Source organism: Pituophis catenifer, unplaced genomic scaffold (assembly GCF_029215685.1).
Source record: "Pituophis catenifer annectens isolate HBS135680 unplaced genomic scaffold, rPitCat1.0.hap2 SCAF_1, whole genome shotgun sequence".
In the NCBI taxonomy this organism is placed as follows: Eukaryota; Metazoa; Chordata; class Lepidosauria; order Squamata; family Colubridae; genus Pituophis; species Pituophis catenifer.
Window position 1 is genome coordinate 311,872,196 of NW_027256881.1, and position 121,896 is coordinate 311,994,091.

At 37.0% G+C, this 121,896-nt stretch overlaps 1 protein-coding gene across 2 annotated transcripts; it reads left to right on the plus strand.

The window, feature by feature from the left end:
- The first annotated feature begins 14,785 nt into the window (after nt 1–14,785).
- Nucleotides 14,786–120,411, plus strand: EML1 (EMAP like 1). Of its 2 annotated transcripts, XM_070941754.1 has the most exons (23): nt 50,315–50,630; nt 67,230–67,412; nt 69,041–69,173; nt 74,294–74,428; nt 77,003–77,031; nt 78,617–78,643; nt 81,339–81,468; nt 88,754–88,903; nt 89,681–89,750; nt 95,669–95,779; nt 97,211–97,306; nt 97,814–97,948; nt 98,986–99,085; nt 101,420–101,574; nt 102,430–102,555; nt 103,258–103,389; nt 108,867–108,934; nt 111,633–111,721; nt 113,394–113,491; nt 114,504–114,591; nt 114,740–114,835; nt 115,569–115,699; nt 118,558–120,411. In XM_070941754.1, the coding sequence occupies exons 1-23, from the start codon at nt 50,315–50,317 to the stop codon at nt 118,681–118,683; spliced, it is 2,724 nt and encodes a 907-aa protein (XP_070797855.1). In that variant the 3' UTR covers nt 118,684–120,411. The 2 variants fall into 2 exon arrangements, with proteins under 2 accessions (XP_070797845.1, XP_070797855.1); XM_070941744.1 differs by lacking the exons at nt 50,315–50,630; nt 78,617–78,643 and adding an exon at nt 14,786–14,859.
- Nucleotides 120,412–121,896: the final 1,485 nt, after the last annotated feature.

The window sequence follows — 121,896 nt, forward strand, 5'->3', positions numbered from 1 at the left end:
TCTGGAGAACCGGTAGTGGAAATTTTGAGTAGTTCAGAGGACCAGCAAATACCACCTCTGGCTGGCCCCAGAGTGGGGTGGGAATGGAGATTTTGCAATATCCTTTCCCCAGGAGGGGAGGGAATGGAGATTTTATAGTATCCTTCCCCTGGAGTGGGGTGGGAATGGAGATTTTGCAATATCCTTCCCCTGCCATGCCCACCAAGCCACGCCCACAAAACCGGTAGGGAAAATTTTTGGATTTCACCCCTGCTCCAGAGCAGTTAGAATATTTTGACACTTGCAACACACCAAAGCTGGTCATCTCTATTTGCCAAGATGATTATCAAAAAGTGGATTGTGACTACAACATGGTAAAGATAACTCTGGCACGATCCTGTATAATTTCACATATTTGAAAATCAGTATAGACGCCATCACCAAATACAGCTGAAATTGGCTGTAGAACTTGACACTGGAAAAAGGGGAACCAAGGATGAAACATAACTATGCATCTTGTTCTCTAACCATTTGAGCTATTTTCAAATGTATTATATGGAACAGTAATCACATCTTAAGAACAATTATGGGACATTTTTTAAAAAGAGATATGAAAGTCCTGAGTTGTAATTTATAGCTTCAAATGAATTTGAATTGAGCCCAGAAATCTATAGTACATTCGTTTAGATTATAGTGAACCAAGATTTCTATAAATTTGAACATGTTTGAACATGCAGTGGGGTTTATGAGATGCAGTTTTCTTGGGATGAATAAATATTGGACTCAAAACACAGATGTAGAGGTCCCACTTTTTTGATTCTTTGTGGAGGATCTTGTCTTTTTTACTCTCTCTCCAAAACTATTAATAGCTGTACAGAGTGTTCAGCCACTAGATGTCTCTATATGCTACACCAAACTTCAGAATCAGGGAAGGTGAAGTTTACAATCAACAATAGAGGACAAGTTGTGGATTAGATTGCTGAATGCTTGTTCTTTTGCAAAGCTGTTTTGTTTTAGTGAGTAATGTCTTCTTTGTCAATTGCAACCCAGCTTTTATTTTCGGTATTTGCTCTTTGTTTATCCTCTTGAGATGATTATAATTTACAAAGCTAGCTGGATTATAACAATTAGTAGCACAATGCATATACAATGGGCTGTATTTCCAAGTAAATAAATATTGTACAGCAGCATTTCTGATATCTTATTGGATAAAATCTTGTCTATACTCACAAAATATATAAAATATTGGGGGTAGGGGAGGCATGGTGGCTCAGTGGTTAAGATACTGGGCTTGTTGGCTGGAAAGCTGGCAGCCCAGGTTTGAGACCTCAGTGCCATGCAACGGGGTAAGCTCCCATCCTCATCCCAGCTCCTGCCAACCTAGCAGTTTGAAAGCATGCAGATGTGAGTAGATAAATAGGTACCACATTCGTGAGAAGGTTACAGCACTCAGTGATGTCATGCTGGCCACATGACTGTAGAAATGTTTGGACAGAATGGCTCAATGGCCTTGAAATGGAGATGAGCACCTTCCCATATAGTTGGCAACACTAGTGGAGTAAAATCCACAGGGACTCTTTTATTTTTTGCTTACAAAATATATACATATATGCTGGTTCATCAAATTCTGCTTTGTTCAATACCTCTTATCTGTTCCATCATGGCTGCTTACCAAGTCTTTTATGAATCCCCTTCTCTGAGTACTGTCACTCTCAAATGTTGCAAAGAGAAAAGGTGGTGGTATCTGTATTAGGCAGGTATTTTGATTGACAACCTTTTTATTATTATTTATTTAGTTGCAAGCAAACAATTTCCAGAAGAACATATTTTTTGTTGGCTTTTGGTGGTCAGGCATACCATAGTGAAGAATGTGCTGTAACATTTGGGAAGTGCTGTATTTATTTTTTAAGATATTCACCTTGGACATTGTATTTGTTATTTCTGTAGATCTTTAAGCTCCAAAGCTTTAAAGAATTAGAGACAACTAAGACATTGACATCATGAGGCTTCCATTAATAGAACTTTTGTATGAACTTCTCTATTTTTCTTCGCTTTGTATTTAACACCTTCCCATCTGATGCGTCAATGGATAGACAAGTAAAAAATAAATAAATAAAGGATTACAGTTACACTGTCACAAGGACTTGAAAAAAAAATCTGGTGGAATTTTTGCCAGTTTTGTTTACTATTTCACTTTTTTAAATCCATGAGCTGATTTAAAAAATACACAAACCAGCCTTTCTTAGGTGAATGTGTAAAACGAATAAATAGATAAGCTGGGTCTTTCATAATTGTACCAATAAATTTGGATCCATGTGTTGCAGAGATGGTGTTCAGCAGGTTCTGACCAGTTCTGGAAAACCAGTAGTGGAAATTTTGAGTAGTTCGGAGAACTGGTAAATACCACCTCTGACTGGCCCTGCCTCCATCTATTCTCTACCTCCCAAATCCCAGCTGATCAGGAGGAAATGGGGATTTTGCAGTAACCTTCCCCTGGGTGAGGAGGGAATGGAGATTTTACAGTATCCTTTCCCTGCCACGCCCACCAAGCCTTGCACACCAAGCCATGCCCACAGAACTGGTAGTAAAAAAATTTGAATCCCATCACTGCTGTGTTGGTATGCCCAGCCATCACAATTTACTGCTGTATCTTTAGTCCAGAAGTCCAGTATGAAATAGCAACCAGTGAGCAGAGAGGAGGAAGCATTCCTGCCATAGTGCATAGTAACCAAGTGGAGTGGGAATGTTTGCCTAGAATGAAACAATGCACAATAGATAAATGGAACAACACTGCTTGAGAAGTTGGAACCTTCTACTTTCAATATGGTACAGGAAAAGGACAGGCAGAGATTGCCTTCTTTGAGGGCTGGGGCAAGTAGGGGACAAGCAACAATGTTTTTTCCCACCTGTGAGAAATTATTAGCATCTTCTACTTCAGGCGACCTCATCATGCAGATCAGAACCTAATCTTTCAACAAGTAGCCTGAAGCCAACTGATTATTAACTTCACTTCCATCAGCCATGAAACACTAGTATAAGAGAGAACTCTAAGCCATCAAGACCATCACTCTTCTCCTGACATTGAAAGGCCCCGTGAAATAGGAACTGGGGGGCAGGAAGAAACTCTCCCCACTCCTCACCTCACTCTCCTCTCAGTGGGAAAATGGCCTTCTCGCAGGAGCTGCAACAATACAAACAAATAAACAAACAAAAACGGCAGAAATTAAATATCAGCGGATATTGCATGATCAAGTTCACGGAGAATCTGAACTGGTCCAGTGTCGTTCCTTTAAGTAACACATGGTTAAATAAATTTTGGATAACACAGCTCAAGTGATTGCAACCAATGTAGATTTATGTTCCCAGATCTAATCAAGTACTGTACTATAAAAATACCATGGCCCTAGTTTATGTATTTCATAGTGGCTTCTAATAGCTTATTTAGATCCAAAGTAAGCAATGGTCTCATAAAAGCAATTAGATGCATGTCTCTTATAAATTAGCTCTCCTTGCTTGAGTGCATTATTAATGGATATTAAAACATATTGGATTCACTGGTTGTGTTTTGTTACATTACAGGCCGTTCCACCTTTCCAGCTGAAAAGTGTTACATGGAAAATGACTCTATAGAGATTTGGAAAAATTCTTGTGTAAAACTATACAATATCATTTCATGAAACTTTCATAGGCTACTAGAGTAAATCTTGTTGTGTTTCTTACGCTGCAGCACTGCTGATCATACTTTCATACTGCACCCAAAAAAATAATTCTCACATTTACAGAAAAACTTTATGGAACACCACTAATTCATTTTCATTTTCCATTCACTGTTCTTTACACCTTAGCTTTATGCACTTTAATTCAGCACAATAGATGAACCAATGAATTAAATAAATAAGACTACTAAAACATAGCACTTCCTTGAAATTAGAAGTCTGTCTAATATATGTGAACATTCACAAGTGAGCAAAAAAAAAAAAAAAAATCCAGCTGTGAATGAATGTAAGGGGGAAAATTCTCACCCATTATAGTATTTTTCAGCTATTAACTAGTTTCTTACAAGAAGCTAGTAGTGTATTATAAACTCATAATCCCATCAAGAGATCTGGTGACAACCAAAAATAAATAATTAAATCCAGAGTTGTGAAATAAAACCAAGTTCTTTATTACACTACTGTTCCCAGGAGGGTAATATAACACTTTAATTATGGTCATTTCAAGATTATTATTTAGCATTACTACAAAGACAACTCTCATTAGGTTCAGTTTCCAACCTCTTTCCGATATATGTTCCAAATCCATCTGTTTTAGAGCATAATATACAGGAGATAATTGGTGCAATAAAGTAGGGTGTAATAAAAATAAATTTTACCATCATATAAATACTGAATCCAATTTCTATATTTAAAATGTTTATAATTTTAAAAACTCACTTAAAATATTTTATTCACTGTAGACTACTATGCAGATGTGAGCTTCTTTTCTATATCAATAATGTCATATCCCTGAAAAATAAACACCTTTTGACTATTCTTAGTCCTTACAATAGAGAAAATCATCTCCAGCATCTTTTGGGAGAGGAGGCAAGAGTTAATTTATTTAATTTAAGAGTTACATTGATATCAGTCCAATACAGATCAGATTTGTTAATATAAAGGCTAGGATATCCACTCTGAGGAAGATGTGGGGGGAGGCTGTTCAAAAATGTGAAAAATAAATAAATATAATTCCTATATTTTCAAAGGACATGCAGTATGATAGATGAATGGATGGATGTTCCTGAAACACAACTTTTATATGCTGAATGTCTGTACTATTGTTAAAGGCACAGAGAGCCTGTTTATGCAGTTGATCCCATTTCCTTTTGTGAAAGTCACACAAATGAATGAGACTTTGCACAACTAGGCAATCAAAGTATAGGCTGCAATTCACATAGATCTTTGAACTGTACAAAGGTTTATTGTATTCAGGCATAACAAGGGAACTTCCAATGCACCATTTTCTCTGTTCCCCAATCCTCTGAAGAATTTTGAAGCTGACTTGCAATCACCTTCCCTCCTACCAGGCTACAGAGATTATTTCTAAACCATCAGTAGGAGAGCACTAAGAAGGTTGTTCAAATAATGCCCCACTGCAGGTTCTTCAATAATAAAAATATATGTATCCTGAAATGTAAATGACTAGAGTCACACTTAACCTACGTTGATGTAATGGAAAAGTTATTCCTAAACATCCAAATTGCCTTGCCACCTTTCCCTCATTGCATTAATGAATCTGCCACATGTCTGCCCAGTGAATTATCCCCCAGGGTTTACAAGCCATCCCCAACACAGAGCAAACCTTTCCTGCTTTTCCTCTGCAGTGTTTTGTCCTGCTTTGCTTTGCTTTGCAGTCCATAGGCTGGGAGTCAAAAGGCTGCAACGTGGAGCCAACCTCTCCAACTGAAAAACCAAGAATGAGAATGATGTATCTGAACATGCCATCCGATGCAACAGTATGTTAGCAAAAATAATGCAATTTTTTTTCTGTTGTTTATTGAGCAGCCAGATTACACCCCATCTTCATTGCCATACATTTCTTACATTTACCACCAAATTACAGAAGGAGTCATATGAATTCCAGGTACAGATCCAAAGTTTTCCTTACATGTCATCGGGCTCAGTAAAAATCTCCAAAGGAGAAATGATGGCAAAGAATCCAAGAGCAGAGAAGAGTTTTCCCAGTGATCAAATGGACCAACCACAAGCTTTGCAGAATTGAAGCACTAGAAAAATAAAGATATAGCAAGGTTGCAAGATATGGGTTTGGCTTCAGAAAAAGGAAAAAGGAAGTGATCTAAAGAGTGCATAAGCTTGTGGGATATGGAATATTAACTGAACCATAGTTAGTGTCAGGCACGAAAGACCAGGTCCACATGTCAAAGTTCAATTAAACTGATTTATTGCTAAAAGCCTATGCACGGGAATCTTCTCAACTAACAGTCAGCACCTGGTTAGAGTTAGACTAGAGTCAATGGCATCCAAGAAGGGGGGGTTAGATTTAGTTCGCTTGTGGCTACAAAGGGATTCTAGGCTGATTCCCCCTTTTCACTCCACCCCCAGGCTCTGTCATTCCTTCTCCTACAATTACTATATGCAGCAGTAATGGTACTTAGGATGACCACCAGATGGCAGCAAAGAGATATAGAAACCTCCAACACTTTGCAGCCCAGATTTGACAGGTTTAACCATGGTTTAATGAATTAATCCAATTTCTTGAATTCACACAATCCAGTGGACCACAAGCTAACCAACTTGATTTTAACATTTACATTCATTTATTTATATTTTGCATTTCTGAGCCATCCATTTCCTTCAAAGAGATGCTTTACTTCATGTTTAATCACTGTTCACTAAATTAAACTAAATTGCCTTGATGAACATAGAACCATATTCTAATGATATGACCTTACTCTGCATTATAAAAGTAATATGGTGGACTAATATTTGACTTGGTGTGTTATGCATGACCAAGCTAAATGCAATACTATGTAAATAGCAATTCTGTTGCCAGTTTTTTAAATTGAATACAAGCAGACATGGGAACAGCAGATTTATAACCTTAGGAGGGAAGTAAAATGTTTTAACCCTTCAATTTTACCCTGATCCTAATCCAGTCCGATTCACATACTGGCTGTTTGTTTTAGAAAGAAAATCTCCCTCTAACCCAATGGAAATTTGCTTTCCAGTTAAAAACAGCTGGTAAAAAAGAACAGATCTGATTTAAGGCAGAATTACAGCAAGAGAAGTATGGCTAAAATCCTATTTTCTCATTAAGGTTGTAATCCAGATTAGCAGACCTGTGCCTGCTCTTTACACAAATATTGCAAACAATGAATTACCCATTTAGGTCACGTTTGATTTGATATCTGCTCAGAAGCTGTGGAAAGCAGGAAGCGAAAGGCAGAGCATTTCGCTTTTGAAGCATTTAGAAGCATTTAGAGCTAGAATAAATACAAACCATTCTGTATACATTGTACATATTGCAAATTTTCTAAAGTGATTTGGAAGAAATAACTTTAAAAAACAGTGGGACTGAGACTTTTGCACAACTGCAGGTTCCATGGTACAGATTCCTAAAATGACAACATTCTGATGAAAATCTTTAAGATTGGTACTGAAAAGACATGCCCTAAAATGAGTGTAATAGAATGAAATAAAATCCTTGAGTCATTTGCAAAGTTAAGAATTCATTTTTTAAAAAAATCTGACATATTACATGAATGTTTACAGTGCTTCTTTTCCCTCGTAGGAAATCTCATATTGCAGTTTTATTCTTTGCTGGGATATGTTCTCTTACAGCCTGACAGTGTTCTCTTAATCCCCTACTTCATAAACATGTTACAATCTTTTAAGTATTACCCGGTTGATTGCAAATAGCAAATGTTTGTAGATATATATCTGTAGCAATACAGTTTAAAAAAACCCTCTCTGTTCTGTTTTCTTCCTTTCTTGCCCCTGATAGCAATATATGATTCAATGAAAGAGAGAGGGAGGTAGTGGCAGATTTTGGTGATTGGTGCGCCCATCCCATAATTCAAGTGTTTTCCCCAGGGCTGCCTGTATATCCCCAAGACCCTTTGCAACTTCAGGAGCCCTCTCCCCCAATTAGTTGGCAAGCAAATGTAAACTGTAAGTTGGAGAACAGATGCAAACTACAGTGTAAGCTTTAAAATAGACATACAAATATTAAAAAGGTTAAACTGTCCCCAAAGCGCTGCCATAAATTTCACTGCCTGCCATACACTGATGTGTTCCCATGCAGTTATTGACTCTCAGTCCCTCTTCCCATGTTACTACAACTCTTGCCAATCAAAACATTGCCCGCCCTGATCCTAACTGGAAGGAACCAAGTCCAGAGTGTGACTCATACTAAGATGCAATCAGCAACTCCTTTGAAGGCAGATGATTGGCAGTGAGGCTCCTTTTTTAGACTGAACTATCCATCTCCAATCCATCTGAATGGGCAAAGGAAAGGCTAAAGTGGTGTAACAGTCTGAGAGCATTCTTTTTTCATGGAGTCCATCTCAGCAAAGACCTCACCTGGAAAAACAACACGATCCAGGTGGCCAGGAAGGCCCAACAGAGACTCCATATCCTTAGGGTCTTGCATAAAAACAGGGTGGAACAACAACTGATGACTTCCTTTTACCGGTCCACAATAGAAAGCGTCCTGACTTATTGTATCACAATATGACATGCTGGTCTGACAGCCATGGATAGAAAAACATTACAGGGGGTGGTGAGCACAGCACAAAACATTGTGGGCTAGCCCCTGATTCCATGAGGTGAGATCGCTAGGGCTCGCTTGCCTTAGAAGAGTGAAGAAAATTCTCAGGGACGATTCTCACCCTGGTCATCACTTCTTTACCCTCCTACCAATCGGGAAGGATATATAGAAGTATAGCCAGCTGCACAAACAGGCTGAAGAGCAGTTTTTATCCGTGGGCTGTCAGACTCCTGAATGAGAAACAACATCATAACTACGTAGTATGATGGACTGCAGGGCCGGCACAATGTGTAACATGTTCACACTGGTGCAATAGGACTGGGTGTTTTGTTAATATGATTTATTGGGTTAGGGGGTTTTTTTGTCTTCACTGTGAGTTGTATTGTGTTGGGGGGGTGCACTGAGGGAGCTCAACCAATCTCACTGTACATATGTTGTGCACTGACAATAAATATTTGAATTTGAATGCAGAGATTCATCAGCTCATTTACTTATTTCATGGCACATGATTTGGGAATTTCTGCTTTTGGGGGACTGTCTTCTTCAGTATAATGCTATGGAAAAAAGTATCAGGCTAGATGCATAAATAAACTGGTCTGGCATAATCTTAAATTTCCACTTCTTTAATTGACACAATTCAGGTTTCCTTTGAGTTCTCTCTTTGTAAATTGGTACTTTTCTACATATGAGCTAATGATCTGGTGACAATACAAAATATAAGATAAATAACAATCTATGCACCAAGTTTGTCACCCCAAGAGCACCTCTTCAGTTAGATGATCATATGCTATGGTATAATTGTGTCAATCCTTTGAAGTAAACCAGGCCAGAAACAGATTAGACAAGAACTGCTAGAAGTCTCCATTACAGCTATAGAATATAATAATAGAATTTTGAAAGACTGACAAGAGCTTCTCTTTCCCCCTCTTACACGAAAGAAAATCAAAGTGGAGCAATATTGAGTTTCTTTCTCACTCCTTCCATTCCTTCAGGGCTAAGATCATGTTTACACAACCAGTCTTGCATTCCTTCCAATCCTCTACAAGTAGAGCCAATTAATTTCAAACTTAACGTGCTGTGCAAGACAAATTGCTGTGAAAGCAGCCCTATAGCTAAAATGTGGAGCTAGGAGACTAGTGTTTCCCACTTGAAAGGTATTCTTAACTGCAATCCCATCTCCAGCATCCTCAGCTGTTCCTCCTTCGCACTGGGTCTGAGGTGCCACAACACCCTTTCACTGTCTTTTTAAAGAGAATGAAGGGTACCATTTATGTATTTATTCTTATTGACTTATTGACTTGCAGTTCAATTAAAATAGACATACAATTAAATCACAATTAAAATAATCATTTGGAGCATAAAATAAAACCCTGACATAAATTCTAACTCATAATAGTCCCAATTGGGCCTCAACTTCTGATGAAAACTCTGCATTTACACCTTTAATAGGGTATAATGGGCCTCTGTAGGGAGACTATGCCACAACCTGGGAACTACTGTACCACAGAAAAACACTGATTCCAATTTCCCACTTCTCCCTCATGGGTGGGGCCCCTAAGCACTCCCAAATGGACAAGGCAGGCAGGACAATTCTGTCTGAAAGAAACGATTCTAAAGAGAAGTAGAAGCCAAGCCATGTAGGGCTTTGAAGCTTAAAATCAGCACTTTGAATTGTACTCAGAAATTTACCGGAAACCAATGCAGTACCCACAATACAGGCATTACCTTGCAATATAAATTAAAGCAAAAAGTTGAAGCAGCTGGGTGCTGCTAAGTCACTGATAGGCTTTATGCTGTCATATTGTTCAGAAGTCCATAAGCAGCAGACACAGCAACAGCATATGAGGACAACTGCAGAATGATCTGAATTGATTTACGAGGGGTTTCTGGGTAAAGCAGCTGCTATGTAGAGTTGTCCCTGTTGGTGCTCTTCTTTGTTTATTATTATTATATTGGTTAAATATTGCACTGTTTGGCCTTTAAATGTTTGATAGTTTAGACTATCGTGCCAAATCTAAAATGTCTAAGAGAGTCTTATATTGAGGGAGGACAGACAAACCTCTGGTTTTTTTTATGTTGGAGACGATATAGACAGAAAAAGTAGTATATGGCCATTAAGTTGCAAAAACAGCTCAATGCAAATTAAATAAAAATGATTTCAAACAATTGCCACATATTAGGCACATATGGTAGCTATAGCTACTGTATCATTTTTTCTAATACTTTTAAAGTAATCAGGTGTGTTTCAAGTGTTTTGATGAAAACAAGATATATTGCATCTGATGCAGTACCACAATCTATTAAGGAAGTTATTTAACTAATTGGTACTTTTGTTCCTGTCTCCAAAAACTGGCACAAAGCCAGAAAAGATCACAGCTTTTGAAACGCACCAATACCACCGTTGGATGGTGTTAGAAACGACTGAACTGAAACAAAATGTAATTTTGTAATGTAGTAATTTTTCATAGACGTCTACGAAGATTCTCAATCATCCAGATCACGGCTGTCCCAAAGGTGCATTTCAAAAGGCAACTGGACTTTGTTTTTTTCCCCTTGAAAATGTTTCACTTCTCATCCAAGAAGCTTCTTCAATTCAGTTCAAGGAAAAAGAAAGTCCAGTTGCCTTTTGAAAAGCACCTTTGGGATTTTCATAGGTGTATTTGCCAAGATTGTAACCAGCACTGAGCTTGTAAACTTACTAAAAGGCTTGTTTAGAAGGTGAGCTTTCCTATTCTATCATACAAATAAGTAGTGCAGTGGTGGGTTTCAACCAGTGTTACCACCGGTTCGCTTCATGCATGCGCTTCGTGCAAGTGCAGTGTATTACGGAACAGCTGAGACATGGCAATCCGCTCTGCCGCGCCTTTTAGCTGGGCTGAAAACAACCAAATATAAGGTATGCATAATGCAGGGGCGGGCAGGAGGGTCAACCTAACTGTCAGAGAGAACCAGTTCACTCTCAGCTCACCATCATTGCTACCAGCTCGCCCGAACCGGGCCGAACCAGTAGAAACCCACCACTGAAGTAGTGTGATTATCAAGAAGACCTTATTGAATTCCAGTACATGCCCCATCATAGCCCTTGGCATACTTGGCAACAAGAATGGCTGTTTAGCAATCTCATAATTTGAAGAAGCCCATCCCTACTATATGATTTGTCCACTTGGGGATTGCCAATGTTTTGATTAGCCACAATAGCTAACCATTGGCTTGAGCAATTAGTATTCTAATAATTAGTGGAGGACCCCACTTCACTTTTAGGCCTTTAAAACACTAATACTTAAACTATAAAACCTCTTCCCTTGCCCCAAATTGGTGCAAGATCTTTACTTTTTCATTAACTGTTTGTTTTTTAGTTGAATTCTAAAGGCTGTGTCACCATATTTTGTTGCTTGCCAGCATTAAGTGCTTACTTAGGGGTGCTAAAATATGTCATTGCTGTAAAAGTATCTGCCCTCTAAAAAAATTTCTCCTACTGTGAAACTTCCCATTATGTTGGTGAACCTGATAAGGGTCATTCAACAGCCTGCGGTTAGCCTGTTATTACAGTTTGCAAGGGCTTAAGCGTTTGCTGTAATGTAAGAGAATGGAGCAAGTTTCTATCAAACTTTTCACCATATGGAATGCTCTGACTTGCATCATCTCACAAAGAATGATTCTTCAGGAAAATATCAACAGTACACTATTATTTTCTCCTGCTATGTTCTCAACCACAGGTTAGCTATAGAATATGCAAAGTATTACTCATTCCAGCTGATTTCACATCAATTTAAGATTTATGCTTTAAAAAAAACATTTCTTTAGTAAAAAATTGCAAATACAGGAGTCAGAACTACCAGTGAAAATCCTTCACACATAAACCAAATATTTGCTATGATTATTAACTTGATATCTGCAATAACAATGGTTTATTTCTACCATCCCTTAAATTTTACCTAAATTCACACTTAGATTATGTTATTTTCTCACTTTTCTTCAGTTATAAAGCTCAAGAACAGGATAGTAAATGGTTACCACCCACCACTCATGGGGAAGAATCAGAGCTCTCCTAGCAGGAATTTCAAAACAGGAGAACTATCCTTTCCCGTGGTTGAATCTGCCAGGTGAAGTGCTGTATAAACCATTACCACACAACCAGGAGCCAAATCTTTATAAGTTCCCAGAGAATGATGACTGTCAGAGAATTATTGTTTTTATTCTGGTGTGGAGGAACATTCACAAAATATGAAACTAAATTTCACAACCCTACAAATAGTGTTTGATAGATTTGGTTGAAATGCATCCTAATATTAAATAGCTATCCATTAGTTCCTTGGGATAAATGGAAAAATGTTTAACTTAAGCATTATTTGCCAATCGAAAGAAGGGAGGAGGAATAAGGGCCAGAAAATGGAAGGAAAGAATTAAGGGAGGGAAGGAAAGAACATTTCCGATGCTCCCTGCCAACTTTCCATAGAAAAACTCAGTGGAGCAGCCAATGGGAAGTTTTTCCCATTCCCACTGCTATTTCATCCAATCTGTGGTTTTTCGGTTTTTTGGTTTCTCTGTTTAGGTAAAAAAATTTCTTTGAAAGTCTGACCCAACAGGTCATGAATCGCCTAGTTATTCTTATAACTTCTTAAAAGATATATGAATTAGATCTCTTTCAGAATCCAACATGGTATTTAAGAATGTTCCAATGAAGTAGATCTGAAATCTTCCAAAAACTCTTCCAAAAACACATTAGCTCAACCATTAACTTGCAGCTGATTTGTTCTTCTAGCAAGGCATTTCCCTCTCCTTGTATTACTGATAGCTTCTCATATTGACTAATATCTTATTCCTTATTGTGACACTCTAAAAAAATAAATTTCAATAACCTAATTACAGTAGTGTAACACAGGATGTTTTTGTAAGGCCTGAAAATCTTTATAACTATCTCTTGACTCTTATTCATCATGACTGATTTCAAGAAACTCACTGTAGAACCTATGGCTCGTAACACTTCCTAGCTGTGGGATTCTTAGTGCTCTCTGAGGTTGGTGGTTTTCTTGAAGATGTTTTATTACTAAACTAGGTAACATCATCAGTGTTACCAAAAGTCTGCAAGAAAACCATCGCACTCAGAGAGCACCAAGGACCCTACAGTTCAACCCTGAATACAAATATTCTCTTCTATCAGAACCTCCTAACTACCAATTTTGCTTTCTAGGGACGATATCCAAATGAGTAGAGGCTATGCAGCTGCAGTCATTCTTGAAAGAAACATATTAGCTGATTCATTCAAGTTTTGATTCAGGCCTGGTCCAAGAGCTGAATCAGCCTTGGACACCCTGATGTCTTTAACAGGGTAATAGATGTGGGAATGCAACTTCCTGGAATCTCTTGGTGATTTTGTTACAATTTTCCATCATATACTTCTTGACTAGCTCTTTGTGATGGGAACCACAGTTATTCAACTTCCTGCAGGGTTATGTCCAGAGGATAGTACTGTGTTTTAGCCCAATGGCTGTCTAGCCTCTTTTGGTATTTTGGTTCTATGTTACAGGGTATTTATGTGATTCATAGTTTCAGCATCTTTTTAGAGGTTTGTAATTAATTATCGATATGAGTTTGTTTAACTGGTTTTAATTTTTATAAAGGTAAAAAGTTTTGAAATTGTTTTGGGGATTGTTTTTAATGCTAAAAAAGAACAAAATGTGACCAGATAAAAGTTTAATAATTTGCATACCATCTCTGTTTTATGAAACTTATATTTTCCAGTGCTCCTTAATCAACATATTGGCTGTTACTAATATACATACAATTAGATTACAGTGAAGAGTTCAGTAATAGGAGCTTGGAAAGTCTGGCAGAAAGCTATTGGAAGGTTGATTACGTTTGAATATAATTCTCTGAACTCTGTCTATCTTCATATTACTCATTAGCTGTGGTAAAAAGGCCTCTTTGTGCAACCTTTCAAGAAAGTGGGGGAAAAGAGACAATCTAAAAACCAATCCATCATTTTACTTTTCACAACAATGTTGGACAAGTTTCTATAAAATATAGCAAAACAAAAAACAAAAAAATACCCCTTCCAACAGTACAGAACATAATAACCAGGAATTTTAATAGGGCAAAGATGTTACAATTTTTTTAGGTGAAATATTGGCAGCTCTGACAATGAAGTAGGCATATGCTTTCGTTTGTATTGATAATGCATCTTTCCAGTTAGTATCATGGCTTTTTAAAAAGATACAATGAAATGAAATGTATAATGAAAACAGCATAGCCATAAAAATTTCTCTCCTCTGCCTTCAAACTGGCTCACTGCAGGTCCAGCGTGTGTACTAGTGCTGTCCTGTTCCACTGACCTTGGTATCCTAAGCAGCTTCTCATGACATCACAATAATGCTTTGGCTTAAAGGAGGCTCAGTTAATTTGGATGTGTCTATTTTCAGCCAGCTGTCACTGCAACCCTTACATAAATATAAGGAAGAAAAGAGAACCAAATGTCTCTCCTGCAAAATTCTTTGAACGCTGGGCATCCCCCACCTCCAGTTTTTGAAGCATTAGGGACAAATATGAAATCGATTCCTGAAGAACCTATTCAAATGGACCTTCTGAATATTGGACCTTCTGAATGCTGTGCAGGTCTCACCATTTTTTCCTTGTCCTTTTAGTTTTGCTATGGATGTGTTATTATGTCAGTATTCTTTAACTCATTCTCTGCTGAATATTTTTAATGGTGCTTAGATGATGACCTTGTGGCTTGAGGACATTGTACTGAATGTCATTTTCATTTGCTATTTCCATGATGGGTAAAAAGAGGGTCATTTCCAGATATATATTGCATTTCTTTTCTCCCTTTCATGAAAATGCTTGCAAAAATATATATAATCAAAATGGATTACCTGTGCAATTTAGTCAATATTGATTCATGGCTGAAATGAACTGTTTAGAAATTCAGTTGCAGCATCCAAGGGAGTGATTCCAAAGTCTGACTGCAAACATTACATCAGAAGAACTGGCTCAGGAAAGGAAGGGAAGGGAAAGCGGGTTGGCAGGTATTTAATAACATTATCTAATCTTTGTTATTTTGTGAACTCATCAAGCTGTTCCTCTTAAGCATCATTATTTAAAGAGGATGGAGCCCTTTACATCTTGAACTGGAGGCAAGGAACAGCTTTTCTGTCCCTTCAGGATAATTGGAAAATCGGGGCAGGTGCCAAACTTACATAGTAATAACTTCTTAATCTTGTTTAATAAAAAAAAGTTTTGTTTCAGTCTCTTGTAGCTTTTAAACGGCTGTACTTTCAAGCTCTAATGAGAAAAACAAATCATTTATTACAGCCTTTTAGTTGTAACTTATTTCTGTTTGGTTTATTAATGCACAAGGAAAGCCACTTTCTTTTCTGTCAGTGCCTGCACGTACGTGAGTACGCATGTGTTCCAGCCGCTAGTTATATAAATCTAATTTCTAGCTTTCCTGAAAGGCCATAAAGGCTTTAGGAAGTCTAGGTTCATGCTGTGACTAATCTATGCAGTTTAAGAGGCTTCACTGTCTTTTCCAGTAAACTCACAGTACAGTGGTAAAGGCCAACTATATACAAGAGAGATTTAAGAGAGGGAGTGTGCACACCTTTCTGAGTGTATATTCCTGAAATATAGATAATACTAACTAGACCTTTCCAGGGAGTCAGGACATTTTGATGAACTATATTAATAAATAAATATGAAATATTTTTCCAAAGGCTTAGAACAGATGAAGTGCTCTAATTCAGCTCTGCTAAATCCTGTAAGGTAGAACTTCTAGAATCAGCTGTTTTCCGGCAATGGACACTTGCATAATTATGTAGGCAGAACAAAATGAGAAGCAAAATGGCCAATTTTTCACAATTTGACAAAATTTTGATAACCTTACCATCATGATGTCACATGGCCTCTCATAATATGTTGAAATCTGATCAAATGTCACATTAGAAAAATACCAAAGTCTTGCAATATTTTCATATTTCTCATTTGAATTCTCACATGGCCATTACGGCAATTATATGACTACTTTTGGGATTCCATAGATGCCAACTAGACATCTTGGAAATACCCTGATAGTCCCATAAAATAAAAATCATATGCTATAAACAAACAAACAAGCAAGCAAGCAAGCAAGCAAGCAAACAAATAAAGTTGAATAAAAATCTTCTCTTAAGGTTGCCTACACCTGTTAAAATTGATAAAGCTGCACTTCATTCAGCTACAGTTATTCTAAGGCAACACCAACATAATTTGGGGAGATTACTCTCTTGTTGTTTCTAAATGATCATGTCATTTTCTTTGTCATAGCTTATACATGACTCATAAAGAGAGAACTCAGGGGAAAATGTGTAGAGATGTCAAATGTTCCTTGATGGATCTCTGAATCCAAGAAATGTCATACCAAAGAGCGGTGATGGTGCAGTGGTTAGGATGCAGTATTGCAGGCTAACTCTGCTCACAGTCAAGAATTTGATCCTGACCGGCTCAACCTTCCATCTTTCCAAGGCCAGTAAAAGGAGGGCCCAGATTGTTGGAGACAATATGCTTACTCTGTAAACTGCTTAGAGAGTGCTGTAAAAGCACTATGAATTGGTGTATATGAGTCTAAGTGCTATTGCTATTTGAAACAATCCAGCCAGATCAGGGGTGGGTTCTATTTACCTTTATTACCGGTTCGTAGCAGGGCCGCACACATGCTCTTCTGTGCAAGCGCAGAAGCGTTTTGATGTCGTCGGGGTCAGTGGACGGAGCCTCCCACCAGTGCGAACCGGGGTCAACCCACCACTGAGCCAGTTTCTTCTTTCATATTTGGAATGGTCTTTCTAAGGAAGAAATGACACTTTTGGGGGTTGGGTTATTATGTGACCAAATAGTTTATATGGTCTTATAAAATTTATTCAAATTTCATATAAAATCTATCTAAGTCATGTTGACTCCCAGTGTCTCTTGCCTATATGGCTTTCCAGACAACACTATGGGGGTGGTTTGTTGTTTGCCATTGAGTTGTTTTTTGGCTTTCCACAATCTGATATTCCCCATGGATCTCTTATTCAAGTAGTAACAAGCTTTCACTTAGCTTATCATTTGAAAACCAAGCATGGCCTACTAGATGCTTTTAAAGAGATGCAGACTCAAAAATACAGTAATTTGTAAAGCAATGCTCTTACTCTGAAATTTGGTGAACATATGAGCGACTTAATGATATATCATCATGTCCTCACCAATCCAATCTATTGGGTGTACTTTCAATCCATGAATACTCATTGCAAAGATCTGAAGGGCAGTCTAAGAACATCCATTTGAATTTAGCATTTCCTCATCAGACTTTTTCAAGGAATACAAAAAAAATTGGAAATGCAGCTAGTGAACTTTGGCGATGTAGCCTGATTGTGGCACCCATCCCACCTCTCTGCTTGAATATGCTTACCTTCAAGGAATTTTGCAATATTTTTGGGAGAAAGTGCTCTTCATATTGCTGATTCAAATCTGTCCTCTGAGGTTTTATAAAACACCTTTGTCAGCAAATTCATAACCCAAACCAGAAATAGTTGTGACCACAAAAATATTTCAAAGTGATCCCTGTGGGTTTTTTGGGGTGAAAAAAGAAAGAAAAATCCATGTTGGGCCAACTGGAGTTGACATCAGCATGGAGAAATTTAGGGGAATTATATCATCCTGCAACTACTATTTTTCATCCTTCATGTAGTTGTGAAGTGAAAATCAGAATGGTGACAAATATGAGAAGGTTGGTGAAATTTAAACACTTCTGGTTTACTTGATTCAGTGGATTCACTTTGTTTTAGAATTTCCATAAATTCCACCCCGCAGCCCATAATCCATTTATACATGTTGTAGAAATTTAACAAGTGGGTGTTCTGACTAACAGCAATTTTCCAAAATCATGGATTTTTGCATTAAAGACTAGCTTGTGAGTAATTTTCACAATCAACTAAAAAACCCCCCCACTTTGGACATCTTTCCAAGCTAATGAATCACAGTGGTGAATGAATGTGTTTGTTGGTGTGGGTTAAGAGAGGTAAAATCTATTTGAAAGGCAATGACCACTTCCTAAAAAATAATCATATTTGCAAAACATACACACGATGCTTGGATTTTCAAAGCATTTGTAGAAAAATTATGATTAATTGATAAAATTTCCTCATATATATCTGTATATTTTTGGTAACTTCCTAGAATCATTGTAAGCAACCCAGAGACAATAACTGATATGAGCAGCTATAGAATTTGAATAAATAAAGAATAAATATACTCTGAAACAAATCACTCCAACTACAATGAGGCCTAATCCGGGATAAGTAGGTAGAGAATTAGAGTCTGAATCACTTAGTTTACTGAATTCAGAAACAGCACTGATTAATAGTGGTAGTAAAAAAGTAGTAAGAAAATACTGTGTTGTTTGTTTTTGGCTTCATTTGTATTCAGCCAGCAGTTAACGAACAAGTAATTTGCATATTGTGCAAACTCGATGTTATGTTATGGCTAATATTTGAATCTGAATTTGACCATTTTCTTAGACTCCTATTGACATCTTATCTTATAGAATTAATCTACTATATAGTAAGCTCCAACGACACAACTATTGCATGATTATATCACTCTACTGTGAAAATGTGGTCTCTTTAGATTTTGTTTTATGAGACTTACCAAGGAAGCATAACTGGTGACAATTATGATGGTAATATTCAAATCCCTTTCAACTAGTAACATCTAGTTGGATGCTTTAATCAGCATGGATTCTGAAAGAAACATAAAAATAAATTAAGATGTTTCTTACATATTTATTGAAAACAGAGAGAGAAAGAGAGGTTGAAATGGATTTGAATGAATAACTATGTACAGTATTAAAAAGAAAGCTATAATGATATTTCCAGAAAACAATTCCCAGAATGTGTTCAATAGTTCTATTTCTCACACCCCAAATATATGGCCAAGAATCATTTTTAATAACTATCATAGCTGTAAGCAGGTGTTTAGAAACGAATGTAGACATTTTGTATGGTCATCTGCACGTATGAGAATGTGTTTAAGTGTGAGAGAAATCTACTTTCCCTATGATGATTTAACAATTATTTTAAGACTTAGAATTCTAAATGTTTGCTTTCAACACTTCTGTCTGCTTACTGCCTTACAAAGCAGTGATTATTATGAATATTCATAAATCCCTCTCCTTATCCATTATTCATGAAACTTTCAAATATTTTAAGAAACAGGCCAACCCACAGCAAATGTGAAATGCAGGAGGGCAGCAAGTATGCAAAATCAGCTTTCAGAAGGAGTTGCCTAAATGCACCCAGTGCCTCCTTTGGTGCCATACGTGGTTATTTTAAAAGCACTGGCTTCTTCTTTTACCCTCAAAATGTTGGATTCATCCTCTCAACACAAGCCTAATTTTTCAGATATGATACTTTGGCTATTTGCACATTAATTACTGGGTTGTTTCTACAGGAAGTAATCTCTATAAAGGATGACACCAGACAAGTTGCTTGAATGCAGCCACTCTCTTGGTTAAAACAGCATGTGAGCTTGACTGCTTTCATATTAATTGGTACCCTTGTGGTTACTGTATCATGCATGATCCCACGCTAGGAAGACTACATATGTAATAGCTGTCAATTGCCATACCTTTTCTCCAGTCATTGAAAGTAACAATGTTGAACCATTTTTGTCTATTCTGGGACATTCAGGGTACTCAAAGGAAATGTATGAACTTCTGGGCTGTACCAAAATCTTATTTAAAAGAAAAAGAAATAAAATAAATATTAACATTCTTGTTAGAATTACAAAAAGTTGATTCTCTTTTTTTGATTCTGTGATGTTTCTTTCTACTTGATCTGAAAGCTTCTTAAAGTTAATCTGGAGTTTGGCAGTCCCAGAAATGTAATAAATAAAATAAAATCTCTCCAGTTTATTATCTCCAGATGCTCCTAGATCAGAGATGGGGAACGATGGCCCCTTTATGACCATGCTGACTCAGGAACTCTGTGAGTTGAAGTCCACAAGTCGTTCCCCACCTTTGACCTAGGATAAATGGATCCATGGATCAATAGATCAATATTATCAATATTTAAGATCAATATTTAAAAAATTAGAGTCTACTTTGCATTTCCCAACATTAACCATATCTTCAAAAAGTTTGGGACCATTTGTGGAAATACGATTCAGATCAGATTGCAATAAAACCAAGCATTTTTTGTTAACCGAATCCTCTCTTTAAAAATAGAGAAGTTCCAATAAATGTCAAGATTTATTTTGAAGGACTAGAAAGGAAAAGGAGCCTGAATTAATAGGAACATGTAGACCTTTCTTTCTCTTTCCCACAGAGAGGTAGCCTGGTACCTTTTATGAGTTTGGCAAGAATTTTGTGATTTTAATTTACAAATGTATCTGGAGGACTCCAGATGGGGAACATGGTATATGATCAGAGAACCGATTTTCTCGATACTGAGTTTCTAATATAAAAACCAAGATTTACATAGACAAATTTGTTTAATATTAGTTCTTCAAATAATAACTCTTTTTACTTGACCAGATAAATGCTTGGCCCTAAGTAGTTTCAGAATAATTTTTTCTAGGTAGAATGGTCCTGTTCTTTGTAGCTGTCCTGGTTGGGGATATGTTCTCTTTCCCATATGCAAAAAAGGAGAAGACTGTGTATCCAAGGGAAGAGCTTTTTTCTGTAGCCCTCTTCCTGCATAACAACTTCCCTTTGGAGTCTTTGTGTTGGCTCCATTGCTATTCTGTAAGTCTTTCAAGCTACAACTCTTTCAAAGAACTATTGGATAATAGTATTGTCTGGCACCAATGGCTATCATTGGTTTTTTTGGTTAACTGTTTATATTGCTACTGGCTTTTTGGTTTTTGGTTTGTTTGTTTTTAAACGTGATTTTAAATTTAAGGATTATTGCACAGTAAATTATTGTAAATCTGAATGAATTGGTATATACACCCACAATAAATAAATATCAACGATCTTGATGCAGATGTTACTGCTTTGAATGTACTGAAAGCTGCCTTGAGCAATTCCACTAAAGAAAATAGCTAAACATTATTTTAAAAGTGGTGTTTTTAAAACTTCAGTTTTTCTTCTTGAGCCACTGGGTCTTTTAGTTTACAGGAAATGCTTTGGAGGGTTTTAATTGGCTTCTGCGCTATGGTGATGCCATGTGTGTGTAATAGTCTGTTGGTTGTTTCTGAGATGCTTTTGTTGTCAGTGTTATCCATTTTGTAGCTTCTATTGATTGTGTTTAGTAAATTGAGAAGTCAGTCCCTTTTTTACAAAGTTGCATGGGTATCCATTTTGTTGGAATATGTGGTATAGGCAGTTTGTTTCCTTTTTCTGGTTCTCTGGTTACTGCAGTGTGTTTGTACTCATCTGAATAATTACAAACATATGGCATCACCACATGGCATCTAAATTACAAACACATGACATCACTGTTGCACACAACCCAACTAAAGCCCTTCATATATGCTCTATCTAAATTTGCTGGAAATCATTCAGGTTCTCAGTCTGCATGCTATAATCTATATACAGAAATAAAAGTTTTCAACCAACGTATCTCTAGCCTCATTAACTAACATTAATTAAACATTCATTCATATATACAGTAAACAATCAATAGGTCATCACAAATCCCTGCTTTTCTCCCTGTTTAATATAAAATTAGAATGCTTGATGTAGAACATTCTATTTATCTGTATTATTATTATTGGTTAATCTTTAGTGAGATTCACAGTCTTTGAGGCTGGTTAATAGCTCAGCAGCTCGAGTCCTAACCAAGGACCTAGGAACTGTTAAGGTATCGTCGGAGGATGTAAGCTGTTCCGAGTAAGGTGGTTTTTTGTAGAGTCATTATATTATTATTATTATTATTATTATTATTATTATTATTATTATTATTATTATTATTAGTCTGATTTATATGCCGCCCTTCTCCAGAGACTCAGGGCGGCTTACAATGCATTAAGCAATAGCCTTCATACTTTTTGTATATACCTGCTCAGTAGGGTTTTTTGCCACCCCCCCTGAGCGGTATTCTATTTTATACAAAGTCAGCTTATTGCCCCCGCAAACCGGGTCCTCATTTTACCTACCTTGAAAGGATGGAAGGCTGAGTCAACCTTGAGCCTGGTGAGAATTGAACTCACAGTAATTGCAGGCAGCTGGCAGCTAAGTGCTACTTTAACAGTAGTTTAGTCCGCTGCGCCACCAAGGCTCCTAATGCATGTTTTATTCTGACATATGTCATTCTTATCAGATTTAGCAACTGATATTCAAATTCATATCGTGAAAAATAACCTGTAATTAAACCTATTCATTTTATTGTATGTTTTTTCCAAATTTGCAACATACAATACCCTTTTTTTTCCATATTTGTCAAAAATAAAAATCTCCTCTATAACCACCATAAAGCTGCACTTCTCCAAAGGTATTTGTTACCATCTCTCATTCTTAATCAGAAATCTACTGAATACATCCCCCAAAACTCTTAAACTGATCTGCTGTTATTTTTGCATTCATTCTTACTATTAATGACTTTCTTCCAACTGTCAGACATAGGTGCAATTTTCACACATTTAAGCAAATTGCATAGCAGCTTCATAAGCAAATCACAATCATATTTTAACATTTCTCCAAACAAAACATTTACAGCTGCCGTTTTACAACTTTTTACATTCTCACAGAATGTATGACTCTTTTTTTGGCATTTTTTTCTGGATATGAACATTTTGCAGTATTTGTTTCAACTCTAGTCTGACATAGTATTCTCAAACAAATTTCTAAAAAAATTCCCCTTCATCCCTGAACTTGTCATTATTTTTTATTCCATCTACATGGTTGAAGGTTTCTTGTTTAACTATCTTCACTCACTTTGATTTTCTCTGTCTTTTTTATTTCAAATGTTCATTGCTGTTTATCATAGACAATACACTTGGGAAATTAGTAAATACACAGGGATGATCATTTTAACTATTTAATAATTTTTGAAGGTTTAGCTTAAGTTTAAATCAAATTATATTTTTTGCTTTGGTTCAGGAGCAAAGCTTGTTTTCAAACCACTGAAGACTATGTGTAATCTCTAAAATACTGTGTGCAAATCCTTGACTGAAGATGTTTTGGGACTGAATCCTGTTTTGGGACTGTAATTCTGATTAAATTGTGGTCCTTCTAAATGCAGTAAGGATCTGTAGCTTGATTTAAACAGAACTGATTTTGATATACTTAAACAAACTATGGGGGGCATAGAAATTAAGATATTCCCCCCCCCCCCCCAATTCAGTCATGTCTGATTCTCAGAGACTGCCTAGAGAAGTCCATGGAGTTTTCTTCACAAATTTTTCAGGAGTACTTTTCACTGATTACTTCTTAGGGCTAAGAGAAAATAACTACCCTAGACCACCCAGCTGACAGTACAGTAATGATACCAGGTTTCTTGTGAAAATTAACACTAGCAATTCATATTTGGGAAGATTTTGTATAAGAAAATTTGCTAATCTTTTGCACTAGAACATTTTAATGTAAAAAATTTATAAAGCATTACAGTAATACAGATCAATACTAATACAAGCTGCAAAAAAGAAAAATAGAAAAAATAAGAATATAGTAAAGAAAGAACACAAAATAAAAAAAATAAAAAACTGCATTTTGATGCTAAAGAAGAACAAATTTTACCAAGTAAGATTGAGACTGATCTGAAAGTAGATTTAAAAATGACAGGCTGCAAGAAAATGTTACACTGGATATACAAGTGAAACTGGTTGATGTTTTAATAATTAAAAGACATATACAAATGGCAAACTAAAAGAATGACTTCAACAACTTTCTGATATTCAGTTTACAAAAGTATAAAATTACATTTCTGATGGGTTTTGTGAGAAGTAACAAAGAAAAAATGAAATCAAGTTCTAGGACACTATTTGAAGGATTAAAATTGTTAAAACATAAAAGGAAGGAATATACAGTGGGTTTATTTGATCATAAATAAGAGATTTGTTGTTATTTCTAGTAACAATGGAATTTTGCAGGACTGAATGAAGAGTTTTTTAAAATCTAGGACATTATTTGAAGGAATTGAAGATTAAGATTATTGAAGAGAAGGAATAAAAAGGGAGCTATTTGATCAAGGTTAAATCAGATGTTATTTCTAATATTTCTTACTGGACTTCTGATAATGAATGATAAGATTTTAAGGATCTGATTATAGATAAAAGATTAGATATGAGATGAAGAGATGATTGTATTTTAAGAGAAGATGATAAATTGTTAAAATTGTAATTGTTTATTCTTGTTGTGATGAAGGGGGAAGCACTAGAAAGTATCAAGAATGTTTTAAAAATAACTTACTTCAACAACAATAGATGCATTTGGAAGGAAGAGAGTCAAATAGATGATAAAGTTGCCTTTATTTATTTTTGGGAGTGCTGAGTTTGTTACAGCAAAATAATATCCCTATGGTATTTTAAAAACTAAGGAACATATTATAGGATACCCGTGTTCCACAAAACCAAATTAGTCTTTAAAATTACGCTTTATTTTCCTAAAATAAGCTCAAAATATCTCTTCTTTGGTTTTTAATATTAATTTATAATCTAAGTCTTTGTAATGCGTAATCTGTGCCACTATGACTCAAATGGCTTAGGACCCAGTTATTTACGAGACCACCTTCTGCCTCCGATAACCTCCCACCGGCCAACACGCTCCCACAGAGAGGGTCTCCTCAGGGTGCCGTCTGTCAGGCAATGTCGGCTGGCGACCCCCCGGGGAAGAGCCTTCTCTGTGGGGGCACCCGCCCTCTGGAATGAGCTGCCCCCAGGGATACGACTAATCCCGGACCTCCGGACCTTCCGCCGGGCCCTGAAGACTTTTTTATTTCAGCAAGCCGGGCTGGGTTAAAAAAAAATTTTTAATTGGTGAATTTTATGGGTAACGGGGTTTTAAATTGGAGAAGCCTAAGATAATTTAATTTTGTTTTAATGTATTTTAATATTTGTATTGTGCGTTTTTAATTTTGGCTGTTCACCGCCCCGAGTCCTTCGGGAGAGGGGGCGGTATAAAAATTTAATAAATAAATAAATAAATAAATAAAATACATAACAAAAGGGGTGAATGGGTGAATTTGTTGTAAATACTTTGCTTCCTGTCAAAATTCCAATTGACATGTTGCATCTAAGTCCCCAAATCAGCATTAATTATTTACTAATTAGTGAGGAAAAATATTGTAAAAGATTAATGAAGCTGTACTTTTTGTACTAGAATTTCATGTTGCTGGGCAACAGGCCTGACAGTTGGAGCTACTGAGGTAAAAAGATGCCTTTATAATTTTCTGCCATCAGGCCCCATGTCTGTAGGCCTCAGTGACTTTTGGAGAAAAGATTTTGTGTGTAGCACAAAAGAAATTTGGAAGGCCGATGAACAAATAAGCTAGAGAACAAAGAGTTTTGCCACAGGCTATGAATCTTGCAGAGTTTTGGAATCTTTCCAAAGTTTTGACTGAAGAAGAGAACTGAAGGGGTACAAACAATGTTTCTGGTAGATAAAAGCTTTCAATGCTTATTAGGCATGATTTTTTAATTAATGCACTGATATTCTGTCTTCTCTTGAGAGCAAATATATATTTCCATATAGTTTATTCCCACTAAAATATTTGTAGCAATGATCTTATTATTGTATATTACTAGTGTTGTGATGGAGTTGGATGGCCTAAGTCAATCAATCGATCATCAATAAAATAAAATAAAACCTCTGAAATGGGTTAAGAAAAAGTGGGGAACTAGCTCAAACCCACCCAATGCTCAAACTCACCCGGTGAACTCTGGGCCAAAGAGGGACTTGAATATGTGTCCAATTTTAACATCTTCATTACTCTACTATATTATTGCAGATGGTAGTACTGTATGGATCTTCCTTAGCTGATCTCAAAAAAGCTAAGCAGAATTGGATCTAGTTAGTATTTGGATTGGAGATCATCATGAGAGAATATTGACTTTTTCCTAGAAAGTGGAACTGGCAAATTTCTTCACTATTGCTACCAACCCACAGATATGACTTTGGTGAAACTGCAAACTGCACAAGAAATAGTTATAACAATGCATATAAAATGTGCTTCAAGACCAGGAAACAAAAAAAATTTAAGGAGGAAATTCAGACTAGCTCCACCTAATTCACTGGGTATAAGAAGGACAGGAGAGAAGAAAAAAAAATGCAATCAGGCAGTTCCAGTCAAACTTGTGGCATCAGTTTCTTGAACTGGCCATTTCAAAGAGCTGACAACCACTGAGATAAGAGGGTAGTGGGCTAGATATCGGATTCTTACATGGAAGAACCTTAAGAACTCTTCAATTTAGAGGTGCATCCAAACAGTCTATTCCCAATTTACTAGCATGGCACCATTTCTCTAGCTCCTTATGATGGTGGTGATAAGTTGTAATTAATCAACACATACATATTTCTCTAATGATATAATTCTAGACAGCACTTTAAACAGAGTATATGTACCTTTTCACAGTGGTTCCAGAAAAACCAGTTTGTGGAAAGAAAGGAGTGGTAAAAAAGAACACTAGGATGGGAGCAAGGATTTGAAATATGTTATACAGAACCACAAAACATTGTGGCTGAAAGCTGGAGAGTGAATGGGTCAATGAAAAGTATTTGAAGTGGAATCTCTGCTTTTTTTTTTTTTTTTTTTTGGAGGAAACTCTGCCATCCCATTTTAGATTTGCAGGATTAGTATATACAAAAAATAGAAACAGTACATCTTTCAAATTGAATGATATCACACTTAAGATCCTGGCTTTCTGCATCTGTAGGTGTTAGAGCTGAAGCACGTCATGAGTCTAAAGAAGGGTTTGTTCAGACTTCATGAGAAAGAGTATTGTTTGAAATCCTCCCCATTTCAAAGCTAGATTGTACCCTGGTTTCTCCTATCCTTATTTGTATTTTAAGCTGTTTTTATGTACTATGCATTTATTTTATCTGAGTACAACAAGCACAAAGTCAGTTGGATTCTGAATGCTGAATGGTCACTCTGTGTGGAAGATGTTTGTTTCCTAATGAAATTGTATGTGATCTCCAGTCATGTTTTGGTATGTTCTTTGCTGATTCCAGGGTGGTTCTGTTTGGATTCCAAAAGGGGTCATAGGAATAACAGTACAAAAAGAGAGAAAGTAACAGGGCCAAAGCCAACTTGCAGAATTGTGGAACTGATTTAATTCTGTTTCACTCACCAGATGACTGGGCCTTGGATTACTGCAGAGCCAAGACACTGCATCAGGGACACTGCCTTACTTTTCCCCAGTAAGAGAAAATAGTTGAGAGTAGTAAATTAGTTCTTATGATTCTTACCTAGGTTTAGAAAGGTTTTTCATGATTGGTGATGTACCTGTACCGACACTGAAGTCACTCACTGAAATCATTGTATAGGTCCATGATGGCGAGCCTATGGCCACTGATCTAGTCCATAGTTCCATCTGGTGCAGGATCTGCTAAGTGCAGGAGGTAGAATTTATGAGTTCCAGAAACCCTTTCAATTAAAAAACAACAACTATGACCTTTATATTTCTGCTTTATTTTTTTAACACATACAAACACATTCCATATATATTTAAGATTTAAAAAAAGAAAAACATAATTAACTTTTTAAAATAGTTAACTACAGTACAAGCAGCTTTATCGTTTTACAGGATTCTTTTGCCTGTTTATTTTTACCTGAAAAAAAGAATAAATGATTTAATTCTAAGACTAAAATTCTTTTGGGAGAGTAGAGTTGTTTCTCACTTACAGCGAAAAAAGGTGAAGGGTTTGGTGACATCTTAACACCTAAAAATGTATAAAAGACTTTCTTTCTAAGGCTACGAAGAGTCTTTGAGAATCGGAGGAGACAGCGCAACTGTACATGTTTCAGGGCTAAACAATTTGCCCAGTGGAAACTATGAATTCTTTTTCTGCTTGTTCTGAGTCATAACCCCCTAATTTCTATATATCATAATATTTTCCTATTACTATAGTGACTGACTAGTAAAAAAAAGAAAAAAAAAGAGTTAAACCAAAGTTTCAGTGAGCCCAGATTGCTCACTCCCAAAGGCTGGATCCTGGCCCATTACAATTCCTGTTTACATTGAAGTACATTTTTCAATCTTTTAATGTATTATCTCTCCCATCAACTTCCACAAAGATGCAATTTAGTTAAGAGTACAAGTTTAATTTCAATTAGTTTGGGCAGACTGCATGCATTTCAATGGAATCTTGCTAATTTTTTGGGACAAAAATTGTAGTACATGTTTGCCAAAAATAGTTTTGTCAGTTCTCCAATTTTTTAAAAATATTATCTACTCTAAACTAAGAAATTAAGTTGTTTAAAGGCAATAGTTGTGGCTTTATACCACAAGCGTTCTCCTCCTATTTCCATAAAAAAAGAATATCTCCCTCCCGGTGTATTACACAGTAGAATAAACCTAAACTACACAGCTGAGGCATCACGGGCGGTGCAGCTTCACTGGCAGCAGGGGGGCACTCCAGAGGTCATAGATCTGGGACGACTCACCCTGCACCAGGCAGGCACAGGCACAGCTGTTCAGTAGCCAGCCAGCAGTAGGGCCATCAAGCAGGGAAGCCGGAGGCCAGGGCGTGCTGAGAATTTGGGTCATTACAGCCGCAGGCAAGCAGGTGGTGGGATGGAAAGCAATGGTGAAATGTACAATTGTTACTACCGGTTCTGTGGGCATGGCTTGGTGGGGGTTAATGTGACTGGGTGGGCTTGGCCAACATTTTTTTTAACTTTGCCTCTGATGATCCCAGCTGAGCCGCGCGATCACCAGAGGCTTTTTTTCAGCCGAAGAGGTTGTAGAAAAAGTAAAAAAAAAAAGCCTCTGATTATTATGCGGCTCAGCTGGGCATTGGGGGAGGCGCGCAGGGATTTTTGCTACCGGTTCTCTGAACCAACCGCCGCCATCACTACCGGATCGGGCGATCTGCTCCGAACCGGGAGCATTTTACCCCGGATGGAGAGGGTAGGGTCGGTGGGCTTGCTGCCTCCTGTACATGTAAAAAAATAAGATCTCCCCAAAAATAAGCCCAAGTGCTTATTTTGGGGCTTAAAAGAAAATAAGACCTGGTCTTATTTTCGGGAAAACATGGTAGCATGAGAAAATATTGATAGTTTCAATGGCAACTTTAAACAACCTGTTCATATTGCATCACCCACTTATGTATCTTTCTGGTTTGCTTTCTGAGAAAGTATCATTCTGAGGATGTTACAAAGAATATTCATTTTGATCTAATGTCTACATTAGTTCCTTGGTGAGCAATCTATGTTCAGGGACAAGGTCTGAGGAAAATGCTCTTCAGGGGAAATGTAATTGCTGGACCTGAGCTGGAAGAGATAAATGTGGTAAGGAGGAAATACACATTTGGGCCAGTGACAATTAGAAGAAAGAGAGGCTTGAAATATGATGTACAAAATAGAGGTAAAATTGAAAACTTAAAAAAGGCTGAAGAGTTCTAAATAAGGACCCTTATTTAGGCTTGGGTCTCATGGGAATTGGGATTTAATGAGGTGGTTATATCATGTGTAACATCTAAATACTCTCCCAAGCCTTTCTGGTTTCTTTTAATAGTTTTTAAGTTTTTAATTGTAGAGTGTTATTTTTTTATGGTTTTTATAAACAGCTCAGTCGTGTTTCTGAGATGGCATATAAATATGAGAAATAAATAAATTTTAATAAAATCACTTAAATTTTATTAAACTTTTTTTTTTTTTAAAAAAAATGATTTATATGCCGCCCTTCTCCGGAGACTCAGGGCGGCTTACAGTGCGTTAAGCAATAGCCTTCATACTTTTGTATATTTATACAAAGTCAGCTTACTGCCCCCACAAACTGGGTCCTCAATTTACCTACCTTAGAAAGGATGGAAGGCTGAGTCAACCTTGAGCCTGGCAAGATTCGAACTTACTTTAATTGCAGACAGCTGGTGTAAATTACAGTGCTTCTGTCTATTGAGCTAAACCAGACTTTGAATAAACATTTATTAGATTGCTATTATATTAAATGGATTTAATTTATATATTTACATACTATTTTTATAAACAAATTGCTTGTAATATTGGTGAGAACTATTCAATTTTGGTTATTTGGTTAAGAGCCATGGTCGTGCAGTTAAAGTGCAGTAAAAGGTAAAGGTAAAGGTTTCAAAGCCGAAGAGCCAGCGCTGTCCGACGATGTCTCCGTGGTCATGTGGCCAGCATGACTAAATACCAAAGGTGCACGGAACACTGTTACCTTCCCACCAAAAGTGGTCCCTATTTTTCTACTTGCATTTTTATGTGCTTTCGAACTGCTAGGTTGGCAGAAGCTGGGACAAGTAACAGGAGCCCACACTGTTATGTGGCACTAGGGATTCGAAGTGCTGAACTGCCAACCTTTCGATCGACAAGCTCAACGTCTTAGCCACTGAGCCATTCTGCCGACTGCCAGAAAGTCGATTCTGACTGGCTCAAGGTTGACTCAGCTTTCCATCCGAGGTGGGTAAAATGAGAACCCAGATTGTTGGGGACAATATGCTGACTCTGTAAACAGCTTAGAAAGGGCTGTAAAGCAGTATGGAGCAGTGAATAAGTCTAAGAGCTATTGCTAATCATAATTAAGTTATGTTGAAGTTAATGTGTCTTACATTAATCATGATGACTAGTTATGTTACTAATTATAATGGTGCTTTTAATTAGTAACTTAATTGGATGGTATTCAATAAAAAAAAGGATAAGAATCCAGAAATATAATGTTAAACAAAACAATAGTTCTGGATCTCCATTTATATAGATTAAATAAAAGTTATTTTATCTGTCTCTCAAAACCAAAAATAATCAGTTATTACTAACCTGAGAAGGAATTCTGCATTTCAATTCTAAATATAGAACCATTTCTTGAAATATGGAACAAGTGGCAAGCACTAATATTTTGCTAGAGACATTACTATATTATTGCAAGCTCTTGTTACAATGTTTTTTCAGACTGGCCTGAACGTTTTCTGAGTTGTCTAAGTGGGGAAAAAAACCTAAGAAATTTATGATACTTTTGAGAATAATCAATTTCATTACATCATCATACTACATGGATCAAACCATTTCATCAGACGATTGGAGTAAATTTTTATGAAGTTGTAGGATAAAAAAGAATAAAATACGTGTTCATGATTGCTTTCAACTTATTATTAGAGAAAAATTGACCCCGGGCCATTGATATAATGTACATTGTCCAAAGTCACTTGTTGAACTGGGTGGCTACAGAAATTAAATTGATAATAATAATAAAAATAAAACAGAGTATCCTTTACCACCTGTTCTCCTCCTTGTTCATGAAGTCCAGACCTTTGGGAATGAGAAAGAGGTTAGTATCCAGAGATCTTGGCTCTCCAAAAACTATTATTGCCAGCTGAGGACTATGGCCACAAACCTCAGGATTCTCACCAAGAACCTAATATTATGCGCATAATTTTTGCCAAGAAGGAAGCCTTTGGGAATGGGGAAAAAAGGAGGAGACACTGTTGCAAGAGAACTCCTTGATCTTGCTCACAGCAGTTCGAGCCAGAGTATTCATTGAGCATCTCTGCGCAGGTGTTCACAGTATCATTATGAAATCATTTTTTTTCAGTACAAGAGCTATAGGGAAGCTGCTTCTCATGTTTGACTTCCATTGTTCAAAGCTCATTTTGAGGGGGAGAAATGCTTATATCTGCTGATTTCATATCAAGCTAGCATTCCTCCTTAGCCTTTTGATCTCACAGCTGTTCTGTGTGTTTTTTCCTCTATTCTTGGCAGTTAAATCACTATTCTGTAGGATATAATGCACGCTATCCTGGTGTAGCTGGCTGTTTGCCGACACATATTTGTAATTCTTCTGTCCATAACTTTCCAAAATCCATTTTAGGTCATTGCACGGTCCTTTTGAACTCCTGTTTGCAAACAGTTATGACATTACTATAACATTAATGAACATGATATTTTCAACAAACATCCTAATATGTTTAAGCAGGGAGGAGCATAATAAGGTAGATGTGCTTCAGCTTCTCAGTTCCACCTAATTATATTATTTTCAGTAAGTTCACACTCTACAATTGTAAATGATGATTCATACAGTATGAGTTCTTTGTAATCCTAAAACTTTGCTTGATTTGTCATTTTTGGGTGGAAGCCAAATAAAATTTAAAATAGCAGAACTCTGGGGGAAAATAAAGGCCATTCACAAAAATCTTATAATAAATAACCTCTTTGGTGACCAGAGCTAGAAGAGTTTTAATGTTGATCTCCTCTGTTTGCCTGAAAGAAAGTTGACACTTATTAAGCTGGTAATTTATATTTACAATCTTTTAAGCATGTTGGGTTTGTTTGTTTTTTGCTAAATACAATAAAGCTAAAAGAAACAAGATACATCCTACTATAGCAAGGGAATTAGATGCACTGCAGATGGATCTAGACAGAGTGCCTGAGCTTCAGATCATAATCACCATTTCTTCTTTTGCATTTCATTTATACTAAATTATTAGTGGTATGGGAGTGTGAGGAGGCTACTTTCAATCAATCAGATCTTATAAAACAAGTTTATACATGTGGTACCCTAACATAAGCAAATTATTCACATGATCAGACAACATAACAGCATAATGATAAATACACATAATCTATTGTTATCTCATTTAAAAAAGAAGATATGTGTGGGGACGCTGGATTCTATTATTTGGATAATTTTTAATTATTTTCCAGAATTAAAGTAAATTGTAGAATAACAGTGACTTTTTTTTTTTTTGCTTTAATTTATATGCCGCCCTTCTCCGGAGACTCAGGGGGGCTTCCAATACGTTAAGCAATAGCCTTCATATTTTTGTATATTTATACAAAGTCAGCTTATTGCCTCCACAATCTGGGTCCTCATTTTACCTACCTTTGAAAGGATGGAAGGCTGAGTTAACCTTGAGCCTGGTGAGATTTGAACTTGCAGTAATTGCAAGCAGCAGATGTTTAATAATCACTTGAGGTATATAGAGTGATTTCCATGAGGCCTATAACAGAAGTAACAGAAACAAATACAGAATTTAACACCTTTTCAAATCCCCAGTACAACATGATATACGTCTACATAGAAGAACTATGTATCTAATAGTTTTTATTGTGCATCACTGTGCTGTGCTTGCAAATTTCACTGACAACTATAGTTTGACTTTGAGATAAATAATACCATAAATTAATTAATAAATGAGCAAATAAAATTTGCTTCCAAAATGTGCTCGGTTGATCCACAATGGTCCTCTGAAAAAGGACAATATTTGCACTTTCTGGAAGTTTATCACCAAGGGAACAGCTTAGTGCCTGGAAGATGTGAATCTAGCTTCCCCATTGACTTTGCTTGTCAGAAGGTCGCAAAAGGTGATCACATGACTCCAGAACATTGTAACCATCATAAATATGAGTCAGTTGCCAAGCATCTGAATTTTGATCATGTGACCATGGGAAAGTTGCAATGGACGTTGTAAAAAATGGTCATAGAACAGGGTTAGGCAACTGTGGCCCTTTTACAACCTGTGGGCTTCAACTCCCAGAATTCCTGAGACTGTCTCAGGAATCCTGTCTCAGGAATTCTGGGAGTTAAAGCCACGGGTTGTAAAAGGGCTACAGTTGCCCACTCCTGTCATAGGACGCTTTTCAATACTGTTGTAACTTCAAACGATCACTAAATAAACTGTTGTAAGTCAGTGGAAGGTTGATGGGGTGTGTGTGTGTATGTGCGTACACACACACAGAGAGAAGGAGGAAGGACTATTATGTATGTTTTCTGTCTTAAATAATAATATTCATTTATTTAATAATAAAAATAATAAAGGTAGAATAAAAAATAGTGTAGTGTAGTAGTCTAGTCTAGTCTACTCTACTATATGGAGAGTTGCTATGGAGAGTTGGGTGAGAGGCATTAATGAGTCAAGCAGAGATTTTGCTTCTTTGTGAATTGGTCCAAATTATTTCTGTATTGGGGCTAGTGGCTTCTATTTCTGAGACAATTTTAGAACAGGTAAGGAACACATCACTGATCCAATTAGGAATCAAACATGGAAAACTGACTAAAAATATGTTGTAGTTCTTCCTCAATAGGATAATGTGTAATTCAAGAGTCCCCAAAATTAGGAGACAAGTTAGGATAGGAGACACTTCCATTACTAAGGTTCCTTATATATTTCATTGGTATTGCCAGAAATGATGTGATGTATTTTAATATTATTAATCCAAGGTTTTCAGATAAATTTGAAGGAATATTCAGATTTTTAAAAAAGTGTTGGATCAGCAAACTACATACAGCTGAAGCTTTCTGTGTTGAGGCTGACACAGCAGTCTCTGCTGCTGAAACAAGCTGCTATTTAATTCACAAGTGGCAGCATGAACAGCTCTGGGACCAACATCAAACAAAGTTCTGGCTTTGTGTGCTTATTATTTCTTTGGATCTTGGCCAGATTCAAAGGATAGTCCAGCCATTATTGCATGTTAACCAGTTTGACTGCGTGAACAAAAGAGAGACTGGAATACATGACAGAGTTAACTAATCCACATTAATTCATCTTGCAAATGCACCTTAATTTGTGGAGCATTGATGGTAATCCGTGTTTATAATTGCAAAGGTAGGAGAATAGAAAAAGATGCTACGCTTTGTGAAATTGTTAATCATGAATACATAAATCCTTAAGGGAGAATATTTTGAACAGCTGTACCAACACACCATGAAAGATCACATTCAAGCAGAGAAGGAATACTGTTTCAAATATACAACTAGGTACAAATACTACTTTGCTTTTTTTAGAATTTGAGGCCAATATGAAAAGTGCCTGCTCGGTTTGTAAAACTAGTGACATAGTATTTCATTTTTCCCATGACACCATCCTCCAAAATGTTAGTTAGATTTAGTGTTTGTTCAAAACCTACAAACAGTCAGATGAATCCATGCATACATCCAGGTAGTCCTGGAATGGAAATATAAAAGAGAAGTTCAGTATCTAAAGCCTATTGGAAGAAAATTCTAAGAAAGTAGCTTAATGCCCTCCAGAGTTTTCAAATGAGACCTTTCTCAGGGTGGTTGGCAATTTTGGTCCTCAGAACCCCAACACATCTGAAAGGCAATACAGTAGAGTCAGGGGTGAGTTTTACTTACCTTTACTACTGGTTCGCAATGGGAGCGCGTCAATTCTGACATCCGGGCAGGTGGCTGGAGCCTCCTACCGCTTTTACTACCAGTTCTAAAGAACCAGACAGAACTGGGAGCAACCCACCACTGAGTAAAGCCTATTCAAAAACTTGTATCTTAATTATCTTCTACATGTACTACATGACTTAGGACCTGGGTACTTACGAGATCACCTTCTGCTACCAATAGCCTCCCACCGGCCAATACGCTCCCACAGAGAGGGACTCCTCAGGGTGCCGTTGGCCAAACAATGTCGACTGGCCACCCCCAGGGGGAGAGCCTTCTCTGTTGGGGGCACCTGCCCTCTGGAATGAATGAATTGCCCCCGGAGATACGGATGATTCCTGACCTACGCGCCTTTTGCTGTGCCCTCAAGACGTTATTGTTCCAACAAGCTGGGCTGACCTAAACATGAATTTTAATGGTTGTTTTAGTTTTTTAATAATATCGGGCCAAATTATTTAATATATTTTTTAATTGCTTTTAAATTTTTTGTATATGTGTGTTTTAGTGTTGACTGTGCACCGCCCTGAGTCCTTCGGGAGAAGGGCGGTATAAAAATTTACATAATAAATAAATAATTAAATAATAACACTATTGGTGCACCATGACTACCAGGTTGAAGTCTACTACCATGATTTTGATGACAAAAAAACCCAAAATGTATACCCTAAGAGAAACCATGAGACTAAAAGGAGGAATGCTTAAGGTCTATTACAGTAATCTTGTTTCTCTACTATCAATTTCCCTGTGGTCATTGCTGAGACATTCCTTAATCCAACTACAATGCTGTGGGCTGTCTCAAGGCAAGTTCCCACCAAAAGAAATGGTCTCAAATCTGTCTTAATCCATCCAGTGAAATTGGGAATATTTTAAAAGTCACTTTCATGTATTTATGCAATTCTGTGATAATCCCTTGGAGAATTAATAGATTGCAGAAGCACGTATGGTCTTAGTCCCTATTATCAAATCTCTGTTTCTATCTCTCTCCCCCCCCCTTCTCGTACTGTTTGCATCCAGAATCATCTATATAGAACCTTTAGTTAACAGTCAAGAGAAAGAAGAAACACTTCCACAATAACTATCCTATATGGCAAGATGCTATGTTTAAGCACTCTCCAAGGTGCAGTAGCAAAACAGTGAAATGTCAGCATCACAAATAGTTTCCTCAGAGAATTATAAGTAATCCTCATTTAATGACCACTTATTCAGCGAACCTTCAAAGTTATGACTGTGGTGAATGAGTGATACTTATGATGGGTCCTTGAAGTTCTGGCTATCCCAGCACCCCCACAGTGACATGATTGTGGGCTTGGTAACACAAGCAAGCTCATACTTACAATGATTACAGTGTCTCATGGTCACAGGATCACTATTCACAAACTTCCCAGCCAGCTTCCCACAAGTAAAGTCAATGGGAAAGCCATCCAGGAAGATCACAAAATGCTTTGGTAAGTTGCTCGCAGCCTCCCTCTCCCCCCATAACAGGCAGTAGCTACCCTTGACCCAACAGCACCATGTTTCATAGGGTACTGCATACCTCTTCCACCCAACAGCAGCCACTCCTGGCCTTGCAATCCAATGTATTGATTTGAAATGTATCCTAATATGTTTACATTCATAACAGCAGCTGGGATATGTAAATAGATTAGACAACTTATTGGGATGGCATAGCAACACTTTTGTAACAACAAATAAAGGAGAGTGCACTTTCAATTTCCTAGCTGATTGTTGTTGATTATTACTATTTATTCTTTTAAGTAAAGGCAATTTAACATAACATACTATATTATATGAGATAATGTGTTTTCTTTTAGAACCTGCGGGTTCTAAAAACATTTTTAAATCGATTGTTCAATACAAATGGATGTGTTCTCACAGTGGTGGATTTACAGCATATAAATGTGTTCGTGTTGTATAATTTATGGTGCCGATTGCTAATTTAACCAAATGTGCAGCTGCTCCCTTGAGATGTCCCTATTTACCATAATTGCATTGTGTCTTGATGAGAAAATGTAATTTACAATAATGTAAGAAAATGGAAAATACTTTTTATCAACCAGTATAATCCTTATTACTGAATTTGTGGCGGTTGCTTGTCAATTTAATGACTGATCATATATCATTTCATGCTGGTTTTAGAAAGTGTTGCTTACTTGGGATTGATTTGCCTAAGGATTTTTAAGAAATTGTAACTATAGCCATATATATAGTCGTTAGATTCACAAAACACACATATCCTGGTTACAGAGTTAACCAATTTTCTCAGTTTCCATAATAGCAGAAAATGTAAATGAAGCTTTAAACTTAAAGAAATATACAGATATACTATCCCACTATTCCTTTTTGGGATAAGTAATGTTAAGCAAAGTGCATAAAAATGAATAAGAAACAAGAAACCCCAAAGAAATTTAAAAAATGAGATAAAAAGGAAATAAAATTGCAGTAAATCTAATTTACACCAATCCTTTCATCATACCTCTGCATACTATTTTATCCTTGTTTACACCATATCTATATCATTTCATACATTATTATTTATTCTTTAAATTTCTTTTCAGTCTCTTATGAACTTCATCCAACCATGATTTCCTTAGTCTTGACTAGTCCTGCTCTTGACCCATTCATTCTTCCTTCATAAGTTTGTTTCACAATTCATTCCCTCTTATTAGTTTATCTAATTAAATGTGTTATAAGAATGTAGTCAAATGCAATTATCTTAGAATTATAACAAAGGTGATTATAGATACATAAGTTAATTCAGGCAAAAAGAAAACATGAAATATAAAGCCAAAGTGTAATCCTATGTATATTTATCCAGAAATGAGTTACTAACTCATACTAACTAAAAAGGGCCTTATTTTTGAGAAAGTATTTATAAAGGATTGCAGTCCTTAGTTTATCATGATCATGCTGCCCACATTGGGCAAAATAATCTTACAAGATGGGATAAGGAAGGAATGAGTGTGTGGCCAAGGATCCCATGCTTTGGGAGAACTTGTGCTAACCAGAGCAGACGGTACGAGGAAGTGGCTTTCTTCCTCTTTTTTTGCCCATAATTATTTTTTGTACTTAGATTCTGTAGCTTTCCTAAAATAATATACCCCATGTGTGATTCTGGACTTAATAGATTCTTGAAAGGAGATGGTACAGGAACCTCTCTTTCTACTCATTATATATGTCTTTGTAACATCTACAATCAGAGCTTCTTTTAAAAAAAAAATACCCTTGGTATTTGTTGGGACTGCTATTCTCAGAATTTAGTTATAAAATGTATACACCACCTCAGTCCAACTGGACTCTACAATATGTAACTATAACTATAACTAAACATACATTGAGGGCTGCAATCCTGAAAAAAGCAAGTCTTGATAGAATTCTGAAAGGCCAAAATAGCATGGGCTATTTTCCCCTCAGAAAATAAGCTTCTCCATAGGAGGAGAACCATTACAGGAACATCTGCGTTGTATCCCTTACGTCACCGCCTGGTAGATGGAAACCGTAAGCAGTTCTGACTACCCAGATCAAATGGGCATATCTGATTAGGGAAAAGTGGTCTCTTAGCCATTTGGGTTTTTAAAGGTAGTGACTAGCATCTTGGATTGCACTTGGAAGTTGGATGAATGCTCAACTAGCTTGTTCTCAACTAGCATGATCAGAGTTTGGTAATTCTATTTGCAGCACAACTGTAGGTCACCTTGCTTCCATTCTTGCTTAGAATTTTTAGAAATGTACTTCCCATTTATCCAAAGGCATCATGTGGAGGAAATCTATTCTAAAAATACTTACTAAAACACGTTTATCATAGTGTCACCCTTGAAATACCTCACAAAAGTCCTGATGATTATATGAGATACAAAAATGGTAAATCTATATGCAAATACAGGAGTTAACACATTTCTTAATTTATAATCAGATTTTGATAGTATAAGTGATATGATGAGGATGTTTACTGTATTTAGCTTCAAGTATTTAACCATTTTAAAGTATTAATTTGCATTTACAATATCTTAGAGCACACACTGAATTTAGTACTAACATTACATATTACATTACATATTAGTCACATTATACAATGCCTATGGGAAGGTTTCTGCAGAATGAATTATTATGCTTTTGATGTCAAAATGCAGAAGAATATCTTTTGATATGCAGTACATAGTAGTTTTGATAATCAGTCCTCTTGCAACATGGTTGAGAATAATGAGGGAAAATAGCAAGAAGCACATTTAGTATTCAGATGCTCAGAGCAATGAGTTCTGAAGAAGATGGTAGGAGCAAAATCCCTTTTGCCTTACAAATCAGAATCAATTATGTACTCATTCTAAGCCATGGAAATTATTCTTAATCATTCCGCAACAGACTTTGTGGAATCTCTTTGGGTTGACAAAATATCTCAGCATTATTTGTGGTTTAATATTTTGCATTGAATATATTTTAATTTGGAAGCTATGGTAGTCAGTGGTGGGGTTTGATTCAATTCTTCTGGAATTTGATATGCTCCATATGTATTACACTTCAACTCCTTGAATTCTAAAAGTTTGAGCATACTACATGGGAATTTAGGGAGGTAAAGTCCAATACTGTATGTCTAGAGGACACTAAGTTGTGGATAGATGTCCCAGTCTAAGAGGCATATGAGAGTACAGCTATCTATGAATATTAGGCTTGTCATAAATATAAATCACAATTCTCAGCTAAAATGTTGCATAGTTGTTATTTAAGTCAAATTAATAAATATCATTTCTTTTGATAATTTCACATTTTACAACTTCACATTTTACAACTACCTTGGGCAATCTGCTCTAATGTGACTTTATTATCCATTTTCCCCAAATATATATAAAATTATATAACATGGATTTAATGTTTATTGATGTTTGCCAGATTTACTATTACTAATCTTTTGCTTTGCGTCAGCATTATTTTAAAAACATAGAAAATAGCATTGGTATAAAAATTAATACCACAGCAAATAATCAAAAGAATTTTAAGAATTCTTGAAGGATAGATTTACTCATTTTGGACTCTGTGTTTTAGATTATTAATAAAACAGCTTATAATAAATTAACTTCATCCATGCAAATGTTCTTTTGGAAAAATTATTTAATATGGAAATTGAAAATAATATCTATATTAAGATTACAAACATGTAAATGCCCAGATTAGGGTTTATTAGATGATTCTTTTAAAGAAAAAACTTCCTATTTAGTTTCATTTATGATCTTTATTATATTTTTAAAATTTTTAACATTTTATTGATGTGTTGTTTATAATGTGTATTTTACAAATGCCATGTTTTTAAATATATACATTAACAGAAAATGCACTTCAAAATGTTTAAGTGTGAATGTAGACTTTGCTTAAATTACTGGTTATGTGAAAAAATAATGGAATAAATGTCTCAGTGTGCTTGAAAGCGACAAGAACAAAAAGTAGACTGTCCCATTTTCTTTTATGGCTCAAAGATAATAATCTCCCATTTTATGTCATTCAAAGGGATGTATTTTCAGTCAGATGGCTTCTGATATATTTTTCCATATAAACTAATTTGGAGTTGTACAAATCCATCAACGCCATTGTTGACTGAATAATGCTTGATGGTAAGATGTTTTACTGGTTGTTTCCTAATTCTGAGGTCCATTAAAACCCTTCCAAATCTATTACATTGCTGTGCATACTTTTAAGCATATTATTTCTCTATTTCATTTTGTACTTTAGTAATTTAACAAGATTACAAAGCATCAAGCAACCCAAGCAATGAAATTACTAGAATATTTCTCCTTTCGCTTATCTTGGTTCCAAAATTTGATAATATCATATACTGACATTCAAAGACTAAAACATAAAAGCCATTCTATCTCCAAAATAAAGCACTAAAATGTGCACAAGTCACATTAGATAATTTTCCTGTACATGATTTCAAAAATAGATTAGATTTGTTTAGATGCTTTTTCTATTCAATAGTACATCTATCATATTAATATTTCATTTTTGAAAGCTAAGGCCAGTTGGTAGCCTATAAACCAGATTTAATGGTTCTCAGATTATGAACAGAGAAAATTTGTTGTTACTTCCTTTATACGGCTTAGGTGAAATACCTTTTATTTCTGCATTTATCTACACAGCATATAGCTATAAATAAAAATAGTATTAAAAATAGTCTAATATAAACCTTATATGTATTTCTCATCTTTCTTCCTGAGAATTTAATGTTACCTACATAGGATATCTACCTAATCAGCCATTCAGACAATGACTAAATCAAGGCTTGATTAGCATCTGCAATATACTTTCAGTCAGTGCATCTGTTGTGCGTTGTATTACCTTGAGTGATCCACTGTGCCCAGATGTTTTTATAATTAAGCCTTTCTCTCCAACCTTTTTTTTTTTTTTTTTAATTTGATTTATATGCCGCCCTTCTCCAGAGACTCAGGGCGGCTTACAATGCGCTAAGCAATAGCCTTCATTCTTTTGTATATTTATACAAAGTCAGCTTATTGCCCCCACAACTGGGTCCTCAATTTACCTACCTTAGAAAGGATGGAAGGCTGAGTCAACCTTGAGCCTTGGCGAGATTCGAACCTGCAATAATTGCAGGCAGCTCTTCTTAATAACTACCAAGGCTCTTTAACCTTAATATGATGTGCTAGCATACATGAAAACCAAAAGTTTGTATTAAAATATAAGATAATAGCACAAAACCAATTGTGATGTACAACCTAGTCCCGAAGTATATAAAATAATATATATAATATATATGGTGAATTTTTAGCTGTAATGGAATGGTATTTAAAGATCAGGTATAGTTTAGGCTGATGAGGATATTTAATCTAAACAACGTATATACAAAGACCTCTATTCATACATCTCTGAGGCAGGCTTGCTGACAGCTTGATGTCAGGCCTCAATAACTTTTTTGTGACCTGGTTCTTCTTCATCATTATTTTTTAAATTTTGCATTCTCAGGTCATAAGGGATGTGCCTGCCAACTCTATAGAGAGCAGGGGTACGTTTTTCAGTTGTTTATCCCTTTTTTTTCCCCAAATCACTTTTTTTATTTTAAAACAAAAATAAAACATAAAAACATCATCATTCCAAATAATTACAGTGCTCGCTTCAGCAGCACATATACTAAAATTGGAACGATACAGTTGTTTATCCCTTTTGTCTTAGGTGGGATTTATGGAGTGATTAAAGCTTCCATTTTGCCTCTTAATAATAGAAAGAAAATAAGCTGTTTTTTCCAATCATGCTTCGCTGTTGGTCCCTCTCCTTATTAAGGAAAATGACATGGATTTTAGTTAATTTTGTTTTTAATTGTATTTACATTAATATTCCTTGTATGTTGATTTTAAACGGCAGAAAACAATTTAAGTGAGAAGCAGAATATAAGCAGAGAAGCAGGGTAGGATTCAGACCAATCTAGGCAAGTTGTTAGGAGTTTTGATATGAAATAGCTTGAACAAAGCTTATAGCTTTCCATCACTGAAGAAGGGGGCCGACAGAAGTTAGTTCTGCTTGCTCCAAGAATGTTCAAGGACAGTAAAAAAGGTGACACCGATCGCATCCTATGGGTGACATGACAATCTAACAGTCAGGTTAGATAATCTTATGATGGCAGTGGACCAATTTTATTTTGTCCCTTTCATTTCAGTCAAGGATATAAAGTTCAGAATGCTCAGGGTTTTCTTTTTAAAGTAAAATAGTTGTACTAAGCCTATCTATAATTATCTGATAGTTTGTTATGATGCTTTGAAGCTTCACAATGTAGGGAAATGATGCCTCACCTATTTTATGTGCGCATCAATGTGGCATGTATTACAAAAGGACCATGCTTAAACTACTACAACTGCCATATTTACTTTGTTGGGTCTTCCCTCCATCCCTTTCCTTCAATATCATTGTCTTAAGACACAGGTATTTCCCATTTTTGCTCAGTTCTGTTACAGAGATGCCAGGGACCAACTCTAAGGACTTACGGATACAAAACTTTCCATTTTTAAAAACCATGGTAGATAGTTGAATCAGCTTATAGTTCAGTTAGGAGGCCAAAATGAGCAGCTTGGTTTTGCATTAAAACAACTAAAAATAATGACGTCTTTGCCTAAAGACCCTGAAAAGATTTGTTATTTTGCCATGCGTTAGCTGTTCTCCTGTGGCCAGCATCCTAAATATATCATTCTTGGATGAACAAATATTCAGAACTGTGAATTAATCTTTCCTTCTTTCTCTGTCTGTCTGTCTCTTTCTCTCTCACATACAGAGAGAATTTGGCTAGTCAACTGTGTATTTTGTTTTGGCAATAATTTATGAATAAATGAATTCTTATTTGCCCTTGCAAATCTTACCTAGTCTACAAAATTCAGAACTCTACAGACTCCACAGAAAAATAGTAAAAAATATAATGAGATATTAGAGCATATGATATCTTGGCTGAGCTCAAAAAAGCTATGGACAAACAGTCACTATTACTGCAGAAGCTATGTCCACTAAAATAGGATGCTTCCTGCAACAGCTATAAGAAGAATCATGAAATTCTGTTCATGTTAATGGCAAAATGTCCCAAGACTTCCTTGTATATATTGGTGTGAAGTAGGGCTGCATTGTATCTTTATTGCTGTTCAACACCATGATCTATACTGGTTGGCATGGCATCAAATATGGATAAAATGAATACATTACAGGACTACCCCACAAAAATATAACACTGGCTATGTACCTCTCAATCTGGAAATGGAATACTTTTATTTTTTTATGCAGTTAGAGTAGCAAAGTGAAACAAAGTGTGTTGAGGGGAATGGTTTGATTCACAAGATGCTGATGGAGATCTAAACAAACTACTTTATTTAGCATTTAGTGTCCCAAGCCAGTTTCTATATCACAAATAATCATCTAAACCAGTGGCCTGCAACCTGTTGGGCACTAGGGACCAGTTCCATGGAGAAAGATTTTCCTTGGACCGCAGGGGTATGGTTTCACATGCTGCCTATATCCCACGGATGGGGCTTCACTTGTTTGCATGGATCAGTTGCTGGCACGCCACAGACCCGAGTTAAATGTTATTTGAATAGAAACTAGTTATTTATTACAACAGTTAATCATGTAGTACACACACAGAGATATGCTTAGCAACCTGTTCATGTTTTAGAGGAATTACGGTAACAAATAAGATATATCTAAATGTTTGATCCGTAACTTTTTTGATGTTCCAGAAATCATCTTGATAAATGGCAAAGTTAAAAGGAACTGTTCTGTTCCTCTAACTCTTCCTCTATTCAACTTGAAAATACCTGTTTGTATTTTATTATATATTATATAAGTGCCAATTTGATGTAGTGAAGAAGGCATCAATCTAGAAACCGGGAGATTGTGAGTTCTAGTCCCATCCTAGACACAAAGTCAGCTGGGTGACCTTGAGCCAGTCAACTTCTCTCAGCCCTAGGAAGGAGGCAATGGCAAAAAAACACTTCTGAAAAAGTCCAAGTGGTTTCCAAGAATCCGATACGATTAAACAGAATCAAATAAATATATTTATTACTAGCTGTATCCTGCCACACGTTGCTGTGGCCCAGTCTGATGATTCCGCTGGGCTAAAAGAGTGAGGCTGAAGTCCCAAACTCTCCAAGAACATTTGGTGGGCGTGGGCAACTTGATGTCACTGATTTTCATCACATGACACCCCCCCAGCCACCCCTATCCAGCTGGTGATGGAGAAAAAAATGGTCCTTTTCTGGCGACTAGGGTTGGTGATGTTTATAGGCCGCTTCCCCCCCACCCCCAAAAGCATATCCAGGGGGTGGGGAGGATGGTCTAGCTGGTGAATTGCTGTGGCTCAGCGTTGTTAAATGGAAAAGGAAAGAGAAAGTGCACGTTTCTAATATGTTTAATTGCACAATGCTTGTGGGTATACGATATTTTTTGTTGTTCCATTGTGTGTGTAGATATAGAGATTGTCTGGTTTTCCGACTCTAGAACATGCGGCATATAATCGTCCATGTGAGAAACAATCCGTGTGTAGATCTAAACCACAGATTTCTAAAGATTGGCCCTGAGCTTTGATGGTGATTGCAAAGGCCAATCGAATTGGGACTTGCAATCTCTTAAATTGAAATGGCATATCTGTTGGAATCATAGGAATGTGTGGAATGAGGACATCCTCACCTTTGAAAGGTCCTGTCAAGATTGTTGCTTCTACGACGTTGCTCATTAATTTTTTTACTGCAAGCCGCGTGCCATTGCAAAGCTTTGGCTGGTTGATATTTCGCAACATGATAATTGGCACGCCGATTTTCAATTGCAGTACGTGTGGTGGCATCCCTGGGAGATAGAGTGAATTCAAAAATTCTGTTGGATAATTAACTGCTTCATCTGCTTCTACGACACTGTCGACGGACTTGTATGTGACTGCCTCGCTTTGAATGTTAGACTGAATAATATTGCTAATTTCGTAGACGTCTTTGTTCTTGGCCGCAAGAATAGCTCATATACCAATTGTGATTGGTATAATTGGTCTGAATATTGGGAAATATTGGTTTTCAACCAATTCTTGTTTTTCGTCACTAAATTGCAGACGTTATGAGGGAATGATATTCGTCCTGAGGTCAGATCAACTGGCACCTTTCCGTTCCCAATTTCCAGCAATTGATGTGAGAATATCTCAGCTGATCGATCATTTTGCAGCTGGACACGCATATTTATAGTTAATTTTAATGTCTTTACATGTTGCCACAAAGTAGAGTATTCCAGGGAAGCATTTATTTCATCGCCTGGTGTCGATCGAGGAATTACAGGTAATGTTTGTCTGAAATCTCCTGCAAGCAATATTAATGCGTTTCCAAATGGTGTGAGGTTTCCACGCAAATCTTGCAATGATCGATCAAGAGCCTCGAGCGATTTTTTGTGCGCCATTGTGCATTCATCCCAAACAATAGGTTTGCATTTCTGCAATACTTTTCCCACGCCGAATGCTTTGGAAATGTTGCATGTGGGAGTTTCAATGCATTGCATGTTCAATGGCAATTTCAAAGCGGAATGAACAGTTCTTCCACCTGGTAGCAATGTTGCAGCTATTCTGGATGACGCAAGAGCTAAGGCTATGTGATTTTGGGATTGAATTGCTGCTAGAATCAATCTAATTAGGCAAGTTTTACCAGTTCCTCCTGGTGCATCTAAGAAGATTTCTCCAACCCCGTTATTGACAGTTTGCAGTATTTGATGGTAAATGCCTTTTTGCTCAAGTGTTATTTTAGGAATATTTGATTGCAGATATGACAAAAGATCATCCGTGTTGTAATTTTGTTCACAACGCAATTCTACATCGAATGAAGCATCAGCAGATCGATTTGGTGATGGCATTAACAGACAATTAAGAACATTTTAAAAAGTGTTAGGCCAGCCCGGCTTGCTGGAAAAAGAAGGTTGCGTATTTGATGTAAAATATCTTCAGCCATGTGCAACTTATATTTGTCCCATAACTCTGTTGGAGATGAAGGAGAGCAGGCGGTCAATATGATTGCAAACAATGCATGAATTTGATTGGGATGTGATGTGTTGCATGCATCATTAATGTATACATCCCAGTGTTGGTCGTTCTCCAATAAATTCATAAATCTCAGTAAAAACACAACTGCAGCTGTGTGTAGTATGTTTCCTCAGAGAACAGAGCAACAATTTTTATAGCATTTTTAAACACGTAAATGTATGTGCTACCTGAGTCTTCTGTATCTGGACTGCTGATATTTTTTTGTTGATATATTTTGGAATTATACCTAGTGAAAAATTTGTGATTTAATTTTCAAAATTCATGTGGTAAAATGTTGGTGTGTTGGTTTTACATCCAGCAGATGGCGCTGTTTTTCAATGTTTTTCAATGTTTGTCAATGTCTTTCAATGTTTTCCAATGTTTTTCATGTTTCTACCTGTCACAGGTGTGACATGTATATAATATAGGTATATAAAAACACACCCGTAGTCGAATGCAATGTTGTGTCAAAATTTGAAAGCAATCGGTGAAGAACTTTAGGAGATGTGCGGTTATGTACAAACGGACATTTTTATTTATATAGATACTATATTTCAAAGACCTGAAGGCTACAGTCCAACAATGGGACTAAGCCTCAGCCTCATGAAATTACAATATAAAATATTTTTGATTAGCAAAAGATAAGTTTTGTAAACAGCAGAAATTAGAAAGCTCAAGTACACTTAAAATGTATCCTTCCCTCCTTGACCTTTAATTTTGAAAAACAAACAAACAGGAAATTATTAAAAAATAAAAATGTTTAAAGGGTCTCTCCTCATTACAATACATGACGGGACTGCTAGGTAGACTTTTTACAACAATTTACAAAAAGACATTGTGTAATTTCTTTTATTCTGATTTACTGTCTAAACTCAGATACTGTTATAAGTCAGTTTATGAATAATTGTATTGTGCAAACCCAAACAACTGTAGATTATTCAATTAAATTATGATAAAATATATCAGTTTAGCAAAATGTGTGATTAAGATATGTTGCTTGATATATCCAGAATATATCATAAGTGTTCTTAAAGAGGGGTGAACTTTATTATACATTATGGTACAACAGTTACTTTGGTTTCTTCCAGCAGTTTGGAGGCTGGACTGAAATTCCATTCCGTATTACCATATATTGTAAAGTTGAATAGTTTTAGCAGTTTAATAACTCTCAACTGTTATATATAGCCCAATATATACACTCCTGGCAAATTTATCCAGAAATACCCTGAGTTTACTTCCTTGTGTGAAGTTACACACTTTCACATTAAGTAGCCATGAAAGCCAGCTCGGTGACCTTGGGTCAGTCATTGTCTCAGCCAGCCCAATTTACCTCACAGGGTTGTTGTTGTGGGAAAAATAGGAGGAGGAAGGTGTCCTGGATATGTTCACTGCCTTTAGTTACCTTGAGTATTTTCATGTAAAAATAATAAAAGCAGGATACAAATAAATAATATAAAAATAAGTAAGAGTAGAAACTTTGTATTTGGAATAAGGAACACTAAATTTAATGGGACTTTCTACTAAATTTGTTACAAGTGCATTCAATATATATATCTGTACAATTCTTGATTTGTTTGCATGTTATGTGCATCAGGATGTTTCAAACTCTGAAAAAAATTAAGTACTTCCTATGGACGATCACGTGTATACTAAATACGCTATACAGAACTTTGATCGGTTAAAAAGTCGTTTTAAAATAATTTTGGATTTCCTCCAGCTCTTCATGTCTCTAATTACAGATTTCCTTTTTAGCATCAATTAAAGCTGCAGTAAGGCCGATTACGGTGCTAAGTATAAAAGCATTTAGATTTGCACGGCACGATTTGCAAGTTTGAGGCCCACTTCTTTAACCGCAAGGCCCTTTTAATTATTTCGGACTTTCTCGGATGGAGGCGAAAACTAGAACAGAGTCTTAAGGGCCACTTTCAGAAGCATTTTAAGGGGGGGGGAATTGCCCAGCACCTCCCAGATTTTCAGAAGCAACAGGCAACGTATTCTGCTCTTCAAGCAGCATCAGAAATGACTGCTTTTCCTCCAATAATGCTTATTGATTGATTGCATCGCTCCGCCCTCGATAATCTCGCGTTTCTGCCTGATTTTTTTTTTCCCGCCACAATGTCTTTTTCTCTTCTTTCTCCTTTCACTTTCTCTCTGTTGGGCCTCCCGCGGTTTCCCGGACCTTCCGCAAATGATCGCCAAATTTCTTTCCCGTTTGTTCAGGCTTCTCGCTCCCGAGTCCCTATTTTGAAGGCGGGGGAGGGGCTGAAAGGAACACCCTTCCCACGACTGGGCGGGGCAGTGAGCTGCAGGCTGAGGAGGGCGTCGTTTGCAGTCGCTAAAAACCGGAAAGGTTGTTTCTGCTTCTTATCAGGAAGATCAATGTACAAAACGATGTGTCAAGGTTGAAGGCTGTTGGAATTTATGGTTTCTCTCAATATGGAGGCAGCAATTCCTGATAAGTGCTGGGAGCGGTGTAAAGGCATTCTGCACATGCTTGGGAGTCCCGGTTTTTTTTCCTAATTACTTTCATAATTAGAAATGCTTTCATATTTAGATGGAATCTGTTTGACAGCATCTTCTGCACTGCACCACATGCATGCAAGCAGCCCTGCGGACAGCCTGCTGTACTTCGTGTCCCAGGGATTGCCTTTTTTTTTTTTTCCTGTTTCACTTGGTGGGAGGGAGCAGGGAAGAGCCCATTGCAGAGAATCTCCCACAGATTCCTTTTTTTTTTAAACTTCGCGTCGGCTATTTTGACCCTTGCCCTTACAGAAGGGGGGGGTCTCCTTAAAAGCACGCCCTATTTGTGGATCGGATCACCACCCGGATAGCTTGCATGTACCAATTCTCTTAGCCGTGCTGCTGTGGTGTCAAGGTTGGAAGCGCGATTAAAGGCTGGGTGCCGGCGAGGTTACCTCTTTATCTGCCTAGGAAGCCCCAGATATGCTTTATGCAATCGCCCTTCCAAGGGTGCAATTCAGCTCCCAACGTGCGAGGCAACGAGCTTGGCTATTGCCTTCGGAAAGAAATGGATGGCAACCTAAATTTGGAACGAAAGGCAGCCCGCTCGCCTCCCATTCAACGGCAGGGTAGGGGAAACGTGGTCCCTATTTCTTGCAAGTCGCGAAGAGTAGCGTCGCCCTTCTCAACTTTGCTTTTTAAGACAACGAACAGGCGACTTTTATTATGTCTAACTCCCCCCCTCCCCTCCCCACCACCACCACAAGACCCGGAGAGGCAGCCCCATTCTCCCCCCTCCCCTTCCAGCAGAGGAGAAAAGCGGCGGCGGCGGCGGCCCAAGCCACGGTGGAGTGAATGCGTTGTCATGGCAACTGGCAGAGGCAGGCGGCAGGCCGGCCCCAGCCCCAGCCGCCTCAGCCTTTCCTCCGCTTTTGCACTGTGTGGGTGAGCGCCCGAAAGAGCAGGAGAAGCAGCCCGAGTTTTGACGAGAGCGGGTGTGGAAAAAGGAGGGCGGAGAGGCTGGAAGGAGCGATTTGGACTAGGGCTGGGGGGGCCGAGGATTCCAAGCGGGCCGAAGAGGGGCGCGAAATTGGCTTCGGGATGATGGAGGACGGATTCTCCAGCTACAGCAGCCTCTATGACACTTCTTCGCTTCTGCAGTTCTGTAATGGTAAGAGGAGGAAAGTCAAGAGAGCGAAGCGTGCATGCGCGCCCGGAGGGGAGAACCCGAGATCAAGGGCCGCTGGGGTGGTGGGTAGTAGTAGTGGTGGTGGGTGGGCATCGCCCTGAAGTCGAGCGGCGGGGGGGGGGGGCGGCTTCGGTTTTGTGCCTGGCTAAGATGGGCTGACTTGGCAAGTGGGATGGGTGTGCCTGTGCCGGAGAAGCTGGCAAGGAGAACCGCCCCCGCCAAGCTCCCAGCTTTCCTACTTGGAGAAAGGATGGGGCCTTTTCGGGGCTTTCTCTCTCTCTCGCTCTTTAGTTTTAGGTTAAGGGGAGAACGAGCATCGGCTTCCCCACCACCACCACCACCACCACCACCACGATCTTATTTCTGCCTGGCCGAAAGAAACGCTGGGCGTTTTAGTTAAGCTTCACGGGAAGGCGAGAGGGAAGAGAGCGAGAGCTCTGCCTGCCTGCCTGGACTCTCCCACTACAGGGTTGCATATTGACGGGTGCCTGATAGAGGATCGTGAAGATTATGGAAAAGAAAGTAAACAACAACAACCACGACCACCTCACCTTCTGTGTGTACGGAGGGAGGAAAGCACTTTTCATTTCTTGAGTTTTAACTTCTAGGAACCGCCCCGCGTTGAAATGCTAGCTCGATTGACGTGTGTTTCCCTTGTTTCACGGTCTTTCGTTCTAAATAAGCAAACGTTCACAGTTATAAAGAATGTGTGTATATGTACGAGATGTGAATCGTATTAAAGATGGTCTTTGAAGTTTTATGTAATTCGGACGGTGAGTTTTGTTCGTTGGCATACTGCACTGCGTGAAAGATTTATGGTTTCTTGTACAGTTATTTTTTAAAGTAAACAGAAGTCTTGAGATGGAAAATATGTTGCTTTCCAAGCTGTGTAGTTTCTGATCTGTTTCTTTGACAATATATTAAACCAAATGGTGTTTGGGATGGTGATGTAACAAAACGCAGCTTGATTTACAGGAAACTTTTGCAATAAACATTTAAGACAGAAGACCCTTCCTGTATTGGACTAATTGGGATAATATATTAATGTATGGTTTGTCAGTTGGACTTAATAGGATCTTTTAAAAATGGAATTTAAAGTATTTGTAAACATCCTAACTCAGTATTGACTAACAGGAGTTACATGTGAATATATACAGCATGTAAAGGTTTTGCTGTTCACTTAAAAAAAATCTTTGTGATTTACAGTACATGTTTCTTTGCCTGAAGAAATTATAATAGATTACAGTGTAGTTCACATATTATTTATATTTGTGTTGATAAAAGTAAGAACTATATAAAATAGCTTATTTATGTTGGACTTTGTTAGACTATTTTTGGCAATGATAGAAAAAACAGAAAATTACTCTTTTAAATCAGCTAAAGGTTGGGATTATTTAAAGCAATTTTTATACTGTGTTGTGAAAATTAAATATTGGGTTTGCATCTCTTTCATTGTTTGCATTTTTGTTTAGATATATTTAAAATAAGTAAAGTTAAGATCAGTAAATTATACTTTTGGATAGATAAAACTATATATCTATTGCTTTCAATAGAACTTCATCTGCCTTTTTCCCATGTGAATTTAACTTTATTAGGATTTACTTTGAGGTAAAGATGTAGAACTGGACTGTCAGCTTGCTATGTTGGATAGATCAGCTGATAATATAACTTCTGTCTTATAAAGTGGCAAGTAGAGCTAAGGTTATATAGAACCTGTTTAAAAGGAAGATTGCTTGTAAGTTATGTTAATACTGTACTTCAGAAGAGTGTTCTAGTTATAGAAATGATGTGAAAGAAATTGAGTGCATATGAATATTTTATAATCTAAGGAAATTTTTTTTACAGAACAGTTAGGAAAAATGTGGACTCTTCAGATATTGTAGAAGTACAACTTCCACCTTCTTTCACTATTGGCCATGTTGGTTAGATAGTTCAGTAATATCAGAGAGCACAAATGCCTCTAGATATTGAGCAAATAAATAGAATGTTTGCATTCTATTCTCTTTAGGGGATTAATTCCACAATCAGGATTCTGCTATAATAAATATTGTGCCTTGTTACCTACTCTTGATAGTGTCATCTGATGAAGATTCATAAATTGCATAGTGGCTAATGAGAAGTGGGATATTTTTCAGGTGTTCTGGCCATAAAGTCTTAAGGTTTGTTAGACTTTATTTTGAAATGAAAATAATTTTGAGGGTAGTATATTTAGAATAAAATCTTCGGAAGTAATGTAGACTTGCAAAATATCTGCAAGCTGTTAGCCTGATCCTTCTTAAGAGTACAACCCAAGCACAAAACTTAATCTTGATATTAAAAAGTATACAAATCCCATAGTACAGTGGCCACGAAAATAAACAGGATTGGCCCCAACATCACCATCTGGAAACTTCCAGCCAGATAGGATAAAAATCTATGCAAGTCAGACATGAAAAACCACATACTTCTGAAAACATTTTGTTGTCTTAGCTACAATTGGATGGGTTAACAGACTGCTTTAAGTCATAAACCACACTGCTTGGATTCATATAGCTTGCTAAGCCAAACTAGACAAACTGTGTCATGGCATAGACATGTGAACAAGCTTGCTATGGGTTATTCACCAGACCAGGATTAGGAAGTAATCATCTAGCAAAACATTTGACGAAGTATTCCATGTCATGCTAATTAGCAAGATAGTTAAATATTTTCTGGCTGCCATAACAAGCATATATATCAGTGGGTGCTTTGTACACCCATGGGTACTCAAAGAATGCTAATCAATGGTTTCTTATCAAATTGAACAGAAGCATCAAGTAGACTTCTACAAGGATCAGTCCTGGGACCTGTTTTTTATATTTTTTAATGACTTGGATAAACAGGTGGGAGAAAGCTTCTTTAATTTACAACTGACTAAAATTGGAGGGAATAACTAATAAACAGCTAGTTTGCTGTAATGCTTGTCAAACTCAAGGCTTGGGGGCTGTATCCGGCCCATGGGGTGCCTAGATCTGGCCTGCGGGGCTGCCCTAGAAACAGCAAAGGACCGGCCCGTGGTGCCTCTGCCAGCAGTGTCTTGGATAATGGAGGGATGAACAGGCAGACAGACCAATAGATGATGGATCCCACTTAGTTTGCCAGCAATCATATTCTCCTTCCCAACTCCAACAATAGATTTTTCTTCTTAACCTATTTGATCTTTTATTGCCCAACTTGCCTTTAGAGTACTATGCATGTAATAAACTTTACCTACTCCAGCTAAATGCTTTACTAGATTATTTTATTTCCTTTATCTGTGTGGGAGATCATGTGACATGCAAACAGGGCTTAGCTGTTCCATTCTGTCATAGACTTGATCCAGGTAATTTGGGGCCCAATCTGTGAAGTGGACATACATGAAAGCTCACTTTTGCCTCTCTGCAATCATGTAATTAGATATCCAAGGCATAATCATCACCCAACTTTAAATGATTCGTTAGTCCAGTTGAGACTAACTGCTGCACATGATCTCCCTGGGTTAAATTAGGCTGATTAAACTGATTCACTTCAGTGATGGGGTCAAGATGATCAGTGGTGGGATTCAACCCACTTAACAACTGGTTCACCAAAAATGTGAGTGCATGCACGCATGTGCATGGCTTCCACGCATGCACGGCTTCTGCTACACAGCGAGGGTCGACCAAGCAGCCTTTCGGGGCCTGCTCTGCTCCATCTCTGCTGTCCAGGGCAGCGGCTGCTTCTGCTGACCCGGAGACCACATGGAGCATCTCTGTGAGCAAGCAAGCCTCAGCAAAGGACGGCTGCAAGATCTCTGCTGCAGTGCTTTAGGTAAGAAGAATCCGGATGTAGTTTGAGGCCAGAGGGGGGTGGCGGCGAGTAGGGCAAGGTCGGAGCCGGGGAATGACGCATTCCCCGGCCGAGGTGGGTGGCAAGTGGGCAACGCCTCCAGGGCAAGGCCGGAGCTGGGGAATGGCACATTCCCCAACCCAGCCGAGGCAGGTGGTGAGTGGATGGCAGCTCCGGGGCAAGGCCGAAGCTGGGGAATGCTGTGTCTCTGGGGCCCAACCCGAGGCGAAGGGTGAGTGGGGGGCATTCTTACCTTTGGTGAGCAGAGCGAAGTACGCAGGCGAGGCACGGAGATTAGCTGGACCACGTGGCGTAGGGAAGATAATATATAGGGTGGGGCAGGGTGGGCGGGGCTAACAGTGGCCGATTTACCGGTTCTCTGAACTGCCCAAATTCATAACCGGTTCTCCCGAACTGGCTGAATCCCACCCCTGAAGATATGATTAAAATAGTAATGTAAATGACTTTAGTTCTGTGGAGTATGTTATCATTTTTAAAAATTCTAATATAGGGAATATAAATGGGAATCAGACCTTGGGAAAGGACACGATCAAAGAAAAAAGTAATATGAAAATTAAGAATTGATGAAAAAGCACTGAAAAGAGAAGGATTTTGTAATTCTAAACAATTTACATTATAAACAACTTAAACTAGATCAGCTTACAAAGATTTAATGTGTCATTGAGTATTCAATCTTAATGTTTCTAATAATACTAATAATTTTCTAGTACTAAATTGGGACAGTGAAGAATTAAAAGCATTTGAGGAGGAATCTAATTAGAAGCTTGAGGAAGAAGTTAAGACTTGAAATGTCTTGCCCTGAGCCTAATATGGATTTAGTAGAAAAATTTCTTGCTGACAGCACATAATTTCAGTTTATCAACAATTACTGTCAGTTAACATCAAGTTAAAGGAATCAAAATATGTCTTGGAATAGCATTAATGGAAACGGAGAGGAATGCCCTAAGGAAATTGTATTAAATAACAACTAGTTATCCTTTATAATGTAACACTGGAGGGGCCTTGATACAGATGGGAGTTTGAAGATATGATCTGTGCTATTTATTACTAATGATATTGCTCATGCTTTTGCTAATGAATAATGCTGGTTAGTGTGTTCTCACCACTAGTATTTTGGAGGCATACTCCTTCTGGCTTCTCCATGAGGCTAGAAATGGTTTGAAGGCAGATTCCAGGAGGTTATTATTGGCTCTTTTTGGGAGTAGGAGGCAATGCAAATTGCTGATCAATAAAACCCCGATACTATTCTGCAATAAAGTAATCCCAGGAGTACTTGATTTCAGATTGAATTGATCCATCTAAATTATATCCCCTGGGAGAAACTGCTGCGAATCCCCCAATTCTCTATACTTATGGAAGTCTAGGTGCTTCTTTTCTATGACAACACCTATATTTTGGAACAGCTTAATGCTTGAGTGAATTATTACCTTCCAAAAACTAATTACATTACCGGACTGATGGTGATTATTGTAATGGCATTTTTTATAATTTGTAATTTGTACCATGAATATTTGATTCCTGTGTCTTCATTATTGGAAATTTCAAAACATTCAGGATTGCAGCAATAAACAATGTGACTTGGCATAAAATGCATGTTCCAAACTAACATAGTTAATGGCCATCTTGACATAAAAATAAATTTCTGGATGATAGGTCCACTATATAATGGCTTTTAGCAATTCTTAAGCATTTATTTCCTGTTGCCTGTTTCTTCTGCTTTTTAGTTATTCTACTTACCCTCTGTTATCATTGAATGAAATCTCCAACCACATTTGAACCCACCTTAAATATAGTGAAATTTTGCCCCTTTAGATGAAGTAATATATACTTGTGATGGCGAACCTATGGCATGCGTGCCCAAAGTGGCACATGGAGCCATGTCACCTGGCACGTGTGGCGTTGCCCGTTCCTCTTCTGGGTTTCTGGCGCGAATGCGAGTGCGACCATCAACTGGCCTTTTTGTGTGCGGCAGTGCCAGAAACTGGAGGAGGTAGTGTTCCGTTTTCCTGTGTGAGCATGCTCGCCGGCCAGCTGATAGTTGTAAGCGCATGCGCGCCAGAAACCTGGAAGACTAGCTGGCCAAGGAGTATCCGTGCACCGGAAACCGGAAGTTCATTTTTGGGGTCGTGCATGCATCATTGGCAGCTCCTCTTCCGGGTCGCCGCCCAGATGTGTGTGCACACTACCTTTTCGGCACTCGGTGCCAAAAAGGTTTGCCATCACTGATATATGCCATCACTTACCTAGACGAGTCACCAGTTATTTTGACATGCAAAACAGAAATCCCGTATTTTGCCAAGCTAAGCACAAAAACAGGTAGCAGTAACAAAATTAAATAACATAGACTTGCTGCTATCATGGTATCCAATATCAGTGTGAAGTAACTATCTCCTATCTATACCTTTTCTCTGCAAGGAGTATAAATCCTTCCATTCCCCACCATCCAGTCAGAGTTGAAGAGGCTTCTTGGATGAGAAGTGAAATGTCTTCAGAGAAAAACAAAAAAGTCCATTTGCCTCTTAAAAAGCAACTTTGGGACAACCTTGACCTGGATGACTGAGAATCTCCATAGACAATTGTCCTTACCACAAGATTATCTTGCTTTTATTCACAGATAGTGAATGCCAATCCTAAGAAAACAAACCCTAGCTGATTTCATGGAAACACAGTGCCATGGGAGCAGAGAATTTGCCAGAGTATTTAAAATTCAATGTTTAGTTGATCATGACAGACACAGCTTGTTAATTTTTCAATACAAAAAGATGGGGGGGGGGGTTGTATCCTTTTCAGTCTACACTTATATATGATAATTGATAAGTTTAATACAAAAGTGTAATACAAAAAGATGGGGGGGTTGTATCCTTTTCAGTCTACACTTATATATGATAATTGATGAAAAGTTATTGAGTGATTTGATGAAAGCACTAATGTTTTGGATTCTGAGTGACTTTTTGGTCTTCCTTTTTATCTTTTTTTATCCATGTCAAGAAGGTTCAAGATTGAGCATTCATCCAAGTGAATCAGTCTTCTCTTTTTTTTTTGACACAGAACCACTGCTATATTAATCAAATAGGAAGCTGTTTTATAGTCTTAAAAAATAGGTGGCATAGCTGATTTCTAATTGTCTGTATTATATATCATACTTTTTTTTAAATCAAAGTCTGTGCTGGAGATAGCTTACCAGTAAACACCAACCAACCTTTACAACTGAATTGACTATGGCATATAATCTACAATAATTTAGTTGTGGCTGACTAATCATACACACTGGATTAGGACGATAGGGTTTTGCTATAGTTTTGTATCATTTTCCCCAGAAATGTTACTATTTTTGTTCATATAATATTAACTTCAATGTGTTAGGCATTTTTTCAGGAATAAGGAAACAAGGTACAGTAGAACCTCTGGTCACGAACGCTTCTGGCCAGGACTAAATTGGGTTCTGGCCAAAAAATTCATAATTTTTTCCCCAGCCGATTTCCCCTTCTGTGCCATTTTTTTTTTGTAAGCGCCAAATTTCCAAAATTAGGTTCGGGTCACAACCAAATTAGTTTGTGACCAAACTTATGGAACGAATTATGGTTGTGACCAGAGAATAACAAAACAAATGAAGCAACTTCTTGGCCAATCTTTCTATAATAATTACTTATAATTCAGTATTAAAATTGATTAAAAGCGAACAATACGTTCTTATCATTATGCTATTAGGCCTGCTATGGGTTAGATCTGCTAAGTGTCACAAAATTTACTTTTTCATGGAATTTCTGTCTCATACACAATCTCATAAATTTCTAAGCCAATATTTAAGTTTTTGCCAGATTCTAAACAAAACTAAGTGCTCCTCTATGAATCTGCTACATGTTTATACTGCTATTTAGCTTGTACCTTCTAATTGAAAGTATATCAAAAACCTGCATGTAGCTAATTAAATTTTGATCTAGATGCCACTGTAAAAAGTAAAAAATTGTGAAAGTGAAGCCAGGTATTATGACAACTGTAAAAAACAATATAAGTCTTAAATCACTTTAAATGCATGTTAAGGTTTTGTAATATTTTTCTCATTTTCTGTTTGTTTAGAGAAAAGACAAAAATCAGGAGTCGGAGTTAGTATCCTTACCCATGTTTCTTGTTAACTTAAGAATCTGCAACATAAGAAATGAAAATGGATACAAATATTGTTCTTGTTGCATCTGGTTTTGCCTTAGTTTTAAAATTCTACACATACTCTATAGGAAAATATATTTTAAAGAAATGCCTGGGCCAAATTTGGCTAACCTCAGGCCACAAACTTTCATGTGGCTTTCCAATTATTTTGCACAGCCACTAAATAAGGGTCTCAGACTTCGACTATCACACATGCCTTATAAGGACTAGTTAATTAGCTGAAGGACTTCAACATCTTTGAAGATCTTTCAGACATATACATGCAATCTAATGAGTGAAAATGAAGAATATTTCAATATGACATTCATAACAAATTCATAAAATAAAATAATAACAAGATTCTTGGGAAGGACTTGATAGGTGGATTAAAATGCCAAACCCAGTCTAAACATCTGGCTGCCTGAGCGATGGACTATAACAACTGTGAAATAGCTATTGCTGAAATATACCGTATTTTTCGGACTATAAGATGCACTGGAGTATAAGACGCACCTTAGTTTTTGGGGAGGAAAATAAGAAAAAAGAAAAAAGCTGATTAGGGGATGGATCAGCCTCCCGGAATACCCCCAATCAGCTGTTCCCAGAGGTGAACTTTAGCAACAGGTTCGTTGATTGTGAGCTCTGTGCCTTGCTTTTTTTTCAGCCTCTCAAACGAAGGTTTCAGAGGCTGGACCGGGGCTACATTCAGACTATAAGATGCACCCAAATTTTCACCCTCTTTTGGGGGGTAAAATGGTGCGTCTTATACTCCGAAAAATATGGTAACTGCAAGCAAAAACATTTCACTTTCATCAATTAGCCTGTGATGTGTTTTTTTATTAACTAGAACACCAATGTTTTATTATATTAATCAGTTAATAGTTAATATTTTTGCATCCATTAAGTCCATTATGCCCAATCCACCTTTTCTTTCTCTTCTCTCTCCTGGTTGAGCAAAATAAGCTTTCTTTTCTTCAATCTTTTTTGTTGCTAATTTCTCCTTCTCTTTATTGCTTGTCTAGGTAAAGTTCTTCCTTCCTTTGCCTAGAATGCCACTTACAACCAAGAAGGATACATTATCATAGGCTCTTATTAATCAGATTTGTTGAAAATTAAAATGGGATAAATTATATAATCTTAGAAACTAGAAACTTAGAAACTTTAGCACCTCTTTTCTCAGTGAGTATGTCATAAGAGCAAGAATATTTTGCTCCTCTTGTCTACTTCTTGAAGCAATGGGGGGATGTTGTTAGTGCTTTCCTGGTACAGGGAAAATGTGCAGATGTTCTGGCCCTGTAATACTTAATAAATCATCATCTACTTCCCCACACTCTGAGAAAGTTACACAGATTTCCTAGTTCTCTTGCTGTCTCTCTTATTCCTTAGTGAACATTGGGTCTTCACAGCTGAGTGGTCAGACTTGGCTCTCCTTTTTGACCACCTCGTTTCTTCCCTTAGGTATACCCCCTTCTGCCTCCTGTCCTGTCTTTCTTGGTCAAGCTTGATCAAGCCATAACTCCCTGCTACTCTTGCTCAAGAGCTCAGCACCATCTCAGTAGCAATGCTTGCCAAACAGTGCAATAGCAGAAAATACTTCTCAGCGGGTGCTGCTGCTCAGTGTAAGTGACCTCTGAGGCCTGATTGCACAGCTCAGGCCCTGATGCTGCTGTGAAACTTGTTGAGTCAGGTTGAAATGAACTGTGAGGCCACCACATATTCCTGACAATATCCTTCGCAGCCTGTGCATCTATGTGGTGCTCAGTGTTTTTGCCTTGTGGACAGCATCCTTGGTGTCTATGAAATATTGTTGGGGGACGGGACAAAAATAATCTGAATGGCTGTGAATTTAAGACCTCTGCCCCTAAGCCTCCTTAGGTCACAGTGCTAATTTTTGATAGCATTATTGCTAAAAATCATCAATGTAGGTATCTTTATTTATGTATATAAATATGGTCATCATAGAAAAGATACATAGAAATGTCCACAATTCAAGTTCATAGTACTGTAATAATTTTAGCCCACAAACATCAGCAGATTATCTACATTCCAAATACACACATCATCAATATAATCCTCCTTATTTCCAGGTTGGATCTCTCCGATGAGAGATTCAATGAGTTGGATCTCTCTTTGCTTCTTGTCCTCTCTCTTGTGATGTGGAGAATAAATTGGTACTCTCTTCCCTGTGCAGCCCTTTTAAGTATTAAGGTTTTGCTATCATGTCTCCTCTAATCATCTCTCCTTTAAGTTAAACATACCTAGTTTCTCCAGACCCCTAATCATCTTCCTTGTTCTTCTCTGATCTCTTTCTAGCACCTTAGCATCCTTTTTGTATTGTGACCAGAACTGGAACTATATTCCAAATGGCCTTACCAGTGTGGTACAGAGCAGTACTATCACTTACCTTGATCTTGACACTGTTGGTGCAGAGCAACCAAAAGGGTGGGTGATAGGCAGGTGGGAGGTCTTGAAGTACCCTTGCTGTTGTAAGTGTAGTGGGTTGCCAATTGCCTGAGTTTTGATCATGTGACTGGCAGCCATAACTCAGAACCAGGTGTAAGTACCATTTGTTCACTGTAACTTTGAATGGTCACTGAATGAATAGTTGTTAAGCGAGGACTATCCGTAAGTTAAGGAGCTGAATTATACCATAAATATAAATAGAATATGTTTTTATTCCATAACATATGAGAAAAACAAAATGATACTTTACACAACAATTTGTATAACATAAATTATACATTGATAAATTAGATGACCATCTGATTCCATGGTACATTAAATTCTTACTCCTGATTCATAGCAGTATCATTATGCTATTTTCTAAGACCATAAAACCATAAAAATGCAAACTATGCTAAGTAAAAACAGTGCTTTTTCCATTTTGTTAGAACAAGATTTAAGGGATTCAGTGATAGAAAAAATAAGTTGGTTTTAGTGCCACTTTTCAAAAAATACTGTCACATTGTTTCCCGTTGTGACTAGTTGAGCTGTTGTAATGTTATGGAATCCTCAGATATAAATTGACATTATAGACTGGGGATTTAGGTTTGCTAAAATTGCAAATCTCTTTAGATTATTAACTGACGTAATAAATGTGTTTGTGTTGTTTGTTTTTCTTTTCTTTTAATTTTAAAAAGTTTTTTTATTTTAAACACATTAAAAACACATTAAAAATCAAACATATACATACAACAAAAAGTAACACAAAAAAGAAAAATATCACTTTTCTTTCAGCTATACACAGCGGTCTGCTCTTTCTATACATCAATATTTACTAATATTTAAGTATATACTTATTTGACGTTCATTTTCTACTTTATATCATTTCTTCTTTACTAACAAAAGATCATACACATTTCGCCCTCCTTTCTTCATTCATTTAACTTATTTCCTTATGTTTCAACTATTCATACCATCTACTCCAAACCTTATAATACTTTGATTCTTCTTTCCCCTTAATTTCTTTAGTTAATTTATCTAATTCTGCACATTCTAGAATTTTTTTAATTAAATCCTCTTCTGTTGGTAATGTTTCCTTCTTCCAATATTGTGCGTATACAATACGTGCTGCAGTCAATATATGCAATATAAGGTACTGTATTTCTTTAGTATAGTTGTCTATTGAGATTCCTAACAGAAATTGTTCCTGTTTTCCCTCTATTGGGTTCTGAATTATTTCTACTATCCAAGTTTTGATTTTCTTCCAGAATTTTTGTGCCACCATTGATAATAGTATGTTCCGTAGCCAGTCTTGCACTTCCAACATTTCGGGGAGTTAGTAGGGAACATTTTCGCAATTCTGGCCGGTGGGAGGTGCCATCTATGAAACATTTTCATCTGGTTTTCCTTGTATGCCGTTGCAATTGTTAGTTTCATATTCGTTTTCCACATCCTCTCCCACTTCTCTAGTTCTATCACATGGTTAAAGTTTTTCTAATTGAACATCGAAACACATTCAAAATAAGATTACCTAAGGCTTAGATGTTCACCAAGTTTCTCAGGTTTTTCACCATGCTTCAACTCACACCTCAGAAATCAAGTTCATCAAGTATTGCTAATTCTTTCTTTTTGTCCAGATTTTACACCTTCCAGTGCCTTGTAGCTTTCTGATCCAACTAGATAACCTAGATTAGTTATTCTGGAAAACTTTTAAGCCCCATCTCTTTAAAGATTTTAAAAGATTGCTATTATACACTACAGAACTGAGGAGGTTTTTTTTTAAATTAACAATCATTAACCACATAGATATTCTCATGGATCATTATTAGTCAAACCTAAAACTATAAAGAAATATGAAATGTAAATCAAAATTTAATTAAGTCTACAAAGTTTAAATACAATATAATGATAAGTATATATACTTATCAACTTATGTATATTTAAAAGTAAGAAGAAAGTAAAATAACACATAATATAGTGCAATCAATATTTAAATAGTTCCTTGAATATCAGAAAAAATGTGATATTTAGTGAGGATCCAATCCTTTAATTTAGGATTCTGAATGTTATTTTATTCATAACTGAATTTCTTTTCAACTACATTCCATAATGAGACATTTCTGTATTTTATACTTAACATATCTGCTATATGCTATTAGCCCTTTGCACAAGTTTATTAGAAAACTATAAAAAATCCTTTGAATATAATGATATCAATAAATATGAATGAAAACAAAAAATAAAATTAATAAATATTAAAATATGTTAATATAATATACTAATGGGTTATAACATTCTTCCAATGGAGACAAAATCATCAAATATATTAATAAGATAATACTTTTTGGTTCTCAACATTCATTTCATTACAATATTCATATATGGATGCTTTTTGTTCAGTATTATGTCTTTATCATGCAAAGCCATATAAGAAGATATATCCTAGTGCATGAAACACAAGGTTAAGCATTTTAAAATTTATCTCATAATCCTAGAGTTGGAAAGGATGCCTTCTAATCCACCCTCTGCCTAAGAATTCGCATATAAGTACCAACCCAAATAAATGGCTGTCCAACCTTTGCTTGGAAACCTTCACTGATGGAGCCCCCAAAACTCCTCGAAACAAACTTTAATATTTCCCTTTAAAAATAAGAGGATTTAGAAGTACTTGCATTGGCATTCATTATTTATATGCAATTTTGTTCCTTGGGGTCAAGAAACAATTTTGTTTCTTGGGGTTGAACTAGATGGGGTTGAACTAAATTGTATTGTATTGTGTTTTACATACAGTAGTGGCCTAGCAATAATTGATTTTCACTAGGATAATAAGACATTATACAGAAAGGAGAGGTTTGCTACTTCCCAGACACTTGTCACTGTCTCCTCCAAAACTTGATTTTCACTGATACTATGGAAGTGGGAAGCAACTTAACTAGCAGTTAACTTCCTCAAAACCTTATCAATGAACAGTGACCAAACTCTGCACCAGTCTTAACAATATGAATAATCTTAAAACAAACTCAGCTTTGATGAGATGCATCTACACAATTTTTCTTGGCAAAAGTACAGAACTGCTATTGTTACTCAGAAGTATTTAGTAAGGATGTACAAGAGTTCTTCAGAAAGAATCTACTCGTAAATCTTCAAATCTTTTTTATGAAAAAAGGCAATGCTACTTTAGGGAGTTGCAAACTTGCACAATGTTCAAACTGTCAAGTACTTTTCCAGAATTAAATGCCAAGGAACTGTGAGGTCCTAAAATTTAGCCATTAGCCCTAGTAGCTTGGTGATTTCTCATTCAAATACTATCCAGATCCATTTCTGATTTATTTCTGAACACAAAGGTTGCCAAGTTTGCTCACTTGTTGGGACTGATAGTGTTACAGAAGTTAGTTTTGAATAGTTTGCCTTGATTGTTTCTGATGCTTAATTTGTATTTTCTGTGTGCTGCATTTTAATGTTTGCAAGCTGCTTTCAGTATTTTAAGTAATTGCAAAAAATAAATCAAAATATATCCACACTCACAAATTGTTACTACAAATAATATGACTGACATTAGAATGGCAGTTTACCTTTCTCAAAAATGAAATAATTAAAAAACAAACCTGGAATAAAGTTTTTCCAAATTAAACATTTTTATCTCATATTACTATAATTCTTTTCAAATTCCTGTTTCTTCAGTTATCTATTTGCTCAAAAGAGATTTCTGACTATTGAAATCCCATATAGTTATTTTAAAAATATAATTTGGTTACTGCAATCATGTTTTATGGTGAAAAAACAAGGTTAATGGAAATACATAAAGCTTTACCAATTGAGTATTGGATGCCTCTCAAAAATTCAGAAAAGAGCACAGCTATAGCTTCCAAATGTATACAGTATATGTTGTGCAGCTGCATATCATGGAACTGTTTGATGTTTCACTATTCATAAGCACATGATCTACAGTCCTGAAAAAAACAGGCTATATTTTTTGCTTCCAGTTAGCATTGCTAGAAAAACAAACTGTTCCACCTTTCATTATAGAGGCTCTGGAGTTTACAGCAGAAATTTCTTAGTTAGAGACTGACTTAGTTTATGAGATAATTGTGGTTAAGCTTCACAGGCCTTTCCCTACACACAAAAGGAGAGAATGTACAACATCAGCATCTGTAATTACAAGGAAATATAAAAACTCTGGGCTGACCTAACTTTGTTTGAAAAGTAGGAGCTGGAAATTTTCTTTAGTTTCGAGCTTTGCTGCTTCCATTTTTCTACTGCTTCTAAATTCAATATCTCCAGAGGGGTCTTGAATTTACAAGAACAGACTGGACAAGTACACAGATTACCTTGAAAAATCAAACAAATCAAAGATAAGATGTACAATTCTGTTTAAATTGCTTAATGGTTTCCAAAATATAATTAATGCATATCAATATATACATATCTTTAGGTTCTTTTGTGTATGTGCATGTACATGTGTTTGTGTATTCATATTCCTCATCTCATGTAGGCTTAGGCCAGGAGTCCCCAACCTGTGGGCCGCAGCTCACTACTAGGCCACATGAGTGGCTGGCCAGTGCGCTCACTAGTGTGCACACACCTCACTTGCACTAGCGTCATGGTGAGTGTCGTGCACATGCTTTCAGCCCCGTTTGTGTTGAATGTGTGCTTATGGTCCCATTTGCATCACACACAGCCCCGTTCACACATGCGCATGCATGCATAAAGGCGCCTGCCCCTCCTCCCCTCCAGGCTGCCAACATAGAAAGGTTGGGGAACTCTGGCTTAGGCCATCTTCATACCTAATTTCAGTCAGATCCTCACAGTAATTTTTTAATTCATATTTCATATTTAATATTGTACTGTACTGTATATTTCATATTACACTGTAATTGAACATTTGATTTTAAGAACTATGTTCTATGGTGTATTATGTAACACTGATGATCAATGATAAATTTGAAGTTATTTTCCTTGGATCATGCTGGATTATCTTTGGGCTTGGTTTTGACAGTTGTCATATTTGCAGCCATTGCAGTCAAGTGATCAAAATCTGGAAGCTCAGCAATTATGATGAGACAGCATTTCAGTCATGTGATCTCCAGTTGCAACCTTCTTTGCCAGCTTCCCAGAAGTAAAATTAATGCAAATGGAAACCACATTACATCCTTGCTTAATGACCTACAGTGATTTGCTTAATGATGACAACTGGAAGTATTTGAATTTTCACTGGTAATCAAGGCAGTCATGTAATGTTGTGTTTTACGTTGCTTAGCAATGGAAATTCTGGCCCTTCTGGTTGTTATCATTAAATAAGGACTATTTGTAATTTGTATTTCTTCAGATCTTGCTCAGTTCAGTTAAAAGATGGGTTTAACCTTCCCCTCTTACCTTCCTATTTAATTGTTCACAGTGTTTAACTAAACACTGTGAGGAGGAATGTTTCCAATGACATCACATATTAATTAGAGTAAGAAAAAGAATGGTGTGATGAGTATTTCCATTTACACTGAGCATTTTGTGCAAGCATATGGGCATCCATGATGAACTAGATATTTTTTTCCCTTCCATTTTATTGTTTCCAATTCTCAGAGGCTCCCTGCAGTTTTCTTGGCAAGAATTAATATAAAGATCCTGCTTTTTAGTCTATAAGAAATATACCAGGAAATAGTCTCTGTAGTATTTTTCTTTTGTCTAGGTTTATCTGGATCACACAATTTATGTGAAGATATTTATAGTTAATAGGAGAAATTCACCTTTCTGCACCTTTTTGAATTATATTTTGACCATATACACACAAACTGCAGAGGGAAGGGGAAATTATATTCTCTATGAATTACTGGCAGAATGTTTCAATTTAAAGGAGAATTAACTGAATTCTATTTTGACAAGAGTGATTGTTTTCTAATAAAAGCAGCAATATACCTGTATCTTTCTCTTTTTGTTGGGAGAAGCTTTCTTCAGATAGTTTTTACAATTATGTTTAAGCTGCAGATCTATCAATATTTACCTTGAAGCAAGCATAATGTAACAGGACTTCAAAGTTAAGGGTTGGGGTTTTAACTTCTAATTGAGAGCAGTCTAAAGTTGGTTAGAAGATAGGCAGAAATATCAATGTTTTAAATGAGTAAAATAAAATAAAATAATAAAATACATATGTATTTTTAGATGACAGTGCTTCTGCTGCCAGCAGCATGGAGGTGACAGACCGCATAGCTTCACTTGAACAACGTGTTCAGATGCAGGAAGATGACATTCAGTTGCTCAAGTCCGCTCTGGCAGATGTCGTTAGGCGTTTAAATATTACTGAGGAGCAACAGGCCATGCAGAACAGGAAAGGACCTACCAAAGGTATTAACCTCCCATTCAAGTTCACCTGTATATATTACAATGAAAATATTTTAACCAGTTAAGATGAATGGAATTATCTGAGAATATTTCTTGCATAATATTTTTCTGAGTTGGATAGTTATCAGTTGTACGGTTTAACCTAAATATTGAATCTAAAGTATATATTTTTAAAAAGTCTTCTAAGAAGTGTACCCAGATAAGTATTTTTCAAATTTCTAATCAAGTCTCAGTTTACTTTTCTGTTAAATTTGACTGGAATTCATATTTCTGTTTTTTAATGAATATTAGCTAATATTTGTCTGTCTAAATATTTTTGGTTGTATTAAAGAATGCAAAGAATATTTAAGTTAAAGTATACCAAATTTTTCCAGAAATATTTGAGGTCAACTGTGTTTTTGCAGAATTTTACTCTAAATATTTGTATATCATGGCAGAGAAAACAACACCTGACCTTTTTCATTATCTTGTATATCTAAGTAAAACATCTAAATATGTTACTGTTTATGAAATGACAGATTTTATGTATCTGGTGCTGTCCTACATTTTATTTTATGGGATTAGGAAGATTATTTGTTTCTCAAAATCTCTTTATACTTCTATATCAAGGAAGGGCAATTTGACTATTTAAGCATTTTTGCCACAGTCATGTAGCTGAAGTTTATAGCAAATGACAAAGCATAAGTTTTGAAATTTCCTTACCTACTGCCCTGTATAAACTCCAATTTTCAGGGCCAGAAGGAATATGCTAAAGGCTGTGATAGTATTTTCTGAAAATGAGTGAATTTCTGTATTAATAAGATGCAAGTAAATATTGTTTCTACCTTCTAGAACAAGAACAGCAGACATAGGGAACAACAAGGTCAATCTGTCTAACATTAATAGGAAATTTTAGAGCTAATAATAAATTTAGTATGAATCTTGAAGAACATGTCTTATCAATCTAATCTTTATATTTTGGATTGATTTATTTCTTAATATATTGTTGAAATGTTATATATTGATACCAGCTATGCGTTTAACAAGACATTCAAGAAATTTTGACTAGCAGGTTAATCAGATTTGAATTGAAGGTAACTAGACACTTAGCTTGCAAATTATTCTCAAAGATTGTGCTCAGTGATTTCATATAAAAATGATGTAGAGTATTGAGTGGAAATACTAGGGATTCAGTCTTGGACTATATACTTCAGCATTTTTTACTAATAACACAGATGGAGAAGTTATCAGATTTGCAGATGATACAATTGGATGGAATGATTAAGTGTTTAGAAGATTAAAAAAATGAAATGGTCTCAATAAATCAAAGAAATGGTCTGAAAATAGCAAACCAACTTCTTAAAAATGCAGTGTTTTATTTAGAAAAAAAGAAAGAAATGCACAGATATAGAATGGCAGATTCAGTCCTTGTGGAAAAGGATCTTCCAGTACTGTATTACTACTACCTAGTAATAAATTACAAATTGAATATATATCTCCAGTTGCCACAAGAGAACTTTCCAAATAATGGGTAGTCATCTTTCCACTTTATTTTGCAATAATTAGGTCTTACTTCAAGTATTGTGTACACTTCTGAACTTGTAAATTTCAGCATTTATTTGTTTGTTTGTTTATTTGTTTTCATTTCACAGCAAGACCACTAGTTCAAACACTGCCTTTAAAGACTACTGTCAATAATGGAACTGTCTTACCAAAGAAATCTAGTGGTTCTCTACCTTCTCCATCAGGAACCAGGAAAGAAATTGTATCACCAGCAGCAAAAAGGTATCATCAAGTTATTATTTATTATTTATTTATTATTTATTAATTAATTCAATTTGTATGCCGCCCCTCTCTGAAGACTCAGGACGGTTCACAACGCATTTAAAATCATTATAAAAAACATTTAAAAATTAAAAACATTAAAAACATTAAAACTCATTCAAACCATTCATGGCCGGATCTCGCCGGATCGCAAGAGCGAGATCAACGGCCCCAGGTCTGCCGGAAAAGGCAGGTCTTCACCGCTTTTCGGAAGGCCAACAGGGTGGGGATGGTCCGGACCTCAGGAGGTAACTGGTTCCAGAGAGCTGGGGCAGCCACAGAGAAGGCCCTCCCCCGCGGGCCCGCCAGCCAGCATTGTTTAGCTGACGGGACCCGGAGGAGACCAACTCTGTGAGATCTTACCAGTCATTGGGAGTTATGCGGTAGAAGGCGGTCTCGAAGATAATATATTTAATATATGTTAATATACTGCGTATCTTTAGTTTTAAAATTACTATTCTGAGTGTTTCCCTCTCAGTAATATTTTCAGTCAATGGCTTAGTACCAATCTTAACTCATTTTCTGACTGTCTTCTAAAAAGTAATATAATAAACATGGTAAAATAATTAATAAGAATCATATTAATGAGGTGATATATTAGGCTATTTTCAGATGTTTTGTTTGTGTTTAATTCTTTCACTATCAAGTACCATAGATAATATATTTTATAATAAAAGCCGTAATAAAATTAATGATGTTAACATGGGAAAAGACTAAATACTTACATCCACTAATAGATCAGTAAAAAGGAGAGGGAGGGTCAGGGTATCCATAACTTTCTCATTATAATAAACTTGCCTACTCTGAATTCTTTACTCCACGTCTTTCTTTTTTTCGTTTTGTAATAACAAAAGGATTAGAAATTTCATTTTATTTTATTCACAGTGCTTTAATTATTTTTTTCCTCAATGTTTTTTGTTCAAGTAGTTTTGTACTTAATTTTTTTTTATTTCAAATAGTTTTACAGAAAACATTTATACTGTATTTTATCAGATTTTGATAGGTAAAATTACAAGCCATTTTCAAGTTATAGCTAAAACCCATAAACAGCTCTTTTTTGAGAATAACATTATCACATAGAATTTGGATTAGGTATATTTCAGTTTCTTGGGAGGAAAAGTATGTTGGAACTGCAACTAAACTGTAAAAGAGTGATGTGTTCCTCGTTAACTGACAATAGTGGCAGGGTGAATATGAATATTTTCAGATGTGATTGCCAGTTGAAAAATTTAGGAGTGTGCTCAGGTGACTTTTATGATAAAGGGAGAGCCTGACACCTATTGGCCACTTTGGGGCGTGTAAGCATGCTCCCTTCCCTGGGATTCTGAACAGTTTTCCATCTCACCATGCTCTCTTCCAATTTGCTAGATACGTTTTGACTGTGGGTTTATGTTTGCAAATTTTTCTGTTTCTACTAATTGAGGAAATGGCAAACATCTATGTTGTGCAGTAACCATTATCTCATGACAGTAGTAAATTGTGCTCATTTTCACCTTGTCTAGGAGCTTCTAATATCTCACTGGATATTCCCAATAAATTTGTTTACTGTCACAATAATCAAGATGACAAATTTTAATGATAGTACCTGAGTATACAGTTGTGCAATTGAAACAAAGAAAATTGACAGTAATTACAGATACATTTCAGACTTCCTAGGCATGCTGTAACTTAATATAGCAATAATTTCTACAGTGTTGTCCAGTATTGCATGAAACAAGTTTGTGCAACTTAGTTCCTTTATGTGCACACTCATATACAGTAGTATAAAATTAAGAACGCAGCTTCTGTGCTGTTTTGCATGTGAATGGGACAGAGAGAAAGAAAGAGGGGGGAAGAGATGCTTAAATTACTGCATCCGTACTCTCTCAGTATCATAATAAAGAGGAGAACATGTCTTCCTGTAGTATCTCCAGCATGTCAAGATTCAGGAGTGTGTTCTTAGGCCTTAAAGTGATTTGGTTTGCCTCAGTTTTTGTAGAACTGTGCATATGGCCAAAGCCATCCTTTCCCATTTGTAAGTAAAGGAATGCAAACAAATCCCTTTTGTGCTGGATTTTATTTTGTGTAAATCAGGTCAGAGAGAAAAAGGAAAGAATAAAGGGGGAGAATTATAGTTTGGCTACTAAACTAAAAGTCAGCTAAATAATTTGACTCTTTATGGAGAGAATAACTTACATTCATAATTAACTTTCAATAAAAACTGTTGTATGAGTATACAACAGTTTATTCAAAACTATGAATAAATTAATCAAAGTATTAGAATCACATATTACAATCTTGGTGTCATCAGATTAACACAAAAAGCCATTCAGATCTCTCTTGTTTCTTCATCATGTTCAGACAATTCCAACCTCTAGGCCTGTGATGGCGAACCTATGGCACATGTGCCACAGGTGGCATGCGGAGCCATATCTGTGGGCACATGAGCATTTCCCTAGCTCAGTTCCAGCGCGCATGTAAGCGCCGGCCAGCTAATTTTCGGGCCTTCCAGGCCCACCAGAAGTCGGGAAATGGACTGTTTCTGGCCTCAGGAGGGCTTCAGGGGCATGGGGGTTTTCGCCCTCCCCAGGCTCCAAGAAAGCCTCTGGAGCCTGGGGAGGGTGAAAAACAGGCATACCGGGCCCACCAGTAATCTTTTTGCCATCACGTGCCAAAAATTGGGGGCGGTCACGTGTGCATGCGCAGGGGGTGGGGCATGGTGGGGGGCCTTGAATTATGGGTTTGGGCACACGCGTGCACGACCTCCAGCACGCTCCCCACGCTTTTGGCATGCGACAGCAAAAAGGTCATTGCTCTAGGCTCAGAGTCGCATGTCAGCAATGAAGCTTTGACACTTGGAAATGGGAAATAAAATGAGTTTCAAAATATCCTAAATTATTCCTTTGCTTGCATATAGATGAAGATACATATACTTGCTTTTGGAATGAAACAGAAGAGCAGTTTTTTGCTTAGGAGGTATCTGGGAGGAATATATATAAGGTAAAAGGGACATAAAACTTGTGGAACAAAAAACAAAACAAAACATCCACATGGCATTTAGTGCATATGGTCATGCTTTTTGGCAGTGATGGGCATTATGTAGCTCCCTTGCATCCTCAAGAAGTCAACAAACAGAATCTGTAGGCTGATAAGACTGGTTTACCATTTACATTGGAAAATATGTTAGAGACTTCAAAGATCTGCTTGACAAATTTTGCAAATCTGAAATAAAATTACTCATTTAAACCAACTAAAAGCCTGTTTTTAATGAAATACTGTATATGCTCTGCTATCCATTTCCCATGGAATAGCTTACAGTTTTTGAGTCAGACATTTAAAGTTGCCCAGTGATGTTATCTTGACATCCACCCATTTTGGTTTATCTGAATTTGCCAAAAGGGGATGATTGTGGACATTGATTAGTTCAAGATTTTTCAGACTTGTTTTAGGCCTAGGTTAGGAACAGAATTACTTGTGGTTGCATTGATTATTTTTTTGTTGATTCTATCTAATGTCTGACAAGTTTTTGGTGTGGTCACCTATGGTATCTGCAGTTGGTAGTTCAGAGGCACTGCGTTACAGTGGTGGTTCTCTTTCTTGCGAGAAAAAATTGAAAAATAACATTGGGTAATAAGGCTTTAGATGCCACAAAGCATTATTTAGTCCTCATTGCTATTAACTACTATATGAAGTGGCTGTCATTGGTTATCTGTGGATCTGCGGCATTATGTCATCAATAAACTGAGGATATCTTGCTCTTTGACTATAACATTTGAACAAAGAGAGGATGTGCACATTCTGGGGTAGATGAGGGCTAATAACTTGAGATGGAATCAGAATACAGTCTTCAAAGTACAACCACAATTCCAAATTTCCATTGGTAAGCAAAGCAGTTGTTAAGTGAGTCACGCTCAGCAAATGCTGCATTTTATGAGCATTTTGCTAAGGTTGTTAAGTGAATCACTGCAGTTAAGTGAACCATGTGTTTGTTAAGAGAATCTAGCTTCCTCTATTGACTTTGCTTGTCAGAAGCTCCCTAGAAAGGAAGATCTCAGGATCTTGGGATGCTGCAACCATCATAAATGCATGCTGTTTGCCAAGCACCAAATTTTGATCATGATTGAATTGTGACTGTGGGAATGCTACAATGGTGATATGTGTGAGAACTGGTCATAAGTTATATTTTTCAGTGGTATGGTAACTTCAAATGATTAGTAAACAAATGGTTGTAAGTCGAGGACTACTTGTAAGTTGGAGACCTTATGGTATGTGATTTCTGGTGTGGTAATTGTGAGTTTCTAAAAGAGTTTGCATTCTTGTAGAATAGAAATTTGGAATTGCTCCTGTGACTATTATTGTCACTGGAGGCCCAAATGACTAGTGCCAAAGGCTGACCATTATTAGCCTCATTGATATGTCAATTAAACACTTTTTGTTCCCATACTATAATGTTCAGACTACTGGAATGCATTCAGTACTGTACAGGGCTAACTCTGCTGTTAGCCTTAAAGATACAGTTAGTGTGGAATTTTATTGTCAATTTGATGTGTGGAAGGCCTGCCCATACATATGTTATATCTCTGAATAATTTTGTACTAAGAATCCCTGTTCTTCTCTATTAATAATCAGAATCAGAATATGATTTATATATCGGTTCCTCGTAAATCAGTTTTCTTTCTATATTATTTTATTTTATTTTTCTGGAACTTAATTTATGTTGAATGTCTTAATTTATCATGCTCCCCCTCAATTTGAAATTACAGATTAGTAATTTCATTTTAAAATATATTTATTTATTTAAAAGATTTGTATGGATGCCATCTTAAACACAACTCTGGGTGGCTCACAATAATAAATCATAAGCCATGAAACCATAAACCAGAAGGCCAAGAAACAAAAACTTGCTGCCTCAATCATCCTTTGGATGCCCCAGAGTCAGTTCCAGATATCCTCATTCTACCCCAGCAGCTGGGTAAAAAGCTAAAGCTGGGGAGTGCTGCTGAATTACCAGGATAATTGCTTGGGAGTGTATTTTGAAAGTGTTCAGCATGTAGTTTGGGCTAATGATTGTGTCTTTAATCAGTATTATTGTTTTCTATTAGCACTATTAAAAGAACCAACTCAGCTGAAGGTGTTTCTTCTGGTGGTCGGAGGGAAAGTTATGGAGATTCCAAAGGCAATCGCAATCGAGCTGGATCCACAAGCAGTTCATCTAGTGGTAAAAAGAACAGTGACTGGTATGAAAAGCAGAATTTCTAAATTACATTTATTTGGGGCTCAGGAGGTTAAGAGAAGACATTTCTTCATTGTGGTCTTTGGAATTTAGGCATTATGGAGAGCTTCCTAGAATTTCAATAATAATAATAATAGCCTTTATTGTCATTGTACATCATGTATACAACGAAATTGGTTGGTGGAAGCCCTATGAGCATGACTTTCATGGAATTCCTTCAGCTTATTTTTAATCATCATAGCTCTATTAACTAAATACGTTTATATGTATAAATTATGATCTTAGATTAATAATTTTAAGATTAACATAAAATTAACACTATTTTAATTCTACCCTATCAACTCTTCCAAATTCTGACTATAAGTCACTTAATGGCAAGATTCCCCTTTTCTCTGGTTAGTTAGATGTAATGGCTAGATCAAGGCCTTGATCTAGCAGGTAATCCTTTGAAGATAAAAAATTCTTCTGTTCTCTTCAGTCCATGATGGGTTTTCTATGATAAGTAAATTAAGATCCTGAGTCTCTTTCTTGTCCTGCCAAACTTTCAGATTTTTAAGATACTGTTATTCTCCATTATTACAACAAAGAGTGTTCCCGTTATCTCTGTTATGTCTGTTTCTTGAACTGGCCTATATCAAAGTTCTAAGTTAGGCTCCCACCAAAGAATATGGTAGACTCTAGAAAGTTCTAAACAGGTTCTACAAGGGCATATAGCCCATGAAAATTCCCCAGTGACTATTTGAAGAACTTACAGGTAAGTAAACAAACTTCTTGTGGAGAAATTTAAAGGAGAAAAAAAATGAAATGCGCATATAATGAGTATTTCAGTTATGAGATAAAAATAGATGTAAAAAGGATGGGGAGCCAGTGTTGGACCTAAATTGAAGCACTGTGTAGGATATAAAAGTGGATATTAATTATTTCGATAGCATTGCTTGAATGGAAGAAATTACTACAGTGCAACAAGAATTGGTTAGAAGTTTAAAATAGTCAGGGTAAGAGAATCTTAAAATATAAGCAAGTTTTAGAATGTTGAGGAAGAATCAGAGTTACAGTGATAGGGAGCATAAAACCTTCTTAATCTGGGTTAAGACTGGATATTGACCAAAGACAACATTAGTCAATCTCTTGGATGACCTGTGCCAAGATCTGGAAGGAGGTAGTATATCAATATCCTGGTCTTGCTGGGTGTTTCAGCAATCTTTGATATCATTGACAGTTCTACCTTTTTAGACCACCTGCGGGTTTTAGGGATAGGATATATTGTTTCACAATTATTCTGCTCCTTTCTTGGTGAATAGTTTCAATCTGTGTAGTGAGGGAAGAGATGTTGGTTCAGTGGCCCCCAATGTGGGTACTTCAAGGATCAGTCCTTTCTCCCCTGCCAAAGGACAATGACAGCTATCCTTTTCAGACTGGGGTAGCAACGTATAACATCTTTATGAAGTTTTTGGTTGAAAGTATAGAGAGTTTGGAGTACAGTACCATCAGTTTGTTGATGGTATCCAATTATACATTGCTACCCCAGTCTGTAAGGAATAGCTGTTATTGTCCTTTGGCAATGTCTGGAGGCTGTAAGCAACCAAAGGTACAGGCTGAATTTGAATCCAAGCAAGATGGAGTTGCTATTTGTACTTCAGTGTGTTTATTTCTTGATGAGCAGGTACTACTTGTGAAGGAACAGGCTCATGACTTGCGGGTAGGAATTCTGGACTCACAGCTTCTGCTTGAACAGCAGGTGGAAGCCATGGAGACTATGCCCAGCTGCAGCTGGTGGACCTGGCTATAAGAATTCATTCTCAAATTACTACATAGACACTGTAGCCAGGTCCTCTATCCCCATATAGTTCCAAATACTTCACTTAAAGACTACTTGGAACTATTATTGGACCAAAATGTGGCAGTCTGAATATTTATTAGCAATCAACAATAGGAGCACATGATGCCAATCCTACAGACCCTGCACTGATTGCTGATTAGTTTGTTGGTACAATTTTAAAAATGCTAGTTTTGACCTATAAAGCTGCTTGTGTCTTGGCTCCTGGATAACTGCAAGACTATGTACTTTGGTATAACCTATTGAAACATCTAGGGAAGAGGTTATTAAAGTCTAATGTTTTCAAGAATACCAGGGCTCTGAAGCCAGTTGGTTCTGTCTGTTGTAGGGATGGGGATGCTTTGGAACAGCCTCATGACAGATACCAGGTTAGGGATTTTAGAAAAACATTGAAAATCAAACTTGGGGATCCTTTTCTTAAATTATACATGGTGCCATCTCTTTTTCCCCTTTTTTAGAAGAAAGGAAAAAAAGTTATTCTTTACTATTACTTTTGTTTCATGTTTTAATTAGACTGTGGATATTGTAACTTTTTCTACACTCTGTCAGCCTCTGAAAGTCATTTGATTGCAGCATAGAAATTAGATATATTAGTTTAAGAGAGAGATTTAGAATGAATGATGATATTAAAGGAGAAGAATTAATCAAAAGTACAATGGGTATTCAAGCACTGGATGTTTGGAAGGAAGGATGTATGGGGTTAATGTTATTTAAAATAATCTTTCTTGATTGTTTTTACAGCAAACCCAAGGAACCCATGTTCAGTGCAGGTAATTGGTTTTTTTTTTTTTATAAAAATATATAACTTTTGTTCTAATAAACAATATGAATATTTGAAATACTTTCTCTAAATAATATGTTAGCAGAATTATTATACTTTGGTTCCTAAATCATAGCCTAGATTTTATTGTAGTGATTACTGAATTGCTGTAAAGTTCACATTTTAACAAACTACTTTGCCATATTAAGTTTATAAGCTTATACTTTTTATTTGCTATTTATATTGCTACCATCTTAAAAGAAGTCTACAGTTTGTTCAGTAATTTTAATATTTGTCAATCTTTCCCTCAGAATAATATGTCTTGATGTAGCCAACATTTCCTTAATAGAATGCTGCAGTTCCAAATATAATAAACCTGGGTTAATGGAGTACAATTGCTGTGTTCATGCAACATACCAAAACTATATATCTTATCTCAATGACTTTGTTCACTATGGATTTCCACTACATAGTAGCAATATAGAAACTGATTAAGCAGGGTATTCTATGGCTGATACTGCACAATCCTTTGCAAACAATTCACACACAAAAAATGTGGATAGTTTATACACACTGTAGTACCCTGTCAGTATAATCCATACAACCAGTAGAGAACTAAATTATCAATAATAATATGGATCAAGGTTATGATTTTGAAGATAGTGCTTAAATTGGATGTGTAAAATGTTCCTTGCATAATATAAATCCTCATATGTCAGCGTCTAAACCAGAATAGAACTGATGGGAAGGAGTGGAGGTGCTAGAGTGTGCCTCTTGAATTTCCCAGTTAAATGCCATTTTTGAATTTTTAAATCCAATCCCATCCAGAATTGACCCCAGAACTAGAAATTAGCCTAGTGGAGATACCAGTGTGGAAGAGTACTCTGAGGACAGATTGGCAGGGAAGAATGTGGTGAAGAATGTGGACAGATTGGCAGGGAAGAACAGGTTTTCTCTCAGCTTCTCTTTTTTCCTCCTATAAATATCTTCCACCAATTTCTGATAACCTTGGCAATATGGGCCGAGGACATGTACCATATTTGACAAAACAAATTTCAGTCTGGCTTTCGAATAAAAACTCTCACAGAAAACTTTTCTGTTCATTTGAAGTGTTCTGGGCTATTTAAAATATTAGATTTTTTTAAAGGATATCAAATTACTGAACTATTATTTTTACAAGAAAATCCAAATTTATTTTTTATTTTTTATCATGGAGGTCTCTTTTATAGTTGATTTATACATTAGCTTGAACAGAATGCCAAACATTAATTTGTATCACCTGAACCAATACTACTCAACAGAACAGCAGTAAAACAAAATTTGGGACTTTATTTTTTCCTCTGCAGTCTGCTTTTTGAGATAGTATATTTGGATTGTGAAAGGTAATGGAAGCTGCAGAAACTACACAAAATTACATACTGTATGTACTTGGATTTTTCTATTCATATCCATACAAATGCAAATTAGGGACATATTATATTACCTGCATTGATCATAGAAGTTGGGTACTCCACAGAGCAGGGATGTAGATAAGCCTGACTGTTCTTGAATGCATCTTTATCTAGCACTTCTATCTCTGTCTCTGTAACCACAAGGGAAGCGTCGTGTGACACATTGTACAGGTAGGTAGACCTTGCTTCTAAAATCTCATAGCTCTCTAAACAAGCCTATTAACAGGGCCAAGCAGTTTGAGTCTGTAAAGGCAGTTTATTCCTTGTGTGATTATAATATTATTAAACAATTTTCCTTTTTTCTTAGCCAGCTTCTTGCAGAGCATCTACTGGCTTGTAAACATTGTAGTACTGAATGTTAATGGATGTTTATATAGGTTTCTTGATTAAATGAATGGCCAAGAAAAAGGCCCAAATGTTAAAGAGAGCTATATAGCATCCCACAATCGTCTGTAATTATAGTTGCTTTACAGTTTGGCTGAAAACAGTGATAGTGCCTGTTCTAGTATGCTCAAATAGCATCCTAACATGTGGCTAAATCAACCTTTTGCTTTAGATTGAATTGCAGTGCTTATTCACTATCTAAATTACCTTATGCGAGTAATAGATTTAATTTATGACACCAGTAAGCAAGTTGAAGTGAATAACATATTTCTGTGTTTTATATATTATGTAAATATTTAAATGGTGTTTATGTAATATTGGAAATGCCTGTTAATAATTAACATATAACCATATAGTAACGTATACATATTATGCGTTTTCATTGTGAAGACTAAAAAAAAATGTACTACAGTTATATAAATGGTTTATTCCTAATACCTTATTTATAAATATATTCTTAACTTTATAAAATTGTATCTTAATTATTTTTTATGTTATTCCACATTCTAAATATGCCATGTGTTGCTTTAATTTTTCAGTCTTTTATGAGTAAATTAAGGTGCTGTTTTAAGATTACCACAAGCAGTTAGTATGATCTCTTCAGAGCTCTTTACAACTATTGTACATAGTTAACCAAGCTTCATTCAGCAGTTGTCTCTTTAACTTTGTATTCAATGGCTTAATCTCTGTAAATCTATATGTTTTATTATAGTCTAAGATGCTTTCCATATGTTAGTCTTTCTATCTGATATGGGACATGCCACTTTTCAGATCAGTCTGCCTATTGTCAGAGGGTGGACTGGAAAGCAAGCATAACAAATTTTTAATCCATCCCTGGAATATGATCAGTAACATGGTTGGTTTAAGTTAATAATAGGTTTTGTAGAATTGTTTTTACATAAATCAACCTGATTTTGAACAATATACCAGAACACTGCCTTTGGCAATGTAGTATAATTTCATACATTGTGATTGCTTTGTGTATTAATTCCTTTATAGTTTTTACTATGTTTTCATGATGTTTACATTAAAATGCATTTTTTACAATTTTTCAGGACTTAGATGTTATTAGAAAAAAAAATAATTTAAGCAGATATAAAGAAATCCCTGACAATGGGGAAAAATTGTATATTTACTCTGTACCTTTCTTTTTATTTTCATGTATCAATTCTAACCATTTCTCTTATTAGCTTTAATTAAAACTTAAAATTCAACTGTGGTTTTTATCTATCAGATTCTTTATTAATCAGTTTTTTTAAGATGAAACCCTGAACATTAATTATGATTTGAATTGAAATAAATAAAGCACTGAATTTTAGTTAAAGGCTACAAAAAGTAGCAGAAAAAAGTTTCATTCAGGATGGAACAGGTTTCAGAAATCACAACCTGCTTTCCATCTTCTATGTTTAAGAAATTGACAGTCATAAATCGATACAAATTTCAATATATATTTTAGTGTTAAGTGCAGAATTGCAGTACAATTTATTCCTTGATATAGTTTAGACATGTATTCTATAGTCTTCGCTAACACAGGAGGTTTTATTATAGCAAAGCTTATAATATCCATTTGTACTCATTTTCAAAACAAACAAAAACATACTGATGAATTCATGCTTTCAGAGTTTCTCTAACAACATGTATCAATATTAAAAAGTGGATATTGGCACTATTGTCAAGACACATTTTTCTTTCTTTTATGAAAACAGCTATATCTAGCCAGCCTTGGCTGATGTGTAAAGTTAGACAAATTTTTTCCTATGTGTTATTTGGATGGGATCAGGGCTGTAGGCTAGACATTTAGCAACATCAATAGATTTCCAGGAGCCAGCCAGGCTCACTTATTATCTTATTTCAGTTTTCCTTTGCTTTACAAACATGAAAATTGTAAGTGCAAGGATAGGTCACAAAGTTACTTTTTCATCACCATTGTAATTGTGAATAGTTGTTAAATGAGGCAATTGCTTAAACGAGGGCTACCTATATTTTCAAAATCCAGCTATGTTGTTGCATGCATGGTGCAGCATAATTCTTTTACTGTCTTATCTTCAGCACATGTATCATTAATCATTGCAAATCAAATACCAAGTTTATATTTAAACTAGGAAGTCATTACAATTAACATTATAGATACTGATATGCAGATATGGGAAAATTTAATTTAAAGTAAAATTTACTTTATTGACTTTTCTGTTTTAATTATAATAATTAGGTTAATTCCTCAGATAGATAGAAATAAAAAATAAAGTCACTCATTTTCTGAAAGTCAGGTTGTTTCTCCCCATTATATATTTATTCATTAAGGAGTCTCAATGTATTAAAAAGTATTTTTAAAATAGTGTGCATTACTAATTAAGGGCTTTGGTGGTTGTTTTTAAAAATATCTGTTTCTCCCACATAACTTGTTAGAAACATGAAATGATAAAATGGCAGAATACTGTGTATGAATGTTGTTTGTTATGTATTTTATTTATTTTTTCAATAGAGGAAGGATATGTTAAAATGTTTCTGCGTGGACGTCCTGTTACCATGTACATGCCAAAAGATCAAGTGGAGTCTTACAATTTGGAAGCAAAGGCAGAACTACCATCCAAAAAGCTTAAACTGGAATGGGTGTATCCTTCTTTATGGACACACTTCAACTAAATAATGCTTATTTCTGAAAATCTATTTTTAAAGTACATATTTAAATGTGATGAAACATAGTAGGCATCTAAATTCAAGGAACTAGTATATTGTCACAGAAAGAAGACAATAAATATTGATGTTATGAAGCTTCTCATCTATATATTATCAATCATCTCTCATGTTTTCAGTTTAATGCACCCTGTTTATGTTTAAATCTATCAGGTTAGTAAATTAGAGGCATAATAAAAAGTAGGGTGCTGTAATTACTAATTATAATATAAGGAAGTTGTGTGTTTCTAGTTGCATATCAAAGGGAATTTATAATATTTCCATACTATTTTTTAATTAAAAACCCAATTATTAGAAAAACTATCCAGATCCTCAGTATAAGCACAAAGATCATATACTAATCAAAAACATTAGCTATGCTGGATTGCTTCTTTTAATTATTCCTCATTGTTAATATTTCAAGTTACAAGCAAAAGTCAATTTCTTTTTTGTACAAATAAACTCTACAAAAGTTTTTGTACTGTTAAATATAGATTTCCAGTTTAATTAAAATACTATTGAAAACCATTCTTGATTTAATGTAGTTTGGCTTTTAGTCTAATTTTAATTGTTTTAATATTTTAATATTTAAAAATCTAGCTATTTAATATGATTTTCATCATTTTATTCTTTTTTTAATCTGTTTTTTAATTTTACTTTTACGTATTATCTTATTAATGTTATATTCTTTATTTTGATACGGCCTATTGGCTATTTGTTGTATATATTGCTGTGGAAGTTTTGGCTTAGTATCAAGTTTGCTGATTAAAAGAGCTGCAATTTTCCAGTGCACTGCTCCTGCAATCCATGGCTGGGTATTCCACACATGCGTAGTTGAGTACTGAGTGATGAATATTCAAATTCCTTGTTGGTGTCTGCCCTCTCTGTGCTATCCTCCCCAGTTCATTTCACTCAGTAGTTGTGGGAACTAGTGTAAATTGTTGCTCTGTGCTATTTAGCTAGCTTTTATTACTTTCTTGATATTGTTTTTTGTTTTTAATATTTTCCTGTGTTAGTGTATTTGAGTTAGTTAATTTTTGTTTGTGTTTTTTTGCTGCTGTGGGGAGATAGCATATCTGGGGCTGCAGGCCACTCTACCTCGTTTAGTTTTGTCGAGAATCACAGCGTTTCTTCCGGATTCTGACCCGGCTGGGCAGATCCGAGGTCGTTTTAGCCGCAGGCGGGGGTGCTGGATAACCGGTGAGCCGGTAAAACCACTACCGCCGGAGCTGCAGCTTTCCTTCTTTTGATTTGCGGCTCCGGAGTTAATGCCCAGGCTTGCAGCACACTCCGAGGATCCCAGCTGATTTTCAGCACCATGTGAGTCCCTGTGACTAGGCGCTTTGCTGACCAACGGTCTATTTGAGCTGCCGGGGGTTGCTGAGCTGCAGGACTGCCGTCATCGCTGCGTGGATCAAGGAACTGCAGTCAGTGTGCTGGGAGTCGCCATTTTTGGTGCGGAGGCTGGCGCGGCCGCCATTTTGAGGCAGCAATCATGGCAAGCGCCATTTTGTTTCTCTTCACATTCCGGATCGGAATGAAGCTTTTGGCAGATTAACTGCGTGGCAAGTCAGGGTGAGCCCCCAGCTTCTGGGCAAGGTGTTTGAGGGCTCTTGTGCCTAAGCCTTATTTCTTTGCTGGTGTGTGGAGACTGTTTGCCTCTTTGCCTTGCCTGTGGCCTTATTGGCTCAGCCTGAATGGGGTGTCAGTTTCCTCCCCCCAATTCTTCTGGCTCTTGGAAGTTGGGGAGAGGGTATTAAATGGTGGTTATTCTAATTTCACCTTAACTTATGGATTGTTTTTTTAATTTGTTCCAATTTGCCTCATCTCTTGCAGGCTACCTTATAATAAGTATGGCTGACCCCAACCTTTCTTCTGATCTGGAAAACGAATCCAGCCCTTCTAGGGAAGTGGCAGCAGCAGGCACCAGGGGGGCTAAGGCCAAATCCAAGAGTGCGGTCCCTAGGGCCCTCAGGTCACAGTTCAAGCCTTCAGCTACAGAGGAGAAAGACGCTCTCAGACGTCACAAGGCATTAGAACGACAATGTGCCAAAGCCACTCGCACCTCCACAGCTCAACCTGCTCCTCTACTTGTGTCTGCTCCAGTGTCCTCAGCTCCACCTGTGTTTGGCGACAGGCCACACCATTTGCCACCAGAAACTCTCAGTCTGGAACCTGATGCCGGTGTGGTTCAACCTGGTTCAGACAGACCTCTGAGCCCGGAGCCTCATCTTCCTGATCCAGAGGTGGACATTGCTCCAGAGTCTCCTGTGTGTGTTCATCCGCCTGCGACTGCTCAGGCTGGTCTGCCGGCCTCTACAAGCTTGGATGTACAATTGAATCTTCATTCTATGCTGTCAGATGCATTGGCCAGGATCTTGGCAGCTGGCTTTCAACAGAATGTGGCTCCGGGCCCCTCAACTTCTACTCAGCCCACGGTGCAAGGGCGAGTGTGTGACAGATCTACTACCTCAACTAGACGTGAATACGTTTCCAGTGAGGAGTCTGAAGCTGAGGCGGAGTGTCCTGAGGAGATGGAATTTTCGGAAGATGAGGACCTTCTCCCTGACTAGCCTGTTTTTACTGGTCTTTTTAGGCCTTCGATCTTTACCTCTCTTCTTCATAAGGCCAAGGTCACTACCAAATTTGGCCTGATGCCTTCAACGGCTGAGGGAGATACCTCCTCCAAGGTTCTCTGTTCCAGAGTTCTAAACCTGAGAAGGATGTGATTCCTTGTCCCCCTCTCTTTTCGGAAGTGGTGCAGAGTGGCTGGGCTCAACCTGGTTCTTTGATAGCACCGAGTGGCTTGGACAAAAATTTTTACTGTGCCGCTCCTGAACTGGAGGACCTCTTAGCTGTGCCTTCGGTGGACGCACTGGTAGCTGCTCTTGCCTCTTCGTCCGTTCTTTCCGGTGACATGGTGGATGGCCTCAAATCAGAGGACAGGAAGGCTGAGCTGGCGTTCAGAAAAACAGACCAGGCGGCTGCCTGGGCTGTAAAAGCGGCTAGATCTTTCTTCACCAGGGCTTCTTTGCTCTGGTTGCGGCAACTCCAGGAGTGGCTTCCTCCTGAGGACACGAGATTCCATCACGATGTCAACAAGCTGGTAGCTGCGGCAGAGTATTTGGCTGATGCTTCACTGAATGCCGCTAAATTCGCTTAATGCGCTCTCTCGTCAGCTGTTACATCTCACCGTCTTTTCTGGCTTTGCAATTGGAGAGCAGATGCGAAGACCAAATGGAAGCTGGCCGCCTCACCCTACAAGGCTCCAGATCTATTTGGGGTTGCGTTGGAGCCTCTTCTGATCGAAGATAAGGACAAACGCAAAATCCTTCCTTCGTCTTACTGTCGTCCGGAGCGTAGATATACTCCATATACCCAGAGGCAGTCCTTTTGGTCCTCCTTGGCCTCGAGGGGGCCCTATCATCAACGGTCCTATGCTCGGGGCGGATCGACCCTCAGACAGGCAGTCCTTTCAGGATCGTAGCCGCAATCAACCCCCGGCCAGGCACCCGTCTAGGGGTTCTGGTCACAGATCCTTCCAGAAAGGAAAATGATGCAAGGCCTTCGGCTCCCATTGGTGGTCGCCTTCAACTGTTCCACCACCGTTGGGAAGCCTCCATAAACGAACCGTGGATCCTTTGCACCGTCTCACAAGGTCTTTGTCTGGAGTTCCACTCTACCCCTCCCAGTCACTTCGTTCGATGTCCAGTGCCCACTTTGGAAGCAAGGAGACATCTTATGGATACCGAACTTCGTCATCTTCTGTCCATCAATGCCATCGAGCAGTGCCAGCAACTCAGGAGGGGACAGGATTTTACTCCAGTGTTCCTGGTGGCCAAATCCTCCGGGGGCTACAGGGAGATCTGTTAAAGTTGGTGGACCTAAAAGAGGTATACTTACATGTTCCGATTCACACTGCCCATTGCAGGTACCTGCGCTTCGAATACAATGGTCTTCACTTTCAGTACTGTGCGATGCCATTCGGACTGTCATCAGCCCCAAGGACGTTTACCAAGTTGGTGGCGTTGGTGACCGCACAGCTCAAGGCCCTTCCGGTGCATGTCCTTTGTTACCTGGACGACATCCTTGTTCTATCCACCTCTCCAGATCAGGCGAAGTCGGACATCAACTTGGTGATCAATGTGTTCCAGCAACACGGATTTCCGATCAACAGGGAGAAGAGCCATCTATCGCCTACAACTCGATTGCTTCATCTGGGGGCGATCATCGATTCGGACAGGGGCCATGTGTTTCTCTGCCCGGACAGGGTTCAGACCATCACCATGTTGGTGACCCAGGTGACGTCTCAGAGGACCTCCTCTCCGCTTCTCCTTTCCCAGTTGCTGGGGAAGTTAGTATCTTGCATAGCCATCGTTCCTTGGGCACGCAGACACAGTCATCAACTACAGTGGTTCCTGTTACGTTATCAGAGGTTGGGCCAGGGCACTTCCAGGGATCCTGTTCCAGTTTCTCCTCAGGTGTGCAAGTCTCTTCGTTGGTGGCTGTCCCCGGCTATTCTGAAGGGCTGCACGTTCCTGGAGCCCGATCGTCTTGGCGTAACGTCAGATGCGAGTCTACAGGGGTAGGGAGCCCACCTGCTCAATCACGTGACTCAGGGTCTGTGGTCCCGGGAGGAGAAGTCTCGCAGTATCAACTAGTTGGAGTTACAAGCTGTCCGCCTGGCACTTCACCATTTTCAGCCGTTCTTGGAGGGGCACCATGTCCTGGTCCTTACCGACAACATGACCACCAAGGCCCAAGTGAACCGAGAAGGGGGAACTCGTTCGGAGTCCCTGATGGTCGAGGTGGAGAAGTTACTGACCTGGGCGGAACGTCACACTCTGTTGCTCAGGGCGGACCACATCTCAGGCCAGGCCAACATTCGTGCCGATTGGCTCAGCAGGGAGCAGCTAGATCCAGCGGAGTGGCGCCTTCACCCTCGAGTGTTTCAGAAAATTGTTCAGCAGGCCTCTGGTGGATCTTTTCGCATCACCTCAGAACACTCCCCTCCCCAGATTTTACTCCCGCTTCCCGAGCGTGGGTGCGGAAGGAAGCGACGCTCTCCGCTGTCCCTGGCCTCCCGGCCTGCTTTACGCCTTTCTGCCACTGCCTTTGATTCCGAAGGTGATTCGGAAACTACTGCAGGAACGAGCCGAGGTTCTACTCATCACCCCTCTCTGGCCTCGTAGAGCCTGGTTTGCGGATCTGATGACCCTCTCCACCTCTCCATTGTGGACGATTCCGTCGCACAAGGTCTCTCTCAGCCAGGGGGTCATCGTTCACCCGGATCCTCAGTGGCTCCGGTTGACCGTCTGGCATTTGAGAGGTCCTTGCTGAGGAAGGACGGGCTGCCGGAGGCCGTGATACGCACCATCCTGTCGTCGCGCCGGCCCTCAACTGTCTGTATTTATGAGGCGTCCTGGGAGGCGTTTTCTGTTTGGTGTTCACGTAACCATGTTGATCCTACTACAGCTGAGATCACCAAAGTTCTTCGTTTCTTGCAGGCGGGGCTGGACAAGGGTCTGGCTTCTGCGACTTTACGGAGCCAGGTAGCTGCTCTGGCTACAGTGCTGCCCCGGGATCCAGGACACCCCTTGTCCCAGGACCCGAGGATCAAAGGTTTTCTTTGTGGAGCAACTGTTCTGTCTCCGCCGGTTGTTCACCATTATCCTTCCTGGGACCTGCCCCTGGTTCTCCAGACTCTTACTTCGGACCCGTTCGAGCCCTTGAGTTCCATCAGCCTTAAGTTTCTTTCCTTCAAGGTCGCATTCCTCCTTGCTATCACGTCTGCCCGGAGGATTTCGGAGATTGGGGCGTTGTCTGTGTGCAAAGACCTCTGCATCTTTCACACCGAAAGGGTGGTTCTCCACTTGGACCCTACCTTCATACCCAAGGTGAACTCTTTGTTCCATCGATCCCTAGAACTCGTTTTGCTGGATTTCTGCCCGAACCCTCGTCACCCTCTGGAGCGACGCTGGCATATGTTGGACGTCCATAGGGCACTCCGTTGATACCTCAAACGCACCAAGAGAGGGAGGCTCTCTTGGTGTCCTTCCATCCATCTTCCATGGGATGGAAGGTTTCTTTGTCGGTGGGCCGCTGGATCAAAGCCTGCATATCTACAGCTTATGAACGCCAGTCCAGACCGGTACCAGACAGGGTCTTCGCCCATTCCACCCGCAGCGCGGCTACCACGGCTGCGTGGGCTATGCAGGCTTCCATTACGGATATATGTCGGGCAGCCTCGTGGTCTTCTGCCTCACTATTTATCTGACACTACAAAATTGATGCTTTTGCCTTGGCTGAGGCTTCCTTCGGCAGGAGGGTGTTGCAACAAGTCCATTCAGTACCGGGCTCGGGGAGCAGTCAGCCTCCCGCCCACTGAGTATGAGCTTGGGTATATCCCAGCCATGGATTTCAGGAGTAGTACACTGGAAAATGGACGTTGACTTACCTGAATGTCCTTTTTCTGGGCACTGCGACTGCAATCCATTCCCTCCCTGTTCCGGCTGACTGCCCTGTTAGCCATTTGTCTGTTGGCGGTGTTGGTGTCTTGGTCTGTTTTCTTCTGTTGACTTCTAGTACCTGTTTTCTTCGCGAAATGAACTGGAGGATAGCACAGAGAGGGCGGACACCAACAAGGAATTTGAATATTCATCATTCAGTACTCAACTACGCATGTGTGGAATACCCAGCCATGAATTGCAGTTGCAGTGCCCAGAAAAAGGACGTTCAGGTAAGTCAACGTCCATTTTCCCTTTGGGAAGAATCTCTTCCTATTAGCTGGGGGATATTTGATTTTAAGTGGGAGAAGGAGAATGTTCTACAGTATGTAAAATTCTGCCCTTCCACAAACTGGCACGTAAGCAAATTTTCAATTGTTTCAAATCTTCCCACTCATAAATGCATTCATAATCTTTCTAATAGAAAGTTGGTGATCTTCGAACCAGCACCTATGATGACATGCCATGAAATGTGAAAAATATATAAAATTCTACAAAAGTATCTATCTTCTTAAAGGGAAATATATTCTCTTATAACTAGAATTTTAATCATTGATGTAATAATTAACAAGTGTTACCATCAGAGTTGTTCCTGTGATAGAGATTGGTAAAGTTTCAAACAGCTGAAGAGCCTTACTGTATGCACTTTATGGTCCTAGAATTCCACATGTTTGTCAACATCTAATGTTCAGTTGTTATATCTTAACTAAGATGCCAGCTATGGTTATAGAGGTCGGGATTGTCGCAATAATCTGTACCTTTTACCAACCGGAGAAACTGTTTACTTCATTGCATCTGTGGTTGTATTGTATAACGTTGAAGAACAACTTCAGAGACATTACATTGGTCACAATGACGATGTGAAGTGGTAAGCCATGGAAAAAGGAAGTTTGAAAAAAAATCAGAATAAAACATTCAAAGATATATCTTTTAGTTTATGTCTGATAAAGAAAATATAATGGCAGCCAAATTTCTGCGGCTATAAATGAAATTGTCTTAGAAATGGTGGTGGCCCTGGATTCACTGGTAATGGTTAGAATATATTGTAGTATAGAGTCTTGTTTGGTTCAATATTTCATTTTTCCTAAAACAAAACCTGTCAAAAACTATGAAAGACATACAGCTTAGAGATTGAAGCTAAGTACTGGTTTGTCTGTAGCAACCCAAGTTCAGGTTGTGTGTATCTAAAATAATAGGAAATAATATTTGAATGGGACAAGTTTATCCCATATAATATAAACTACAATCTCCAAATATGCATAATTAGACAAAAAGGAACAAAAAAATTGGTACAACTGCACTTTTAGCCATCCTCATTTTTTTAGTGTTAGAAGACACTGTAGATAGATAAATCCAATCTGAACATTTTGTAATGAAAAATAAATGATTAGATCTGAATAGAAATTGAAATTAAACAAAATTAAAATAGCATTGTAGGGCACTATAGTATACAGTAGCATTTAATATTAGTTAAGATACATGATAAAATAAGAATGTTTTCTTGCGCACCTCAATAAATTTTTAGGAAACATCAAGTAAAAAGTGTTTTGTTGTTTTCATTCAGGTTATAAAAATGCTTTTATTTTTTTTATTTTAATAAATGTGTGTTTCCTCTTCCCACCTTTTTTTTTTTTTTTTTTGGCAGCCTAGCAGTACATCCTGACAGGATTACCATAGCAACTGGTCAGGTTGCAGGGACATCTAAGGATGGAAAAGTAAGGAGTTATTAGAATTTTATTTCCTTGAAATGAAATTATTCTTGTCCCGTGCTAGGATTGCTTTAATATTAATATAGAGCAACTGTTGAAATAAATTCCTAATATTTGTGTTAGTGAATAAGATACTAATTGGTTATTGAAATATATGAAAGAAGTTGAAATTGCTCCTAGGCTTCATACTCCAGGTATATTTTCAGTCTAAAACCGTAGCAGTGTTGTCTTTGCTTAAATGTCTATGCCTTGTTATAACTTTGATTTGAACATTTCATAAAGCTTCATAAATTTTCTAAACATTAGAAACTTGGTTTTAAATTATTTTGAATTCAGTATCCAGCCTATTCATTTATATGATAGTTCCAATGTATAGCATTATTTTGTATGAGAATAATTTGTATCAAAATGAAGCTTTCAGATACAATTAAAGGAGACTATTTATAGTTCTGGATTGAAATGAGGGGTCCTTGGTGCTCTCTGAACTTGGTTGTTTTCTTGCAGATGTTTCATTACCCAAACTATTATATTCTAGTGGCTTGCCCTGCCAGTATTGGTGGGAGTGATCTTAGAGGTTCTTTGGTTAGACTGTTTGCTGTTTCTGAAATGTTCTTGATGTATGGCAGTGTTACTCTTTTTAGGGCTTGGTTGTGCTGTATTCTGTTGAGTGATCAGACACTTTGATAAAATTGCATGGATATCCATTTTGTTGGAATATGTTGTATAGATGTTCTGTTTCCTTTTTCTGCTGTTCAGGGTTGCTGCGGGGAGTTTGTGCTCATCTAAATAAAGTTCTTATGCAGCTTCTCTTATGGGAGGTTGGGTTGTTGCTTTGACGGTGGAGCACTTAAATGGTGTGGGTGGTTTTTCTGTAGACTTGTGTTTCTTGTTTGCCGTTCTGGTCTCTGCTGGTCAGGATGTCCAGGAAGGGTAATGAGTTATTGTTTTCTTCTTCTCTGGTAAACTGGAGTCCTTTGAAAAAGTTGTTGATGGTTCTATAGGTGTTCTCTAATTGATCCTTTTTTTATTATGGTGAAGTGTTGTCTATATCAGGGGTCCCCAATCTTCAGCCAATGGCCCACTACCAGGTTGTGGCCTATTCGGAATTGGGCCATCTGAGTGGCTGGCTGGAGCGTGTGCACGCCTGCGCACAGTTCAACTTGTGTAAGCAGCAGGCCGGCAGGCAGGCACTCGGGTGTGCGCATGCGTGCCAGCTTGCTCCTCACGCAGGGGATGCCATTATAGTTGCCATTATATTCTGTTGATGGGCTTTCCATAGCTATCTGGTGGTCATTTTAATTACATAACATGGGATTAATTCAGTGGTGAAATGTAAAATTTGTTACTACTGGTTTTGTGGGCATGGGTTGGTGTGTGTGGGGGTAATATGACTGAGTGGGCGTGGCCATTTTTTTTAACTTTTAAAACCATTTTTTCTACAACCTCTTCGTCTGAAGAGGTTGTAAAAAAAATGCTTTTAAAGCCTCTGACGAACCCAGCTGACTTGCCTGATTGGCAGAGGCTTTCTTTTTTTTAAAAGCCTCTGACGATCCCAGCTGAGCCACGTGATCATCAGAGGCTTTTTTTTTACTTTTAAAAGCATTTTTTCCACCAAAGAGATTGTAGAAAAAATGTTTTTAAAAATAAAAAAAAAGCCTCTGATGATTGCACAGCTCAGCTGGGCAATGGGGGGGGGGGGGGCAGGGATTTTTGCTACCAGTTCTCCAAACCATCCGCCTCCATCGCTACTGGATCGGGTGAGCCGGTCTGAACCGGGAACATTTCACCCCTGGATTATTAAATTGGATACAATGTATATACTTTTCATTTATTTAAATATTAGTTTCCTTGAAAACTATTAAAACTGTATTTTTAACTGTATTTTTAACTGTATTAAAATAGTTTCCTTGAAAATGTTTAAAAAGATGCATTAATATCCTAAATTTGGTCTTCTAATTTAGTTTTTCTGTCATTAATTAAAAAAACTAAATTAAAAACCTGTGCTAGGTCTCCTTTCTGATATACATAAACTTTAACATAATGGACAATGTCTCTTCGCCCAACTAATTTCAAATGTGTTGTGGGATAAAATAAGGGGAAGAAGTTCTGTGTATGTAAATTGAGCTCCTAAATGAAAGGCAGGTTATCAATCGAATAAACTATGTGTAATCTGGTAAATTAGCCCACTGCACTAATTTAGTAATTTAGCAAAAACTAAGTTAATAAAAAATGCAAGTAGAAAAATAGGGACCACCTTTGGTGGGAAGGTGCATTCCGTGCGCCTTTGGCATTTAGTCATGCTGGTCACATGACCATGGAGACGTCTTCAGACAGTGTTGGCTTTTCAGCTTTGAAACGGAGATGAACACCGCCCCCTAGAGTAGGGAATGACTAGCACGTATGTGCGAGGGGAACCTTTACCTTTTTACTAACTTCAGTCATCAGTATATAAATATTTTCTGTCTCCTGTGCAAGTTGTAGTTGAGACTTAAATTTACAAAGATTGCTCTCTAGTGGTCCTATAAATGCATTGCACGAATATATTATATGAAAATATATTTATATGTCAAATTAGAATCATACAAGGGTACTTCAAATACAGATTGGCTCTGCAGTTAATTATAATTTGTAAACACATTTGTTTATGACTAAGTTTTAATCTATAAGGTTATTCAATTTTATATATACATATACATATACATATACATATACATATACATATACATATACATACATATATATATACATACATACATACATACATACATACATATATATATATATATAATTGTCAAGATTTTATACAGTTTATAGATAAGAATGGCAAGCCACTTCTGAAGGTTTGCCAAGAAAATTGCATAGACTTGTCCAGGCAGTTGTCAAGAGTTAACACTGACTTGAAGGTGCCTCACCACACAAAAGTATATATAATTACCAGTAGTTTTATTGTAACAAGAAAATAGAGAGTTTATATAAAACTGTAGAATGTTCATATTATAGAAAGGGACCCAACAGAAACTTAATATATTCATGAACTCAAATAAACTCCTATTAATTTTAGACAACTCATATCTCCCCCCACCCCCCACCCAGTGCACCCAGGGACCCTTCTCTCTTCCCAATAATTCAAGCATCAGAATTTTAGAATATTGATAATTCTTTATGTGTATACTTGGAATATTTTTCAAAGTTAGACTTTTGGGATTTTTTGGATTGATTATGTGCTAGCAAGTTATAGCCAACTGTTGGCAACCACATATAATTTTTTCTCATGACAATTGCCCCTGAAGTGGTCCTTTAGGACTTAAAATGATGCATTCATCACCACTGTAGTTTACTCTAGCCATCTTGTTGTTTGGTCATCCTGTTCTCTTCCACCTTCCCTAACATTAAAGTCTTCTCCAAAGAGCTAAGTCTTTACATAATGTGTTCGAAGTAGGGTGATTTTGGGCCTGGTCATTTGTCCCTTGCATGAGAATTTTGGGTTGATTTATTTGATAATCCATTTGTTTTATTCCCATTAGGACTTTGGATTGCTTCAATGTGTATGGGAGTGTAGCACCAGTTTACAATTCTGGAAAAAGAATGTGCTTGATTAAAGAGTTGCAAATAGGTGTTACTCTTCATGCATTCTAAAGCATCTTTTTGCCTTTAACCTCAAACACTCCATAACTCTAATATCTGCACTTCAAATGAGACTAAGCTTAAAAGAGTTATTTCAATTAAGACCTCTAACAAATTCATAGCACTAATTGTGGTCTCTGTCATTTGAACTGTAACGCTGTTGCCATTTTCCATTTTCCAAATAATTTGAATAGAATTGTTTTAGTGTCTGTGACACTGGATCACTGAAAACATGGCAGTATTATGAGGTGATTAGTGGTCCCTCAAGCTGACCAATAGGAAAATACAGAAATCCTCTCCAACTACATCGGTTCATGGAATAACCAAATAATCCCATTACCACTTTACACAAAAATAGGGAAAATAAAGTTGTAAACACCGCCTCCATTTTTTGACTATATGTATATGTTTAACTGTTTTGCAAAAAATTGAGTTGTTACAAAGAGAAAGAGCAAAACGTCAAGATGTCATTCTCCCAGCATATAAATTTCTATTAAAAGTAGTGATGATGGTATGGAACCATAGCATCACAGTATAGATTTGTTTGAACTCACTGGTCAAGAGAGTGCAGTGGCTCAGTGGCTTAATGACACTGGAGATGGTCTCAGCTCCAGTGGTTCAAGCCCTAGCACTGCATGTCAGGGTGAGCTCCTGTCATTTGTCTCAGCTTCTGTCCACATAACAGTTTGAAAGCATCTTCTATACAAATGAACATGCTTTCAAACAGATAGGTAACACTTTGGTGGGGAGACGAGCTGATGCTCTGTGCAGGCAGTCAGATTCCTGATGGTTCTGAACCTTCCCAGTTGTGGTGCCCGTTTGCAAGACAGCTCTGGGAAAGGAGGGAGCTGTTGTGACTCCGGCTCCCGAGCCTGTCCTCACGGACGAAGATGACTCTGAAAGTGATGGGGAGGAACTGACAAGGCCTCCCTCTCCAGGAACCTCCTTTCTGGCAACGCCTCAGGTTCCAGCTGAAGGCCAGGAGGAAAGCATGTCGGGGCACCCACTAATAGGGAGTGATGAAGATCAATCTTGTATTGATCCCAGGCAGCGTCGGAGGGAGAGGAGTGCGCAGCAAAGGAAGAGGTGGGGAAAGGCCAGAGATTGCTGAGTCACTGAGCCATGCCCCACAGGGGATAAAAGTGGGTGGGGTTGCTCTGCAGGCTCTGTGATGGACAAAAACTGCATATCGTGAGGTTCGGATGGGATAGTTTTCGGAATTAAGGCTTGGACTTTGTGAATGACTTCTGACTACTCTTTGAACTCTTGGTTGCCCCAGCAACGGACTACGGATATGCTGACTCCTGTTTCTAGAGGTGATAAAAACTTGGCAGGCATTCGGAAAGTAGCTGCCAGAATTTTTATCTGCCAAAGGGATTCAGGTCGGCTTGTAAAAATAAATTACTGTAGACGTCTTTTGATCGTGTGTCTGCCTATGTGAGGTGGGGGGGACAGAACAGGGGCCTTGGATGATGCTGCAGGAAGAGCAGCTCATCCTTCTCTTTGGTGTGAAGCCAGCTCGCCCTTGTCTGTGGCACATCTTGGGAAGCGCACCAGCATTACCTATAACAGAGCTGGTACCTTGGCAAGCGAAATCACTACTCTGCAATAGCATTGCGGTCTCCTGGCTACTGTGACAACACCATATACTAACAACAACAACAACTGGCCAGAGATTGGTTATGACAAGTGTTCAAAACATATTGTTTATATAAGCAGATAGAATTAAGCCAGGAATTTTTTAAAACAGGAATTATGACATTGACTAAAATATTGAATCTGTGTTCATGAATAAGGTTGTCTATGAAATCTACTGGGATCTTGATGCGCAGAGAATAGGAGGAAGAATGAAGGAAGAGTTTCTACCCAAGGGAAAATAGACTGCTTCCAAACCGTGCAGAGCAAATCATACAGTGGACATTTTGCCATGTGGCACAGTTTATATGCCAATGCCAGATCAGTGCAGTTCTACATGGGCAGGTATCCTAAAACTTTTAGCAGCAACATGCCCATAGTTAATTATTGTACCTTCAAACTTTAGCATAGAGTGGACTGTTGTTCAAAGTACCTGTCATTTGCCTTGAGCTGAGCTGAGACTTCAAATAGAATAATGGCTGTTGTTAAAATATTCAAGTAACAAATTGCTGTAATAGTTTGACCATAGAAAATAGAACTTCTTATTTTCTTACCTGTGTTTCTTCAAACTGAAAATGTTGTGCATTCCATCCAGGATGTTGAGAATTGTTTATGTTCTGAACTCTTCCCTTAAAGCATCTATTTTTCTTTGCTCATTTTCATAGCAATTGCTGCCTCATGTCCGTATTTGGGATTCTGTTACTTTGAATACACTACATGTAATTGGCATGGGATTCTTTGATCGAGCTGTTACATGCATTGCATTTTCTAAATCAGTGAGTAGTATTTAATGTATATTTAATGTGCTTTGTAAGCTTTTCAGGGCCAATTATAAGTTTTTTTTAAAAATTAAGACTGCTGGTGTCTATGGAGATTCTCAGTCATCCAGATCATAGTTGTCTCAAAGGTGACATAGTTTTCAAAAGGCAACTGGACTATTTTTTTTCCTTTTAAGACTGCTGGAAATTCTTCTTTTGTAACAAAATGACTTAAGGGTTGGTTGCATAGATTTTACAATGGATGGTATATAATACTATTTGCTTCTAGAGATTCTATCTGGACAATGTGAATTAATTTTTTTTATTGAAATCTTCCTTAATTAAGGAAGTTTTAAGTATAAGAATATAGTTTTCGAACATATTTATAGGTATAAATGTTGTTACATAATATCACTAAATAGCAGTGGTGAAATGTAAAATTTGTTACTACCAGTTCTGTGGGTGTGGCTTGGTGGGGAGGGTAATGTGACTGGGTGGGCGTGACCAACTTTTTTTTTTTACTTTTAAAAGCATTTTTTCTTGCAACCTTAAGAGGTTGCAAAAAAAAATGCTTTTAGAAGCCTCTGACGATCAGGCAACTCAGCTGGGATCGCCAGAGGCTTTTTTAAAGGCATTTTTTTTCTACAACCTCTTCGGTGGGGGGATGTCAGGGATTTTTGCTACCGGTTTTCTGAACCATCCGCTGCCATCACTACCGGATCAAGTGATCTGGTCCGGACCGGGAGCATTTCACCCCTGCTAAATAGCTATCTGTATATTTTCCCCATTACTTTACTTTTATTTTTGGATATGAGAAACATTTAGATGAAGAAAACAGGCCTCTCTGTCCCTTATTCCATTGTGTTTTTCCCAGTAGAACCCTGCTCAATTGGAAGACAATCTGTGGAATTAGTTGAATGCAGAAAGAGAGTCTGATTATTTCATTTGTTTTAGAATTCACACAGTTTGCGTTTCACATTCAAATTTAAGTTCAGCATTCTCAAGACACCATTTTTTCAGACAAAGTATTCATAATATCCTAAATAATAATATTTAGTATATAATAACCTAAATATTATTTAGTACATAATATCCTAAAGAGCCTTGATAGTACAGTGGTTACGCACCCTGTTATTAACACAGCTGCCTGCAATTTACTGCTGGTTCGAATCTCTCCAAGGCTCAAGGTTGACTCAGCCTTCCATCCTTTCTAAGGTAGGTGAAATGAGGACCCAGTTTGTGGGGGCAATAAGCTGACTTTGTATAAATATACAAAAGTATGAAGGCTATTGCTTAACGCATTGTAAGCCGCCCTGAGTCTCCGGAGAAGGGCGGCATATAAATCAAATTTAAAAAAAAAAAATACAAAACTGTAACTGGAAGATGAGTGCTTAGTTTTGAAATAGCAAACAACTGAAGGATGATGGAATACTTCATGTTTTATTTCAGAATGGAGGCAGTAACTTGTGCTCAGTGGATGACTCCAATGACCATGTGCTTTCAGTATGGGACTGGCAGAGGGAAGAAAAAGTTGCAGAGGTCAAGGTATTTTGCATTTGTGTGTTGTACTTGAGACCAGCAGGATTTTTTTTTTTTGTAGTCAAAAAATATCTATAATATTTCGCCGTCATTCCAACATCTTGTTGATGTTGATGGGACAACTAGTCTTGCTGTTAAATTGTTTTCCTGTTGAAATGTATCCTTCATTATAAATGAATACTATGGGAGAAAATATCCTGCCTCTACTGTACATCTGTAATAAGGTTTACTTATTAGTGGAAGAAATCATAAGAAACTTGTCTTGTATGGATAAAGTGGAAATGAAGAAAACAGCACTATTCATAGCTCTCATTTCTAAACTGTGCCAGCACCTTCTGGGTCTGTAGGTACTATATAAAGTGCAGATTTATCTTTTTTGGTGTAAAACCCACACTTGCAACAATCCAGTAACTTGGGATTCATGTATGAAAAATCATACTTAGTATGCAGTAGAACTTAATATTAAAATTATTGCTTTTGTTCGCAAATTTAAAATATTTCTTTTTCTTCTAGTGCTCTAATGAAGCAGTATTTGCCGCTGATTTTCACCCTACAGACACTAACATAATAGTTACATGTGGAAAATCTCATCTTTATTTTTGGACAATTGAAGGGAATTCTCTTATCAAAAAGCAGGGATTATTTGAGGTACAAATGTTTATATTCTTATTTATTTTTTTCCCTTGCAGCCAGAGGGTCATTAGGGGAATGTTAATATTCTATCTCCCAGTTTTGCTCTGCTGTCATGCTGTTTCTTTAGAAACATGAAGTCGTAAACAGACAAATTAATTTCTTTATTTCTTTTGTATCCTGAACTATTCCCTAGCAAATTTCATCTTACTGTATGTTTTTATTTATTTTTTCTTTTAAATCCCAGCAAAATGATATTTCTCATTATCATTAATTTAATTTAATTATTTTAAAGTATTAAGTGTTAACTATCCACTTAATCACGATTAAGTGGTCTGTTTTATTTCAGTTACATAGCTAACAATAATTAAAACTCAAAACTAGAGTTACCTACCTAGCTAAGAATAATTTAAAAGAATGAATCAAAAATTTACTGTATTATTAAAACCATGGCTATATGATGATTGCACTAGTAAGATATTGCTTTTTCTACTATTGATCACTTTCCTATTTTAGTAATCTTTCTGTCCTTAATGGAATCCCATTATGCACCTTGTCGTGCTATATTTTTATTATTTCTTTTCTCTTGCTTGATAAATCTCAAAATGGAAGTTTCTCTATCTCTTTCTCTATTTCCTTGCCATTTTGGCATCATCTACTAAAGATATGTTTTTGTTTTATCACACTTGTTCGTATACTTTTTTGTCAAATTTATATCACCTATTATCTTTCAAGCATCTTAGCTGATAGACAGTAGTTCTTGATACTACATTGCTTTTTAGAAGCAACAAGTCAAGACTAAGGGAGAGAAAGCATATATACAATATAGGCTATTCATATCATGTATATCTATACTTATACAGTTTTTCTACTACATTAAGATTATAATATAACTTTCTCACTTGTTCTTTGAAACATTAATGTGTTTATTTTTTTCTTCATTAGGGAGAAAAGTAGGATTTAAAAAAAATTGTTAACACATTGATAACTGAACGGAATATATGAAATATATAATAAAAGTATATTGCTCATTGATATTCTATTTTATCATGTAGAAACAAGAAAAGCCAAAGTTTGTCTTATGTGTGACATTTTCTGAAAATGGTGATACAATCACAGGAGATTCAAGTGGAAATATTTTCATATGGGGAAAGGGTAAGAAAAGAATGAACTTGCATAATAATAAATAACTTTTTACTGTATATAGAAGAAGAAATCTCTTTAGACACACACACAAAATAGAAGGGAAGACTTTTGGGGAGGATCTTTGAGACATATTTTAATCCTATTTTTTTATGCAAAATGTTATTTTTCAAAATACTAGCTAGGATTATATTAGGCTTATTAGACTTATATTATATTATAGTATAATAGTACTATTACTACTACAACTAGTAAATTAGCACCAGCAGCTGGAAAGAAAGAATAGATTACCTACATAAATTGCTTGGTTTTTTTAAAAAAACAACCCCCATCCCATTTTCTGTAGAGCAGAGGAAAAGATTTCAATAGAGTACTTTCAGCTAATTTTCATAGTGCATCTACAAATTCTAGCCCTAGGTTGCTGGCACGATAGCATTGTTCTTAATGTGTAAAAGGACAAACAACTCTTGAAATCTCTTTCTCTCCAATCTTTGCTTTGCAAAAGGTGATGGTGGTTGGAACTGACCAATTTCTATAGGCAATCTTTCCTTTACCTGACACCCCACCCCCCACCAGAGCAGAGAAATTGAAGAGAAAGAGTTTTCCTGAGATGAAACTGTTTGCTCTCTACACGTCAAAAGCAGTGCAATTGCACCAGTGGCAGGATAGGTCAGGTAGATGAATTTGCCTATACAAATTGCTTTCTTTCTCCACCGTCCCCCCCAAACAAAGAAATTGGAAACAGATTTCAAAATAATACTATCAGATGTTTCTGTAGTGTGTTTGTGGCCAGCACAATTCCGTTGTTTTCAATATGTATTAGAGCAGTTGTAGACAAACTTGGCTCTTTCACACCCTGTGGACTTCAACTCCCAGAATTCCTAAAACAACCAAGCTTGCCTACCACTGTATTAGAGCAAACAGCTTACTTTCTTGCAATCAGTTTCTCCAATCTTTCATCTCCGCAGTGGGGAAAAAAAAAAAACCCACACGACTGGAACAAGGCAAACACATACTCTCTGCAATGGCAATCACATGGATGAGGGATGCTATGAAGTTGTAGATGAGCTGTAAATTTATTCAAATTTATTCCAATGAGATTGAGCTGGCACAGTGGTTAGACTGCATTATTGCAGGCTAACTCTGCCCACAGCCAGGAGTTCGATCCTGACAGGCTCAAGCTCGCAGCCTTCTAAGGTCAATAAAATGAGGACCCAGATTGTTGTGGGCAATATGCTGACATTTGTAAGCCATTCAGTGAATGCTGTAAAGCGTTATGGAGTGGTATATAAATCTAAGTGCTATTGCTATTAAACAGGATAGCCACTCAAGGCCCACTCCTTTAAGGATTCTTAAGTGTGAGTGTTCTGACCTAGGATTCCTTAGACAGTAAAAAGCACACAATTAGTCCCAAAAACCCTCCTTTTATTTCAACAGCTGTGAATTCTGTTCATTCACAGCCCATGATGAGTCACAAATAGTTTGTAAAGAGTCTGATAGAAGTCTGCCACAGTCCTTCGGGATAAGGCTGATAAGCACCCACCTTTATCTCCCTTGACATACTGCCAAAGACCTAATTGGCAATTAGCTTTGCAAGGCCACATGAGCACAGAGTCAAAACGGAGCTTCAGAATTTAAACCGGACCAGCACGTACAAAGTTGCCTCCTGCAAAGGCTCATGTGCCTTTGCTCCTCCTTTATGTGTTATGGGAAGGGCCAATCATCTCCAAGCCTTACTCCCGAGTCGCCCCTTTTGTCTTAACTGTTCTTGCCTTCTTGCAGCTCTGCGCATGCGCGCACTGGGAACAGACTCCCCCTGTTCCTCTGCCTCGCTGACATCAGACTCTGGGAACTCCAGAGTCAGCACATAACTCCCAGATGGTCCTGGCCCCATCTCTGTCTCCGATGCAGAGCCCTTGTCCGAGCCTTCCCCAGACTCCAGGACTGGCCTATGTTTCTCCCCAGCCTCCTCACTGTCCAACTCTGCTGCCAGCTCCGCAGGCTGCCAGCAGACCACAACAGCAAGGGACAAACAGTCGCGTCTTCTCTATTACTGTCCATTTCTTCGGAAAAGCTTATTATTTGCAATTAAACTTGTTTTGTTTCATGTAAATCATAAAAATCTGTTTTTTAAAGAAAGCTCTAAGAGGAGATCTAGGATGTTAGAAACCCAAACCCTGTTGACTTATTGTTTTTTCTTCTCAAAACTTTAACATTTTGTTAAAGTTCATGACCAGAGAGAAATTATAGTGGCCACCACACTGTATTTCCTTTAGCAAAGGAAAAGCTAAATGAATAAACCAGTAAAACATTATTTTTAGTGAGCTTCTGTCCTCTTCTTTCCAGGTACCAACAGAATAAGCACTGCAATTCAAGGAGCTCATGAAGGGGGTATATTTGCCCTTTGTATGTTACGAGATGGCACCCTTGTGTCTGGAGGTGGAAAGGACAGAAAGTTGATATCTTGGAATGGGAATTATCAGAAAATTCACAAAACTGAGGTAATGACTTCAGGCTTTAAAACTTCCCTGATAATATTTTTCTTTCTTTTAAAATAAGTTAATTGTTTTACCACTTGAGGCACTTTTCCTTATTTCTTCTAAAAATATTAGTGTGATTTTCATTACCAATATCTGTATTCTAAGTACATATATTGGTAACTTTTGATAAATCACATAACTCACCTGTTTTGAAGAGGTCATATCTTTTGATGCTTATCCTATAAATTTGCCCTACATCAGTGATGGTGAACATTTTAGAGACCGAGTGCCCGAACTGCAACCCAAAACCCACTTATTTATTGCAAAATGCCAACATGGCAATTTAACCTGAATACTGAGGTTTTACTACCTAAAATATGGATAAACAAGGGAGAGCTCAGCTAATTTTTCTAAGAAAAATGTGATAAATGCACTCTTATGCCCCTTCATTTTTTCCCTGCTTTTGAAATATGTGTAGCAATAATAAAAAAGAAAAACTTTTGTAATATCATTTCTCTTTCCCTCCCTCTCTCTCTCTTTCCCTCCCTCCCTCTCTTTCCCTCTCTCTCTGCCTCTTTGTTTCTGTTTCCCCCTCTCTCTGTTTCTCTCTCTTTCCCTCCCCCTCTCTCTTTCCCTCCCCTCCCTCCCTCTCTCTGCCTCTCTATTTCTCTCTCTCTTTCCCCCCCCTCTCTCTATTTCCATTCCTCTCTTTCTCTCCCTCCCTCCCTCTCTCTTTCTTGTTCTCTTGCCCAATCACCTCCCTCTCTGTCCCTGTTTTTTTCTCTCTCTTTCCCTCCCCCCTCTCTTTCCCTCTCCCACTCTGTATATAATTATATACACAGTCAATTTAACTATTTCACTTTTTTTCTAAAACAGATTCTGGAGCAGTTTGGTCCTATAAGAACAATAGCAGAAGGGAAAGGTGACATTGTTTTGATAGGAACCACTCGAAACTTTGTGCTCCAAGGTTCTTTGTCAGGAGACTTTTCTCCCATTACCCAGGTAGTTATTATTTTTTAGTACAATCTTTTCTTAAGACCCATGTTTTCAAAACATATGACATTAAATTTATTACTTTTTAGAAAAATGCTGCATAATAAACCTGAACAAACTATTCTTGAGATGAGTTGAGAACTTGCTAAATAAGTAGCAATTTTATAGAAAGTCCATGTAACCCCAATTTACAGTTTTACAGACAGGGAACAGAATAGATTTTTAAAGCTGTTTTTCCTCTAGTATTACCAATAAAAGGACCAGATGTGGAATTATCTGCACTTCATTTAAAGACAATAATCCTGGATTACTAAACACAGTTCGCCTAAGCCTTCCTTTATACAAACCAGTAAATTAATTATGCATAAATAAATTAGCATGATATTTGAACCTTGAAATTATAGATTACTGTATACAGACAAGCCAGGATTATTTCTTTTTGCTTAAACAAGTAGACTAATTATGCATGGCTAAATTAGCATTATATTTAAAATATTGAGTTCAAATATAACCTTTGGCCCAGATATAATCGAAGTAGTTTGTGCCTGAATTCTATACTAGCTTGCATATGTGTGAAAAATCAAGTGAAACTAAACATAATGTGCATCATCAAATATCTTATTCATGTAGTGTTTTGATAGGATTTCTGGCTTAATGATGGTATGCAAACTATTGTTCACTTACCAAAGAAATGTTTCTGTGTTCATTCAGGGTCATACTGATGAGCTTTGGGGACTAGCAGCCCATCCCACCAAACCTCAGTTTTTTACATGTGGTCAAGACAAACACATTATGCTCTGGGATGCGATCAGTCATCGTCCAATCTGGAACAAAACTATAGAGGTATTATTTTTTTTTAATAAAGGGGGGGGAGTTAAAATATAATTTTGGTTTTATAACAAATTATTAAGTGAGGAATTTCATACATCTGATTCACTTACATAATATCAAAGCTTCCCATTCATACAATTCTTTTCATGCTGTTTGTGAAAAATTAAGTCCTTTTTCATCATGTAATCCAGAAAGATTTCCAGGTATCCACTGTCTGAATGAGAGAAGAATCCCCCCTCCCCTATTTCCCTCTACTAGAGACTTTAGCAAGGAGAATGATAACTCTTGCATTGTGGTGCACTCTCAGAGAAACTGTTCACAGTTAGAAAGATTTGACAGAAATGGTTCATTCAATTTTTCCATATAATAATGACATCCCAATCAATTTGGATAGTCTGTTAGATGTCCTTGTAGAGCATAAGGCCAACACTGTATGGACAACTATCATGTAACATGCTGAGGATTTCATAACATGACAAATTTTTAATTTCAAGAATGGTATGCTTCAACTTAAAAGTCTCTTAACATTTCCAATATCATCCACAGCAATACTGTAGAGGCATTCATCCAAACTTCATATACTTCCTGAGTGTTCACTTCTGAGACAAGTCAGCTAATTGTAAAAATCACGTTTAACGTATCTCAGTTTATTTTATTCTGAATGCTGAACTCTGAAAAAACTGTTGAGTATTCATAGTTTAGTGTTTGACTAATAATTAGGTAACCATGATCTTTGGTAGATTTATTTATTTATTTGTATCCTGCCTTCATTATTTTTATAAGTAACTCAAGGTGGTGAACACATCCAACACACTTTCCTCCACTTATTTTCCCCAGAAAAACCTTGTGAGGTGGGTTGGGCTGAGAAGAGTGACTGGCCCAAAGTCACCCAGCTGACTTTCATAGCTGGGACTTAGTCACAGTCTCCTACTTTCTAGCCTGATGCCTATAGTGAATTTATATACATTAAAAAAAAAGAAACAGAGACTTCCGGGTTGGCTCCGCAGCACCATTGACGGTCTTTTTAGACCGCCGCCCCCGTGATTCCGTTGAGCCGTTCTGACAGCGTTAATCAGCTGTCAAACGGCTTGAAAATCTCCCCTTCGGGAAAAGAAGGGGAGGAGAGCAGGTGGGTGAGGGTAGAGCTCCCTGAAAACCCCTGGATTAATTCCAGGGGTTAGGAGGGTGAGAGCTCCCCGTTCAGCCCACTGAAGCTCCGGATCCGGGGGGACTCTGTTTTTTTTTACAGAGCTAGGCGTTGCGTCCAATTTCTGCTGTCAAACAGAAGATTAAATGATTTCAAAAAAGCAGGCGGAACAGAAGCAGGAGGACAAGCTTTTTGCAAGTATAACACTTAACTCCGGGGATACAATGTTTCTAATTGGATTTTCTGAGCTGGAAGTTAAGATGGCGTTTCTTTGTTGCGATTTTAAAAGGGAAAGTTAGAAAAAGTTTTTGCTAACAGACTCGTGCTCAGAGACTGGCTTTAAGTTGCTGGAATAGATTTTGAAGAGCTGTTTGGGAAAAGATTGTTTATAAAGAAATTGCTGAATGCTGCTCAAAAGGATGGCTCTGACTTTATGATTTTATGGTTGTGGGAAGAAAGAAAATTTCTTTAAAATAAAATGGCTTCTAAGAAAGGAGATCTTGAAAGTGCTGGATGCTATTTGGAGGTGTCAGAAACGAAACAGTTGTCTGATTTACAGAGTTGTAAGGATTTTGATGCAGAACTTACAGAATTTATAAAAGAAGCCATGAATAATCATACTGCAGCTATAAGTAACCAAATAGCAATTCTTAAAGGGATAACAACAGAAATGACTGAGGAAATCAAAACAACTACGGAGCATGATGACAACTCAGGAGATATTGCAGCAGAGAGGGTGGAAGAATTTTCTCAAGAATTTTCGAGCTTACTCTCTGCTCTTTTCGGAAAAATTGATAGAATCCTTCAAAATTATGACTTGGTTTGGAAAAAAGTAGTAAATGACCAGACTTTCGAAGTTTCAGAAGATGAAGGAGACTTGTCAGTGGCATCTATACATTTAATAGAAAAGAAACAATTGAACTTTTCTTCACAAACTCTTGACAAACTTTGGTTTTACAGACGAAGGAATGAACTGATTTATATAAGCATGAAGAGGCGATTTGGGGGCTCTAAATCAGAGGAAACTTTTTTAAAAAGGGGACAATTTTTGCAGTTATATCAACCTCAAATTAAAATGAAAAACCTCCTCAAAATAGAAGTAGGAGGGATGCAGAAAGATTGGAAAAAATATAAAAAGAAAGCAAGAATGGAAGATTAACCTTTTCTTTTGGCTTTGTAGTTGTTCTACTCATGGTTAAAAATGATTATGTTGTAGGTATTATAACTACTGAGGGGGGAAAAAGTATAAAGTTAAATATTGATTTTTAAATATGATGTACTAATGGTTGATTAATCCTTTTTGGTTTTTTAGTTTATGTATTAATGGTTAATTATGTTGTTGATTATCTTTTAAATTTTAAAAATTGGAGGGAGGAATAATGAAGGGGGGAAATTTAGAAACTTAAAAAATGTAGAAATTTAATTAGTGAATATCTAAGGTTTATTTTTTGTTATGAGATTTCAAAATAAGAAACCAAGAATGGAAGATTAATTTTTTTTTTTTTTTGGCTTTGCAGTTGTTCTATTCATGGTTTAAATTGATTATGTTTTAGGTGTTATAACTACTGAGGGGGAAAAAGTATAAAGTTGAATATTGATTTTTAAATATGATGTATTAATGGTTGATTAATCTTTTTTGGTTTTCTAGCTAATGTACTAATGGTTAATTATAAAAATGTAGAAATTTAATTAGTGAATATCTAAGGTTTATTTTTTGTTATGAGATTTCAAAATATCTGAACTTTGAGAAAAATAGGAGGGGGAAAAATGTTTTTAGGTTTGAATGTTTAAGATTTGTTAATGGTTTTAAAATTCTTAGAGTTATTGGATTACATGTTACTTTGTGTTTATATAAAGGGAGGTTGATGAAATTGTAAAAGGGGAGTTAAGGGGTCTTGGGAGTTATTAAATCTTGCAGTTAGCTAGTTTATTTTAGCGAATGTTTGGTGAAATCTATGCCCTGTTTTTGTTCTGGGAAGTCGGGGGTGGGGGGTGGTAAGGAGGGGTTGAAGATTGAGTTTACCAAATTGATTTTTTTTTCTTTTTTTCTGATGATAGTATGAATGATTGTTTATATTGTATACTTGTTTGATCAGAAAATAAAAACTTTTTTATTAAAAAAAAAAAAAAAAGAAACAAAACACAGTATTTCTATGTTCACCAGTCTAGTCAGGCTGCTAACTAGTGCCACCATGGTGATTAATAGTCTATCTGGATTATTTATGTATGATCAGTTTTTGAATTTTTTTTTTCTACTTAGCTAAATTGTGGATTTTCCTGTATCTTCTAATAGCTCTCTTTTGTGTGGATGGTACTGTCATGGCAACCTAAGCACTTGAAATAGAGGGAATGTCATGAGTATGTTTTGGAAACATAAAAATGACAGTTACTATATTTGCATAAAATAAAATGTATTTGTGGTATTTATTTGTTTATTTATAAAAATTTATAAGGCAGCCCAATGCACTCTTAGTAACTCCAGGTAGTTTACAAGATAAAAACCCAATATAAAAACAAAAAAAAGCAATACCCCCTTATCTTCCATTAATGTGAGATACAGCCAAAAGTCAAGATAGAGCAATTTGAATTCGACCTTTTAGTTATAAATCTATGAGGTAAAAATTTTATTTTTTTATTTTTATTTTATTTTATTTGTTTTGTTTTATTTATGATTTTATTTTATTTTTTATTTTATTTTATTGGATGTAACACAAGCTACAGTCTATTTCTTCATTCTTTTTTGTATAGTTTCATTGTGGGACTTTATTTGGCAAACTTCTTGTTATAACAATGGGCAGAAATTTGGGCAAAATAAATTAAAATGGATTAAACTTATTTTTTCCAAGAAGATCCAAGCAATTCCTTATATTTTCTACTTCATCCATTGAATGATTTTCATGTTACATTAGTTAATAGGGTAAAGCGCAGATGATTCTGGCTTGAATTTCATTTTGTCATTTTGGTCTACCTCATAAGGGTGACAGGAGATGACCAGGGCATGAGTAACATTGAGTTTCTTGGTTCAGGAATGGGCACAACTGGCACACAATATGATGCTGTGCAAAATTTCTCCTAGTTCTTACTGCCACCTATTCTTTAAACAGGAGTTGAGTCCAAGAAGACACCCAGATTTCACAGAGTCTGTTTGGTGCAGCACCAAAGATGGTAAAGTCCAAGATCCAGAAAGCCCTAAACCCAAACTCAGTCTTGCCAGGATTTAGTTGGAGCCTATATGCCCTCTTCCAGCCCCTTTAAAGCCTCCAGGACTGAAACAGGGTAGGAACAGCATCCTATATGGCTCCAATTTTCTCTCCCAAGTGAGCTCAAGGATTTATTTGATTTTGGAACGTTCTCGATACAAATATTCAGTTCTGGAATCCTAGCATCATTTAGCCTTCATTTCAGTATGTTGACCGTAATATCCTTTTTTTTTTTTTTAAAGCATAATTCTGGTACATAAATACCTTTCAGAAGTCTCACATTCAACAAAAATGGTTTCACATTATTAGTCAAGTTATTAATGACTTAATGTCTAGGAACTTTATTCATATTATTGGTGATAGCTAAAATTTATTACATATCCTTCTCTGAGAGTATGCTGTATCAGGATAATCTTATTTTCAGTGCCACAGTTCAATATGAATATTTAAATTATGCTTCAAAGTTCATATCACAAAATTAATTTTTATAGCTTTGAGGGATTTCTTTCTGGAATATGGAATAATCCATTTCCCTTCTGGCTCAGGTTGTATTCCTTTACCTTTCCCAGGTGACATGTCAAGTAAACTGAGTTGTTAACACTTGAGAAGAATTATTTAAAACAAGAATAAGAGCACATAGACCAGGCATCCTCAAATTTACCAATGCAAAGTATCCAGTCCATGGAGTGGTGTGATTAAGCCCCGCCCCTTGCCGTGGGCCTTATGGTCCAGCGAGCCAGCTGGAAGGACAGCTGAGGGCCAGCTGAGGGGTGATCTCGCTGGTACAGCCTTGAAAAGCAGCTCTGGGCTTGTAAAGTACTGCTTTAAATTGAAAGTCTTTGAAACAACTTAAACTGGAGCTTAGGAAGGAGAAAGGTAAAAAAAAAAAAAAGGACTGTTAAATTGGCCAACCACCCAGTCACATGACCATCTAGCCACCCCCACCCAGTCACATGACCACCTAGCCACTCCCACCCAGCCAGTCCGCCCCCCCCCCAACAGTCTGAGGGACTGTGAATCAGCCCTCTGTTTAAAATGTTTGAGGACCACTGACATAGACTGTGTTTTGTAACAATTTGCTTTATATATAAATGTTTGAATGGCTATAATCGAACAACTATAATTCTTTTGGAACATTGTAGGATGCAGCACAGTCTTCTGGTTTTCATCCTTCAGGGTCTGTAGTTGCAGTAGGAACACTCACTGGAAGGTAAGTCTTAAATATATTGCCTCAGGTAATGGGTTTTCATAGCCTTTAAATGCAGGTAGCCTTCAACCTACAGCCATTTGTTCAGTGACTGTTGAAAATTCCAGCAGCACTGAAAATAGTGACTTATTGCTCTTCCTTTTACATCTGACTGTCCCAGCATCCCCACAGTCACATGATTTAAAATTGAGTCTGATGTATTTATAACAATTGTGGTGTCCTGGGATTACATGACTGCCAATTGCAACTTTCCCAGCTGGCTTCTGACAAAGTCAGTGTGGAAATCCGGATTCAATCAATGAGCACATAATTCACTGCAATAATTTGCTAACAGCCATGGCAAAAAAGGTTGTAAAATCAAGCACAACTCACTTAACAATCACCTGCAACGGAAATGCTGCTCCCAGTTGTTATAAATTGAGGACTATTTGTATTCACATGAAGTAAAAGTGAGGTTATATCCTGAATGTCATATGTTATTTTAAGTTAAATTTGATCCAGACTCATATAACGATTGACCATTGTATATGAATTAAGACAGCATTTCATAAAGGAAGAATGGTAATGATCGTAATAGTAATTAATAGTAATCATTTCTTGCATGTCCCCATCCTGAATTGTTGATATTTCAGATTTTAAGTATTTGACATTCTGAAATAACATTTGATCTCATGTTCAAAGCCTAGGAATACAAGATATTTGTACACCAGCCAAACTCCCAACTAGTCTAGGCAGTTCACCACTATAAAAAGCAATATAGTGGTAAAGTAGAACAAAAGATAGCAAAAATTGTGTAACTACAAAAGCAGACTTGATGCAATGAATTCCTTTATGATCTACTCACAGCGAAGACATTTTTATTAAATGTCGCTAAACCTGACTCAACCTTTTTAGAGCTGTTTGGTATGTGGCTCAGTGTTGAATCCTATCGGTATCCTAATATCATATGAGATTGATTATGCCTAGTTTGGGCAGTTTTTCATTAACAACCCCCTGGTCTTATGCTAGGCTCAGTGTGATCTAGGGCAATGGTCCCCAGCCTTTTTGTCACCAGGACCAGTTTCATAGAAGAACAATTTTTCCACGGATCTGAGGGGGGGATGTTTTCAGTTTTGCTCACTTGCCTGCCGCTCACCTCCAGGTGTGGGGCCTACTGCCCAGGGATTGTAGACCTCTGATCTAGGGCCACATTTGTTAATTGAGTCACTGTAGTTGTTAAATTAATAACATGGTTGTTAAGTGAACCTGGTTTCCCCGATGACTTGGCTTGGCAGAAGGTCGCCAAAGGGTGATCACATGACCCTGGGACACTGCAACTGTCATAAATGTGAGTCAGTTGCTAAGCATCCGAATGTAAATCACATGACCATGGGGATGCTGCAATGATCATAAGTGTGAAAAATGGTCATGTCAGTTTTTTTAGTGTCATTGTAACTTTGAATGGTCACTAAGCGAACTGCTGTAAATTGAGGATTATCTGTACTAGGATCTGCTCAGTTTTGTTATTTGACTGCTGAGGATAAGTTTTTTGAATTGTTTGTGCCAGTCCCATGATAGAGCCTTCCTAATCATGATATTTAGGGTCACTGAAGACTCCATCCTGATACTTAAGACCTCAACCTGATTCTGCTGCTCTTTTGCAGGTAAAATTCCCCACCACCTTAAAAAAAAGATTTGTGCTTAAAAGCTATGTTGGACCTATGCAATTTTAACTGTTACACAATGCTCATCACTGTATATTAAACCAAGAAATTGGAGGGAGCAGTAGCCCTGCAGCCCCAGCAGTTTTTACATGTTGTATCCTGTAACAAGTATTACTGTTTGTGTGTGTGAGATCAGAGAAGGCAGATGTGGGGAGCCTGATTTCAGTACTTTAGAGATACCTTTGTTCTGGAAAAGGTTGTGGCTCCCCCCTAAATACAGATTTCCACTTGGGGTTGTCCTTGATCCAGTTCAATGATGAATGCCACATAATACTGTGTCTTTGCCAAGAAATGTCTTTTATTACATTCAACTGAAAAACTAGCTGAGTCTTTGGAAGAAAGACTTGGGGTCAGTAATTCAACTGTTGATAATACGAATCCTGGATTATTTTAATTGGCTTTTTATATGGTAGCTGTGGGACATGCTTCAGATATATAGATATTCCAGGATTCCACAGCATGGACAATGAGTGATGCTTCCTGGAGGGACCCAGGTTACCCTGTTTGAAACAGACTCTTTGGTTGTTAGCTGCTTCCTGTGTTCAACTCAGGATGTTCATAATAATGTATAAAGATATAAGTATGTGGTTTAGGCCCATGTTGTGTATAGTCTACCCCGCACTATTGGGCTACTTTTTGTGGTTTAAACCATGGATACTTCGGCATTAAAAACTAAGTTGACTTTCTCTAATTGGATCCATATCACAAAATAAATAGCCTCTGGGGTTGAAACAAAGCTCTTCCCTTTTTCAATTTATTTATTTATTTACAACTTTTACTTACTGTAATATTTTAGTTTTTATGCTAAAAATTATATGTCATCCTTTTAACGTTTAGAGTAATACTTACATCCCTTATAAACCAACAGGAACTGTTAAGGGGTACCAACACATACTTTTTATGTGGAGGATACAAAGTTGTAGAAGGTGAACTGCTATCATTGATCTGATTCAGCAGCTTTCATATGAAACAACTTTTCCTCTTAATGTTTTTAACAGGTGGTTTGTGTTTGATACTGAAACAAAGGATTTGGTCACTGTACATACAGATGGAAATGAACAGCTGTCCACAATGCGTTACTCACCAGGTTTGGAGTTGTTTAGTTTGGCATCATTTAATCAGTTGGTTAATCAAAAAAGAATTTTCATAACATAGTTATTAATTTCCATAAATAACAGTTTTGCAATTCTTGCTTCTGCTGCTCAGAATCTCTAAAAATATAAAAAAGTGAATAGTGAATATATTTTGATTTGCTTAATCAGAATACCATTTCAACTGAAACTGAAATTTCTTATTTTTTTCATCAATTACAAATTTGTATCATTTCATTTTGGCATAATGAAGCTACCATGATTTAACATTTCAGTCAGTTCTTTTGATTTAGGTGTGGTATCTGGATTAAGCTCTTGCACCATGTTACTAGAATCCCTTTGAAAATAATAGAATAATTAAGAGTTGTGTCAAAAATCCATATGCATCAGATTTGTCCTAACCTAAAATGAACTTTATGCTAACATTCTCTGGAGGTAGAGCTGGGAAGCTTGAAGTGACATAAAATATGGTTATAAGAAGCAGGCTTATTGCGGAACCCAGAGTGGGATGGAGCCCATCGAGTGGCTTGTTTGATTGCTTGTTTTCACCAGGAGAGATTGGTGTGTGTGTGTGGTTTTTACTCTTTGTATATTGGGTTTATATTTTTTTACCTAGAATCACTGAAAGTGAGTGGGCAGCCATATGAATTATCTAAATAAATAAGCAAATATAGTAGAATTTAACCACATAGGTGCAATTTCCTTGTAGTAATGGGAAGCTTGGCCAGGACATATCCTAATCACTTTTGGAAACCAGATACCTCAGTATCCAATTGCTGCTATGACTATGCCTTTTGCCCATTTGTCACTGGTGGACTATGCTAAAAGCTTACTTTTTATGTTGACTCAGTGCAATGGGCTTGTGCATTCATCCCTTATGATCCAAACCACCAAGTGTTGCTCTTTTCATTCATTGACCTGAATGAAATATAAGTAACCAATTAATTAATTTTATATAGCTGTCCAGCTCACCAATGGTGACTATGGGCAGCAAACCAGAATCAATAAGAACAAAACATAAATAAAAACAAAAATATACAGTATAAAAATCGTATTAATAAATATCATAAAAGCAAAAATACATATTTCCCCTTGAGCAGCTAAGCAGGTCTTAAGTTTTCTAATATGTTTGTTTATGTTTATGTTTGAATAAAAGTTCTTGATGAAATATATGCTATTAGTTTATTATAATCCTAGTACGGTAATTATTAAAACCTCAAATTGTATTATGGTGGTCCCTCAAGGGCAGCATCTATAATACAATTCCTTGTACAAAACAAAATATGAATACCGGTAATAAAATTAAACAAATCCTATGATAAAAAATCAGCTAAGAGTATGTTTTTAAAAAGAAGTCATCACAGCTCAACACCATATCCCACAAGTCTAAACACCTTTGTAAATATTTAAGGAGAGAACATAACAAAGAACGTGTCATTGAAATGATTTTTATCAATTGATAAATTTAGATGTCTTCATTCCCTGAAATAGGGCCTCAGATTTAAACTGAAACATGGAAAAATTCATGTAAGAGATCCATTCACTGGATCTCTTGCCAGTGCCTTATTGTAATGTAATCTCACTTCCAGATATCTTTTAAAAGTGCTTGCTCAAGTAATATTTCTGCTTCATCAATGTGATTACAGTTTTAATGTTTCTGTTTTGCAGATGGCAACTTCTTGGCAATAGGCTCTCATGACAATTGCATTTATATATACAGTGTTAGTGACAATGGAAGAAAATACAGTAGAATTGGCAAATGTTCTGTAAGTCATAATCTTATTACATTCTTAGGCATACAGGCTTATTTTTGTATTTATTTAATATTCCCAGTTGATTTATTTAATATCTTGAAAGTAACAAAATATTTGAGTAACAAAAATATTTGAAAATATTTAATTCTATTGAAAGATTAGTGTATATTTAAATGATTAAATATTCTTTGTAATTGTGCCTACCCTGGGGAGCAGTATCCCTCCCCTAAAGTGTATATGGCCTCAACTTTGTTGGCCTTTCTAAAGGCCTAAAAACATGGTTCTTACTCAGGCTTTAGGACTAGAATATTAGTGATGTCCTGCACTGATTGAGTTGAATAGAGTGAGTTTTTTGCTTTTTTTGTTTGTTTGTTTGTTTGTTTGTTTGCATTGCTTACAGGTAGACCAGTAACAATAATTTGGGGTTCAAAAACAAAAGCGTAAATAGTCAAGAATTTGTTGCATTTATGAACCAATAATTAAAATCATTTTGAAACTAGAGAATGAGTTACTGATTTCCCAAACAAATTATACAGTCAGGATTACCATAAAATAAATACTCAAGGCAAATACAAGTTTTTAAGGTCAAAGTATAATGGTTTGTGAGAAAGATGTTGGGAGACTGGACAAAAAGATGCTGCCAAGAGAATGGTCAGCTAAGAAACAGCTTTGTAGTTGGATAGTGGGTGGGATAAAAGTCTCAGAAGATATCCTCCCTTTTTTTTGGACTGTAAAAGAGATGGTTGGGGGAGTAGGGGAGAGAGAAATGTACTTTCAGTCTTGCAAGATTCTGTCAATGTAGCTTTACAAGTATTATTAACTCATCTGGCCTTGTTTCCTATCTGGTTTGCCCCATGAGGCTGAGTATCTCTTCGTTGTTTTGATTTTTCAAAGTTAAAAAGGGTTGTTACTTTAGTTAGTTTAGTCACTCTACTGGAAACATTCCACAACTTCTGGTTTGTTGCAAGATGCAACTATGTATAATGTTATGTTGTTGGAATTAATACAATGCATCTCTTCATAGGGTCATTCCAGTTTCATTACTCACTTGGATTGGTCTGCTAACTCTCAGTATCTTGTGTCTAATTCAGGGGACTATGAAATCCTATACTGTAAGTAACAAATAGTATATTGCCTTGAATACAGACTTTGTTCTTTAGTACCAAGATTCCATTACACGGAAGATTATTTTTGGTCTTTTAGTTTTCAGTTATTGTCCTAATTAGTCTGTTTTCATTCCCCATTCTTTATTCTTAATAGGGGTTCCTTCAGCTTGTAAGCAAGTAGTAAGCGTTGAAACCACTAGAGATATAGAATGGGCTACTTACACATGTACTCTAGGATTTCATGTTTTTGGTAAGTATATGACATTTAGTACTATAATCTATAGCAATTTATAATATTTATAATGTTGGAGGCATACCTTTTCATTCATCTCTTGTAACATGTTAAGGCTCTTTTAATTTTGAGACTCCTTGTTTTATAGTATGATTTTTTAAATTGATTGTTCCTGGCTATAAGATCTGTTTCTATTGCATGCTTTTATTCTTCATAGTTATGGGCACATGATAAATTTAATAGCACTAGTTATTGCTACATTATAATCAACATAAATTCCATTTTTCTTTTTTCACAGCAGCATATTTGGTCTGGTGTCATATTTTGTGCTAAGCCATAATGAGCATTATATGACTTTATATTGGATCGCCTTATTAATCTAGCTGCCATTATTTATAAATCCTGGTTTATATTATATAATTTAAATTAGCTATTGTCATATATTGAACAATCCATGGTTTAGTCATGATATATTTACACAGTCTATGACACAGAAAACAGTCTATGTTTTCTGAACCTTTACCAGTCTAACAAAACACTTTTTTCATTTAAACCAGTGCTATATCTCAGCACGTTTCAGTCTCTGTTTTTATCTGGGAGATCCAGATTCTGATAATGTGCCAAGAAATGGGATCTGGGTTATTTGATGCCATATTTTAAGCAGTTCAGGAATATAATGCATATTCGTAGTTTTGGCAAGAAGTGGGATCTTCAAAAAGTTTAATATATAAATGATTATTTCTTGTTTTAGGTGTGTGGCCAGAAGGTTCAGATGGCACAGATATAAATGCCCTTTGTCGCTCACATGAAAGAAATTTATTATCAACTGGTGATGACTTTGGCAAAGTACATCTTTTTTCTTACCCATGTTCACAGTTTAGGGTAAGGCACTAGCTATATTAGAGACTATTTGCATAAGTTGTTCTGATTAAAGCATTCATACTATTTGATTTGAATATTTTGAAGAAGGTATCTCTTATTTGTATTCTGCCAACTTTAATAACATTGTTTCAGTTATTATTTTAATAATTAGAAAGAAACTAAATTATATTTATATATAATTTTAATATTATTATATTATAATTTGTTTCATTGAATTTCATGCAGATTTAGATAATACTATATCAATGTAACAATTTATATCACAGTCATTCAGTAAATACATATATCGGTCTATATAGGTTTCCTCATTAGCATTTTAAAATTGAATCGAATGATATTAATTTAGATAAAGCTGTTCACCAAAGAATTACAGAACAATTCATTTAATAAATTACAAAACAGTAAACATTAAAAGAGTTGCATGCCTGAAAGAACTTAATTATTTGATAACTGTTTTCTCAAACAAGGTAGGAAATGCACTTACACCAAATAGCAATAGCACTTAGACTTATATACTGCTTCGTAGTGCTTTACAGGACTCTCTAAGCAGTTTACAGAGTCTGCATATTGCCCCCAACAATCTGGGTCCTCATTTTACCGAACTCAGAAGGATGGAAGGCTGAGTCAACTTTGAGCCGGTCAGGATTGAAGGAATCAAACTCCTAGCAGTGAGCAGAGTTAGTCTGCAATACTGAATTCTAATCACTGTTGCCACCATGAGTCATCCATGTTATATCCGTTCTTACAATTTTAAATATAAAATTGGTTTTCTTCCTTTTCTTATAGCTTTCAAAATATATCCTAAAATCCCCTAATGAATCTGATATGTTACAGATTATGGTGTGTGTTTTCTTGAAAAGCTAGTGTTGTTATTTTTGACTTCTAGGAAATATATTTCTCTATTAAAAAAGATAAATGTAACCCCTGTGGCCTTGCAACTATGTAAATTGGCCTATTGATTCTTAGTCTTATCAGTGAATAAGTGGCCACAGGTAAGAATACTGTTTTGAAACATTAGAGACAAATTCAATATCCCTGCTGCAGCGGAAACCTTGTTTATATGTTTAAATATAAATTTAAACATTTAATGCCCTGGCCTGCAGTAATGGTAATTTTTTTTAAAGCAAATTGTTCTGGGACCAATGCAAATTATGCTGCATAATCTGGTTGCCAATCAAAGAAGTTAGATGACTAGGAATTTCCACATTAGAAGCAGTGAGAAACAAAGGCATTTGTTTCATCGGCATTTTTAAATCGGCCAAATCTATTTAATTATTTTAATTTTTAATTATTGTGTCTTGTGTTTTTAAATTGGCTGTACACCGCCCTGAGTCCTTCGGGAGAAGGGCGGTATAGAAATAAAATTATTATTGTTATTGTTATTGTTATTATTATTATTATTATTATTATTATTATTATTATTATTATTATTATTATTATTATTTGAAAATCTATTTGTCTGTCTATGGAGATTTTCAGTCATCCAGGTCATGATTGTCCCAAAGGTGCTTTTTCAAGAGGCAACTGGACTTTCTGGTTTTTTTATGAAGACGTTTTGCTTCTCATCCAAGAAACTTCTTCAGCTCTGACTGGATGGTGGGCAATGTCAGAGCTGAAGAAGCTTCTTGGATGAGAAGTGAAACGTCTTCAAAGAAAAACCAGAAAGTCTGGTTGCCTCTTGAAAAAGCACCTTTGGGAAATTCCATTTGTCTGTATACCATGTTCCTTTTATGCTGGACTAATATCCTGGTAGAGAGTCAGTATGGTCCAATGGTAAGAAATGCCTAGAAAGAGAGTGAGTCTGAGCTCTAGTCTAGTTAGGCACAAAGGCAGTTGGGTGACCTTGGGCTAGTCACTTTTTCTGAACCCTAGCAAGTTGGCAACAGCAAACCACTTTTGAAATCTTAGTTTAGTTTAGTTTATTTGATTTGTATACCGCCCTACTCCCGAAGGACTCAGGGCGGTAAACAGCCAAACAATAAAATACATAGATACAAAAAATTTAAAAACCAGATAAAATCAAATTAAATCATATTGGCCCAGACAGATTAAAACACCCCAATAATTTAAAAACAGATTAAAATTTACATATTAAAAAGAGGGAAGAGATTAGGCCAAGCCCGCCTGGTGGAATAAAAAGGTCTTCACAGCGCGGCGGAAGGTGCGCAGATCCGGGATCCTCCGTATCTCCGGGGGGAGCTCATTCCAGACGGTAGGTGCCCCCACAGAGAAGGCTCTCCCCCTAGGGGCCGCCAGTCGACACTGTTTGGCTGACGGCACCTGGAGGAGTCCCTCTCTATGAGAGCGTACTGGCCGGTGGGAGGCTATTGGTGGTAGTAGGCGGTCCCGTAGATAACCAGGTCCTAAGCCATGGAGCACTTTAAGGTGGTAACCAAAATCTTGCCAAGAGAACTGCAGGGCTTGTCTAAGCAGTTGCTAGAAGCCAACAGTGACTTGAAGGGACTCCCCAAAATTGTGGTGGCAGCAGCCATAGCAAATCTCCAATGTACATTTATCAAGGAAATATAGGTTTTAGCCATAAACTTAGTGATGAACCTTCCTGTATGGCTGATAGAAGCAAAAACAATGCCAGACTTTAAAAGTGGTTTGTTCCCTTTTTCTTGTGTGTTTATTTCCCCGTCTAAATTTCATTCCTGATGTTCCCTGGTAGTTGCCCATCTGGTCTTATCTTGCTTAGCTTCTGAGCTGAATCAAGATCAGACAGGTGGTATCACGTGCTGAACAACATGGCATGATTTCTCTCTAGATTGACCTCTAATTATTAGTTATAACTGACAGGTTTTGTTGTTCCCTTTACCATTTCTGACTGTATGTGCCTTTTTATTAATGTCTTTCAGGCTCCAAGTCATGTGTATGGTGGACATAGCAGTCATGTAACCAATGTAGATTTTCTATATGAAGATACTCATCTCATCTCTACAGGTGGAAAAGATACTAGTATTATGCAATGGCGAGTTATTTAGGAGAATCCTTGCATGAAGCTATATGTGCAAACAAGAACTGGCCTTGCATCAAAGTTCTGTACAAAATGTATATTGAAAATTTAACAGTATGGTTACTGTCTAGCCTAGTCACTGTGATTTTGAAATTTTGAAATTCTTACAAACCTCAGGAAAGTTAAGTCCTTGGCTACTTACTATAATTATTTTGGTTATTCATTAAGCATCACTTCAAAAAACAATTATCATCTCTTTGTTGTATATTATATGAAGAAATTCAAGTTTAAAATGAAGTCATGGCTTGAATATTTATGCAATATAAATGAAAAAAATCTATGAAATAGTCACCAAAAAGCTTATTCTAATATTACACATGGCTGCTTCGCTGTTTTATTGTTTATCAGCTTTGTACTGTCTAACTACATTGTCAGAATATCAATGATTGCATAAATGATGGTACATCTATTTCTAATAAACAGTGAAGAAAGCAGACAGAAATTTTAGACCAAGGTGAGATAAGTAAACAACCATTAAACACTGCTGTTCTGTGTTGTTCATTTCAGTGGAACCTTCAGAGGTTTGCCTGTGAAATGAAATAAAAGGTTCAAACAACATTTTTGGCCAATTTGCTACTAGAGTTATAAATCCTTTAAAAGAGTAAATGTGAAGATTAGAATGTTCATTGATTTGCAACTAAAGAATTGATTTCAGTAAGATTAACACTGTTGGATTGTGCTTTGATTTCATTGTCTCTGAAATTATACATAATTATACATAATATTACATTATACTACTGTGTCTATGCTGCAGAAATCCAGATGAACACCAAATGGCAGCAAGGAGATGAAAGATCTTTTTTTCTGCCATCTAGGTGAATGGAAGGGAAAAAAAGTTCTTATGCAGATTTTTACAGCACAGATGTGGTAACCCTAAATATGGACTACCACAGTTTTAACTTGAATATAGGAGCAGGAATTACAGCTCCCACTTAAATTGAAAGATTAAAAATTAATGAACATTTCATACAAATAATGACCTGTCTGATCCCTTCTCAGATGTTTGGTTGATAGAGGAAATCATTCTGTATGTTGATCAGCATGAATGTTTATACATGTATAAAAATGTTAGAAGTTCATAAGAAATAGTGAGTCATTCAAAGCTTTACTTGTCTTTTGCTTATGGATATTGTATATTTGTATTTTAAGACTCAGTAGATCATGTATAAAGAGATCTTTTTAAGCTTACTATAAACCAGCAGAGGAAATGGGAAAATAAACATGTGAACCATTAAGAAAAAATTTCTGGTCCCTGGGGCAATATGTTTGCTATGTTTTTAGAGGTGTCAGTGAAGCAGTGTTCAATTCAAGAGGTCTGTGTCCCAATGCAGAGGATGCCTGATGTCAAATCATATAATGCAACCACTTGACAAAATAAAGTTTGGGCATGCCCCGCACAATAATGAACAATTTTACCCTTTTTTGCTCTTGAGTTTTTCATGGATTGGTATTTATAGTACAAAAAGATACTGCATTTTGCAATGAAGTAAAACTAGAAGTAGCATAAAATAGCTCATATGCCTTTAACACGTTTTGTTCAGCCCAGGGGTGTCAAACTCATGTCGTCACGTTGTTGTCACGTGACGTATCACAACTTCCCCCCCTTCATTAAAATGGGGGTGGACATGGCCAGCATATGATGCATCCCGCCTCAGCCCGTGAGTTTGACATCCCTGGTTTGAAAATTACTATTTATATTGGGGAAACTATCTAAATATTTGAAATGATTAAAATTATAAGCAGATTCTGAAAAGCTAAATAATAAAGACCTTTTTTCCTCAAATGGAAAGGGAACATTAAGCTCCGGTTTTTAGAGGCTGAAGTTTTAATAAATTGATAGCCTTCTAAATTACATTTCCAACATGCTACATTGAAATTGCAGGACAGCAATAAACATCAATGTACTGTTCTGATTAAAATTATACCTTTCAATATGAGTTGAATTTGACATTGAAACTTTTAAAGTATTACACAAGAATATAACTTTCCAAAGAAATTTGAATCTCCATGAACTTTGCCTTTGTATTTGTAATTATTAGCTTTTATTCAGAGAAGGTGAAATCAGACCATTAGTGCTGGATTCCTATATATAAAATTTATTGATAGAATTTATTTGTTGCATCATGTGTATGATGTATGTGTACATTATAAATGACTATAGTTTTGTTTTAATCTAATACTATAAAAACAAAAGTCTTGTCAGTATGTTTTTCACTTAGGATTGCTAAAGATCAAGCTCATGATTTGTTAAATTCTACTATCAGTGTAACAGTAGTTCTGCTGGATCAAGCCATAGAATCAACATGGTCCACCATACTGTTTCTCAGTGACCACTCATTTACCCCTACGTGCTCTCAAGCAAGAACAGAGGCCTTCCAACTCTGTTCCTTTGCAACTGGTATTCCTTTGTAATTAGTAGAAGAGACTGCTAATATTTAATAGATTTCTCCTCCATGGATGTATCAAAACCATCCAAGTGAGTGGCCATTACCATGCCATGTGATCAATTTGATACCTTAATTATATGTTGTGTGAAGAAATTCTTTGTTCTTGTTTGTCTTCTAAAAAGCTTTATTGGATGGCCTTTTTGGGGAGGAGAAAAAAAGCTGTGTACTTTCACCATGCCATGGGAAATAATTGTACATATCAGAGTTACTTTTTTCTTTTTGCCTTTTTCAAACTGTATTCTATTTTTTTGAAATGTAGTGGTCAGATGTAGATGTATCATAGATTGGTATGAGAGTACTACAATATGGCAGTTCCTTCTTCTATCTCTATCCTCAAGACCATGACCTCAAAAGCTGAGACCTTACCTGTATTTACATAAAGAACACAGTTTGCCTCAATGTGCATCACTTAGTTTCCAGAGATCTTCTGGAGCCCTTCAGAGTTGCCTTTGATTTTCCAATCAGACCAATCCAGAAAACGGAATCAAGTTAGGAGGATGGAATCAGTATTAAAAATTGCTACAAAAGCCTTTCTCAGGACCAATTGTTGATTTTAGGCATTCTGCAAAAATATCAGGGAGAGTTTGGTCTGTTTATTAAGTACTGTATCTTTAAAATATGATGTGCCTTTAAAACTGCTCAATTTATAGTGAGCTAAGAGCTCCAAAGCAGTTTTGGCACAATGACTCCGTGCACACTCATGGGTTAAGTTGAGACATAGAAATTCACATATC

Bases quoted from the DNA above. Each gene is read 5' to 3' on its own strand.
- EML1 (XM_070941754.1), top strand. From the start codon at position 50,315: ATGCGTTGTCATGGCAACTGGCAGAGGCAGGCGGCAGGCCGGCCCCAG. The intron at 67,413-69,040 runs GTATTAACCTCC...TTCATTTCACAG, and splicing joins CAGGAAAGGACCTACCAAAG to CAAGACCACTAGTTCAAACA. The intron at 97,307-97,813 runs GTATTTTGCATT...TTTTTCTTCTAG, and splicing joins AAAAAGTTGCAGAGGTCAAG to TGCTCTAATGAAGCAGTATT.